This window comes from Tiliqua scincoides, chromosome 5, assembly GCF_035046505.1.
Source record: "Tiliqua scincoides isolate rTilSci1 chromosome 5, rTilSci1.hap2, whole genome shotgun sequence".
Taxonomy (NCBI): domain Eukaryota; kingdom Metazoa; phylum Chordata; class Lepidosauria; order Squamata; family Scincidae; genus Tiliqua; species Tiliqua scincoides.
Window position 1 is genome coordinate 103,188,632 of NC_089825.1, and position 144,179 is coordinate 103,332,810.

The 144,179-nt window shown below is 45.1% G+C and overlaps 2 protein-coding genes and 1 pseudogene across 2 annotated transcripts; 2 read left to right on the top strand and 1 right to left on the bottom strand.

Annotated features, from left to right (window-relative positions):
• Window positions 1-2,510: 2,510 nt before the first annotated feature.
• Window positions 2,511-3,440, bottom strand: LOC136652749 (vomeronasal type-2 receptor 26-like). The gene has a single exon (XM_066629672.1). The coding sequence runs from the start codon at window positions 3,438-3,440 to the stop codon at window positions 2,511-2,513; it is 930 nt and encodes a 309-aa protein (XP_066485769.1).
• A 22,898-nt stretch (window positions 3,441-26,338) lies between these two features.
• On the top strand, window positions 26,339-75,766 carry LOC136652750 (vomeronasal type-2 receptor 26-like). The gene is made up of 2 exons (XM_066629673.1): window positions 26,339-26,519; window positions 74,862-75,766. Exons 1-2 carry the CDS (start codon window positions 26,339-26,341, stop codon window positions 75,764-75,766), a joined length of 1,086 nt encoding a protein of 361 aa, XP_066485770.1.
• LOC136654995 (5S ribosomal RNA) lies at window positions 53,221-53,340 on the top strand (annotated as a pseudogene).
• Window positions 75,767-144,179: the final 68,413 nt, after the last annotated feature.

Sequence of the window (144,179 nt, forward strand, 5' to 3'; positions counted from 1 at the left end):
AAAGCAGCACCCATCTCTATCTCAAGATGAGCAATCAAGGATTAACAAACCACAGAAGAAAATCCTCAATTAACTCATCCTACAGGTGATACTTCATGTAGATTACCCCTTATCCGAACATCTGAAATATAGATTATTCTGAAATTCAGCCATTTGTGTTTAAGATTTTTTTTTAAACTTTCAATAGTATGAACACTCTTAGGTTTTGTACTCATTCCCAAGTACAGTGCAGGTACAGCGTAACCTGTTAAGAACATAAGAAGAGCCCCACTGGATCAGGCCATAGGCCCATCTAGTCCAGCTTCCTCTATCTCACAGCGGCCGCACCAAATGCCCCAGGGAGCACACCTGATAACAAGAAAACTGCATCCTGGTGCCCTCCCTTGCATCTGACATAGCCCTTTTCTAAAATCAAGAGGTTGCACGTACACAATATTATTATTATTATTATTATTATTATTATTATTATTATTAGTAGTAGTAGTAGTAGTAGTAGTAGTAGTAGTAGTAGGAGTAGTATTAACAGTATTTATATACCGCTTTTCAACTAGAAGTTCACAAAGCAGTTTACAGAGAAAAATCAAATCACTAAAAGGCTCCCTGTCCCAAAAGGGCTCTCAATCTAAAAAGATGCAAATGAATACCAGCAGACAGCCACTAGAACAGACAGTGCTGGGGTGAGGTGGGCCAGTTACTCTCCCCCTGCTAAAAAAAAGGAGCACCCACTTGAAAAAGTGCCTCTTACCCAATTAGCACGGGTAAAAGCAGGGGTAAATGCAATTAGCAGGGGTAAATATGGCTTGTAACCTGTAATGGTTTTTTTCTCCAGAAACTTGTCCAATCCCCTTTTAAAGGCATCCAGGCCAGATGCTGTCACCACATTCTGCGGCAAGGAGTTCCACAGAGCAACCAGATGCTGAGATAAGGAATATTTTCTTTTGTCTGTCCTAACTCTCCCAACACTCAATTTTAGTGGATGTCCCCTGGTTCTGGTGTTATGTGAGAGTGTAAAGAGCATCTCTCTATCCACTTTATCCTTCCCATGCATAATTTTGTATGTCTCAATCATGTCCCCCCTCAGGTGTCTCTTTTCTAGGCTGAAGAGGCCCAAATGCCATAGCTTTTCCCCATAAGGAAGATGCCCCAGCCCAGCAATCATCTTAGTTGCCCTCTTTTGCACCTTTTCCATTTCCACTATATCCTTTTTCAGTTGCAGCGACGAGAACTGGACACAATACTCCAGGTGTGTTTTTACCACAGATTTGTACAACGGCATTATAATATTAGCTGTTTTGTTCTCAATACCTTTTCTAATGATCCCAAGCATAGAATTGGCCTTCTTTACTGCGGCCGCACATTGAGTTGACACTTTCCACCACCATCCCAAGATCTCTCTCCTGATCTGTCACAGACAGCTCAGAACCATCAGCCTCTATGTGAAGCTTTGATTTTTTTGCCCCAATGTGCATGACTTTGCACTTACTGACATTGAAATGCATCTGCCATTTTGCTGCCCATTCTGCCAGTTTGGAGAGATTTTCATAGAGAAGGGCTGAGCGAGATCATAGACAGTAGCAGCGGCATGGGGGGTGTGGGCAGCAGTGCTGCCTCCAGAGGTGTGGTGCCCCAGGTCATTTGCCCCCCTTGCTCCCCCAGGTACGCCAGTGCTACAGTGTGTCAGAGAATGTGATTGGGCAGTAAGCCACTCTATTCTCTCCAAATGCATTTGAGCTGAAATGATGAATAGCAGCACACTTGCTAAATGAACTGGGAAGGACACAACAGCACTACGGAAGACCCCAGTTTCACCTTATAGTGCATTTTTGCACCATTAGGAACAAAAAATAGCCCCAACCAATTGTTCTGACCTTTTGGTTGTGGTTCCTAGTGGTGCAGAAATGCAAAGTTTAGTCCCTTTCCAAACAAAATATGCCAAAGTTCCATTTTCATTTCCTCATTACAATTCAAATGCATTTGGAGAGAATAGAGGGGCTCACCGCCCAATCACACCATTCAATGCACCATTGAGACAAGTGGCATGCAGTGCACTGAGGGCTTTTCAGTCACATTTATCTCTTTGCATCATGCCTCTCCTTTTTGGTTTCTTATTCTTCACATATAACTTGTACCCCCCCCCCCCCCCCGCCACCACTGCTGTTCCTCACTTGTTGGCTCACTTCAAGCTCCAGGGTGAAGCTGGTTGCCTTGCAGGGAGTAGAGGTTAGGGTTAGGGTAGAGTGGAAGGGGATCGTTAGTTCTGCTCACACAGGGAGCACTTCTGTTTTGGCGGCCTCAGGGCTCTTCACCAGCAGACATACTGCCCTATATGCAAACTGTTCCTCAGTGGTGTTTGGGGGAAATAAGGTCACCTTAGGCATGGGGCCTGATTGGGTCCAAACTGCCCAATCAAGTTAAAGCTGGCCATGACTAGCTTAGACAAATTACATGGGCAACATTGTACATTACTGCAAGAGGCAAATGTCGTGACATGAAACAACACATCAGCAAGGTTACTCAATCCTGCTTCCAATAAGCATCTTCCTGGTGTTCAGATCAGATCTTAGAACAATAATATAACATTTGGGGAAAAAGATACAAGTCAATAATCCCAGGGTGGAGGCCAAGATAGAAAACACCTCCACAGCCACTGAGGTTTTCCCCTTGGTGCTGAGATACACTGGGAGAAAGGAGATCCAAACACTGCAAAAGACCAGCATGCTGAAGGTGATGAACTTGGCTTCATTGAAAGCATCTGGCAGCTTTCTGGCAAAAAAAGCTAATGCAAAGCTGATGATAGCCAGACAGCCCATGTAGCCCAGTACACAGTAAAACATGAGGACAGAACCTTCGTTACATTCCAGTATGATTAGCCCAATCTGTGAGTGCCTGTTGGCATCTGGGAATGGAGGCGATGCTGACAGCCATGCAAGACAGATGGCCACCTGAATGAAGGAGCAGCACAGAACAATGGAGTTGGCTACTTTTGGGCCTAGCCATTTCCTCATCTTGTTGCCTGGCTTGGTGGCCATAAAGGCCAGGAATACCATGACGGTTTTGGCCAAGACACAAGAAACAGCCACTGAGAAAATGATGCCAAAAGCCTTTTGCCGGAGAAGGCAGGAAACCTTCCCAGGCTTGCCAATGAAGAGCAGGGAAGAAAGGTAGCAAAGGAAGATGGCGCCCAGAAGAACACAGGTGAGGTTCCGGTTGTTGGCCTTGACAATGGGAGTGTTCCAGTGCTTGAGAAAGATTTGCATCACCAGACCTGTGATCACAGCAAAGGCAACAGCAAGGGAAACCAAAACAATCCCTAAAGGCTCCTGGTAGGAAAGGAAAGATGCCATCTTGGGGATACACTGATTATGGTTCTTGTTTGGATATTGATCTTCTGGGCATGGATCACAGTGACCTGCATCTGAGAAAGGTAAACATTGTGACATTCTGAGTTTACTCTGATTGTGCAGAGTGGCCATCTTTAAAGTACATCAAAAAGGCTGGCACCCATGAACCAAAGCTTTAACACATCTTTGTTTTCTCTCTTTCTGCACAGCCCTGATGAGGAGAGATGAAAACCATCACTTAGGAGAATATTTCCCTTTGATGTGGAATCTTGAGAGACCAATTTCACTGCATAGCATGGTTACAGACTCTACAAATTGGACCATGAATAGCAAATAAATACAGTGTATCGATGGGAAATGGGATATGGTGCCACCAGTGCCAACAATGACACCAATTATGCCTCTCTCCTGGACGTGATTTGCCCACCCCATAACTGCCCTTCCCTACTCCATTCCATCCCCTCCCTGTCCTTCCGCCATCCTATTCCACCCCCTCACTACAATCCCCAAGCCCCTCCACTGGACTTAACTGGTCCAGCACGCATCTCTGGGGCTGTTGTGCTTTAGTGACAGTGTGTGCCAGTGGAACCACTACCCACCAGCACAGAGATTCAATAGATGTTGGACATATGCCCTTCTCACCCCCACTTTGGATACTCATGGATTATGGTCTGTCATATATTGAGGTGCTGCATGAGGTGCTGTGATCCATAGTCACAAAATGTCACAACAAACACAAATTTGTAATTAGTAGCTGGTAATTGTTGACATTCACTAACCTGTGTGATTAGAAATTGTGGTTTCAGGGCAAGATACACAGTCATAGCAACAAACTTGTTCCCCCTCTCGATCTCTTTTCTTGTGTCCAAGAGGGCAACTCTCAACGCATCTAGAAGGTGGTGGTGTCTAATGATTAAAAAAAGAAATTGGAAGGTATGTAGCACTATGAATACAGGACATTAGAATTTTAAGGCCCCAATTCTATCCAGTTTTCCAGTCTTGACACAACAGTGCCATCAGGGCACACACTGGTTCCTACGGTGGGAGAGCACTCACAGAGGCCTCCTTAAGGTAAGGGAATGTTTGTTCTCTTATTTCTGGGCTACACTGCAGCAGCATCAGTGCTGGAAAATTGAATAGCATTGGGCCCTAAATCACTGTTAATTGAGATAGCATGAAACGACCAGTCAGAATTGTGAAGGGGTCCCATAGAAAAGAGACCCAAGGGAGACAGGAGAGGAAGAGGAGGGAAGTACATACAGAGAAAGAGGGGCATCCCAATTCTAACTAAATCACTCCTCACCGATGAAGCCACACCATCTGAGCGCATGCTAAAACCTGTGGAGGGGCAGTCCTGGAGGTCTCCTCCAGATAAGGGAACATTTGTGACTGCTTCCCCACCAAAGGATGCAGTGTACACCCCACTGGTACAGTTGTACCACCACTGGAAAATTGGATAGGATTGGGCCCTGAATCTCTTGTTCCATGCAATTAAACACTGTCTGATGGTGAATGCTTCACAGAAAAATATTTCAACATGGATAACATGTCTAGATCCATTGTCCAAATGAACGCAATCTTCATCACTTCCAGCTGGTGTGGTCTCACTTCACTCCCAGTAAGATCTGTCTCCGATCAACCTGTTGAATTTGGGCATAACTGCTCAATGGAGATGGCAGAGAACCAGGAAAGTGAATGAAGGGAAAGTATTTGAAAAAAGTGTGATTATTCATTATGAGTATTTCTTTGGCTTAGTTACACTGTAGAATGGAGAGTATACTCAAGTCAAATATAAATGTGAAATTTTTGGGTGTCAGAAGAACAGATTATGGCTCCCCAGCCCAGATCATATCAAGCTTAGTTCAGAGATCTTTCCTTTATTTGTACCTGCTTTAATCTCTTATTCCATATGATAAAATCCTCTCTGATGATGAATTCTTCACTTGAGAAAGAATTTCCAACTATCAGGGCAATATGACCAGATGCATTGACTGAATGGATGTGGTTGAGGATGTCGTACCCAGCTGACAAATGCCTCTTCTCAAAAAAGATTTCCTGTCCAGCTCCATTATTAAAGTGAATGTTTTTCAGGAAAGAGTGGAGCTGCATTGAAAGAGAGTCAAATAAACCCACTGAAACAGGACAGATAAACTCATAGTAGTCAATCATGTCCCAATCCTATCTCCCACCATTTGCACCAAACCAGCTGCTCGATGGAGACAGACTTTGTATCCTATGGTGGGGTGGTGAAAATGGCAAGGAAAATGGTTTTCCTTACCTCCTGGTGAGCACCTCTCCCCCACTGCCCTATTTCAGCTTCTTGGCTGACACAAATCCAGGTGAACCCAAGGGGTGTGGCAAGGTGAGGTAGGGAGTATAGCATAATGGTGACCTCATTGCCGCAGAAAAGTGCCCCACCTCCTGGTATGATCCTGACAGCATCAATCTTTGCCCTAATCCTCACCCAGCCCACCCACCACCACCACAAATCCCCTACAACAACTAGTCAGCGCCAAGGGAGCTAGACCAGCCACTGCTGCATGGCCAGTGCTACTTGGCCCAGTAGTGCATGACAGTGTTGCATTTCACAATGCCATAAAACATACTGTGCTTCTGGAATGCAACTTCCAGCAGTGCAGGTGATGAATGGGACTGGGCACTCAGGGCCAAATCCTATCCAACTTTCCAGCTCTGGTGTTGCCACAATGCAGCCCCATGGATAGGGACCACATGTCCCCATACATTAAGAAGGCCCTAGTGACTGCCCCTCCATCACAGGATGCAGTGCGCACCCCACTGGCACAATTGCACCAGCAGTGAAAAATTGGAGTGGATTGGGCCCTTAGTCTTGTACAATCATTCTGCTATAGTACTTGAGTGAAGTGCATCAGAATAGAGCCCTGGAGAAGCAACATCATGCTAGTGACATGCAGTCAGGATAGGCAGGGTAGGCAGAGCCTCACCTGACCCAGCAAGTAAAAATACAAAAGGACCCAAGAAGTTAAAAGTCCTTTTTGCCTGTCCCAAACTGCTTCTCTCTGCTGCAGCACACAGCCTGTTTTCAGGGAGGACAGGGAAGAGACGGAATGTGTGTTGCCTCCCCTGGCCTGGATCTCACTGCACGTCACAGGAGGTAGGAGGGAAGGGGCAGGAAATGTAGAGGTTTGGAGATGGGAAGAGAGAAGGAAGTGCATAACTGGGAGAATGGATGGAAAGATGGTTACAAGATTACCTGCCAGGGCTGAACATTCTGATTTTGAGATGTACTTTTATGAAGCCTCCCTTTCTCTCGGGACATGTACATGGCATGTAAAGCATTTGCAATTGCGTAGACAGCATTGTAGATGTTGAAGCTCTCGCCTGTCATACCAGTGTCATAAATGATCTCTAGTTTCCCCTCTCTTGTACAGTTTTCTTTTTGGAATTGGGTCTCATTGAGATCATAACAATGGCTTGTGTCAGAAGAATAGACATGGAGAAAATTCATGACTGCTTTATTAGGAGTAAAGTTATGAAGGAAGTCCTTGAAAGCTGGCACTGTATTTTTGCGGAGTGAGAAAGATAAGGCTCCATGGAAAATGTTTTGACTCAATACTCGCCCAGTTGGTAGCGAAACAAAACTCCATTCTGGTGGCACTATCCACACTTTCCGGATGTACTCCTTTGTGTTTTGTTCAAAAATATCTAAGGCAAATGCTATGTAATCCTGAAACCATGATTCCCCATGAAGAATAATCACATTGGCTTTGGTTAATAGAAGCGTTTCCCTTATCTTTTGAAATAAACCTAGGTTATTCATGATATCCTCTTTCAATCCACCATATATATTGACTGTTTCCACGAAGGCGACACAAATGCTTTTCTGTTCAAACAAAGTTTGGAGGTCCTGTACAAATCTCTCCTCCGCATCATTTGAAACAAAGCCAACCCACGTCCATCTGAAGTGCAAGAGAAGCTGGACCAGCCCCACAGAATATGTTGTGTCCTTTGGTGCCATTCGGTACAAAGTAGGAAAATCATTTTTATCACTCAGCCCTGTCTCAGATATACCATAAGAGAACTAGTGGGAAACGTGAGATTGTAAAGAAATTATAAATGACTGAAGTAATGTGACTACCTCTGAATATCTATCAATATTCAGCCAGCGACATCAACATTTTCCATGATATTTTCACTGTGTCAAGTAGCTCTTCGCCTGTCTTCAGTTGCTCGTACCCAGTGATGTGCCTGTTTCTGTTTTTTCATACTTAGTGGCTCACAGGAGGGCGTCCTCCCCACAGTTGGCCTCTCACTAGCCCTAAACCTGTCTGTATCTGCTTCTCAGGTCACCCTAGTGGCACTATTCTGGCTGCCAGCATTTGGACTGGTTGGATGCAGTGATTGGCTCTTTGGAATGCGCAGTGATGAAGCCTGGATGTCAGGACACCACTCCGTGGGTGAGAGGCCGTGTTGGGATTTCCATGGAAGCTGTTGGCCTTACTGGAAAAAGTTGTACTAGCATTCATGGGATTGATCTTGAGATATGACCAACATTGCACCAGCAATGGTGTATAGTCAGTGCAGCATCTGAATAAGACTGGATTGTAAATCACTAGGCTAAACCTGCTTTCTAGATGTGGCTGCCTGCTGCATCTGTTTCAGACAGCCACACCTTCCCTATGCAACAATTTCTGGACACAAATTTGGATTCCACACATATGGTATTTTTTGATTATTTAATTTGTTTGTCCTCTAGTTACAGTGAACATAATTAAACTGAACTGCATTAAAGCAAAGTACGAATGAACATCAGCAACAAAATCACAAACCTGTGGGATCTTGTAGACACTGGTGACTGTGGCCAACTGGCTGGAAGTTTCTTCAGTGAGCCCTCCAATAACAGACAACACATTCTCTTTCCTAATGCATGCATAATTAGTTACACTCCTTTGTTCTGTGAACAAAAGCTTCAAGAGGGTATCATATGTTCTCTGTGAATCATGATAGATGTCACGCATGTTGGATCTCAAGGTGACATTTGGCAAAAGGTTAGGATTCCTATTGATCTCATGAATCGCAAAGATGAAGGACAGGGCTTGCTGAACCGGTTCATGATTTATGCTGCAAGGTGATTTGTACAATGTATGTTATAGCAGAAATACTGTCTGGCAGAAATACTTCTAGCAGAAGCGTACAGGAAGACCTTGATAAAACTGAATACTGGACTTAAATGAATGCAGTTAAATTCAACAGGAACAAGTTCAAGGTTCTGCACTTGGGCAAAAATAACCAGAAACAGGTATAAAATAGGAGATACCTGTCTTGGCACACAAGTGAGAGGGATCTTGGAGTTGCAGTGGATCACAAGATGAACATGAGTCATCAATGTGATGCGGATGCAAAAAAGGCAAATGCAATTTTAGCCTGCTTTAGTAGAACTGTAGCTTCCACCTGGGAAGAAGTTGTGGTTCCTCTTTGGTCTGCATTAGTCAGACCTCAAATGGAGTGCTGTGTCCAGTTCTGGGCACCTCCCTTTAAGAAAGATGCCGCCAAACTGCAGTGCTTTCTCCAAGTAGCATGTTGTTTAACTGTTGATGCACATAACCTAACCTACCCTGTCAGTTCGGTGGACCACCAAAAATTGTTTTATGACCCACTAGTGGGTCCTGGATCCAAAGTTTGAGAACTGTTGATCTAAGTCCTTGTTGCATCTTCTCCTGCCAATTTCTCCTGCTATTCTTTGTGAGAACTGTAGCAGAAAGTGGCTGTTCGTGACTTTCACCCATTCCAAGCGGTTAAAAGTTCACAATTTTTCCAAAGATGGTCAGTGAACAGACAAATACATGTATCCCACCCATTCAATTGCTTTTAATAACTCTGCATCTTCAAGCAACTGATATTACTACTATGAAGCAATTTAGAACTTACCTCACAATCGGGACCGAGTTACGCGGATATTCTGTAAAAGTGTGAATTCTCTTGGAAACTGATATTATAGAGAAGATCCCCCCTATGATAATTTCTGTCAGCATGGTCAAGTCCGGAGTAGCACCAGCCACAACAACAGAAACAGCAACACTAACATGAGCACCACTGAACTCTTACAAGCTACGATCTTCCTGACTACAGTGGCCCTGATTGCAAACACCATCAGTGGAAGTAACACAGTCCTTGATGCTCCCTCATAGAAATAGGTTCTGTGGACCCAGAGTTTCTGCTAAGAAGCTTTTGTCTCTTTGGTGAAGAAAAATTGCCTGAAAATGGCCTTCTCTGTAAAAGAATCCCTACTCTCACCTTTGAGTCGTACGTTTGAGGCAACAGAGTTGTGAGCTCAGAACTTCACCACCTATTGTTATATACTTATTCTTAACTCTGACTTGTTATTCTCCTGAACTGAAGAAAAGAAGAAAAATAAGTCATCAATAGTGATTTTGATCATTATAGAGCATCAATAATTATCCATTTTGATGATTATAGAGCAACCATCTCCTTTGTGGTAACAGATACTCTGGGTCTGTGCAAGGGGGGGGGGGATGGACATGTTTACAAGAAGACCAAAAACTGACATTTGTCCTCCCATTTCTAGCTAATTAGGACATTTGCTTCAAACTACTACTGTACTACTGAGAGCAGTAAAAAAAATATTTGCAAGATGTTAGAAAATTTGCATCTGTCCTCCCTGTTGTAGCTAATTAGGATGTTTGCTTCAAACTGCACTCCTGTGAGCAGATAGACATTCACTGAGTGGGCTGTTCTTAATTTTACTTCAATGACATATGAGAAGAATTGTGTGGCCCCACAGAGAGAGGCCCTGCTTTCCAGGATGGGAGACACCAAGGAGGAAGACCCAAATGTGGGTGTTAGATGACTCAGTCATTGATGATAATAGCCAGGCTGGACAGTGAACAAGGTTACCTATTTTGTGATTGGTTGAATTGAAGGCCCTGCAGAAATCCTTCTAGATCTATAACCTTACTTGTGGCCTTCCAGATTAGGAGGATCTAGATTAGGAGGACATCTGACATACCCAGATTTAATTTCCTCTAGGCCCCAACTGCTTCCAGGCAGTGCCACAGATCTGTGACAGCCCCCTTGTTAACAGGTGGAAAAGAGAGATTGAGCTGGGTGTCATCTGCATATTGGTTGCAGACACCCAATTCCAAATCCCAAGGTGACCTCCTCTTGTGACTTTAACATGTACACATCAAACAGCATGGGGGACAAGATAGATCCCTGTGGCAGCCCACAGGTCATTCATCAGGGTGCTGAAGGCATGTACCCCGCCTCACCATCTTGATCCAAACTGAAAGGAAGGAGCAGAACCTCTGCACAACCATGCCCTCAAGCCCAAACAGAGCCAGCCAGTCCAGACACCATGGTCAATGATATCAGAAGCCACTGAGTGGTCAAGTAGGACCAACAGTGACCTGCTCCCTCTATACAGTCCTCAGAGTGGGTCATCCTTCAAGATTGGCCATTGGATTGGGCCATCAGTCTGGAGACAGGTGCCTGAATTAGTGTTCAATCCTTGATTGAACTTGGTCATGAAGTTGGTGGATTGGAAAACTTCCTTTTGTAGTTTCTTTGTTTACTCCAGGAAGCTACTAGGATGTGGCTTTTGTCCAGAGGTTGGATTGTGTTGTACAAGCAAAGTGCACATGGAATTTTCCAAGAAGCAAAAGCAAGGCAAGAATTCTCTCAAGCTAGGCAGATAGAGTGGAGGGTGATGCTAGTGTCTGACTGCTCAAAGTGACCAAAGTGTGGCCTTCCTCAAGACCTGTGGTATATGAAGTCTACGCCATTAGTCCTAATTAAGGGTCATAGCACAGGCCTGGGTCGTGCTCTCAGAATTGACCATATACATATATAATCAAGTGTGCCATGCATCACACATCCAATTAGAAGCTATCAGGCCACAGCACTGCAAGACATCATGCAGATGCAAAGGAGACATCGGAATTAGCGCAATGTGCCCCATGCAAAAGGAACTGAAATGCAACATATAAGATGAAATATGCAAACATGTGCTGCAGCAAACAGGTAGCAGCACACCCAACACAAACACCTCATTTGCCAGCATCCAAACATGTTAATAGACGTGCTTTTCAAAACATACACCTAACGTGCACAAACGAGAGGGGAAGCAAACACGTGCCCAGATTCTGTGTCAAAGCTACGTGTGCCATCCATGGAATTCGGGGGTGAAAAGATGACTGTGGTCAAATTCAATTGGACTGAAATTTTTATTGACGTCTTCAGAAAACCAAGCAGGGGTCTTGATGGGGATACTCAAAATTAGCATACTCCCTCTGACACTATGCAGGGGAAATCTAATACTAGCAATCAGGCTTCATGGTGTGCGATGACGGCCAATGGTATGTTTGTGTTTGGTCTGCTGCTGCAGTGTTTGTTTGCACATCAGCTATGGTGCATTTTGGTGTGGTGCATCTCACAAGGGAGCAAAAATGAGCTCCTTTGGTCCTGACTTCTGCTTTAATACACAGGGCCAGGCCATCATCAATAACCAAACCACCACAATGAGGAATAGGCCCCCTTCCAAGTCACATTGCGCTAGCCACTGATATAGCGGGGGGCTGGGGCAGGGTTTGGAAAAGCCCTGGGCAGCATTAGGGAGAGGGAGGCGGCATGCCCCCATCCACTATCTCGTGCCACCACCACCCCAACACACCTCCTGTGTACCCTGTACTGAGGCCTCCAGAGGGTCTCCCAACTGCTTCTGGTTTTTAACAAAAAATGGAAGTGATGTTTTAGGCCCTTAGAACACCTGTGGAGGACTAGAAGAGCCCCCTCCCTCCACCATCCACAGCCTTCTAAGGACCTAAAATGTCACTTCCCATTTTCACCGAAAACCAGAAGTGCAGTTGGGAGACCATCTGGAAGCCTCCATGAGGGGGAAAGGGGGGGTGGCATGTGGGAGTGGATGGTGGCATGCAGCAGTGACAGTCTCGGGTATCAGCATCTGTGGTCCTGCCCCATGGCAACACAGGAGCCAGGATCACAGCTAGCACTAGCTGCCCTCTCAATATGGATTAATCATCACCTTATGAGTTTCTGTTGCTTCCAATTTCACCACCAGGGGGAAGACACATCAAGTTGCTTGCTCTAGGTAGAAAGCTCCTTTCCCCTTTTTTCTGTTTTTAAACATGCTAGCAATCAAATTCTAATTGAAATGACCCCCAATTCACCCTAGCGTTTTGGGGTTTTTTCCCCCCATGCTACATTCTCTCAGGTATTATTTGGGGAGTATATGGGCAATTGCATTTATGTTGCGTTCTTGAGCAAAGTACAAGAAAATACCTACAGCACTGATCAGACATCCTTTGAAGATCAGAAAACAATTCTAACATTAGTAATTGTGATTCTTAGTGGCTACGACTGATTTAACACATCATCATTTAATGGAGAACGTGTATCAAATTAAAAACAGGTTTTAAAAATGCTAGGTGGGAGAGTGTACCCAAGAGGCACACTGTGCTACAGCCTTGGTTAGTTGCAGCTTTACGTTTTTTTAAATCCACGCTGGACTGGGTCCCTTGGTTTAATCCAAATATGGTTGAAACATTTGACCATTGTGTAAAATTACATGCTTGCACTTTAAATATTCTGCATCCTCTGCTCCTTCACCATCCCCAGGTAAATCATCTATCGGCCCAAGCATCATGGGTGACAATATACATCCATTTTTCCACCCCAAAGAAGAAGCAATTAGTGTAGTTTTAATTTCACTGGGAAAACTGTACATCCACACCAGGCTACAGTGTTTCAGCAAAAGAACTACGGGAAACAACATCTATGATTAGTTTTACAAACTGCTTTTTTCTCTTAATAATGCCTTGGTGTTGAGATCAGACTTTAGAATAATGGTATAGCATTTAGGGGAAAAGATGCAAGCCAATAACCCGGATACTAAATTGAATGAAGGAGCAAGACAGAACAATGGGGTTGGCCACTTTCTGGCCTAGAATTTCCTCATCCTACTTCCACAAGGACCACCACAATTGTTTTTGTCAAGACACAAGACACTGCCATAGAAAACACAACGCCAAAAGTTGTTTGTTGCAGAAGGCAGGTCACTTTTCCAGGTTTCCCAATGAAAAGCAAGGAAGAGAGATAGCAAAGCAGGATGGAGCCGAGAAGAACACAGGTGAAGTTCTGGTTGTTGGCTTTGACAACGGGAGTATCTCAGTTCTTGTTCACAGAGCAAAGAAATGCAGTTAATTATGACTGTGATAGGAAAAGAAATGTGCTTTCTCTTATTGGAGGGCTCACTGAAGAGACATCCAGCCAGTGGGCCACAATCACCAGTGTCTACAAGATCCCACAGGTATGGGATTTTGATGTTCATTTTCATTTGTTCTGGGCTTTATGGTCACTGAGGGTCCACTCCTTCATTAAGTTATGCTCAAACAAATTGAAGAAACTGAAATGTCTGCATTATTGGAAGCCAAGTCTGTGAATGTTCTGGCCTTTGAATTTCTCTATTTACAAGTTGGAGAAAAGTAATTATAAGGAATGAATTGGTACACATTGTGGAGAGTGACATGAACTGACTGATGAGTTGTTCTGTCCTGCTTAGGAAGATGGATAAGAACTCAACTGGAGAAGAAAATAAGTTTTGAAATACTGAAAATCGAATGGAAACTATTTTGGCCCAATGTTGCATATAAGCAACAGGGATCAAATGTGTATGCATGTGGGCTGGGCAAAATGGATTAATGTTTTGAGTACTTACCCCTGCTAATTAGGCAAAGAGGCACCTTTTTAAGTGTGCTATCCTTATATTTAGCAAGGAGAGAACAACTGTCCCTCTTCACCTCATCGTGGCATCTTTTCTGTTGGGTGTTGCTGGTGTCTCTCACTTTTTACACTGAAAGCCTTTGGGGACAGGGAGCCATTTACTGATTGGTTTTGCTCTGTAAACCACTTTGTGAACTGCTTTTTGTTAAAAAGCAGTATATAAATATTTGTTAATAATAATAATACTAAATATTGATAGACAATATTTAATAATGATAGACAATAATAAGAGGTCGTTTCTTGATAAATTCCATGTAATTTCTGTAAGATCTAACGTAGCTTACTTCTCCCTTCAGCTCTCTTATGGTTCATCTGTGACTACGCTGAGTGGTAAAACCAACTTTCCTCCATTGTACCAAATGGCACCAAAGGAAAGGACTTCTTCTGTGGGGCTGGTTCAACTTCTGGGGTTGGTGGGGTTATTTTTTTTGGTATTCCACCTTTTACCAGTGTTGCGTTAATGTGTCTACGGTAGAATAAGGGTTAAGTAGAATTATTATGACCTTGAGAGAGGCCGGATTTTATGGCCATTTTAGTGGTTCTCATAATATACTGCTTTTATATTTTAAATTAGAGTAGTCTTGTGAACAGCATTTTTTCAGTATCGTAATATGGGTTTTTAAGCTGTGTTGGCTTTGTATTGGTACTGATTTTATGCTGGTCTATGACCATAAAAAAGATTTTGAGATTTGAGACAAACATTTCCCACCTGCTCCAAAAGATTTCCTGGCTATGAACTGGAAAAATATATTTATAAGAAAAACTCAACCTTTGTTCTTCTCCTTGTAGCTAATTAAGAGTTTGGTTCAGAATCTACTACTTTGAGCAGATGGGCTTTCTCCAAATGTATACACAGAAATTCTGCTTGCAGGCTTTTGCTCTTTGGTAACTATAGTGAAGAAAGTGAATTGAACCCTATTTCTCTATGGAGTAACACCTATTATCAGCTCTGAGCAGCACATTTGCTTCATAACAGGTGTGAGCTTGGCTATATTTTTAACATGGACATGTTCTATTACTGAACTGAGAAGAAGAAGGGGAAAAAATGATCAGCAGTGATTTCGATAATTACAGAGCAGACAGACACTGATATCAGAAATTCCCTGTCTATGCAAGTGGGGGGGGGAATGTTAGCAAGAGTTCAGGGAATCTGCTTTGTCATCCTAATTACAGCTAATCAGAAAAGTTGACTCAGTTATACTAATGCAAGCCAAAAGCTTGGTCCCCTATATCTTTATGGAGGGCACAGAAAAATTCCCATCTGGCCCCCATCTGTGGGTCAATATCACTGAGACAGTTGGGCAATGGTCTGATTCAGTATTAAGCATCTTCCTAGTTGCTTAATACTAGAGTAGTAGAATTATTTATAGGCTAATTCATTAGTTGTAGGGAAAGAATATCTAGATAGAGAGCCGATGATTTTTTTTTTTTCTTCAGGGCTCTGGATCTGAGAAGACCTTTGTGACAACTGCAGTAAAATGTTATGTGTCCCAAGAAGCAAATGCAGGAGACCACTGAGAACAAATGAGGGTACAGAAAAAAAGGATAGAACCCTAACACTACCTTCATAGTTTTCGGATTCCAAATGTAAAAAAATAAAAAATAAAAAAAATAAAAACAGAGAGAGAGAAAAAGATTAGGAAATCTGGAAAGTCCCTAAACTCTGACAAAACTTTGTTGTTCTGTGGTGTACTGATGCTCACAAATTGGTTATACTCCACAAAGAATCTTTCTGAATTAACAGGGGAACTGCTACGCGCAATGGTCTTTACCATGTATGTCCAAAGTTAACTTCAGAAAGATACTGAGTGTTTTACCCAGCACCCCCCAATAAAGACACAGGCAAGGGTATATGGTACAAAGGGCCACTTTATTAACTATTTAAATATACTTCAGATTGCAACAGGGCCTAACAAATAAGTTGTGCGGGTTCTACATGGGGGAAAGGGAGCTGCCTGTCTACTTCCCCCTATAGTTATTTGGGCGACCATGCCAGACTCTGGGTAGCGTCAGTACAAGCCTGCCGCCCCCTTCATTGTCACCCCGAAGGGGCAGGGTGGCAGGCCAGCTCAGGCCACCTGAGCGAACCCACGGTGCGCCTTTACCACCAGGCCGAGGTTCATCCAGCCTGCCTCACCCAGCCGGGAATGCCAGCATGACCAAGCATGGAGTCCACCCGGCCCTTGCCACCCTGCGGTGTACACCGATATGACCTTACCTACCCAAAACCTGCACGACACCTGCCTAAAGTGACCAAGAAGACCTATGGAAAAACCCCATCCCGCCCCTAACTCCACAGTCCGCGGTAGGCAAAAAACCACCAACCGATGTGCCAATTAGGCTGATGGCAAAAATTCCTACCCAGTCCCAGAAGGCAACCAGCTAGTCTCGGACTGGCAAAGGGTGGGCGGGTGGGTGACCGCTGCCTGGTCCCGACTGCGCGGGCTTCTCTGAGCAGCCTGCATGTGGCCCCAGACCAATTAGCCCCCAGCCAATCGGCTGCGAGTCTGGCCCTTCCTGTGTCTTGTGCTGGGGCAGGGTAAACGCCGGTGGCATGCTAATACCGGAATTCTAATAATGCTAATACCGGAATTCTAATAAATGAGACTTGGGGGATTGGGTCCAATGGGAATGCAGAAGCAGACAAGTTTTTTAAAATGTCAAAACATCTTCTATAAAGAAACTTCCTCTAAAGACAGAAGAGTCCCTCTTCTAATTTACACTGATATTAATCTAACAGCCGTTTGTTAGAACATATTTCTCCTTCCCTTACTTTCTAATGAACTGCAACATCAATTATTCCTTCAGCTATTTCTAATTATTATGGCACTCCCTAGAAACATTTAACTTAAAGAAATAGTTCTACGTAGAGAGGCTGATTCAAGAACATTGTTGTCCTATTAAAATTAACATTTTAATCAATTTTAAAGCATTTTTATCAAGTGTAATCACTGTCATATAGGTGGTATAGGGGTTGAGCCTCATTATTTGCTGGTTCTGTTCCAAGCACTCACATGGATGGCAAAAAACACACTACAGCAAATCAATTTAAAAAACAAAGTTTCTTTGCTCTGGTGACTTAAAAACAGCCTTGCTGACCTTTGTGATGTAAGATAAGAGTCATTAAGAAGACAATCCATCAATCAGTCTTCCTCCAAGCTAGCCCCGCCCTTCACCAAAACTTCACCAGTTTTTTAAACTGATTTTAAAGGGGTGCATTTTTCCCCTTCTCCAGGGATCAGCACATTCCTTCTCACTTGCAGTGGCCATTCATGTTGAGTCAAATCCATGTATAAAAATCTGTGTAATAGGCTGGACCTGTATATGAATTTTATGCCTATGGCTGTCAGTAGACAAAGCATAAAACAAGCTTAAAACACCCCTCCCCCCCGAAGAGCACAACTACATAGTTCATTTCAGGCGCAATCTTTCCTTTCACTTGGGCTGGCACAAGTCCCTTGAACCGACCTGAAAGTGTCGCAAAGGTGTTGTAAGGCACATTTGTGCCACTTTCTAGGAAGGTGGGCCATCACCCAGGGATCCCCTGGCCTCCCTGAGCCGACATGGGCCCTATAGAATGGGTGAGTTGTGTTGGCCAAGCTTGACTGGCGCAGGGGTCTGGGGGCCATGGGGGCAGGGAGGAGGCAGGAGGGACGTGATTCAGGGTGGGGAGAGGGAGGCTGCAGGTGTTCCCAGGGACAGGCAGGGAGTGGGAGGTGGGGCCAGGATCTGGAAGTTATGCCGGATCCTGATCCCGTTCCTGAGTGACCCAGGGCAGTCCCGGGCTGCTTGGATTTGCAGAACCTTATCAAGAGGTGCAGATCCAAGTAGACCCATTGGGGCTGATGCAGCGTGACATGGAGTAAGGGGAAAGGCTTCCCCTTGCCTTGGGCTGTGTTGCTTTTGGCCCCAAACTTGCACTGGATGCAGCGCTAGCTGAGGGAGATCACCAACAACCTTCCCATGGTGGTAGTGCCTTGTGGAGCACTTGTTAAGCTTTATGCTCATCAGGTGGGAACCATTCATGTTGCCTTGCATTCCCCGGCACCTGGCTTTCAATCAGAGCCAAGGCACACTTGCTTACTCATAAGTAAATGTGAACGTTTTGCTCAGTTTTGCTTTCCGCAGGGGCTCAATACAATTGTCAGCTTGGAAGGAGGGACTTTGTTTTCGGATGTTTTGGGGGACCTGCATTCGTTGGAGTGGAACCATTCTGCTGGTGTTGCATTCCTCTCAGCCTGGCCTTTCCAAATGGATCAAGGCACATTCGCCTGCTCACAAGTAAATGCACAGGGTGGCTCAGTTTCACTTTCCATAGGAGTCATGCATTTATGGTGGCAGCTTCTGAGCATGCTCAGAAGACTCTGCAGCTGGTTAGTAGAAATCAGCAGAGCTGCATGTGGAGTTAGGAGCTTAGAAACACAGTCAGAAAAACTCAGTGGTTCAGAGATGCCCTGCAGCCACTTTAATCAGTACATTTCAGTGTTATTTTGTTAATTGAGCAGGATAGATCAGCGGTTCCCAAATTCCTCTTCGGATGTTGAGAATGCTGTAAGTCTTGCTGGGAGTGGGGCCTAGGTCTGGGGGCATCTAGGAGGGTCTTGGGGAGGGTCCGGGAAGCCTGCAGCCCCCCTCTGCAGGCCTCTGCAATGCTTGAAATCACTCCAATCGGTGATCTAAGTGCACTTCCAGTTTTCACATGACAACAGGAAGTGCGCTCTGATTGGCGATCAGATGCCCAAAAAGGGGGCTGCAGGCCTCCTAGACCCTCCCCAAGGCCAGCACAGCTCTCCAGGTAAGAGGGAAACCCACTGGGTCCCCACTGCACCATGATCACTGTGGCGCCTTTGGGAAACCCATTGCTGGGCCACATACCATAAGTGGGAATGGCCCACTTTCTGTTCCCTCAATGGGTCGCAACCCATCACTTTGGGAACCTATTGGATATAGCATTTTATAGTTTTATAAACTCAATTTCATGTTATTTTGCGGTATTTTGTTTTTACCATTTTAGACTGCCCCTACTCATATGTCCCTTTGTGTTCAGTAGGGCTTTCTCCCAGAAAAGCATGTATAGGATCGTAGCCTTAGGTTCAGTGAAAATGAACATATAGCAGCTGCATACCTGGCAGCTGTGCCACCCAGGGGCACAGGACCGCAACATGTTGCCCCTCCAGAGGAGTCTCACTCAGCCATGCAGAGCCTCACGCAACACCCCTGGGTGCTCCAAAAGCCTTCTGAGGCCTTCAGAGTGCTGTAAAACAGTATTTGCGGGCTCTTTTTAGTGCAAAGGGGCATAGCATGGGGCCTCCCGGCCCACAGAACAGCTCGAAGGGGTGGGCGGAGATGGCAGCAGTGGTGCCGCCCCCACAGGCTCCACAGGCATGACTCCTGGGGCTCTTGCCTGCCTGACCACCCCAGGACCACCACTGATGTATAGAGATTAGAAATCCACTCCTAAGTCTATGCGCTAAGCATGTTCTTTTTAGTTGTATGAATAAGGCCAAAACTTGTTTGTCTTCCGGTGCATACTTAGCCACTCAGCTACAGAAGCTCTCAGAATGGTAACCCCATCAGGGAACACATGCCAAAAATGTACCAAAACAAAGCTTTAAAAATGTGCATTGATTTGTGTGGACTGATATAGTTAAGCATCTAAAAGTTTGTAGAAGGTGATTCATTATTTTGCATTACAAAGTAAATGAAGCATTTGGGATTATGACCAGTGGGAATGAAAGGATAAGGAATGGTGAATGTTACTTTAAAAAATAGTCTCAAGTTGAAAACTCTCTTCTAGGCAGAGATATTTGTCCCTTTTCTTCCACAGGTGAAAAACCCTTTGTTCTTTTAAAATAATCTTCTAGTTCACTGTTTCCCAAACTTTGGGGACCTACTGGTGGGTCCAGACCTGATTTCTGATGGGTTGCCAAAAGGTGATGGGAAGATCAGATAAGTAATTGCCTCAAGCCCTGAGGCTATTAAAAATAATTTGCTGTAGATGCTAATCACCCTGCAAAGAGCTCAACTCCTGCAGAAGCATATAATTACAAACAGGGAGAGACTAACAACAAAAACAACAGGTATTTATATACTGCCTTTCTGGTCATTGGATTGCTCTTAAGAACATAAGAAGAGCCCCGCTGGATCAAGCCAATGGCCCATCTAATCCAGCTTCCTGTATCTCACAGTGGCCGAACCACAGACCTCCGCAGCCCCATGCCCGGGGCAAAGCTCCGCAATGGCACTCCCCCGCGGTCTATCGCCACCCTCCCGCACAGTCTGTTATATGCCCCATCTCAATCTCTCTCTCTCTCTCTGCATTACTGTGTTAGTAATTTAATTTAATTTAAATAGCTAAGAGGATGCTTAAACAATTCAACACTGATTCTTAGCAAGTCAAATCCTACTTGTGATGAAAGAACTAGGGGTTACCAGTGACCACCCACTGATCCAGGGCAGTGTCACCTAGTGCCAAGCGCTCACTCTTTTCCCATCCACTCACTCTTTCACTTGGTTTGAAAATGCACCTTATTGGGCAATGCCTTGGTATTGCCTAGGAAATGCCACTGCCATTAGCCCAGGGTATCAGGGTGCCAGAGGGGTTCCCTGAGCAAGGCCCCTCTCCTAGAACAGGTTGTGATCTTGATGGGTCTCTGTTGAACTCACAGTAGCGCCTACAGAAGTGCCTACAGTAGGCTGACAATTCCACTGTTTTCCCAGAACAAGGCACATTGATTTATATTTTATTAAAAGATTGATAAAAGGGAAAGGGGGATTAATACAATTTAATTGAACAGAAGGAACAAATATTACAAGGCTTGGTTAATACAGAAGCCTTTACTATTAGCACACATATAATCAACCAGTGGTGCTGGTGCTATGCAGAAATGCCAAGCCAAGTGGTAGTCTTTGCATATTTCAGCCAGGGGCAGGGGAGTATCTTCCCTGTGGCAAAACAGGGCACACCAACTGGAGGTTGGGGAAGCAATTGGAGCACATGTGCCCTCTCAGCAGCTGGCCAGGCAAAATCACCCAACCAACTGCTGAACGCATGGGAGAACCCTGAAAATGATGTGATGATGCTAGATGGCATCATGATGTCATGGTGCTGCTGCCTGGGCACCAAAAGCCCTGGGTACACCTCTGGCCAGGGGGCTTGCCAGTCAGCCTCACCAAGCCAGACAAGCGCTGCTTGAGTGGCCCTGGCTCACCCCCTGACTTCATTAACCTCAGAATGGATGCAAGTTGTCAACTCCTTCCCACCCAGCCTGCACAACACCTACCTGAAGTGACCAGAAGAGGACAATTATGCAAATAAAATTATACTACTAGGAAACGATCAGGCAGGCACCTGAATGATTGCCATAAAAATCATTTTATGGTCAATCTGGTCAGTCTCAGGTTGGTGCCAAATATTTATGTACTCTCTTTGTTAAAGAGGGGAGAAGGTCAGTGCAAAGTTTAGGGGTAGGCAAAAAAAAAAAAAAAAAAAAAAACTGCTAATCTGGCTGACTGCAAGAAATTTCTACCTGGCTCAAATAAAGGGTCAACCAGCTACTCAGACTGTACGAAGGGTGAGCAGGTGAGCATTGTTGGGCGAACTTGAACTGTGAGGTACATGCTGTCAACCAGGTTACACAGCTCACCTTGCCTGCTACCCAGAGTTGCCCCAGCTAGTAGAAAGCCTACATTTTCACACCTTTGTTCCCATATGCTGGAGAGGGCCAGTGAAGTGCGTCGGCGCAGGATATCACCTCATCATAATTATGAAAGATAATGTACTCTGTTAGGGTTGTTCCATCGTCCTCAGGCCTTGAGCTTTCCAAGGCATTTGGTCTGACCCTGTTGATGGACTAGTCACAATGCTGACTGAGATGGACTTCTCATCTGATCAACAAGGGAATTCTTCTGTTTATGTCCGGCATGGGATTGTGTGCACAAAGAGCGTCTATGTATGTCATGAAGTCTAGAATTACTCATACACAACTGCCAATTTCAGTTAGATAACAAACCAGTTCATAGCTTATCCATGCTGAGATGTGAAAGGTCTTGTCATCCTTCCTCACCAAGCATATTAGAGGTAATAAGAATAGGAACTTATTTTTGAAGCCAAAGTATCTGGGATCCTTGCCTCCTATTGACGTCGAGGAGCCCAGTGTGTAACTTCGGTTGGGGGGGGGGAGCTTACGCAATGCCACGACTAGAGGAATCCAGAATCCCCAGTTGGATACTGCTAGGAAACTACCAGGCAGATACATGACACAGGATGATGGCATGGTTGCTATAAAAATAGCAATGGTGGCCAGACTCTTGTTGGTTCGAAATATCTCTCAAGTGGCAGAGGAGGACTAATGGACATGTTTGCCTGCTGCACTCTGTTACATATAAAGGGGGGGGGAGGTCAATGCTAAGGTAGCTAGCAGCTGGCATCCATATTGAATGTTCAGGCTGAAAAGACCACTGGGAAAACAGAAGGAACTAGATGGCGGACATTTCCCTTCCATTCTGAGGTCAACTGGGGTGATGGAGTGGTGGTTGTCTTGTCCACAGCAACTCACACGAAAAGAATTAACATGGGGCAAGGCTCATCAGGATACATATTTTCTGGCCTCAACATTTATGTTGTCCAAGCACACGTTAAACTATAGATGTGTAGATACTCTCTGAGAAAATCAGCAAAATCTAATTGAAGCTTTCTTTTGTTTTATTGAAATTATCTAAGAAACAGTGGCGTCAGTAGAGGGCTGTGGCGGGTGACACGCATTGGGGGGCTGACACCACTTCTGGTCAAAATTTTTAAAATCTTGGTATTTTCGAAAAGTACCATCATGTTATATATCAGTCAATGCATAATTTCATGCACAATGCAGTGAAACAAAGTACATTGAAATACCTCTATTTTTTCAAAGATTATAGCTAAAAGACCAGCAGGAGCAGGGCGATGGTACATCACCATGCCCATCACCCAGGCCGTTGTCCTGCCCAGTGCATGGGAGGAGGTCCATCATAGGGGTGATGCACTGGCCTCCCACACTGGGTGACACAAACCCTAGTTATGCCACTGCTAAGGAATTCTCCGAAATTTTGCTTTGGACACAATTCAGTGGCTATCTATCTTTCCAGTCACTTGCGCTATATTCTGAAGTATTTGTCTGAAGTTCTAGAGATGAAATAACTTCAGAAACTAATGAGACTTTTGGGAGGGAGCCCGAAGGGAATTTTTTTAAAAGCAGAGGTTTTTTTTAGAGAGATTAGAAAAAAAGTCTAACCCATGGTTTCTTAGTTAAAAATTCCCATTGAAGATAAAGTTGCCATTTTCTCCATTCATTTATCCTCATATTAATCAGGGAGTTCAATAGAAGGAGTTTGCATTTCTTTTTTTTGTTCTAATTTGGTATGAATTTGAATTTGGTATGAATTCAGCCAAGGAAAGGACAATTAAAATGCCCTTGTATTCAAGAGTGGGGTTTTTCTTAAATCAGAATTTCTGGCCAAATAACTAGCTTTTGTTTTAGTTTCAAACTTTTGAGCTATGTTTCTCCCTTTTTAAAGTGCTTTTCTTTGTTTTATTTTAATTATGCACAGAGGCTTTGATAGGAGAGGTGTTAGCAGTACAACAGTGTCTCCGTAACGCCATAGGATATCTTCAACCTGGATATCCTTTTCTGCTGTTTTCAAAGGATTTTAAGAAGGCAAGTAATGCATTTTCTTTGTCATTATGTTGCTCATAACATTCATTATTTAGGGATATGCATTTCATATGTAAATTATGTATTTATGTTATTTTATTCCCATATTCTACTCTCTCTCTCTCTCTCTCTCTCTCTTTGCCAGCAAAGATAAAAAGTAGTCATATTATGGAAAACATGGAATTTTTCAAAATGTTTTCTTAATCAATCTCTGCTTGGTTCTCTTGCACATATCCAAATAAAGCTCGTTAATGAAGCCTACCTGCCTGTCTATCTGTCTGACATAGCAAATTAAAATTTTGTAAAATAAATATTGTCCGCATCTTTCATTTTCCATACACCACACATGTCCTTCATTCAGTCTTGCTTAACAGCACAATCTTAGGCATATCCACTCAGAAGGAGGTCTCATTGTGTTCAATGGGGCTTCTTCCCAGAAAGTATAAATAGGACTGCAGCCTAAAAGACCTAACTGATCACTTTCAAAATTCCTATTGGATGATAATCAACACACTCAGATCTGAACAACACTGATCTCCTTTCAGATATTATTGAGTGATGATGAAGACTTTGCTGAAGCACCAATTTATTAGATAGCTCTTTGCTAAATTCATTTGATACCTCTTTATTAGGTAACAAGTGTTATCCTTCAGTAGTCTTTGCCCATCTCTGTCTGGTCATTTAAAGTCTGCCTGTCCATTTAATCTGCTTTAATCCTCATATCGTCATTTAAAATGCATTGCTTGGTCAGAACCCAAAGAACATGCAATTCAAGTTCTCATATTCCTCTATTCAAATGTCTGCTACTGAAATGGGACTTATATTCTCATTGGTTAAGAACTCCAGCATGCCCCAAATATTTGGGTCTTGTTCTTTCTAAATTTATGAGTTGTTTCGTTTTTCTATAATCATGTACGTACCCTGAACCTCCTATGTGTGCAAGAAGTCATTCACAGCAACTAGAAGCACAGGCTTGGGATTCATGTTGCCTTCTACATCATCTAGGCAGTTGATTTTGATGTAGATAAGCCTGGTGATGGGGACAGGTCGTCATGCTCCTCGCTATCCACCTTTCTTGCATGTAGAAGTCCAGTTGTTTGAGTGAATTTCTTTTGCAAGATGCACCATTGTTTCTGGGGGTTTTGTAGTTGGTGTTGTTTCATCCTAGAATAAATGCAACATACTCAAATGCTCCTACAAACTGTCCATGTTGTCCATATCCAACACTGTCCATATTGATTGAAGATCTGTGTTAGATGAGATGAATTCTTTGGAACAGAGTTTATCTTTAAATAAAGAGGCTAGTTTGATTCAGTCAGACAGTTTCTAGAAATTTTAAAAACAATTATTTAATACCAGTGAAAAACCCAAGAACAATATTATTTTGAAGAGGGGTAGGCCAAGGAAGATGGATATTTTCCTCTTTCCCCCATCTGCTTCCTCCATTTCCAATGTTTCTTAAAGGGAAGAACTAAGTTCCAATTTTGTGGGTTTTCCTATGCATCCCAATATAAATTTGAGTGTGGATGCTGTCCAATGCAAATGGAGGAAGTGATCCCTGAATTTGTATGATAATAATGACTTATGCAAAAATCTGGAATTCTGGGGGGAAAAAAATGATTCACTCTATCGCTTGTATAACTGAAACGTAATAGGCATATCGTTCTTGGCAACGTTAGAATTCTTAGCTCATAACTGCCCTGGAGATTTACTGCTGCCTGTGACTTTGATCTAGCTCAGATTTTCTCAGTGTTGTCCTCCACCATACCACGTCACATGGTCCACTTATTGAAAGTACCACCAGAAGCAACTGGCAATGACATCATCACCAGTTACTTCAGGATTGGGAGGCTAGGTGCAATGTGACAAAAACCAGTAAGAGGCTCAGGGTGAGCGGGAGGGCTTTTTTCAGTGTGGAAAAACATACTTTGGAGCCCCCTACCACTGTTTGTTGGGTCACATTCCTGGTCTTGCTACCAGGCAGCAGGTGTCCAGTGGTCCCACAAGTACCCCAGACATCACTTCAAGTACCACTGGTGGTATCCGTACCATTGTTGAGAAACATGGATCTAGTTCACACAAATAGGTGATAGGTCATAAAACTGTATGTATATGTACATAATATTTCTTCTTCTTCTTTCTTTTTCAGGCCTTATGCAGGAAGTTGGTGAAAATGAGACAGAAGTGACTGAATTTGTCCTCATTGGCTGGTCAGGTCGACCGAAGGCAAGAATGGGTATAATGGCATTCTTGCTGTTTTCCTACTCAATAATTGTTGTTGGCAATGGGCTCATTGTCTTAGTGGTCATCACTGATCCACGGCTCCACAACCCCATGTATTTTTTCCTGTGTAATTTGTCCATCCTTGACCTTTGTCTTACGTCATCTGGGATCCCACAGTCTATAGGCTACTGCCTGGTGGACAGACCTGTTATATCTCTTCCTTTGTGCTACACTCAAATTTATGCCGGTCTGTACTTTGGCGCAACTGAGTGTATTCTTCTGGCTGTTATGGCTTATGACCGTTACGTCGCTATCTCGAATCCACTGCGCTACACGCTCATCATGAATAACACCGTCTGCATCGTGTTAGCCGCTTTTACGTGGATTGTCCCCTTTATGATCACAGTCATCCCCTGCGTTGCTAAGCCAGCTAGATTCTGTGGAAACAATGAAGTGGACCATTTGTCATGTGAATTTAAAGCAGTCTTTAAGCTAATCTGCACAGACACCTCCATGAGTCAAATAAGCATTTCTGTAACCAGCACTTTTACACTAGTTTTTCCCCTTGGCTTTATTCTTTTTTCCTACATACGTATTCTTTCGGCCATCTTGAGGATGCACTCTGGAGGTGGCCGAATGAAGGCTTTTTCCACCTGTGGGTCTCACCTGGCTGTGGTGAGTATGTTCTATGGCACCTGCATGTTCACCTACCTCCTCCCTGAGAGTGTCAGGAGAATTAACCGCGATACTGACAAAATAATATCTTCATTTTATGGAGTGCTGACCCCTATGTTTAACCCTTTGATTTATACACTGAGAAACCAAGAAGTGTTGGGTGCGTTGAAGAGACTGACGGTTAAAAAAGGTGATGTGTAATATATCTTCAACAGATACTATGGTAGCATCCTTGTACCATAACTTTGTATCTTTGTGCCGCATCTATTATCTTTGTCATATCTTTGTATGATAGTATGGTACCACATTTTAACAGGTGCATTTTAATAATAAAAATATTATTATTTTTAAAGTTCTTAGAAATATAAAAATTGTGAAGTTATTTTAGAGATACATCTCCAGAGGTATAGAGAAAAATGTAAGCAGTGACCTAAATGGTCTTGAATTTCTCTTGCTCTATATCCAGGCATCTCTTCAGGATTTTCCTTGTGGTGACCCCAATATTGTGGAACTCCCATTCTCTGGTGGATGTGGGAACTTCAGCTGAGTGTGATGCTGAACATTTTAGTGTTTCTATTGGCTCTATTTGTTAACTTATGATTTCAATGTTTAATATTTTTAACTGTATTGTTATTAAAATTATTGCTATTATTAAATTATTAAACATACACAGTTTACTAGGTTTTTGGACAAGGATTTTTTTGGATTCACACTTATCTGAGTCCTAGCCACCAATTTAGAAGCTAATGAAGTATCAGCGCAATATGTAGCATGTATCAGTAGTACGGCCTTTTGCAGCTATACGGCTGGTATTCTATCTATGCCAGCATTGTCCAGATGTTTCCTTAGGGCCCACAGCATTGCGCCTAGTGTCCTGTTCAGTACTGGGAATGTTCTTGCTTTCTTTCCCCAAAGCTGCTGAACTTCAATTTCTGAATCTTGCGTTTCATAACCTTTTCCAGCTCTTTCTCAATTCTGCTGTCCCCAGCGATTGCCACATCAATAAATTTCTCTTGATTTTTTTTAGTACCAGCAGAGTGCTTATTATGGCTATATTTACTGTTATTATTGTAACAAGGCAATTGTGTGAAGGTGGAATAGCAATTCATTAAAAAATGTAATCATGCCTCTTCCATTTCATAGACCTTAGGACAAAGCATTTACAGATGTTGTTGCTGTTTTTCAATTGAGCAGTTATGGGTGCAATCCAAGAACACATATGGGCTAGCGCAAGTCCTTCGCACCAGCCCAATGATGTTGCAAAAGTACTTTACAACTGTGAAGCACTTTTACATCACCGATTGAGCTGGGAGGCCAGTCCAAGCTCTTTGGGGCCATGTAAATGGTAAGCCCCTACAGGCCAAGTCAGGCTGTTGGGGAGGGCCAAAAGGAGGAGTTTCAGGGCAGGGGTAGGGCAGGCGGTGGTTGGGTCCATGGGCGGGCAGTGGTGGGGTGGGGAGCATGCCAGGATCTAACCCTGGTCGTGGGCAGCCCAAAGCAGCTCCAGGCTGCTCAGATTTTCGCTACCTCTGGAGGTGGCGGAGATCCTAGTAGCTGCATTGGGGCTGCTGCAGCTTTACCTAGGGTAAGGGCAATGCATTCCTCTTGCCCCTGGCCGAGCCACAACTGGCCCCAATCCAGCCGGCCTCCCCGATCCAATGCGGATAGGATTAGGCTGCTAGTCAGCAAAATGTAACATGAAGCAGTTATTCCCTTGGGTACTACCACAGAAGTTTAAGACAAAATGTGTTCATTTAATAATAGAATGAGGCACACTAGATGTCTCTGTACTGTATTCCACAGAGATGTCTCTGAAGTCTTTTATGTGCATTGATAAACTATAGTACAAATATCACATACTGTTAAGAAGATTAAATACACTTAAAAAAATGTTGTTCTAAAAACTTAATTATCAATATTATTACTATATTAGGGTTGAAGGAGAAGTTGGGGATATTTTTGGTGCCCAACTCTATATCTACTGTTTTCCATAGCAGGAGAACCATGTAAGCCTGATAATCTATCACAGCGTTAAGCATGCTTAAGACCATTGGAAATGATGGCATTAAGCATATTTAACTAGGATCCCAATCCTAATGAACTCATGTCCTGCTGGCAGAGAGCTGGCCCAGAAGCATAAGTGGCTGGAAGCTACATTCGTGGGGCAGTAGAAAGGCCTCCTGCCAGCACCACTGGTACATTGGCAGTGAGGATAGGCAGTGGGAACAATGGGCCTGGAAGGGGAAGGAACTGGGGAGTGTCTGAGCAGCCAGGGGGTGCGTGGGAGACAGAACTAGGGAGAGAAAGTGCAATCCTGGTGGTACATGCATGCAACAGGACCCAATGCCTGTCCCCTTTCCTCTTCCCTCTCCGTTATTGTCCTCAGTTTGCACCAGCAAAATAGCTGACACAGATCCAAGGAAACTAATAAGGGCAGCAAAGGATTGCTACAGGGTAAGAGAATGCTAGTTCCCTTACTATGAGGAGACTGCCACATACCGCCTACCTACCATAGGGAACATATGAATATTTTTGTTTACCCAGTGGGTCATTAAACTCTGGAACTTCTTGCCACAGGATATAGTTATGGCACCTGGCCTAGACTGCATGCAGAAAGGAAACTGCATGAGTTGGGGGCTGGTTAAATTCCCCCATGCCCTGCCCACGCCTCCTGCAGTGTCCAGTCCTTTACTCAAGAGTCCTGCATGCATGAGGAGGCTGGACAACACCTGATCTCATAATGATTTCGTGTTTGTGAGATTGGTAGAATCATTGCAGCTGTTGCTGCTTGGTTAGGAGGCCAGGGGGGCAACCCATCATTTTCTGTGGATGATTTCTGCGTGATTGCCGCAACACAACCTACAAAGACTAAGAAGCACATTGGATCCATATTATCCATATGAGCACTAGGAAGTATTCCAAAGTGATTGACAATACCAGTCCTATCCTTTTGTTAAATACCTTGTAGTGAAAGGCATAGAGGAGGACATTCCCAACCCTCTTGGCCTTTCTAATACGCAAAAGAAGGATAAAGCTACAGCCAAATCCTATTGGTCTTCTCCTTTGCGGGAACTAACATTATGTCATCACAAGCAATAAATAAAACATACAAACAATAAAAACAGATTATGGCTGTCGTAAAAGCTATTCTGGCAGTGCACAAAGCTATGTGCTGCTGGAGGGCCACCGGAGAGGCCGCAGAGGCCCACGTACAGTGGAAGACAAAGGAGGGCCTGCCTATGAAAGTGAGTTGGCAGTGAAATGCAATGGGGTGGGGGAGGGCAGAACAGGGTGGAGTGGAGGTTGGCAGGAGGTGTGCCAGGAGCTGGAGGTGGCACCTGATGTGGGAGATGCTTTTCCCACACATAGCAAACTGGCATGCCCCCTTTCTCTCTGATGGGGAAGCCTTGGGTGGGACCTGGTCAAGGTGACGCATTGGAAAGCTGGAGGTTTATGGGGAGGTAAAAGGAAATATCTTTCCTTACCTCTCCCAAGCATCCTAAACTATTCTAGCACCCCAAACTATTCCAGCAGCTATTCTACTTTCAAGTTAATATTAGAAAGCCTCTTCACTGTACTCTGAAATTTTATGCATGGAATAACTACACAAAGTAATGAGACAATTGGGACTGTTCCCAAAGGGGAATAAACTAAAAAAATCTAGTCCATATTTTCTTAGATAAAAAGCCAACTAAATATGAAAGAATTATTTCTCCATTCATTTACACTGATGTTAAGGATTTCTATTGAAGCTGTCTACATTTTTTCTTTTTCTTTTTAATGCATTTCTGGAGTTACCTCAACACTGCAAACTATTGGTACAGGCTGAAGATACTGAAATTGCAATTCAGGCGCATATTAAAGCTAAATCAGGGTTATTTTAAATAAATTTTATACACTCACATGCACAGTTACACACATAAATGTCTGATATATAATATATATATTTGAATGCATAATCAATTTATATATGTAAGTTCTTTGAACACGTTTTGATTTGTTTCTCATTCTGAAAAATAATTACTCAGTTTTAATCAACGTGATGAAGTTCACTTTCAACTTAAATCGGTGGACCAACAGAACATCTTCAATCTGGAAAATGATTTATTTTGATTTTGAAGGATTTTAAGAAGGCAAGTAAACTGTTTTCTTATTAACTATTTGCAATAATGTATTTCGAAGTAAAATACTACCGGGTTTCATGCAGATTTTGCTGACCCTATGCATATCTTCATAAGTGAGTGCCATTGAATTCAATGGGATTGATAGGGTTGAAGCCTTAATACATTATCATCACAGATATTATATAGGACAGTGTTTCTCAAACTGTAGGCCAGCACCCACTAGGTGGATCACGAGTTGATTTCAGGTGGGTTCCTATTCATTTCAATATTTTATTTTTAATATATTTGATTTGATGCTACCATGGCATGTGACTGCATTAGGAAAATGTGACAGATCTGAACTTTAAACAAGCTGCTCTGTATATGTTTTTAACAATAATAGTAAATGGAACTTACTCCTGCATAAATGGGGGTAGGATTGCAGCCTAGAGTGTTAACGAATTTTCCTGTTTGATGACATCATTGCCAGTCATGACATCACTTCTGGAGGGTCCTAGATTCTCATTCTAAAAAGTGACCCCAGTGCTAAAAGTTTGAGAACCACTGATATAGGATATTCATCTATTTTATGCAAAGTTCTAGTCTGTCTGTCTGTCTGTCTGTCTGTCTGTCTGTCTGTCTGTCTGTCTGTCTGTCTGTCTCTCTCTCTCTCTCTCTCTCTCTCTCTCTCTCTCTCTCTCACTCCATGTGTATGTGTGTGTGATTCAGTAGAATCAAACAGTAGTTTGTCATCAGTGTTATAAAAGTGATACTGATTCCCTCAAAATATTTTCTTAGCTTGCATATGATTTTCTTTCACATTTGTAAATTAGTCTTTTTATGCTTGTTTTTTTTTCCCCTGTCTACTGATCAATCATGGTACCTTGATAAGATCAAGACTAACTTATTTATCTTTTTCTGTAGACCATATATTTCCTTCATAAAATTTTCATTAAAAACATCGTATAAAAAACAGAAAATGAAGTTATGTACAAAGGTTTGCAAGATATATTAATAAATGCCTATGGGTGGATGGAGGGATATTCTTTTGAAACTGAATGGACAACACTACAGACTGTAGTCCTCACATTTTTGAATGTCCACCTTTATAGCAAATCATTTGCATATTGAAAATCAGTACCTTTTCTAATGATCCCAAGCATAGAATTGGCCTTCTTCACTGCTGCCACACATTGAGTTGACACTTTCATCGACCTGTCCACCACCACCCCAAGATCTCTCTCCTGATCTGTCACGGACAGCTCAGAACCCATCAGCCTATATGTGAAGTTTTGATTTTTTGCCCCAATGTGCATGACTTTACACTTACTGACATTGAAGCGCCTCTGCCATTTTGCTGCCCATTCTGCCAGTCTGGAGAGATCCTTCTGGAGCTCCTCACAATCACTTCTGGTCTTCACCACTTGGAAAAGTTTGGTGTCGTCTGCAAACTTAGCCACTTCACTGCTCAACCCTGTCTCCAGGTCATTTATGAAGAGGTTGAAAAGCACCGGTCCCAGGACAGATCCTTGGGGGACACCGCTTTTCACCTCTCTTCATTGTGAAAATTGCCCATTGACACCCACTCTCTGCTTCCTGGCCTCCAACCTGCCCCCCCTCAGGTGCCTCTTTTCTAGGCTGAAGAGGCCCAAACGACGTGGCCTTTCCTCATAAGGAAGGTGCCCCAGCCCAGTAATCATCTTAGTCGCTCTCTTTTGCACCTTTTCCATTTCCACTATGTCCTTTTTGAGATGGGGCAGCCAGAACTGGACACAATACTCCAGGTGTGTTTTTACCACAGATTTGTACAACGGCATTATAATATTAGCTGTTTTGTTCTCAATACCTTTTCTAATGATCCCAAGCATAGAATTGGCCTTCTTTACTGCGACCGCACATTGAGTTGACACTTTCCACCACCACCCCAAGATCTCTCTCCTGATCTGTCACGGACAGCTCAGAACCCATCAGCCTCTATGTGAAGCTTTGATTTTTTGCCCCAATGTGCATGACTTTGCACTTACTGACATTGAAATGCATCTGCCATTTTGCTGCCCATTCTGCCAGTTTGGAGAGATTTTCATAGAGAAGGGCTGAGCGAGATCATAGACAGTAGCAGCGGCAAGGGGGGTGTGGGCAGCAGTGCTGCCTCCAGAGGTGTGGTGCCCCAGGTCATTTGCCCCCCTTGCTCCCCCAGGTACGCCAGTGCTACAATGTGTCAGAGAATGTGATTGGGCAGTAAGCCACTCTATTCTCTCCAAATGCATTTGAGCTGAAATGATGAACAGCAGCACAGACAAAAGAAAATATTTCTTTACTCAGCGTGTGGTCGGTCTGTGGAACTCCTTGCCACAGGATGTGGTGCTGGCGTCTAGCCTAGACGCCTTTAAAAGGGGATTGGACAAGTTTCTGGAGGAAAAATCCATTATGGGGTACAAGCCATGATGTGTATGCACAACCTCCTGATTTTAGAAATGGGTTAAGTCAGAATGCCAGATGTAGGGGAGGGCACCAGGATGAGGTCCGCTGTGACTCTTGTTATCTGGTGTGCTCCCTGGGGCATTTGGTGGGCCACTGTGAGATACAGGAAGCTGGACTAGATGGGCCTATGGCCTGATCCAGTGGGGCTGTTCTTATGTTCTTATGATTTACCATTGAAAAGCCAAGACTGTGGTTTCCAAGAGTGCCCAAACATCACAATCTTGGACTTTTCATAGTTTAGCTGAAGGGTGTTGTTGGTAAAATATTCTATGCAGGCATTAACCAGTCTCCTTAATCCTATTTTAGTTCAGAACAGATTTATTTAGAACAGGTAGCACTTCAGAGAACACTACATTTGAGGTCCTGGCTTTCAGCTTCCTACCTAACAGCCTGAATTTGGCCTCAAGGACCTCCCAGCTACACTTGCCCACGTTATTGGTGCCGACATGCAACACAACAGCTGCCTCCTTCCCAGCACTGCCTACCAGCCTGTCTAGATGAGAAGTGATGTCCGCAACCTTCGCACCAGGCAGGCAAGTCGCCATGAGGTCCTCACATCTGTCGCAAACACCCCTCTCTATGTTTCTAATAATCGAATCCCCCACTACAAGAAGCCCCAGACCCCCCTGCCACCAAGGAGTATCCTGAGTGCGTTCAGATACAGGCCCGTCCCCTGGAGAAGGGGTCCCTCCTAGGGGATTGTTTCCCTCCTCTCCAGGATGATGACCTCCAGCTCTGAGATTTCCCACTTGGGCAGCTGATGAGCAGCACACCTTAGGTTGGGACAAAGCCTGATCGTCCTCGGAAGTCTCCCCACTGTCCTTCTCTGCCTGCCTCTGCTTCTCCAGGTCGGCCACCAAGGCTTCAAGGGAGCAGACACGTTCCCTGAGAAACCTGGAGCTCCTTGCACCGAGGACACACCCATGACTTATGCCCCAGAGGCTTATAGTCATACATGTAACATTCGATGCAGGACAAGTGTCAGTTTTTGGACATCTTGTAAACATGTCCATCCCCCCCACATTGCACAGACCCAGAGTATCTGTTACCACAGAGGAGATGGTTGCTCTATAATCATCAAAATGGGTAATTATGGATGCTCTATAATGATCAAAATCACTGCTGAAGACTTATTTTCCTTCTTTTCCTCAGTTCAGGAGAATAACAAGCCAGAGTTAAAAATAAGTATATAACAATAGGTGGTGAATATAGGTGGTGAACAATAGGTGGTGAATAGGTGGTGAACAATAGGCCACAACTCTGTGGCCTCGAACATAGGAATCAAAGGTGAGAGTAGGGATTCATTTGCAGAGAATGCCATTTTCAGGCAATGTTTCTTCACCAGAGACAAAAGCTTCTTAGCAGAAACACTGGGTCCATGGAAACTATTTCTATGAGGCAACATCAAGGACTGTGTTACTTCCACTGTGTTACTTCTACTGATGGAATCAGGGCCATTGTAGTCAGGAAGATTGTAGCTTGTAAGAGTTCAGTGGTGCTCATGTTAGTGTTGCTGTTTCTGATGTTGTGGCTGGTGCTACTCCGGACTTAACCATGCTGACAGAAGTTATCATAGGGGGGATCTTCTCTATAATATCAGTTTCCAAGAGAATTACACTTTTACAGAATATCCGCATAACTGGGGCCTGATTATGAGGTAAGTTCTATATTGCTTCACAGTAGTAACATCAGTGGCTTGAAGATGTAGGGTTACTGAAAGCAATTGAATGGGAGGGATACATGTATTTGTCTGTTCATTGATCATCTGTGGAAAAATTGTGAAATTTTCACTGCTTGGAATGGGTGAAAGTCACGAAGAGCCACTTTCTGCTACAGTTCTCACGAAGAATAGCAGGAGAAATTGGCAGGAGATGATGCAACAAGGTCTTAGATCAGCGGTTCTCAAACTGTGGGTCCAGGACCCACTAGTGGGTCATAAAACAATTTTTGGTGGTCCACCAAACTGACAGGGTAGGTTAGGTTATGTGCATCAACGGTTAAACCACATGCTACTTGGAGAAAGCACTGCAGTTTGGCTGCATCTTTCTTAAAGGGAGGTGCCCAGAACTGGACATAACACTCCACTTGAGGTCTGACTAACGCAGACCAAAGAGGAACCACAACTTCTTCCCATTAAAGCAGGCTAAAATTGCATTTGCCTTTTTTGCAGCCGCCTCACATTGATGACTCATGTTCATCTTGTGATCCACTGCAACTCCAAGATCCCTCTCACATGTGATGCCAAGCCAGGTATTTCCTATTTTATACCTGTGTCTGGTTATTTTTGCCCAAGTGCAGAACCTTGAACTTGTTCCTGTTGAATTTAATTGTATTCATTTCAGTTCAGTATTCAGTTTTGTCGAGGTCTTCCTGTACGCTTCTGCTAGACAGTATTTCTGCTATAACATACATAGTACAAATCTCCTTGCAGCCCAAATTATAAATCGGTTCAGCAAGCCCTGTCCTTCATCTTTGTGATTCATGAGATCCAAACGTCAAATGTGAAATTGACATTTGCCAAATGTCACCTTGAGTTCCGAAATGTGTGACATCTTTCATGATTCAAAGAGAATATATGAGGTCATCTTGAACCTTTTGTTTACAGAACAAAGGAGTACAACTAATTATGCGCGCAATAGGAAAGAGAATGTGTTGTCTGTTATTGGAGGTCTCACTGAAGAAACTTCCAGCCAGTTGGCCACAATCACCAGTGTCTACAAGATCCCACAGGTATGTGATTTTGTTGTTCATGGTCATTCATACTCTGCTTTAATGCAGTTCAGTTTAATTATGTTCACTGAAACTAGAGGACAAACAAATTAAATAAGCAGAAAATAGCATATTTGTGGATATCAAATTTATGTCCAGAAATCGTTGCATAGGGAAGGTGTGGCTGTCTGAAACCGATGCAGCCAAATCTAGAAAGCAGGTTTAGCCTAGTGATTTACAGTCTTATTCAGATGCTGCACTGAATATACACCATTACTGGTGCAATGTTTGTCATATCTAAAGATCAATCCCATGGATGCTAGTACAACTTTTTCCAGTAATGCCAACAGCTTCCATGGAAATCCTGACATGGCCTGTCACACATGGAGTGGTGTCCTGACATCCAGGCCTCATCACTGCGCTTTCAAAAGAGCCAATGCCTGCATCCAAACAGTCCAAATGCTGGCAGACAGAATAGTGCCACTAGGGTGACCTGAGAAGTGGGTACAGACAGGTTTAGGGCTAGTTAGAGGCAAGCTTTGGGGAGGACGCCCTCCTGTGAGCCGCTGAGTATGAACAACACAGAAACAGGCACATCACTAGATACGCGCAACAGAGGACAGGTGAAGATCTACTTGACACAGTGAAAATATCATAGAAAATGTTGATGTCGCAGGCTGAATATTGATAGACATTCAGAGGTAGTCACATTACTTCAGTCATTTATAATCACTTTATGATCTCACTTTTCCCATTAGCTGTCTTATGGTGTATCTGAGACAGGGCTGAGTGATAAAAATGATTTTCCTACTTTGTACCAAATGGCACCAAAGGAAACAACATATTATGTGCGGCTGGTCAGGCTTCTCCTGCACTTCAGATGGACATGGGTTGGTTTTGTTTCAAATGATGCAGAGGAGAGATTTGTATGGGACCTCCAACTTTTGTTTGAGGAGAACAGCATTTGTGTTGCCTTCATTGAAACAGTCAATATATATGGTGGATTGAAACAGGATATCATGGACAACCTATGTTTATTTCAAAAGATAAGGGAAACACTTTTATTAACCAAAGCCAATGTGATTGTTCTCCATGGGGAATCATGGTTTCAGGATTACATAGCATTTGCCTTAGATATTTTTGAACAAAACACAAAGGAGTACATCCGGAAAGTTTGGCTAGTGCCACCTGAATGGAGTTTGACTATCTTACCCACTGGACAAGTATTGAGTCTATATACTTTCCATGGAGCCTTATCTTTTTCACTCCACAAAAAAACAGTGCCAGCTTTCAAGGACTTCCTTCATAATTTTACTCCTAATAAAGCAGTCATGAATTTTCTCCCTGTCTATTCTTCTGACACATGCCATTGTTATGATCTCAATGAAACCCAATTCCAAAAAGAAAACTGTACAAGAGAGGGGAAACTAGAGATCATTTATGACACTGGTATGACAGGCAAGAGCTTCAACATCTACAAAGCAGTCTATGTGATTGCAAATGCTTTACATGCCGTGTACATGTCCCGAGAGAAAGGGAGGCTTCATAGAAGTACATCTCAAAATCAGAATGTTCAGCCCTGGCAGGTAATCTTGTAACCATCTTTCCATCCATTCTCCCATTTATACACTTCCTTCTCTCTTCCCATCCCCAAACCTCTTCATTTCCTGCCCCTTCTCTCCTATCTCCTGTGACATGCAGTGAGATCCAGGCCAGGGGAGGCAACACACATTCCTTCTCTTCCCTGTCCTCCCCGAAAGCAGGCTGTGTGCTGCAGCAGAGAGAAGCAGTTTGGGACAGGCAAAAAGGACTTTTAACTTCTTGGGTCCTTTTTTATTTTTACTTGCTGGTTCAGGTGATGCTCTGCCTACCCTGCCTATCCTGACTGCATGTCACTAGCATGATGTTGCTTCTCCAGGGCTCTATTCTGATGCACTTCACTCAAGTACTGTAGCAGAATGATTGTACAAGTCTGAGGGCCCAATCCTCTCCAATTTTCCACTGCTGGTGCAATTGTGCCAGTGGGGTGTACGCTGCATCCTGTGATGGAGGGGCAGTCACTAGGACCTTCTTAACATATGGGGACATGTGGTCCCTATCCATGGGGCTGCATTGTGGCTACACCGGAGCTGGAAAGTTGTTTAGGATTTGGCCCTGAGTGCCCAGTCCCATTCATCACCTGCACTGCTGGAAGTTGCATTCCGGAAACAGAGTGTGTTTTATGGCATTGTGAAATGCAATAGTGTCATGCAGTATTGGTCAAGTACCACTGGCCATGTAGCAGTGGCTTGTCAAGCTCCCTTGGCACTGACTAGAAGTTGCAGGGGATGGGTGGTGGTGGTGGGTGGGCTGGGTGAGGATCAGTGCCAGGATTGATGCTGTCAGGATCATGCCAGGAGGTGGGGCACTTTTCTACGGCAATGATGTCACCATTATGCTATACTCCCTACCTCACCTTGCCACACCTCTTCGGTCCACTTGGATTTGTGTCAGCCAAGAAGCTGACATAGGGCAATGGGGGGGGGGGCTTACCAGGAGGTAAGGGAAATGTGCCATTTTCACCACCCCATCATAGGATGCAAAGTCTGCCTCCATCGGGCAACTGATTTGGTGCAAATGGTGGGAGATAGGATTGGACATGATTGACTACTATGAGTTTATCTGTCCTGTTTCAGTGGGTTTATTTGACTCTCTTTCAATGCAGCTCCACTCTTTCCTGAAAAACATTCACTTTAATAATGGAGCTGGACAGGAAATCTTTTTTTTGAGAAGAGGCAATTGTCAGCTGGGTACGACATTATCAACCACATCCATTCAGTCAATTCATCCGGTCATATTGCTCTAATAGTTGGAAATTTTTTCCCAAGTGAAGAATTCATCATCAGAGAGGATTTTATTATATGGAATAAGAGATTAAAGCAGGTACAAATAAAGGAAAGATCTCTGAACTAAGCTTGATATGATCTGGGCTGGGGAGCCATAATCTATTCTTCTGACACCCAAAAATTTCATATTTATATTGGACTTGAGTATACTCTCCATTCTACAGTGTTACTAAGCCAAAGGCAGTTCTCATAATGAATAATCACACTTTTTTCAAATACTTTCTCTTCATTCACTTCTTTCCTGGTTCCCTTCCATCTACATTGAGCAGTTGTGTCCTTCCAAGTTCATTTAGCAAATGTGCTGCTGATCATCATTTCAGCTCAAATGCATTTGGAGAGAATAGAGTGGCTTACTGCCCAATCACATTCTCTGACACATTGTAGCACTGGCATACCTGGGGGATCAAGGGGGGCAAATGACCTGGGGCACCACACCTCTGGAGGCAGCACTGCTGCCCACACCCCACTCGCCGCTGCTACTGTCTATGATCTCGCTCAGCCCTTCTCTATGAAAACCGGAAGTGATGTTTAAAGGCCCTCTCGAGGCCTCAGAAGTCCTGCAGAGGAGGCTGTACACAGCCCCAGATGCAACCGGTAAGGGGGGGTGGCTCTTGTAAAGGATTGAAACAGGATATCATGAACAACCTCGGTTTATTTCAAAACATAAGGGAAACCCTTTTCGTAACCGAAGCCTGAATTGAGTTTTGCTTTCCTACCCACTGGACAAATATTGTGTCAAAACATTTTCCATTAAGTCTTATCTTTCTCACTCTGGAAAAATACAGTGCCAGCTTTCAAGGACTTCCTTCATAGCTTTACACCTAGCAAGTCACTCTTGAATTTTCTACATGTCTATTCTTCTGACAGACGCCATTGTTATGATCTCAATGAAACCCAATTCCAAAAAGAAAACTGTACATGAGATGGGAGACTCGAGGTGATTTATGACACTGATATGTCCGAGGAGAGCTTCAACATCTACAATGCAGTCTACGCGATTGCGAAAGCTTTGCATGCCATGTATATGCCCTGAGAGAAAGGGAGGCATCATAAAAGCACATCTCAGAATTGGAACATTCAGCCCTGGCAGGTAAAGTCATGATAAGAAATTTATTTATGAAAACTCAAGCATTATGTATGGATGAATGTGCTTTGCAGAATTATTGCTGGGAAACCTTTGAGCAGAATACTAGCGAATAAAATTTAAAAATAAGAATGGATCCAAATGCATAAGTGGAACTTGGCTTTAAGTTTGAATATAAACAGTGAAGAAATTTATGAGGATCTTTAAATATTACAGTTTACAGTGAATATATCTCATCAATACAATTTAGTGAATGCGTGCAGATTCTTACCCATTGATAAACCATCCTTAGCAGGGAACTTTGCTCAAGTATCCCCCCACAAACATGTATGTCACAAAAGACTTGGTTGAAACAGGGCCATGATTTATTCCATTGCAATGCTTCGCAGCGATTGGTGCAATGTAATGGGTCCTGGCTATACTCCACCCCCCTTTATGTGGGCACCTAACTAGGAGGAGACAGTTCCTGTCTGAGCCCTCCTTTGGGTGAACCAGCTTGACTCAGCTCGCCCAAGGCTCCCCCAGGTTCTTCATCACCAACCCCTGGAAACAGGGTCCAGCCAGCTGAATTGTTCTGCCCACCCTGAGCCGGAGAATCACGAAGGTGAGCATACCAATTCCATTCTGGGGTCAAACCAGGCTGCCCCGATCCGGGTAGCCTCAGGGCTCAGCACTGGCCTTAACCCGGCCTGTTGCTTGCCTGAAGGTAGACTATTTTCTAAGGTAGACTAGGTTCCCTATTTCTCCTTCTGTTCCCGCACTACCCTGCCAGGCACGACCAACCTGGTTGAAAGACACACAAGAACCCCAAGGGGACAGTCAGGGGTATGTGAAAAAAGCTTCACCCCATGGCCAATCAGGGGAAAAGCCTAAAAATTCCTACCCGGCCCCAAAAGGTAACCAGCTAGACTTCTGACTGTGTTTAAAGGGGGGTGGGTGGGTTCCACTGCTGCCGAGGAACAAAGAGGCTGGGGGAAACATGTGGGCCAGCCTTTAAACTACACACCCCAGGCTTGCCCCCTCTCCCACCAAGAGCAGCTCAGCGCGTCATGCAGGCAGGGAACCGGACAAGTCTCCCTCCACCTGCATTCCCAGCTGGAGGGCTTATTTCTCCATAAAAATTTAACAATAGAGCCTGTTACTCAGAAGTCATTCTTCTTCCATATCTTTTGATCTCAAATATTTGAACATCTTATCCTGTTCTTCTTGTACAAGATTTTCTAGCTTTTCCTTCAGTGGTGTTGCAGAATTATCAAGTCAATGGTTTGCATTTGATATTTACACAGAAAAACCAATTAATTCCAAAGTAGTAAATGCTCACTTGTAGCTCAGTTTCACGTTCCATACAGCTCAATACAGTTTCCTTGTCATCTATCAGCTTGTCAGTTTTAGTTTCTTGACCCACCAACAATCAGATCCTGACCCACTGGTGGGTCCCAACCCACAGCTTGGGAAACACTGAGATAGATAGATTCCAATTATAGCATTCCAGCTGCACAAAGTCCTTCACAATTGTGCAAACCTGGGCTGTTGCTGCATGCTTCTAGTCCCCTGTCTTTTTAAAAAAAATTTTTTCCCAAAAACAAAAATAACAAACACGCAAAACATAACACACAATACAATACATACAATACATAAAAACAATATTAGAGGGTGCAAGATATCATACATCACTTTGTATTGGCAACCTTCAGTCTCGAAAGACTATGGTATCGCGCTCTGAAAGGTGGTTCTGGCACAGCGTCTAGTGTGGCTGAAAAGGCCAATCCGGGAGTGACAATCCCTTCCACACCGGGAGCAAGTGCAGTCTGTCCCTGGTCTGTCTCCCTGGCTATGGGCCTTCCTTCTTTGCCTCTTAGCCTCAGACTGTTGGCAAAGTGTCTCTTCAAACTGGGAAAGGCCATGCTGCACAGCCTGCCTCCAAGCGGGCCGCTCAGAGGCCAGGGTTTCCCACTTGTTGAGGTCCACTCCTAAGGCCTTCAGATCCCTCTTGCAGATGTCCTTGTATCGCAGCTGTGGTCTACCTGTAGGGCGCTTTCCTTGCACCAGTTCTCCATAGAGGAGATCCTTTGGGATCCGGCCATCATCCATTCTCACGACATGACCAAGCCAACGCAGGCGTCTCTGTTTCAGCAGTGAATACATGCTAGGGATTCCAGCACGTTCCAGGACTGTGTTGTTTGGAACTTTGTCCTGCCAGGTGATGCCGAGGATGCGTCGGAGGCAGCGCATGTGGAAAGCGCTCAGTTTCCTCTCCTGTTGTGAGCGAAGAGTCCATGACTCGCTGCAGTACAGAAGTGTACTCAGGACGCAAGCTCTGTAGACCTGGATCTTGGTATGTTCCGTCAGCTTCTTGTTGGACCAGACTCTCTTTGTGAGTCTGGAAAACGTGGTAGCTGCTTTACCGATGCGCTTGTTTAGCTCGGTATCGAGAGAATGAGTGTCGGAGATCGTTGAGCCAAGGTACACAAAGTCATGGACAACCTCCAGTTCATGCTCAGAGATTGTAATGCAGGGAGGTGAGTCCACATCCTGAACCATGACCTGTGTTTTCTTCAGGCTGATTGTCAGTCCAAAATCTTGGCAGGCCTTGCTAAAACGATCCATGAGCTGCTGGAGATCTTTGGCAGAGTGGGTAGTGACAGCTGCATCGTCGGCAAAGAGGAAGTCACGCAGACATTTCAGCTGGACTTTGGATTTTGCTCTCAGTCTGGAGAGGTTGAAGAGCTTTCCGTCTGATCTGGTCCGGAGATAGATGCCTTCTGTTGCAGTTCCAAAGGCCTGCTTCAGCAGGACAGCGAAGAAAATCCCAAACAAGGTTGGTGCAAGAACACAGCCCTGCTTCACTCCACTTCGGATGTCAAAAGGGTCTGATGTGGAGCCATCGAAGACAACAGTGCCCTTCTGATGTGGAGCCATCGAAGACAACAGTGCCCTTCTGATGTGGAGCCATCGAAGACAACATACATCACTATAACTAATAAATCATTACATATTTCCTAATCTAGTTCCTCTAGTACATTAGCCTCTTAATACCATTTTTACCCAGCACCCCCCAATAATGACACAGGCAAGGACATATGGTACAAAGGGTCACTTTATTAACTAATTAAGCATACTACAGATTGCAACAGGACCTAACAAAAAAGTCATACGGGTTCTACATGTGGGAAATGGAGCTGCCCGTCTACTTCCCCTTATATTGATTTGGGCGACCACACCAGACTCTGGGCTGCATCATTACAAGCCTGCCGTCCCCTTCATTGTCACCCCGAAGGGCCAGGGTGGCAGGCTAGCTCAGGCCACCCGAGCGAACCTGCGGTGCGCCTTTACCACCAGGCCGAGGTTCATCCAGCCTGCGTCACCCAGCCGGGAATGCCAGCATGACCAAGCGTGGAGTCCACCCGGCCCTTGCCACCCTGCGGTGTACACCAAGATGAACTTACGTACCCAAAACTCGCACGACACCTGCCTAAAGTGACCAACAAGACCTATGGAAAACCCCAACTCTGCCCCTAACTCCACAGTCCGGGGTAGGCGAAAAAACCACCAACCAACATGCCAATTAGGCTGATGGCAAAAAATTCCTACCCAGCCCCAGTTGGCAACCAGCTAGTCTCGGACTGCCAAAGTGTGGGCGGGCGGGGGATCGCTCCCTGGTCCCAACTGAGCGGGCTCCCCCGTGCAGCCTGCACATGGTCCCTATCCAATTAGCCCCCAGCCAATAGGAATGCCAGCATGACCAAGCGTGGAGTCCACCCAGCCCTTGCCATCCTGTGGTTTACACCGAGTTGACCTTACATACCCAAAACCCGCACAACACCTGCCACCCAGGGGGTCAGCCTAGTGCTTGGCACCACCGCCGCACACGGAAATAAATTTCCGCAGGCCATGTTGCACATCAAGAAAAAAAAAAACATCATTGCCCAACACCAAAAGGTGTACTCCATCGCTTCTGAACAATTGGGGCGCATCATAGCTGATGCCTGGATGAGAAATGACACCACCTTCCTGATGGAGTACTGCTCGCCTCACATACGAATTTACCTTCTTCCTAGCCAGTTCCATCTTTTTAACATCAGAGGTGAAATGCCAAACCCTGCGAGGCAAGAGGTCAGACCATAAGATGACCGTCCACGAAAACGCTGACTAACGTGGAGAATATCGCTGCAGGCCTGGGGCCTCAAGGACAGAGTCGTCCTCTGGCCCAGGTCATTCTCCCCCAAATGAATAACAACAATGTGAGGTGGGGTGTGGGCATGGACAAACTCGTAAAAGGCAGGAAGAAGCTGATCCCACAGCGTTCCTCGCCGTGCAACCCAATGCACAGTAACCATGGAACCAAGCTGCAGCTGAGTACCAAAGCTACTGGAGGCCGCCCTCTTCCTTGCCCTGAAAACGATGGAGTGGCCGCAGATAAGGACCCGAACTGCTCCAGCCCTGGAAACTGTGGACAGGAAAAACAGGAATTGCAATTCCAGAAACATGCATTACTTAACTGTATGGCACATGGCAAAGCCAGTGCAAGTGAGCGCCCAACTTCTGTCACAGGACAAGCCCGGAAAAATACTTGCAATACACTAACACGTGGCAGTGCCACTATAAACAACTGGCAATGCCAGTGTAATTGCTGTCATGGGCCACGCCCAGAAATTTTTGTGGTATCTGCATCACCCCTCGCCCCTACCACCAGGGGAGGGGGAAATGGCTGAGCCAATCCCGTTCAATGCTCGTCAGGCTCTATGGCATAGTATTTAAATGCGCAGGAGCGCCAATGGCCAATCCTCTGAACGTCCCAGGCTGGGAGGCCGATATCAGCTGCAGCCGATGCAGCCCCAATCTTGAAAGAGTGCAGGCCGTAATCTTCCTCCCAGAACCCAAGGTCCACCAATGCCCTGTGAAAAAGGACCCTAATCTGGAAAAATGTAACAGGTGAGGTATCAACATGGCAGAACAAGGCACCTGGGACTGTAGGACAAATAAGACCAAAGTGTCCTTACCGGGCATGAGGCTAGGTTCTGTTCCAGGCCCAGTCGCACTTTTAAACCCACCCCCCGCTGGTTGGTTTTTGAACGACGGATGGTGATAATGACTGTGTCAGCTTTAATAACTACATCCTACAGCTGTAAGGCCCTTCCAGACTGGTCACCCGCTGAGGCACATAAAACCTCACTGGGGCAGAAGGCACCAATAAACATAATAATGCTGATGGTTCTAAACAGTAAGGACTCATATGGAGTCGAACACAGCACCTTAAAACGATTTTTCAACCTGACTAAAATCTCAGGAGTAATGGGTTTATGCTGGTCAGGTTTAGGGGACATGTTTGCTTCAAACCCTTGACCAACTTGTGAACCCTAAAGTCTGTAGTAGCATCAGCAAAACCTGAGGCCTTGGCACAGAATGCCAATGCTGCCAAGTACACTGATAAAGACCTACAAGATTCATTAATGCCATGCAGGTATAAAAGGAACCACATCAGGTGTTCCGGTGGAATAGGCCAGAGTTGGGGTAAGGCCAGGGCTGCCCAAAAGGCCTCAAATTCCCTTGCCTTATTTTGGTAGCTGTGACGGGTAGAAGGCACGAGCACAGACCAAATTACATGTTGCGCTCTGCACAGCCAAGGGTCCAAAGCCAAAGGGGCATCAGGTCAGGATCCCGCTGTGCCCCTGTTGCCAGCTGACGAAAACGCTCCACCTGAAAACGTGATGGGGCATCGGCTATGCTGTTGTGAAAACCAGGGATGTGCTTGGCCAAAAACAAGGTATTATTTTTAAGGCAGTGCAAAACGAACACCCTTGCCAGCCTCATTACCCATGGGGACCGGGATATCTGCTGGTTAATGATGAACACCACAGCTTGGTTGTAGCACCAGAAACACATGGTGGAATTGGCAAATTCATCTGCCCATAAATGAACTGCCACCACAAGGGGGAACAGCTCCAAAAAAGTCATGTCTGTGGTAACCCCTTCTGAAACCCACGCATCCAGCCAAGGGGCAGAACACCATCTTCCTCTAAAATACACTCCAAACCCAAAACCGCCCGCAGCATCAGGGTGAACCTGCAGCTCTGCCTCAAGTAATCACTCCTGCCACCAGAAGGATACACCATTATAAATCTCCAAAAACGGTAACCAGATTACCAAATCTGCCATCATGTCCTGGGTGATCCGCAGGTGGTGGTGAGGCTTCCTAATACTCACCATGCAATCGCACAGCCTCCTCAAGAAAGCTTGACCGGGGGCAACTACCCTGCAGGCGAAATTCAAATGCCCCACCAGAACCTGCAAGTGTCTGAAGGACAGTTTCCGAGCCTGGAGGCCAGCAGGAATTAGCTGCTGCAGCCTAAGCAACTTGTCGCCAGGCAGCCTACTGCACTGCTGTACAGTGTCTAATTCAATACCCAAAAACGTAAGGGTAGTTGCAGGGCCCTCAGTCATGTCGTGGGCAAGGGGAACACCTAGCTCCTTACACACAGCCACAAAAGTATGCAGCAGGTGCAGGCACCAATCAGATCTACCCACGCCCACGAAAAGAAAATCATCCAGGTAATGGACCACTGAGGTGAGTCGTGCCCTGCTCACTACTACCCACTCCAGAAAGGAGCTAAATTTCTCAAAAAGGGCCCAGGAAATTGTGCATCCCATAGGCAATGATTTATCCAGAATTAAGGAACCATTAGACTGAAAACCAAGCAAAATAAAAGGATTGGGGTGGACGGGCAGGAGTCTGAATGCAGACTCAATATCCGCCTTGGCCATGAGTGCGCCACGGCCACAGCCACGAACCACGCCGATAGCTTGATCCAAGGAAGTGTATCATACTGATCAAAGGTGTGCAGGGATTCTATCATTAGGGCAGGAGGTCTGGTCTAGAGGGTAGAGCCTCCATTTGCCTGAAGATTAACATCCACAAGGTCGCCAGTTCGAGGCCACCGGCACCGTGCGACCTTGAAGCAGCCGGCAAGCTGCAGCTGAGCTGTTCCATCTGCTCGGAGCGTGGGAGGATGGAGGCCAGAATGTTAAACCAGATCGGAGTGTAACATCTTGAATGTGGTGGTTCTTGAAAGAGAGAACCTTCTTTCAATTTGTAAAAATCCCTGCGTGGATTTAATAAGCCTGCCTGTGTAAACCGCCTTGAATAAAGTCTTGAATAAAGACCAAGAAAGGCGGTATATAAATACTGTATATTATTATATTATTATTATCATTATATGAGCCCCCAAAAGGATAAGACATATGGTGAATGAAACGGAAGGTCCCAGGGACCTTCTTGGGCACTACACCTAAAGGGAACACTTGAACATTGGGAAACGGTGGAAACTTAAAGGGGCCCACCAGACGGCCGGCTCCCAACTCCTTATTTATCTTAGCTTGAACTATCTCCTCCATACTCATGACTGACGGGAGATTCCTGGCCCAGGTAGGCTCAGAGGGAGGGGGCGCAGGAATCTGAAATCCCTTGTCAAAACCTTCAAGTAACAGTTGAGCATCCTGAAGCTTCGGATACACTTTCAAAAATGCAGCCAACACCTCTACTCTAATTGGGGTGGGCCCCCTTTCCAGCTTGAGGGGGCTGACTACCCCCTCTCTTGGCCTGCCCCGTTTGGGGCCTGGGACCCATCCGAAATCCTGCCAACTTGGGGCACACGGACATCGAGTGCTGGCCATTGCACTGCCCGCAGACATGTGCAAAAGTGCAACTGCCTTGCCGCACCACCCTGTGGAGTTAAACTCATAGCAGGAGCGGAGGGTTTGAACCCAATGCACTCGTGACATTCCTGCCACAGGCCCGGTTGTACTCCAAGCAATCAAATGCCCACTATCAGATCGATCACCTAAATTGAACCGGGTTGGCATGATAATTTGGACCCACAGTTCCCACTGTGGAACCTGCCAGTTGAGGGCCGGGTCGTGCGAAGCATGTAAACGAAAATGTTCACCATATGCAAACCAGGCCATGCCCGCATATGGCCCACCCAGAAAGCCCTGTGGATAATATCCAGGTACTTAAAAAGCGCAGTCGCCCATGATGGCTGCATTTGGATAACTACTACTGCGTAAATAATGTATCCATTCAACCAATTATTCCAATTTTTATCAATTTTCCACCTTCATACCTCTTGGGGGTCAGGCACTGTGTTACCCACCTTCAAGGCTGGCTCAGGTTCCTTGTGCAATAAACTAAACACATCAACAAACTCGTCCTCTAAATTTTTTCTTTAACTGCCAAGGCGAGGTGACCACCCAAAGGCAGGGCCACATCGTGGATGCTCACCTGACCCTTCCATGGCTTCCTGAGGAAAAAAACAACCCATACGGGACATTGGCATAACGGGCAAGGCCATAAGGGACACCGGAGACCAGGGAAACCCCCGTAAATGGAAGAGCGGCAGCTACCGTCTGCCCCACCTGGGCTGCTAGCGCCCCTGGGGAGATCCCAGGTTGCTGCCATATTCCTGGTGAATACAGAAAAGGAGGGGCTTGCAGCACCTGAAAATAACCCCAGGCTGGCCAATAGGGCGTCAGAGCCGAAGGTGCCATCGCTGGGGCATTCACTCCTTCTCACTCATCACATACTCCAGCCCAAGCTGAGCTATTGCTTCCACCCGTTGGAGGCATGGGCAGTGCCTGGGAAGATGCCCCTTGTGAATGCTGCTGCTCATCAGGGTCCGATGCCTGTGCCTGAACAACTGGAGGTCCAGCTGGAGCCTGTCGCTCAATAGGTTTCTCCAAAGCGGCGAATCTGGAACAGAGGATTTGCATGAGCTTCGCACCACGGCCCTTCCTGGTAGACCTCCAACTGGGGGGGAGCACCTGATGTGCTGCCACCATCCCCCAGACCAGCCTCATGCATTGCTTTCTCCTTCTCGAGCGCCTCCCCCCACGCAACCAGGGCCCACATCTCAGCTGTATTATCCTCTTCATCCAAGGAAGAAGCTGGTGCGGGATTGGGGGGGGGGCACTTTAGGGCCTTCCCCCCGGATTTCTTGTTTCTCTTAGGCATACTTATGATTGAACAACTGGGTCGGGCCACTTCTAACTAACCTATCACCCCTACAATATTTACAATTAAAGTACTCTAATGTTCTCCTTCCACCTGTCCCTATTGATTGATTGATTGATTGATTGATTGATTGATTTCTAATTTCACTATTTTTTTATTTTTAATCACAACTTCCCTAATTATTAAGAAAGAATTAAATTTTTATCCCCCCCCCTTTCTTTTATTTATTCAACTTTATTTTTTTCTATGTGAAGGACACAGCAAAACTGTTATCCAAATCCAGGTCTCCCATCCAAGCCGGGACCACAGCTAACACTGCTTAGATTCATTTACAGTTGAGTGTCAACACCACACAGCAACCAGGCCTCACTGCCAAGCAAAGGAGGCAAGATATACAAAACCACACGTCTGCGCTATGCATGGGGGAGGTGAACTGACCAGCGCCACCCACATGCCCGAATCTCAGGCAAGAGGGCAAGCGGGGACGAAAGTACCTGGTGTCTTTGCCGGCAGGCACAACAAGCAGCCGGCAAGGAGCCCAGGCAGCATGCTCCAGTGACCCCAAACCAGACAAGCACCAGCCGCAGTCACGCACATGCCTGGACAGTTCTCCAACGGGGCGCCTGCAAACCATGCAGTTGGCCCATACCATGCAGCCACCCCATCCAACTGGCAGGGCGAAGGGCAGGCTCAGGCACAGACCTGCCGAAGCAGAGTCGCTAGGCGCCCCAGTGCTCGTTTCCCAAACTGCCCGTGGGAGGTGGGGGGCAGTTACGTACTCAGCGGCTCCTGCTGAGCCCAGCTGGCAGGCGCGTGAGGCTGCCTCTCAGCCTGCGAGTGGGGAGCCCAGGTCCACCCTCACACCAGCCCCCACACAGTAACCACAACCGGAGTCACAAGAGCACCAGCTGCACTCACGCAGCCAAGGAGGGGCGCAGCTGGACCGCTGCCCCTGCAAGGAAAGCCTGCCATAGCCCAGCCTAGCAGCCCCATCCCGGGCACCACCGCCAGCAGCCACTCACTGCCCCATGTAAGCCTCAAAAGAGGGCAGGTGGGCAGGCAGGCTCCCACAGCCGAGTCCGCTGGGCTTGGGGCCACAGCAACGTAGCCTGTGTCCGGGAGCAGTGTGAAGGAGGTCCTTCTCTGATCGCTGCCTGGTCCCAACTGTGCGGGCTTCTCTGAGCAGCCTGCACATGGTCTCAATCCAATTAGCCCCCAGACAATAGGCTGTGAGGCTGGCTCCTCCTGTGCCTCATGCAGGGGCAGGGCAAACGCCGGATACGCTAATTCACATGCCAGCGGAATACTTTGTAATGCAAAATAATGAATTGACTTCTACAAACTTTTAGATGCTTAACTATATCAGTCCACACAAATCAATGCACATTTAAAAGTTTTGTTTTGGTACATTTTTGGCATGTGTTCCCTGATTGGGTAACCATTCTGAGAGCTTCTGTAGATAAGTGGCTAAGTATGCGTCGGAAGACAAACAGGTTTTGGCCTTATTCATACAACTAAAAAGAACATGCTTGGCGCATAGACTTAGGAGTGGATTTCTAATCTCTATATATCAGTGGTGGTCCTGGGGTGGTCAGGCAGGCAAGAGCCCCAGGAGTCATGCCTGTGGAGCCTGTGGGGGCGGCACCACTGCTACCTTCTACGCCCACCCTTTGGAGCTGTTCTGTGGGCCGGGAGGCCCCATGCTATGTCCCTGGGCACTAAAAAGAACCCGCAAATACTGTTTAACAGCAGTCTGAAGGCCTCAGAAGGCTTTTGGAGCACCCAGGGGTGTTGCGTGAGGCTCTGTATGGCTGGATGAGTCTCCTCTGGAGGGGCAACATGTTGCGGTCCTGTGCCTCTGGGTGGCACAGGGGCCAGGTAGCAGCTGCTATACATTCTTTTTCACTGAACCTAAGGCTATGATCTTATACATGCTTTTCTGGGAGTAAGCCCTACTGAACACAGTGGGACATACGAGGAGGGGCAGTCTAAAATGGTAAAAACAAAATACCGCAATATAACATGAAATTGAGTTTATAAAACTATAAAATGCTATATCCCATAGGTTCCCAAAGTGGTGGGTTGCAACTCATTGCGGGAACAGGAAAGAGCCATTCCCCCTTAAGGTATGGGGCCCAGCAATGGATGTCCCAATGGTGCCGCAGCGATCATGGTGCAGTGGGGACCCAGTGGGTTTCCCTCTTACCTGGAGAGCTGTGCTGGCCTTGGGGAGGGTCTAGGAGGCCTGCAGCCCCCTTTTTGGGCCTCTGATCACCAATCAGAGCGCACTTCCTGTTGTCATGTGAAAATTGGAAGTGTCTTAGATCACCGATTGGAGTGATTTCAAGCATTGCAGAGGCCTGCAGAGGGGGCTGCAGGTCTCCCGGACCCTCCCCAAGACCCTCCTAGATGCCCCCAGCCCTAGGCCCCACTCCCAGCAAGACTTACAGCATTCTCAACGTCCAAAGAGGAATTTGGGAACCGCTGATCTATCCTGCTCAATTAACAAAATAACACTGAAATTTACTGATTAAAGTGGCTGCAGGGCATCTCTGAACCACTGAGTTTTTCTGACTGTGTTGCTAAGCCCCTAACTCCACATGCAGCTCTGTTGATTTCTACTAACCAGCTGTAGAGTCTTCTGAGCATGCTCAGAAGATGACACCGTAAATGCATGGGCTCCTATGGAAAGTGAAACTGAGCCACCCTGTGCATTTACTTGTGAGCAGGCGAATGTGCCTTGATCCATTTGGAAAGGCCAGGCTGAGAGGAATGCAACACCAGCAGAATGGTTCCACTCCAACGAATGCAGGTCCCCCAAAACATCCGAAAACAAAGTCCCTCCTTCCAAGCTGACAATTGTATGGAGCCCTGCGGAAAGCAAAACTGAGCAAAACATTCACATTTACTTATGAGTAAGCAAGTGTGCCTTGGCTCTGATTGAAAGCCAGGTGACGGGGAATGCAAGGCAACATGAATGGTCCCCACCTGATGAGCATGAAGCTTAACAAGCGCTCCAGAAGGCACTACCACCATGGGAAGGTTGTTGGTGTTCTGCCCCAGCTAGCGCTGCATCCAGTGCAAGTTTCGGGCCAAAAGCAACACAGCCCGAGGCATGGGGAAGCCTTTCCCCCTACTCCATGTCACGCTGCATCAGCCTCAATGGATCTACTTGGATCTGCGCCACCTGATAAGGTTCTGCAAATCCAAGCAGCCCGGGACTGCCCTGGGTCACTCAGGAACGGGATCAGGATCCGGCATAACTTCCAAATCCTCGCCCCACCGCCCACTCCCTGCCTGTCCCTGGGAACACCTGCAACCTCCCTCCCCCCACCCTGAAACACATCCCTCCTGCCTCCTTCCTGCCCCCATGGCCCCCAGACCCCTGCGCCAGTTGAGCTTGGTTGGCCAATGCAACTCACCCATTCTCTAGGGCCCATGTCAGCTCAGGGAGGCCAGGGGATCCCTGGATGATGGCCCACCTCCCTAAAATTGGCACAAATGTGCCTTACAACACTTTTGTGACACTTTCAGGTCAGTTCAAGGGACTTGTGCCAGCCCAAGTGAAGGGCAAGATTGCGCCTGAACTCAACTATGTAGTTGTGCTCTTCAGGAGGGGGGTAGGGGTGTTTTAAGCTTGTTTTATGCTTTAAAACATTAAAGCAGTGTCTTTTAAAGAGAATTTATATAAAATGTTTTATAGATGGTATTTAACACCAGAGAAATTAGCAAAAATGTATTCTGGGTTATCAAATAAGTGTTGGAAATGTAATGAGGTTGAAGGAACCTTTTATCATATGTGGTGGACATGTGAAAAAGCAAAGAAATATTGGAAATGATACATAAATTGTTGCAAGAGATATTCATTGTATATTACCTTTCAAACCAGAAATATTCCTCCTAAATGTGACATCAGAAATTAAAGATCATTGTAAGAATCACCTTATTGTACATATTGTTACAGTGGCAAGAATATTGTTTGCACATAAATGGAAATCTATAGATGTGCCAACTAAAGAAGATTTAATAGATAAAATCTATGAAGTAGCAGAAATGGAAGTTTTAACAGAAAGAATGAAAGAGAGAGATTTAGATAGAGTAAGAAATTATTGGAAGTTTTTTTATGATTGGATAGATAATTTTAGTTAAACAATATTGAGTGTTACGCTAAATTTAATTTTTTTAAACTGATAAATATGATAGCCTTTGTACTGATGATTATGTTGTTTTTTAGCAACTGTTACCCTGCACATGCCCAATCTTGTCTGATCTTGGAAGCTAAGCAGGGTCAGGCCTGGTTAGTACTTGGATGGGAGACCGTCTGGGAATACCAGGTGCTGTAGGCTTATACCATAGTCTTTCGAGACTGAAGGTTGCCAACCATTTGTTAACTGAATGATGCCTGTTGGAATTTAGGACCAATATCCTCATGTGTAACCTGTGTTGTACCTGACCTAAGTATAACCCATTTCCTTTCCTGTATCTGAAATAAATGAATAAAATATATATAAAAAAATAAAAATAAAATCAGTTTAAAAACTGGTGAAGTTTTGGTGAAGGGAGGGGCTAGCTTGGAGGACAAATGATTGATGGATTGTCTTCTTAATGACTCTTATCTTACATCACAAAGGTCAGCAAGGCATTTTTTAAGTCACCAGAGCAAAGAAACTTTGTTTTTTAAATTGATTTGCTGTAGTGTGTTTTTTGCCATCCATGTGAGTGCTTGGAACAGAACCCAGCAAATAATGAGGCTCAACCTGTATACCACCTATATGACAGTGATTACACTTGAAAAAAATGCTTTAAAATTGATTAAAATATTAATTCTAATGGAACAACAATGTTCTTAAATCAGCCTCTCTACTTAGAACAATTTTTAATAAGTTAAATGTTTCTAGGGATTGTCATAATAATTAGAAATAGCTGAAGGAATTGATGTTGCAGTTCCATTAGCAAGTAAGCAAAGGAGAAATATGTCCTTAAAAAGTCTGTTTAATTAATATCAGTGTAAAATAGAAGAGGGACTCTTCTGTCTTTAGAGGAAGTTTTTTTATAGAAGATGTTTTGACTTTTTAAAAAACTTTGTCTGCTTCTGCATTCCCATTGGACCCAATCCCCCAAGTCTCCTTTATTAAAAAACAGTATCTTTCTGAAGTTAACTTTGGACATACATGGTAAAGACCATTGTGTGTAGCAGTTCCCCTGTTAATTTAGAAAGTTTCTTTGTGGAGTATAACCAATCTGTGAGCATCAGTACATCACAGAACAACATAGTTTTGTCAGAGTTTAGGGGCTTTCCAGATCTCCTCATCTTTTTCTCTCTCTCTTTTTTTTTACATCCGAAACTATGAAGCTAGTCTTAGGGTTCTATCCTATTTTTCTGAACCCTCATTTGTTCTCAGTGGTCTCCTGCATTTGCTTCTTGGGACATATAACATTTTACTGCAGTTGTCACAAAGGTCTTCTCAGTTCCAGAGCCTTGAAGAAGAAAAAATCATCAGCTCTCCATCTAGATATTCTTTCCGTACAACTAATTCTTTCCCAACTACAACTACAATTAGCCTATAAATAATTCTACTACTCTAGTATTAAGCAACTAGGAAGATGCTTAATACTGAATCAGAGCATTGTCCAACTATCTCAGTGATATATTGACCCGCAGATGGGGGTCAGATGGGAATTTTTCTGTGCCCTCCATACAGACCAAGCTTTTGGCTTGCATTAGTATAATTGAATCAACCTTTCTGGTTAGCTGTAATTAGGATGACAAAGCAGATTCCCTGAACTCTTGCTAACACCCCCCCCCCACACACACACACACTTACATAGACAGGGAATTTCTGATACCAGTGTCTGTCTGCTCTGTAATTATCGAAATCACTGCTGATCATTTTTTCCCCTTCTTCTTCTCAGTTCAGTAACACAACATGCCCAGGTTAAAAATATAGCCTGATAATGCCAAGCTCACACCTGTTATGAAGCAAATGTGCTACTCAGAGCTGATAATAGGTGTTACTCCATAGAGACATTGGATTCAATCCATTTACTTCACTTTCGTTACTAAAGAGCAAAAACCTGCAAGCAGAATTTCTGTGTATTGGAGAAAGCCCATCTGTTAAAAGTAGCACATTCTGAACCAACCTTGTAATTAGCTACAAGGAGAAGAACATCAGTTGAGTTGTTCTTATAAATATATTTTTCCAGTTCACAGCCAGGAAATCTTTTAGAGCAGGTGGGAAATGTTTGTCTCAAATCTCAAAATCTTTTTTATGGTCACAGACCAGCATAAAATCAGTACCAATACAAAGCCAACACAGCTTAAATACCCATATTACGGTACTGAAAACATGCTGTTCACAAGACTATAATTTAAAATATAAAATCAGTATATTATGAGAACCACTATAATGGCCACAAAATACGGCCTCTCTCAAGGTCATAATAATTCTACTTAACCCTTATTCTACCGTAGACACGTTAACGCAACACTGGTAAAAGGTAGAATACCCAAAAAAAATAGCCCCACCAATTTCTCTGAAATTCTTTTCTGTTGAATGTGGAGAGGTGAAAGGATTGTCCATGGTTCCCCATAGAGAATAATCACATTGGCTTCAGTTAATAAAAGTGTTTCCTTTAGCTTTAGAATAAGCCTATGCTGTTCATGAAATCATGCTTCAGTCCACCATATTTATTGACCATTTCCACACAAACGCTGTAATGTTCAGAAAATGGTTGGAGGTTCCATACAAATCTCTCCTCTGCATCATTTGAAACAATGCCAACCCATGCCCATGAGAGGTGCAAAGAAGTTGAACCAGCCCCACATAAGAAGTCCTTTCCTTTGGTGCCATTTGGTACAATGGAGGAAAGTTGGTTTAACTACTCAGCGTAGTTGCAGACAAACCGTAAGAGAGCTGAAGGGAGAAGTAAGCTGCATTAGATCTTACAGAAATTACATGGAATTTCTCACGTAATGACCTCTGAATAATGTCAATCAATATTAAATATTGTGTATCAATATTTAGTATTATTATTATTAACAAATATTTATATACTGCTTTTTAACAAAAAGTTCACAAAGTGGTTTACAGAGCAAAACCAATCAGTAAATGGCTCCCTGTCCCCAAAGGTTTACAGTGTAAAAAGTGAGAGAAACCAGCAACACCCAACAGAAAAGATGCCAAGATGAGGTGAAGAGGGACAGTTGTTCTCTCCTTGCTAAATAGAAGAAAAGCACACTTAAAAAGGTGCCTCTTTGCCTAATTAGCAGGGGTAAGTACTCAAAACATTAATCCATTTTTGCCCAGCACACATGCATACACATTTGATCCCTGTTGCTTCTATGCAACATTGGGCAGAAATAGTTTCCATTCAATTTTCAGTATTTCAAAACTTCTCCAGTTGAGTTCTTATCTGTCTTCCTAAGCAAGACAGAACAACTCATCATTCAGTTCATGTCACTCTCCACAATGTGTACCAGTTGATTCCTTATAATCACTTTTTTCCAACTTGTAAATAGAGAAATCCAAAGGCCAGAACATTCTCAGACTTGGCTTCCAATAATGCAGACATTTCAGTTTCTTCAATTTGTTTGAGCATAACTTAATGAAGGAGTGGACCCTCAGTGACCATAAAGCCCAGAACAAATGAAAATGAACATCAAAATCCCATACCTGTGGGATCTTGTAGACAATGGTGATTGTGGCCCACTGGCTGGATGTCTCTTCAGTGAGCCCTCCAAGAAGAGAAAACACATTACTTTTCCTATCACAGTCATAATTAACTGCATTTCTTTGCTCTGTGAACAAGAACTGGAATACTCCTATTGTCAAAGCCAACAACCAGAACCTCACCTGTGTTCTTCTCAGCTCCACCCTGCTTTGCAATCTCTCTTCCTTGCTATTCATTGGGAAACCTGGAAAAGTGACCTGCCTTCTGCAACAAACAACTTTTGGCATTGTGTTCTCTATGGCAGTGTCTTGTGTCTTGGCAAAAACAATTGTGGTGGTCCCTGTGGAAGTAGGATGAGGAAACTTCTAGGTCAGAAAGTGGCCAACTCCACTGTTCTGTCCTGCTCCATTCAATTTAGTATCTGGGCTATTGGCTTGCATCTTTTCCCCTAAATGCTGTACCATTATTCTAAGGTCTGATATCAACACCAAGGCATTATTAAAAGAAAAAAAGCAGTTTGTCAAACTAATCATAGATGTTGTTTTCCGTAGTTCTTTTTCTGAATCACTGTCGTCTGGTGTGGATGTACAGTTTTTCCAATGAAATTAAAACTATACTAATTGCTTCTTCTTTGGGGTGGAAAAATGGATGAATATTGTCACCCATGATGCTTGGGCCAATAGATTATTTACCTGGGGATGGTGAAGGAGCAGTGGATGCAGAATATTTAAAGTATAAGCCAGTAATTTATACATTGGTCAAATGTTTCAACCATATTTGAATTAAACCAAGAGACCTAGTCCAGCATGGATTAAAACAAAAGTAAAGCTGCAACGAGCCAAGGCTGTAGCACGGTGTGGCTCTTGGGTACACTCACCCACCTAGCATTTTTAAAACCTGTTTTTAATTTGATACACATTCTCCATTACACGATGATGTGTTAAATTAATTGTTGCCACTAAGTATCACAATTACTAATGTTAGAATTGTTTTCTGATCTTCAAAGGATGTCTGGTCAGTGTTGTAGGTATTTTCTTGTACTTTGCTCAAGAAGGCAACATAAATGCAATTGCCCATATACTCCCCAAATAATACCTGAGAGAATGTAGCAGGGGGGGGGGAAAGACCAAAAAACTAGGGTGAATTGGGGGTCATTTCAATGTAGAATTTGATTGCTAGCATGTTTAAAAACAGAAAAAAGGGGAAAGGAGCTTTCTACCTAGAGCAAGCAACTTGAGGTGTCTTCCCCCTGGTGGTGAAATTGGAAGAAACAGAAACTCATAAGGAGATGATTAATCAATATTGAGAGGGTGGCTAGTGCCAGCTGCGATCCTGGCTCCTGTGCTGCCATGGGGCAGGAGCACAGATGCTGATCGCCAAGACTGTCGCTGCTGCCCCCCCATGAACCAATGGGGTTGAAAAAGCCCCAGATAGCATGAGGGAGGGGTGGTGGCATGCCACCATCCACTCCCACATTCCACCACCCCCTGTCCCCCCTCATGCAGGCCTCCAGAATGCCTCCCAACTGCACGTCTGGTTTTCGGTGAAAATGAGAAGTGACATTTTAGGTCCTTAGAAGGCTGTGGATGGTGGAGGGAGGGGGCCCTTCCAGTTCTCCACAGGCATTCTAGGGGCCTAAAACATCACTTCCATTTTTTGTTAAAAACCAGAAGCAGTTGGGAGACCCTCTGGAGGCCTCAGTACAGGGTGCACAGGAGCTGTATTGGGGTGTATTGGGGTGTACACAGGAGGTGTATTGGCCGCCCTCTCCCTAATGCTGCCCAGGGCTTTTCCAAACCCTGCCCCAGCCCCCCGCTATGCCAATGGCTAGAGCAATGTGACTTGGAAGGGGGCCTATTCCTCATTGTGGTGGTTTGGTTATTGAAGATGGCCTGGCCCTGTGCAGTAAAGCAGAAGTCAGGACCAAAGGAGCTCATTTTTGCTCCCTTGTGAGACGCACCACACCAAAATGCACCACAGCTGATGTGGCATTTCACGTGCAAACAAATGCTGCAGCAGAGGACCAAACACAAATATACCATTGGCCGTCATCACACACCATGAAGCCTGATTGCTAGTATTAGATTTCCCATGCATAGTGTCAGAGGGAGTATGCTAATTTTGGGTGTCCCCATCAAGACCCCTGCTTGGTTTTCTGAAGACTTCAATAAAAATTTCAGTCCAATTGAATTTGACCACAGTCATCCTTTCACCCCCGAATTCCATGGATGGCACATGTAGCTTTGACAGAGAATCTGGGCACATGTTTGCTTCCCCCCACATTTGTGCATGTTAGGTTTATGTTTTGAAAAGCACGTCTATTAACGTGTTTGGATGCTGGCAAATGAGGTGTTTGTGTTGGGTGTGCTACTCCCTGTTTGCTGCAGCACATGCTTGCATATTTCATCTTGTATGTGGCATTTCAGTGCCTTTTGCATGGGGCACATTGCACTCATTCTGATGTCTCCTTTGCATCTGCATGATGTCTTGCAGTGTTGTGGCCTGATAGCTTCTGATTGTATGTGTGATGCATGGCACACTTGATTATATATATATATGGTCAATTCTGAGAGCCCGACCCAGGCCTGTGCTATGACCCTTAATTAGGACTAATGGCAAAGACTTCATATACCACAGGCCTCGAGGAAGGCCACACTTTGGCCACTTTGAGCAGTCAGACACTAGCATCACCCTCCACTCTATCTGCCTAGCTTGAGAGAATTTTTGCCTTGCTTTTGCTTCTTGGAAAATTCCATGTGCACTTTGCTTGTGCATCACATTCCAACCTGTGGACAAAAGCCACATCCTGTTAGCTTCCTGGAGTAAACAAAGAAACTTCAAAAGGAAGTTCTCCAATCAAACAACTTTATAACCAAGTTCAATCAAGGATTGAACACTAATTCAGGCACCTGTCTCCAGACTGATAGCTCAATCCAATGGCCAAACTTGAAGGATGACCTGCTCTGAGGACTGTATAGAGGGAGCAGGTCACTGTTGGTCCTACTTGACCACTCAGTGGCTTCTGATATCATTGACCATGGTGTCTGGACTGGCTGGCTCTGTTTGGGCTTGAGGGCATGATTGTGCAGAGGTTTGCTCCTTCCTTTCAGTTTGGATCCAGATGGTGAGGCAGGGTACAAGTCTTCAGCACCCTGTTCAATTACCTGTCTGATGATCTATCTTGTCCCCCATGCTGTTTGATGTGTACATGTTAAAGCCACTAGAGGAGGTCACCTTGGGATTTGGAATTGGGTGTCTGCAACCAATATGCAGATGACACTCAGCTCAATCTCTCTTTCCCACCTGTTTACAAGAGGGCTGTAACAGATCTGTGGCACTGCCTGGAAGCAGTTGGGGCCTAGATGAAATTAAATCTGGGTAAGACAGATGTCCTCCTAATCAAGGTCCTCCTAATCTAGAAGGCCACAAGTAAGGTTATAGATCTAGAAGGATTTCTGCAGTGCCTAGAATTCAACCAAGCACAAAATAGGAAACCTTGTTCACTGTCCAGCCTGGCTATTATCATCAATGACTGAGCCATCCAACACTCACACTTGGGTCTTCCTCCTTGGTGTCTCCCATCCTGGAAAGCAGGTCCTCTCCCTGTGGGGCCACACAATTCTTCTCATATGCCATTGAAGTGAAATTAGGAACAGCACACTCAGTGAATGTCTATCTGCTCACAGGAGTGCAGTTTGAAGCAAACATCCTAATTAGCTACAACAGGGAGGAGAGATGCAAATTTTCTGACATCTTGCAAGTATTTTTTTCCCCAAGTTGCGTGACCCAAACTACGTGTATCCCCAAGCAAGACATTTGCCAGCTGTATTATTATCAAAACTACAGTTGATGACTTATTTCCCTTCTTCTTTTCTTCTGTTCAGAAAATAACAAAGAGAAGTTCAAAAAAAAAAAAGAGAAATAATTAGCAGTTAAGTTCTGAGCTCGCTTCTCTGTATACATAAAAGTGCTGCTCAAAGCTGAGAGTAAGGATTACTCTACAGAGAATGAGGGCTCAGGCAATTTTCTGTTCCCCAAAGAGAAACAAACTTTCCAACAGAATTTCTGGATGCTTAGAATCTAGTTCTATGCGGTAACTTCTAGGATCATGTTAGTTCCACTGCTGTAAGGACCACTGTCGTCCAGAAGATTGCAGCTTGCAAGAATTCAGTGGGGCTTATGCTGCTGTTTGTGTTGCTACTGTTGTTGCTGCTGTTCCTGACTTAAACATGCTGACACAAGTGCTGATAGGTGGAATCTTCTCTATAATATCAGATTACAAAAAAATGCACACTTTTACAGAATATCCAGGTTACAGGGCTCAGATCGTGAGGTCAGTTCTATGTTGCTTCATAGTAGTAATATCAGTTGCCTGAAGACATCAGGTTAGTAAAAGCAATCGGATGTGTAAAATTTACATACATGTTCATCGGTCATCCCCATGTTGTGTGAGAAAGGGTTAACGTTTTACAGTTTGGCATTGGTGAAAGTCATGAAGAGCCACTTTTTGGTACAGTTCTGACTAAGACGGCCAGAGAAATTGCAGGAGACGATGCAATGAGGTCTTAGATGATGTACAAAGATGAATGGGACAGTGCCGGGGTTGTAAAGCTAACAGTGGAGTTGTGTGGAGGTTTCCTGAGGTTTTCCTTCATCACCTGAACCTCCTTCCCACTTTGTTTTCTCCTGTCCACCCCCACTCCCATTGACCCAGAGTCCACAACGTTCTTTGCGGTTAAGAATCCAGATGTTTGCTCAGTAGCCTGACTGCCTGGCCTGGGTATGACGTGAATCAGTCTCAAATCTGCTGCAGAGTGCAGTCTATGGTTGCAGTCTGACCCTTTCCAATTGCTTCAGGGTCAGGATTACAGATGGCTCTTCCTACTTCAGCAAAGAACTAGATCACTTGAGTTAGGCTCCCTACTAGTATTTTGTCTAGCATGTTGTTGCTGCCACTCAAGAAATGGATGGCTAATTCAATGGCTGTCTCAATTAAGTACTAGCTTCCTTCTCACATGGTCAGTGGTGGACCTGGAACAGAGCAAATGTGGCAAATGCCACATTTCATCCAAATTTTCATCCAAATTTTCAAACACCCTCCCTTGCCTCTCATTCTTACCTGTCTTTGGAATGAAGTAGCTGAAAATCCAGTTGATTTTAAGCATTTGGATTTCAATGGGCAGAGTGGGAAAACATTCTACAGCAGGTCTTAAAGCGCTTCGCTCTCTGTTTTCTCTGCCCTGAATTTGTAACCCGATCTCATCACTACCACTTCCCCTCCCTCTCCTCTAAACTGTGCATTCAATGCTACCATAAACAAACAATCACTTTGCCTGAGACTAAAATTTCCTTCAGATCTTAACCTTTCTCTCTAATTTTTTTAATGAGGCAGGGATGTGCTGTCAGGGGCGGCAGGGTAGGCAGAACCTCACCTGGCCCAGCAAAAAACAAAAACAAAAAGGAAAGGACCCACCAAGTTTTAACAAACACACCTTTTCCTCCCTTCCAAAGCTGATCCATTTTGCTCCACCTCCAGTTCCATCCGTTTAAAGCGTGGGTCTCCAAATCCTGGCCTGGGGGCCAGATGCAGCCCTGCAGCCATCCTCAATCGGGCCCACAGCCAGCCTCTTGTCCCCTGAAAGCCTCTGGCCCACTTAGTCGAACATGACTCAAACTGTGCTCTGGTTGCATCTGGAGAGTACTCTAAGGGCCAGAGAGTTTGAATGAATGAGCCCATTCAATGCCCAATCCTCTGGTCGGTGGCACGGCTTCGTGCCACTGAGCACAGTCACCATAAGGCACATTTGCGGGGCTCACTGCCGGGCTTCTGCTGGTGCTAGCCCAGTGGTTGCCCAGCTTCTGCGGCTCAGCAGTCTCCTGGAGCTGTGCTCCACAGGATCCAAGGAGCTCGTGCATGGCTGCACGCCCTACACGAGCACCTTTCCTTTACTGCCGAACTTTTGGTCAGCGGGAAAGTGAGTAGCTCCATCGTGGGGCTGCCTCCCTTACCTGGGAGAAGGGGATGAAAGATCCCTTCTCCCTAGCTGCCTCCCATGGTAGCACGGGAGGTGCAGGATTTGGCGTCAGCCCTTCTCGGTGCCACTGAGCCTGGGAGTCCCAGGCAGCTGAGGATTGGGCTGTCATTCATTTATTCACTCAACTAAGTTCCATCTATAATTTATTTATATAAATTTTATATTTAAATTTTTTTTCCAACCCTCAGCACTGTGCCAGATATTTGATGCGGCCCTCTGGCCAAAATGTTTGGAGATCCCTGGTTTAAGGAACACACACACACTACAGGGAGGGGAGCTGCCAATCCTCAGTGAATGGTCAAAATAGACAGGGACTCCAGTGCATGTACAGCCAGCAGGGAGAGCTATCTGTGTGTCATCATCAGAGACAACAGGCAGAGGTGTGTCTCAGCTTCCTGTGGAAGGAACTTAAAGATAGCAGCATGCATGCACTGAAGTTCCCAGTTCATCCAGAAGTTCATCCAGTTCCCAGAAACCAGTATACGATGCATGACTCTTTGCTTCTACAGCACTGAGCCTAGGTCAGTGCTAGATAACCTGGTGCCATGTGCTTGATACAAATGGGTGGGGGGGTGAGATATGTGATCCTGCAGGAAGAGTTGTGATTGGTTGCAAGAAGTAAGTTATGCTTTGATTTTGTTTCCTGACCCTCTTCCCTCTGAGACAGCTTCCTGTCTCATTTCAACTCATCTCTAGCTAGTGACACTGAGAAAGAGGCTGACTTCCTGCTGGCTAGATTTTTGGTGGGCATTGCCTGGCTGGCACAGAGAGCTTGACCTGAGGTGGTGGGTGACTGCGAACTTGTGCGGTGCCTCATTGGTTCAGAACATCACCGCACATCACTGAAATGAGATGCTCAACAGCCATAGTAAATTTGATGCACACTAGTATTTCCACTAACATAGTACCAATCTCATTACAGCACCAATAATAAACCAGCTCAGCAAGTCCTGTCCTTCATCTTTGCGATTCACGAGATCAATAAGAATCCCAGACTCTTGCCAAATGACACCTTGAGATATGAAATCTTTGACATTTTTCATGATTCACTGAGAACATATGAGACCATCTTGAGTCTCTTGTTCACAGAGCAAAAGAATGTAGCTAATTATTTGTGTGATAAGAAAAAGAATGTATTGGCTGTTATTGGAGGGCTCACTGAAGAAACCTCCAGCCAGCTGACCACAATCACCAGTGTCTACAAGATACCACAGGTATGTGATTTGTTGTTGATGTTCATGCATACTTTGCTTTAATGTGACTCACTGCACAGTCCAAACTGGCCCTTGAGCTGGCACAACTGTCCCTGCCCCAGCTCAGAGTGTCACAAACATGCCATGTGGTATGTTCACAATGACCCATGAGTCAGCTGTGCTCTCACAATGGCCTGTGCTGGCCTGCCAGCTCTGTATACTGGAGCAATGCTGGCCGTCAGAGGTCACATTGTGCTGGGTAGCCCAGGGAAATTGGGGAGGGGGTATTTCTCAGTTCAGGAGATTGGAACTAGGGAAGAATCAGACCTGAGAGGAGAGCAGGATTGTGGAGACCTCCAAACAGCCCAAATGCTGGCAGCCAGAATGGTGCTGACGTGGTGAACTGAACTGGGGTACAGATAGATGGAAGACCAAAAAGCAGCCAACACTGGGGATGACACCCTCCAGCCAACCACTAGGTATGAACAATAGCAAAAGGCATCCCAACTAAGCACCATAGGGAGAGGTCCCACAACATCACGAAATCTCTCTCTTTCTCACAATCACTCTCACACACACACATGCAGATACACTAGCATGCAACAACACCACCGCCCTCCTACAGGACTTATGGTGCCATTTGAAAAAAATAGAGAAAAATAATGAACTAATAGGAAGCTCTGCACCCAAGGTTCAAGACCCTTATGCCACCAGTGCAAACACACTTCCAAGAAATAGATTGGAACTCAAACCACTGACACCATAAAGCTGGTCTCTAAACACCCAGGTACAGTAGCAGACAGGCGAAGAGCTGTTCGACATACTGAACATATAATGATGTTAACTGTTTGGATTTAGTATTGCTAGACATTCAGAGGTGATCACATTATTTTAGAAACTCTTTTTTTTCTAAAGTTCTAATCAACTCCTCCCATTAGCTCTCTTATGGGACAACGGACACTACGCTGAGCGGTCAAAATGATTTTCCTACTTTGTACCGAATGGCGCCAAAGGAGATAACATATTATGTGGGGCTTGTCCAGCTTCTCTTGCACTTTGCATGGACATATGTTGGCATTTTTTCAAATGATGCGGAGGAGAGATTTGTAAAGGAAATCCAGCCTTTGTTTAAAGAGAACAGCATTTGTGTTGCCTTTTTGGAAAGTGTCAAGAAGCATGATGGAATGAAGCAGGATGTCATGGACAACCTAGGTTTATTTCAAAAGATAAGGGAAACCCTTTTATTAACCAAAGCCAATGTAATTATTCTCCATGGGGAATTATGGTTTCAGAGTTACATAGCATTTGCCTTAGATATTTTTGAACAAAACACAAAGGAGTACATCCGAAAAGTTTGGATAGTGCCACCAGAATGGAGTTTTGCTATCCTACCCACTGGACGAGTATTGAGTCAAAATATTTTCCATGGAGCCTTATCTTTCTCACTCCGCAAAAAAACAATGCCAGCTTTCAAGGACTTCCTTCAGAACTTTACACCTAGCAAGTCACTCATGAATTTTATCCATGTCTATTCTTCTGACAGACGCCATTGTTATGATCTCAATGAAACCCAATTCCAAAAAGAAAACTGTACACGAGAGGGGAGACTCGAGGTGATTTATGAGACTGGTATGTCTGAGGAGAGCTTCAACATCTACAATGCAGTCTACGCAATTGCAAATGCTTTGCATGCCACGTATATGTTCCGAGAGAAAGGGAGGCATCATAAAAGCACATCTCAGAATTGGAACGTTCAACCCTGGCAGGTAAAGTCATGATAAGAAATTTATTTATGAAAACTCAAGCATTATGTATGGATGAATGTGCTTTGCAGAGTTATTGCTTGGAAACCTGTGAGCAGAATACTAGCGAATAAAATTTAAAAATAAGACTGGATCCAGATGCGTAAGTGCAACTCGGCTTTAAGTATGGATATAAACAGTGAGGAAATTTATAAGGATCTTTAAATATTACAGTTTTCAGTGAAAACATCTCATCAATACAATTTAGTGAATGCGTGCAGATTCTGACCCATTGATGAACCATCCTTAGCAGGGAGCTTTGCTCAAGTATCCCCCCACAAACATGCATGACACAAAAGACTTGGTTGAAACAGGGCCATGATTTATTCTATTACAAGGTTGCACAGTGATTGGTGCAATGCAATGGGTCCTGGCAATACTCCACCCCCCCTTTATGCAGGCACATAACTAGGAGGAGACAGTTCCTGTCTGAGCCCTCCTTTGGGCGAACCAGCTTGACTCAAAACCTGAGCTCACCCATGGCTCCCCCAGGTTCTTCATCACCAACCCCTGGAAACAGGGTCCAGCCAGCTGACTTGTTCTGCCCACCCTGAGCTGGGGAATCACGAAGGTGAGCATACCATAAGAACATAAGAACATAAGAACAGCCCCACTGGATCAGGCCATAGGCCCATCTAGTCCAGCTTCCTGTATCTCACAGCGGCCCACCAAATGCCCCAGGGAGCACACCAGATAACAAGAGACCTCATCCTGGTGCTCTCCCCTACATCTGGCATTCTGACTTAACCCATTCCTAAAATCAGGAGGTTGCACATACACATCATGGCTTGTACCCCATAATGGATTTTTCCTCCAGAAACTCGTCCAATCCCCTTTTAAAGGCATCTAGGCTAGACGCCAGCACCACATCCTGTGGCAAGGAGTTCCACAGACTGACCACGCGCTGAGTAAAGAAATATTTTCTTTTGTCTGTCCTAACCCGCCCAACACTCAATTTTAGTGGATGTCCCCTGGTTCTGGTATTATGTGAGAGTGTACCAATTCCATTCCGGGGTCAAGCCAGGCTGCCCCCAATCTGCGTAGCCTCGGTTCTCAGCACTGGCCTTAACCCGGCCTGTTACCTGCCTAAAGGTAGACACCAGTTCCCTATTACTCCTCCCATTCTCGCACAACCCTGCCAGACACTGCCAACCTGGTTGAAAGACCCACGAGAACCCCAAGGGGACAGTCAGTGGAAGGAGAAAAAAGTTTCACCCCATGGCCAATCAGGGGAAAAGCCAAAAAAGTACTACCCGCCCCCAAAAGGCGACCAGCTAGACTTCTGACAGTGTTTGAACGGCGGGTGGGCGGGTTCCACTGCTGCCAAGGAACAAACAGGCTGGGGAAAGCATGGGGGCCAGTCTTTAAACTACACACCCCAGGCTTGCCCCCTCCCCTGACCAAGAGCTGCTCAGCATGTCATGCAGGCAGGGAATCAGACAGGTCTCCCTCCACCTGCATTCCCAGCTGGAGGGCTTATCTCTCCATAAAAATGTACCAAAAGAGACCTGTTACTCAGAAGTCATTCTTCTTTCATATCTTTTGATCTCAAATATTTGATCAACTTATCCTGTTCTTCTTGTACAAGATTTTATAGCTATTTAAATATCCTTATGAATAAATAAACATATACATAAACTTCCAAAACAATATCACCTAAAATTAACTCTAATTCATTAAAATTATCCTCTAAAATTCTAACATCTATTAATATCAAGCTAACTAAAATTTTTATACATATTACATATCACCTATAAAGCTTATATAGCTGCTCATTGAAATCTAATAATTTTCAATTTCTAACGTTCAAAATTAACAAATTACTGTCTTTCTTTTTATCTCTTCCCTTGTCTCCAACCTAAATATCCACAGGTCTGCCAAATCTCTTCTCTTCTCCAGACTTTAACTTTCCATCTTTTTTTCTAATAAATTTCACATGAATTCCTCTTAATTGATCATGGTTTAATGTAATCACTCTTCTTGCTCAATCAACATCTGATGAGTCATCTCCTTCACTTGATCATTCCAATCTATGTCAGTTGGTGGAAGTATTTCTTCTTCCTTCATTTGATCAATCCCATCTGCATCAATTAGTCAAAGTATTTCTTCTCCTTTCTGTTCTGGTGACTTTTATCTTCCAAGCTATCTCCATTAACATTGTCTCTTCCAATTGTTTGTTTTGTCCTGTCTCCAGGGTTTTGGATTTAGTGTGTTGCGTATTAGACTCATTTGTCTGTTGAATTAAGATTTCCAGACTAATTTGGATTTGTAAATATCAATTTGCTAATTGCTTTCTCATTTCCAGTACTTTTTCCATAATCCTTTGTTTTTTCTCATGTGATTCGAATATAACATCTTTAAGTTGCACACTAAGATCATTTAGTTGTGTAGTTAACACATCCAAACTAGCTTAAACTTGCAGATATTGATTTGTATGTTGCCGTCCCATCGCCACTAATTTCTCTATATTGTCTCGTATTGTCTGCTTCCATTCTTCCCCTTTCGATTCCTCTTGTGTTAGTTTTCCCAAGCTGGACTCTGGGGTAGGAGAGCTCCTAACTTTCGCTCCTTTTCCTGTCATCCTTTTTCTTCCTTCTTATATCTTCTTTCTTCTTCCTTCACTTGTCAAGTCCTGCTCTTGTCCTTGTAGTGTCTTTTTTAGTCCACTAGATTTCCCTGATGTTCTTATTTCAGTTGTTCATATCTTATTTCTGTTATTTATATTTGTTTCTATGTCAACCACATTCCTTTCCAGGAGATAATCAAAGGAATGTAAACAAACAACCACTTTTCCAATGCAAAAAATAAAAAAATAAAAAAAATACAGGTTTCCAGCCACTCTCCACAGGCACTCCATAAGCTCTCCACAGGAAAACGAAACTGAACACTCCACAACAATAATTTTATTCCAAGATGCTTAATTTTTATCCAAAAAATTTTAGATTTATAAATTTAGAATTATGCACTCATATTTCCATAACAAGCTCAGCAGGTCTTCTGCAAAACTTCTGCTCACATCAACAAACAAATAAACAGAGAAAGCCTCCCCTCCTTCCTCTTCTCCCAGGAGGAGGAAAGCTTGCCCTCCTTCTCTCAGGCAAAAGCTTCATCAGTCACTCAATTAATCAATTAATGCCAGACACACACAACGGAACAACACTCACTTGCTTCTTTCAACTTCCTTCCCTGCTTGGTGCCTTCAGCTTAACTTCAACATTGAATTCTCTCCATCACCAACATGATGGCTGGGTTCCCTTGGAGAAAAAACAGTCCCTGGCTGGACCCATCTTCTCTGAAACTGTACACCATGTGTGGGATCGAGGCACTTCTGACAACTGATCCTCAGATCTCATCAGACCCGCGATTTTGGGAAGAAATAGCGTGCTTTCCAAGATCTTTCCAGGAGATCAGAAAAATACGACGACTCAGCCACCTCGGGCTCCACCCCCTCCTGGCCCCCTGTCTCAAGTAGCTCCAGAGGCTTCTATTGGAGTTGATAAGTGGGTGGCAGAAGCGTGTTCTGGGCAGGGAGTGGGAACTCAGGGGCAGTTTCTGGGTGAATTGGGAAAGAGCAGGGGGAGGAAAGGGACAAAGAGGGAGTGATATTAGCCGAACTGGCACATGCCAGATCTTAGCTTATGTTTTCCAGCCTGTCCTGTCCCTTTTCTCTTTCTGGACAGACACTAACAAAATGGCTGGTTTAAGTCTGAAGAAACACAGGCAAACCAATGCTTAGCTGTCTGGCGCGCGGGGCTGCAGTAGCGCTGAAAATGGCTTCTGATTCATCCAGCATGCTCTTCAGACAGCGCCAGCGGCTCCTCGGGAGAAGGGGACTTTTGTCCCCTTTCCTTGAGTGAGGCAAGTAGCTCCACAATGGGGCTACTCAATTCTACAGTAACACAAAGTTTGGCATAGAATTTAGAGCCTCCATGACAGGCCGGTGGCCCAAAATAGAGGCTCAGGTTACTGTGGAGCGAAGCTCCTTGGGTACTGCCTCCATCCAGCCCTGCTCCCTCCCCCAGCACTCCACCTTCCTGCCTTCCCTCCGCCACCTCCAACCCCGGAACACCTCCTCCCTGCCCCCCCACGCCCCCGCCTATCTCTCTGCTGCCTAGCAGTCCGCACAGCTGCTGAGCAGTGGAGCACTGGTGGTCCACCAGCACTGAGGATACAAATGTGATTTACAGCACGTTTGCAACAGTGCGCACCAGTGCTGAGCTGGAGTGCTCTGCATAGGATCGGGTCCTTAATTTGGCTGTTTACACCACAGGTACGTGCCTCATCTAGTAATGGGAGATCTCAGCCTTCCGTCTTGGAATACCCACCCCTAATGTTCTGACTTCAGGAAATAGCTCAAGATGTTTTAAGCCAAAGTGAGCCAGACTGAAAACTGTCTCACCCTCACTCAGAAACATGATTCATTGGGTATCTTCCAGAGCTGCATAAGAGCATCTTTCCATCTTCTCTCTCTCTCTCTCTCTCTCAAAACTCTGCCTTGTTGACCATAAAACTCCACATTCCCTCTCTGTTTACTCCTGTCTCCTGACCTATGCACTCTTGGTTTGCCAGGACACTTCACTCCGGTGTTACAGTAAAGTGTTTGCACAAGACTGTGTAAGAAAACTGAGGTGATCTATTCAATTTCAAAGAGTCTGTTGTTCTCTCTTTCAATCTAGCTCCTCTCTGTCCTGAAAAACATCCATTTTAACAATGGAGCTGAACAGGAATTCTGTTTTGAGAAGAGGCATTCATCAATTGAGTTTGATATCATCAGCCACTTCTGTTCAGTCAATGGATCTCGCCATGTTATGCGGAGGGTTGGGAAGTTTATTCCAAGCAAAGTGTTCACCATAAGAGATGATTTAATTATATGGAATAGGGCATTACTTCAGGTATGGGAAACAGGAAGTTATCTGTACATTACTTGACATGTTCTGGAAATTCATAATCAGTTCTTCTGACATCAGAAAATGTCACCCTATCCTTGAAGTCTTCTGCTTAACTCCCTTGTCTCATAGTACATCCATGAAAAATCACAAACTCTCAGGAGTCTGATCCTGCATCTACTTCCAGTCTTCTCCTGCCTCCCTTGTACCTCTTTTCAATGGGGCCACTTCACAGTGGTGACTGGTCATTTCACACTATGTGGATTGCTATGCCCATGAACAATGTTGTGTGATCACCAACAATGGCTTCAATAGATGTACTACGCATACCATAGTCACTGCCACCTACTTGAAGTTTTCATGGAGCACAGAAGTTTGAGAAAGAAAGTGGTAAGAGAAAAAATCAGTTTTGGAAAGGAGGTCAAGGCTACCTCTCCCAAGTCTTACAGCCTTTGAGACACACCTTGAAATTCAAAACTGGGATATCTTTGGAAATGTATGCAATCTCTGGGTATAAGAGGTAACTGATCTCTGAAAGGCATGGGTGCCCAAACCTTTTGGCAGGATGGCCACATCAGCTCTCTGACACTGTGTTGGGGGCCTGAAACAAAATTTGAATAAATGTACATAAATGAATATATTAGAGATGGAACTTGTCTGAATGAATGAATGAAGGTCTTGCAATAGCTCAAGGCCTGTACAAGGCTCAATATTTCTTTTGCTGCCGCTGCTGCATCACAGATGTCAAACAGCAAGCAGCCCTCGTCCCACAGCTCACGTGAGAGGTTGAATAGTCACCCTCATGCTGAGATCAGTTGCATCTGTCCAGCGTGGGCTCCAGCATGTCTCCAGAGGGCCAAAGGTTTATTGGAGACTGGGGGCTCCCTACGGGCTGGATTGGGAGTCCCTGAGGGTCACAAGTGGGGCCCAGGCCAGGGTATGGACACCCCTGCTATAAGGGAATGGTAAAGGAATATAGGTATCTTGTTGTCTTGTGTGCTCCCAGCAGTCTCTGGTGGGCTATTGTGAGACATTGAAAGCTGACTTAGATGTGCCATTGGCACGATTCAACAGGGGTCTCCTTATCTCTTGGTTCAAATTCTCATCTGGCTTCTAAAAAGGAACAAAAAACCCACCTGGAAGGTTAATTCTATGGACAGTCCAATACTCAGCCGCCCAGCGCGCCGGGCTACTGCAGTGCCAAAATGGCTACCATGGCATCCAATGAGCAATCAGGCAGCCCTTGGCAGCTCCTCAGGGGAAGGAGGCTTTCATCCCCTTCCCCTGAGTAAGGGAAGTAGCCCCACAATGGGGCTACTCGATTCTGTGGCGGCTCCAGAGCCAGCGCAGAATCGGAGAGTCCAGTGTTGTACCATGTGGTCCGATTCGGGGCTCAGGATCTGGTGGAGCCGATTTTCACCAGTCCTGTCCTCTTCCTGCCTGCTCCCTCCCCTGCCATGCTTCCTCTCCACCCTCCATCCGCCCTCTGCCTGCCCTCTGCCTGCCTTCCCCCCTTCCCTGCCACAGAACACCTTCTCCCTGCCTACCTCCACACCCTCACTCACCTCTCTGTCACCTTATGGTACATCTGTGATAGTGCACGCTAGTGGTGAGCCAGCGCACACTGTTCAAGATTGGGCCCTGACTTGCTGGTTTTATAGTTCTGTGGGTTGGCATCTTTATGTCTCATTTGTTTACAAAAAACAAGAACAAAAACAAAAACACTTTTAGTTATCTGTAACTTTTGGACTGCCCAATCCTACGTGGGGACGTAGCATTGGATGCAGAAAGGTGGTATGATGGCCCTTCTACCCAGTGAGTTGCCACAGTGGAGAGGCCACTTGAGAGGGGTGGGAAGGGAAATATTTACTGAAGGGTCCCATCCACCACATATTCCGCTATAGGGCTCCACAGAGAAACACTAGCACTGCTACTGGCATAGCTTCAAAGAGCCAGTAAGGGTACGTGATCTGTTTATATCAAAGGAGCCATAAAACCCTCCTCAGCTCATTTTATTTACATTTTAACATAAGAAAAAATACTGTATGTTCCAGCATATGTGCTATGCCTATGGGAGTTGTATGTACAATTATTCTGTTCTGGACCACATTGCCTCTATAGATCTACTAGAACAGTGCTTCTCACATATTTAGTACTGCGACCCACTTTTTGGAATGTTCTGTTCAGTAAGACCTTTATTGGCATAAAATACAGAGAAAGAACAAAACAAAACAGGAATATACAAAGACAACACAACACAACACAACATGAGCATAAACATCAGTCGCTGCCCAGAGTCCCAGGGCTCTGCCTGGCTATTACCCCAGATAAAAAGGAAGCAACATTATCCAGAGTCTCAGAATCAGGTGTGGAAAGGAGAGACTGAAGCATGGTTGAAACCTCCCAGCCCTGCATCCTAGCTAACAATGGGCCTAGATATTTCTTGCATGACGCATCATGTAGTGGGCAGTAAAAAAAGGTATGCATTAAAGTCTCAACGCAATCCCTACCACACTTGCATTTCCTCTCTGAGTAGGGGATACCGCTGAACCTGCCCGTTAACAAGGCAGATGGAAGAGCGTTACACCTTGCAAGTGTGAAAGCTCTCCGGGCCTGTGGGCACACCAGGTGGTAAAAGAAAGAGGCCGGTTTCCCAAAACTGACTGGAATATGGAGATGGAGTGGAAAGCATGTGGTTCTGGCGGCACTAAACAGCTCTTGTTGTTCGATACCAATAATTCTTCCTTTGACGATTCTGTAAGCTGCATCACAGCCAATCATACCTAATTCTGCAGTGTCCAGCCCTATTGACTTAATTTTAGTTAGAAGATCAGTGATCTCTATAGGCAGGACGGGATCCGATAATAATTGATGCATTAGATCAGAAGAGGTGGGGTTAAATAAAATCCTAAACCAATTTTGGTTTTTGGAATGAGAATCTGTCAGGACCCAAAAGAAGTGATTTCATGACCAGAAGTGACATCATTAAGCAAGAAAATTTTGAACAATCCTAGGTGGCAATCCTACCTAGGCTGCAAATGATAGTCCCATTTGCTATCATTGTTAAAAGAATATACATGGTGGCTTGTTTAGAGTACAGGTCTGTAACATTTCCCCAAATGCAGTCACATACCATGGCATCATCAAGTCTAATATATTAAAAATAAAATATTCAAATGAATGGGGACCCACCTGACATTGGCTCGTGACCCACCTAAGTGGGTCCTGACCCACTGTTTGAGAAACTCTGTAGCATACTAGAAAAAGTATGGTCTTCTCATCTGGGCTTGAGAAAATGGGCGTAGGAGACAGAATTGCTGAGGTTTATTTTGTGACTTATACTTAATTGGATAGGATAATGATTGCAACTTGCACATCTCAAGACTGGAATTTTCTTAAAACTTTCATAAAAACTAAAATGTGACATTTCAATCACAGGTGTCTAATGGAGATGTGATGTGTAAAATCATTTCAGTTCTGATTTTACCTTCAGGAAACAGGCATCTTCCACTAGTTATGGGCAGCCCAATCTTATGGTACCCACTTTAGAGAAGTTGCAAATTTGACCTGCCATTGGAAGGAGATGGGCTGTTGACACAAGATGTCAACAGCTGTGATAGCCTGCCAGCAGAACTGTTGCAATCCCCAGCACCATCAAGTCACTGGGGGGGGGGGAGGCAGGAGGGAGGCTTGAAAGGGGAGGAACAGAGAGGAGATGGCATCAGAAGAGGGGCAGTAAGGTGATGGTATCAACTACTCCACTGCTGCTAACAGTCCATCTTCCTCTAAAGTCTTTATCCACCCTTAGTTTGACTTACACCAGTGAAATTGCTGATGCATGCCCAAGTAGATCCATTCTGGGGGTGGAGGCTTACCTCTGGGTAAAGGGAAAAAATATTCCCTAACTGCTGGAGACTTACAGCACTGCCCCCTATGCAAGATCAGTACATGTCCCTGTTGCACAACTGCATTGGCAAGGGGGGAAGGACAGGATTGGGGAATTAGATTTATAACTTCATATATTCTTAGTGCTTAGTGCTACCATTTTTTTCATTGTTAGACACCTCCTCCTTCCAGATGTGTTGAGAGCTGTCCTCTTGGACACCGGAAGAGAGTGAGAGAGGGGCAACCAATTTGCTGCTATGGCTGTATATCATGCCCAGAAGCTATGATTTCTAATCAGACAGGTAAGTGAATGCTTACAATTGCCAGGGGATATTTTCAAATATGCACTCATTGTGACATTTTTGCAAGAATATCAGAACATTTGCCTGTTTCAGATGCAGCATACTGTGATCCATGCCCAGAAGAACAGTTTCCAAACAAGAATCAAGATGAGTGTATCCCCAAAGTGGCATCTTTCCTTTCCTACCAAGAGCCCATGGGAATGGCTTTGGTTTTCATTGCTGTTTCCTGTGCTGTAATCACAGGACTGGTGATGCAAACATTTCTCAAGAACTGGAATACTCCCATTGTGAAAGCCAACAACCGGAACCTCACCTGTGTTCTTCTGGGCTCCATCCTGCTTTGTTATCTTTCTTCCTTGCTATTCATTGGGAAACCCAGAAGGATGACCTGCCTTCTGCAACAACCAGTCTTTGCCATCATTTTCTCAGTGGCAGTCTCTTGTGTCTTGGCAAAAACAATCATGGTGGTCCTTGTGTTCTTGGCTTCCAAGCCAGGAAGCAGGATGAGGAAATTTCTAGGCCAGAAAGTAGCCAACTCCATTGTTCTGTTCTGCTCCTTCATTCAATTGGGTATCTGCACGGCATGGCTCTCATCCTCTCCCCCATTCCCAGATGTTGACATGCACTCAGAGATTGGACAAATCATGCTGGGGTGTAGTGAAGGGTCCTCCATTATGTTCGACTGTGTCTTGGGCTACATGGGTTTTCTGGCCACCATCAGCTTCATTGTTGCTTTCCTAGCCAGAAAATTACCAGATGCTTTCAACGAAGCCAAGTTCATCAGCTTCAGCATGCTGGTCTTTTGCAGCGTTTGGATCTCCTTTTTTCCAGCTTATCTGAGCATGAAGGGGAAAATGGTGGTGATAGTGGAAATGTTTGCCATCTTGGCCTCCAACACTGCGCTATTGGCTTGCATCTTTTTCCCGAAATGCTATACTATTATTCTAAGGTCTGATCTCAACACCAAAGCATTATTAAGAGGAAAAAGCAGTTTGTAAACTGAATGATAAACATTGGTTTCTGTTGCTTTTTCTGAAACATTGTCCTCTGGGATTGATGTATGATTTTCCCAGTGAAATTAAACTAGACTAATTCCTTCTTCTTTGGGGGTGGTCAAATGGATGAATATTGCCATCTGTGGTGCTTGGGATGATAGGTGATCTATCCTAGAACTGTGGAGTAGCACTGGATGCAAAAATGCAAAGTACTACAAAATTGTATTTTTAAGCTTTAGTCAAATGTTACAACCAAATTTGAATGAAGCCATGGGACACATGCTGGTGTGGATGAAAAAATGTAAAGCTGCAACCAGCCAGGGCTGTAGTACTGTGTGGCTCTCGAATGCAATCTCCCACCTAGGATTTTTAAAACCTGTTTTTAATTTGATGCACGGCCTCCATTAAAGGATGATGTTTTAAATCCATCTTTGCCACTAAGAATCCCAATTACTTATTTGAGAAACGTTTCCTGCTCTTCAAAGGATGCTTGCTCAGTGTTGTAGGTATGTTCTTGTTCTTTGTCCAAGAAGGCAACATAAATGCAATTGTCCATATGCTCCCCAAATACCACTGAGATAATGTGGCAGGGGGAAAAATCAGGGTGAATTGGAGGGCATTTCAATGTAGAATTTGATTGCTAGCAAGTTTAAACACACAGAAGAGTGTTCTTTTACAAAGAGCAAGCAACTTGAGATGTCTGCCCTCTGGTCATGAAATTGGAAGCCATAGAAACTCCTAAGTTGGTGCTTCATCAGTATTGAGAAGGTGGCTAGTGCTAGCTGCAGTCCTGGCCTTTGTACTGCATGGGGCCAGGACCATAGATGCCACTCCCGAGAATGCCACTGACTCCCCCCCTTGCGTGTGACCACAGGGTACCCTGCACAGAGGCACAAGTCTGAGCAGAACCCTTTACTCTGCGGAGGCTCACCATGTATAGGAGGACAAATGCTCCCTTACCCCAAGGAGACATCCACAACCCCCACTCTGCAGGATGCACATTTTGGCATCAATACATTGGGGGGGATACGATTAGACGGCTAGTCAACCGTTTGTTGCCAAGTCTTTGGCAGGATGCAAAATAAAAGCGGCACCCATTTCTATCACAAGTTGAGCAATCAAGGATTAACAAACCACAGAAGAAAATCCTCAGTTAACTCATCCTACAGGTGATATTTCAGGTTGATCACCCCTTATCCGAACATCTGAAATCCAGATTATTCTGAAATTCAGTCATTTTTGTTTAAGATTTTTTTTAAACTTTCTATAGTATGAAAACTCATAGGTTTTGTACTCATTCCCACGCATAGTGCAAGTACAGGGTGTAAGTTCTAGTCTCTGCTCTGTGCTGTATCCTGGTACAGATATTGTTGAAAAAATGTCAGAGGCCAGCGGACACCCATATGGGTAACAGTGAAAAGTGCAAGAGGAAGCATTTCTTAGTGTATTTTTTTTTAATTTTACACCATCACATATAGGAAAGGTGGTATATATATAAAAGAAATAAATATATTAAAAAAGAGGGAGAAGCAGAAGGAAGGGTGTATTACAAGCGATAAATCATGACTGTGTGCAGCCTGTGAATTTTAGAGGTAGCCTATGAACTCCAGGTGCAAGAGAGTGGTAACAGGATACAGATAAATTGTTAAGAACATAAGAACATAAAAACAGCCCCACTGGGTCAGGCCATAGGCCCATCTAGTCCAGCATCCTGTATCTCACATCAGCCCCTGTATCTAAAATGCCCCAGCGAGCACACCAGATAACAAGACACCTTTTTCCTGGTGCCCTCCCTTGCATCTGACATAGCCCATTTCTAAAATCAGGAGGTTGCACATACACATCAGTGCTTGTAACCTGTAATAGATTTTTCCTCCAGAAACTTGTCCAATCCCCTTTTAAAGGTGGCCAGGCCAGACGCCATCACCACATCCTGTGGCAAGGTGTTTCACAGACCAACCACATGCTGAGTAAAGAAATATTTTCTTTTGTCTGTACTAACTCTCCCAACACTCAATTTTACAGGATATCCCCTGTTTCTGGTGTTATGTGAGAGCGTAAAGAGCATCTCTCTATCCACTTTATCCTTCCCATGCATAATTTTGTATGACTCAGTCATGTCCCCCCTCAGGCATCTCTTTTCTATGCTGAAGAGGCCCAAACGCCGTAGCCTTTACTCATAAGGAAGGTGCCCCAGCCCAGCAATCATCTTAGTTGCCCTCTGTTGCACCTTTTCCATATCCACTATATCCTTTTTGAGATGGGGCGACCAGAACTGGACACAATACTCCAGGTGTGGCCTTACCACGGTTTTGTACAACAGCATTATAATATTAGCTGTTTTGTTCTCAATACCTTTTCTAATGATCCCAAGAATAGAATTGGCCTTCTTCACTGCTGCCGCACATTGAGTTGACACTTTCATAGACCTGTCCACCACCACCCCAAGATCTCTCTCCTGATCCGTCACAGGCAGCTCAGAATCCATTAGCCTATATGTGAAGTTTTGATTTTTTTGCCCCAGTGTGCATGACTTTACACTTACTGACATTGAAATGCATCTGCCATTTTGCTGCCCATTCTGCCAGTTTGGAGAGATCCTTCTGGAGTTTCTCACAATCACTTCTGCTCTTCACCACTCGGAAAAGTTTGGTGTCATCTGCAAACTTAGCCACCTCACTGCCCAACCCTGTCTCCAGGCCATTTATGAAAAGGATGAAGAGCACCGGTCCCAGGACAGATCCTCAGGGCACACCGCTTTTCACCTCTCTCCATTGTGAAATTTGCCCACTGACACCCACTCTCTGTTTCCTGGTCTCAGTCCAGGAGAGGTCTCAGTCCAGGAGAGGACCTGCCCTCTAATTCCCTGACTGTGGATTTTTTTCAGTAGCCTTTGGTGAGGGACCATGTCAAACGCCTTCTGAAAGTCCAGATATATAATGTCCATGGGTTCTCCTGCATCCACATGCCCGTTGATCTTTTCAAAGAATTCTAAAAGGTTTGTGAGACAAGACTTACTCTTACAGAAGCCATGCTGATTCTCCCTCAGCAAGGCTTGTTCGTCTATGTGTTTTGAGACATGTGTGTTGTCCTTGCTTCCAGTGGCATCTGGTGTGAGATCCAGGAAATTGTCTAGATGGGCCCTTGGTCTGATCGAGCAAAGCTCTTCTTTTGTTCTTACATTAAGATCTCTTTCTTTCTGGACTCTTCTCCCTTCTTTCTTCAGCTTGAGCACAACCATAAGAACATAAGAACATAAGAACATAAGAACAGCCCCACTGGATCAGGCCATAGGCCCATCTAGTCCAGCTTCCTGTATCTCACAGCGGCCCACCAAATGCCCCAGGGAGCACACCAGATAACAAGAGACCTCATCCTGGTGCTCTCCCCTACATCTGGCATTCTGACTTAACCCATTCCTAAAATCAGGAGGTTGCACATACACATCATGGCTTGTACCCCATAATGGATTTTTCCTCCAGAAACTCGTCCAATCCCCTTTTAAAGGCGTCTAGGCTAGACGCCAGCACCACATCCTGTGGCAAGGAGTTCCACAGACCGACCACGCGCTGAGTAAAGAAATATTTTCTTTTGTCTGTCCTAACCCGCCCAACACTCAATTTTAGTGGATGTCCCCTGGTTCTGGTATTATGTGAGAGTGTAAAGAGCATCTCCCTATCCACTCTGTCCATCCCCTGCATAATTTTGCATGTCTCAATCATGTCCCCCCTCAAGCGTCTCTTTTCTAGGCTGAAGAGGCCCAAACGCCGTAGCCTTTCCTCATAAGGAAGGTGCCCCAGCCCCGTAATCATCTTAGTTGCTCTCTTTTGCACCTTTTCCATTTCCACTATGTCTTTTTTGAGATGCGGCGACCAGAACTGGACACAATACTCCAGGTGTGGCCTTACCATCGATTTGTACAACGGCATTATAATACTAAGCGTTTTGTTCTCAATACCCTTCCTAATGATCCCAAGCATAGAATTGGCCTTCTTCACTGCCGCCACACATTGGGTCGACACTTTCATTGACCTGTCCACCACCACCCCAAGATCTCTCTCCTGATCTGTCACAGACAGCTCAGAACCCATCAGCCTATATCTAAAGTTTTGATTTTTTGCCCCAATGTGCATGACTTTACACTTTACAACCAAGGAATGCATGTTCTAGTGCACCCATTCCCTTCCTGAGATGACATTGCACCCATTCCCTTGGAAAAGCAGCTTCAGAGTTCTTGCCATGCTTCCATCTTTGGAGTGAGTGATGTCTGAATAAAATATGCAATATGTCCCTTAAAATGGCCAATCTTGATTGATGACCTGTGCTTGATGGATGACTGTATGGGGAAGCCATTTCCTGTCTTTTGCATTGATCTGAGATAACTTGGATAATTAAACTGCACAATTTCTAATTAAACTTGCACAGTGTTTTGAACTCAACCAAGCATAAGATGGGTAGCCTAGTTCACTGTCCAGCCTGGCTATTATCATCACTGAATGAGCCATCCAACACCTATACTTGGGCCTTCCTCCTTGTGTCTCCCATCCTGGAAAGCAGGGCCTCTCCCTGTGAGGCCACACAATTCACCTCTGATGCCATTGAAGTAAAATTAAGAACAGCACACTCAGCGAACGTCCAACTGCTGTCAGTAGTACAGTAGTAGTTTGAAGCAAACATCCTCATTAGCAACAAGTGGGAGGACAAATGTCAGTTTTTGGACATCTTGTAAATATGTCCACCCCACCCCCCCATTGCACTGACTCAGAGTATCTGTTACCACAAAGGAGATGGTTGCTCTATAATCATCAAATGGATAATTATGCTCTATAATGATCCAAATCACTGTTGATGACTTTCTTTCCTCAGTTCAGGAGAATAACAAGTCAGAGTTAAAAATAAGTATATAACAATAGGTGGTAACGTTCTGAGCTCGCAACTCTGTTGCCTCAAACGTATGACTCAAAGGTGAGAGTAGGGATTCATTTACAGATAATGCCATTTTCAGGCAATTTTTCTTCACCAAAGAGACAAAAGATTCTTGGCAGAAACTCTGGGTCCACTGAACCTATTTCTACGAGGCAGCATCAAGGACTGTGTTAGTTCCACTGATGGTGTTTGGAATCAGGGCCACTGCAGTCAGGAAGATCATGGCTTGTAATACTTCAGTGGTGGTCCTGTTACTGTTGCTGTTGCTGTTGTGGCTGCTGCTACTCCTGACTTAACCATGCTGACAGAAGTTTTCATAGGGGGGATCTTCTCTTTAATATCAGCTTTCATGAGAAGTCACACTTTTACAGAATATCCGCATAACTCGGGCCTGTTTATGAGGTAAGTTCTATATTGCTTCATAGTAGTAATATCAGTTGCTTGAAGATGTAGGGTTATTAAAAGCAATTGAATGGGTGGGATACATGTATTTGTCTGTTCCTACATCAAATGTGGAAAAATTGTGAACTTTTAACCGCTTGGAATGGGTGAAAGTCACAAACAGCTTTTGTTCGCAGAACAAAGGAGTGTAACTAATTATGCATGCAATAGGAAAGAAAATGTGTTGTCTGTTATTGGAGGGCTCACTGAAGAAACTTCCAGCCAGTTGGCCACAATCACCAGTGTCTACAAGATCCCGCAGGTACGTGATTTTGTTGTCGATGTTCATTCGTACTCTGCTTTAATGCAGTTCAGTTTAATTATGTTCACTGTAACTAGAGGACAAACAAATTAAATAAGCAGAAAATACCAGCAGAAATTGGTGGAATCCAATTTTGTGTCCAGAAATTGTTGCATAGGGAAGGTGTGGCTGTCTGAAGCAGGTGCAGCCACATCTAGAAAGCAGGTTTAGCCTAGTGATTTACAATCCAGTCTTATTCAGATGCTGCACTGACTATACACCATTGCTGGTGCAATGTTGGTCATATCTCAAGATCAATCCCATGAATGCTAGTACAACTTTTTCCAGTAAGGCCAACAGCTTCCATGGAAATCCCAACACGGCCTGTCACCCACGGAGTGGTGTCCTGACATCCAGGCTTCATCACTGCGCATTCCAAAGAGCCAATCACTGCATCCAACCAGTCCAAATGCTGGCAGCCAGAATAGTGCCACTAGGGTGACCTGAGATGTGGGTACAGACAGGTTTAGGGCTAGTGAGAGGCCAACTGTGGGGAGGATGCCCTCCTGTGAGCCACTAAGTATGACCAATACAGAAACAGGCACATCACTAGGTACGAGCAACAGAGGACAAGCGAAGATCTACTTGACACAGTGAAAATATCATGGAAAATGTTGATGTCGCTAGCTGAATATTGATAGACATTCAGAGGTAGTCACATTACTTCAGTCATTTATAATTTCTTTACGATCTCACTTTTCCCACTAGCTCTTTTATGGTATATCTGAGACAGGGCTGAGTAATAAAAATGATTTTCCTACTTTGTACCGAATGGCACCAAAGGAAACAACATATTCTGTGGGGCTGATCCAGCTTCTCTTGCACTTCAGATGGACATGGGTTGGCTTTGTTTCAAATGAAGAGGAGGAGAGATTTGTACAGGACCTCCAACCTTTGTTTGAACAGAACAGCATTTGTGTCACCTTCGTGGAAACAGTCAATATATATGGTGCATTGAAACAGGATGTCATGGACAACCTAGGTTTATTTCAAAAGATAAGGGAAACACTTCTATTAACCAAAGCCAATGTGATTGTTCTCCATGGGGAATCATGGTTTCAGGATTGCATAGCATTTGCCTTAGATATTTTTGAACAGAACACCAAGGAGTACATCCGGAAAGTTTGGATAGTGCCATCTGAATGGAGTTTTGCTGTGCTACCCACTGGACGAGTATTGAGTCAAAACATTTTCCACGGAGCCTTATCTTTCTCACTCCGCAAAAAAACAGTGCCAGCTTTCAAGGACTTCCTTCATAACTTTACACCTAGCAAGTCACTCTTGAATTTTCTCCCTTTCTATTCTTCTGACACACGCCATTGTTATGATCTCAATGAAACCCAATTCCAAAAAGAAAACTGTACAAGAGAGGGGATACTAGAGGCCATTTATGGCCCTGGTATGACAGGCGAGAGCTTCAACATCTACAATGCAGTCTATGCAATTGCAAATGCTTTACATGCCATGTACATGTCCCGAGAGAAAGGGAGGCTTCATAGAAGTACATCTCAAAATCAGAATGTTCAGCCCTGGCAGGTAATCTTGTGACCATCTTTCCATCCATTCTCCCAGGTATACACTTCCTTCTCTCTTCCCATTTCCAAACCTCTACATTTCCTGCCCCTTCCCTCCTACCTCCTATGACATGCAGTGAGATCCAGGCCAGGGGAGGCAACACACATTCCGTCTCTTCCCTGTCCTCCCCAAAAACAGGCTGTGTGCTGCAGCAGAGAGAAGCTGTTTGGGACAGGCAAAAGGGACTTTTAACTTCTTGGGTCCTTTTTTATTTTTACTTGCTGGGTCAGGTGAGGCTCTGCCTACCCTGCCTACCCTGACTGCATGTCACTAGCATGATGTTGCTTCTCCAGGGCTCTATTCTGATGCACTTCACTCAAGTACTGTAGCAGAATGATTGTACAAGTCTGAGGGCCCAATCCTCCCAATTTTCCACTGCTGGTGCAATTGTGCCAGTGGGGTGTGCGCTGCATCCTGTGATGGAGGGGCAGTCACTAGGGCTTTCTTAACGTATGGGGATATGTGGTCGCTATCCATGGGGCTGCACTGTGGCTACACCGGAGCTGGAAAGTTGGATAGGATTCGGCCCTGAGTGCCCAGTCCCATTCATCACCTGCACTGCTGGAAGTTGCATTCCAGAAGCACAGTGTGTTTTATGGCATTGTGAAATGCAACACTGTCATGCACTACTGGGCCAAGTAGCACTGGCCATTCAGCAGTGGCTTGTCAAGCTCCCTTGGCACTGACTAGTTGTTGCAGGGGATGGGTGGTGGTGGTGGGTGGGCTGGGTGAGGATCAGTGCCAGGATTGATGCTGTCAGGATCATGCCAGGAGGTGGGGCACTTTTCTGTGGCAATGAGGTCACCATTATGCTATACCCCCTACCTCACCTTGCCACACCCCTTGGGTCCACTTGGATTTGTGTCAGCCAAGAAGCTGACATAGGGCAATGGGGGGGGGGCTTACCAGGAAGTAAGGGAAATGTGCCATTTTCACCACCCCACCATAGGATGCAAAGTCTGTCTCCATCGAGCTGCTGATTTGATGCAAATGGTGGGAGATAGGATTGGACATGATTGACTACTATGAGTTTATCTGTCCTGTTTCAGTGGGTTTATTTGACTCTCTTTCAATGCAGCTCCACTCTTTCCTGAAAAACATTCACTTTAATAATGGAGCTGGACAGGAAATCTTTTTTGAGAAGAGGCATTTGTCAGCTGGGTACGACATCCTCAACCACATCCATTCAGTCAATGCATCTGGTCATATTGCCCTGATAGTTGGAAATTCTTTCTCAAGTGAAGAATTCATCATCAGAGAGGATTTTATTATATGGAATAAGAGATTAAAGCAGGTACAAATAAAGGAAAGATCTCTGAACTAAGCTTGATATGATCTGGGCTGGGGAGCCATAATCTGTTCTTCTGACACCCCAAAATTTCACATTTATATTGGACTTGAGTATACATTCTACAGTGTAACTAAGCCAAAGGCATTTCTCATAAAGGAAAATCACACTTTTTTCAAATACTTTTCCTTCATTCACTTCTTTCCTGGTTCCCTTCTATCTCCATTGAGCAGTTATGCCCAAATTGAACAGGTTGATTGGAGACAGGTCTTACTGGGAGTGAAGTGAGACCACACCAGCTGGAAGTGATGAAGATTGCTTCTATTTGGACAATGGATCTAGACATGTTATCCATGTTGGAATATTTTTCTGTGAAGCATCAGACAGGATTTAATTGCATGGAATAATAGCTTCAGGGCCCAATCCTATCCAATTTTCCAGTGGTGGTACAACTGTAGCAATGGGGCATGCACTGCATCCTGTGGTGGGGAAGCAGACACATAGGTCCCCTCAAGGTATGGGAACATTTGTACTGTGGCTACACTGGTACTGGAAAGTTGGATAGGATTCGGCCCTCAGGCAAGAACAAATATGGGGCAATTCTCTAGATTAAAGAACAAATGAGGCACAATTCTCTGGACTGGATTGATCTGGGGAATTTGTAACTCGTTTTTATGACATCTGAGATTTCCACCCTATCCTTGACTTTTTTCACTTAAGTCCTCAATCCCCATACTAAACTCCACCACCCTTTAATTAAGGCTAAGGAAGTGCTCTAAATGAAGAAACATATATTCTAGTAATTGCACAAACCAATGCATGTCTACATGTAAGGAAATAAGTTTCATTGAATTCAGCCTACTTACTTACTTACTTACTTACTTACTTACTTACTTACTTACTTAAAGCCTACTTACTACTCTTACATACTTACATACTACTCTCTTGTATGTGTGTATAGGATTGCAACAAAATGGTGCCATACTGTCCTGGATTTGACTGGCACACAGAGAGATTTATGACAGCAGAATGCAGTTCTGCTGGTGTACGATGGGTTTCACTGGCACACACCGTGTGCTGCTAGCAACCATTTTAGGAGTGTTACAGCAGCAGCAAGGGAAGTTTGCCTCCGGACTCAAAAAAGTAAGTCCAATGGTGGCAGGGGCAGAAGGTGGGATGGGAGGGAGCAAAGCAGAGAAGAAACAGGACAGGAAAGGGACAGATCGAGGCTGGGAAAGGGAGAATTTCAATGGCAGCAGTGCCACCAATAATCTATTCCACTTCCCAGCCTTGATCCACCTTCCTAGGTTCACTTGGATTTACACTGCTAGTCCCTGGTACGGATCCATGTAGGCCCATCAAGGCAGTGAAAGGTTCCTCTCATGCAAGGGAACAATGTTTCCTTATCTGGAGGAGACCTCCAGGACTGCCCCTCCACAGGTTTTAGCATGCGCTCAGATGGTGTGGCTTCATCGGTGAGGAGGGATTTGGGTAGAATTGGGATGCCCCTCTTTCTCTGTATGTACTTCCCTCCTCTTCCTCTCCTGTCTCCCTTGGGTCTCTTTTCAATGGGGCCACTTCACAAATCTGACTGGTTGTTTCATACAATCTCAATCAACAGTGATTTAGGGCCCAATCCTATCCAAATTTCCAGCACTGATGCAGCCATAGTGCAGCCCTGAAATAAGAGAACAAGCATTCCCTTACCTTAAGGAGGCCGCTGTGAGTGCTCTCCCACTGTGGGACCCATTGTGTGCTGTGATGGCACGGTTGCCTCACGACTGGAAAACTGGATAGAATTGGGGCCTTGAAGTTCTAATGTCTAAAGTTCTAATGTCCTGTATTCATAGTGCTACATTCCTTCCAATTTCTTTTTTTAATCATTAGACACCACCGCCTTCTAGATGCGTTGACAGTTGCTCTCTTGGACACAAGAAAAGAGATCGAGAGGGGGAGCAAGTTTGTTGTTATGACTGTGTATCTTGCCCTGAAACCACAATTTCTAATCACACAGGTTAGTGAATGTCAACAATTACCAGCTACTAATTACAAATTTGTGTTTGTTGTGACATTTTGTGACTATGGGTCCCTGTTCATGCAGCACCTCAATATATGACAGACCATAATCCATGAGTATCCAAAGTGGGGGTGAAAAGGGCATATGTCCAACATCTATTGAATCTCTGCGCTGGTGGGTAGTGGTTCCACTGGCACACACTGTCACTAAAGCACAACAGCCCCAGAGATGCGTGCTGGACCAGTTAAGTCCAGTGGAGGGGCTTGGGGAGGGTAGTGAGGGGGTGGAATAGGATGGCGGAAGGACAGGGAGGGGATGGAATGGAGTAGGGAAGGGCAGTTATGGGGTGGGCAAATCACGTCCAGGAGAGAGGCGTAATTGGTGTCATTGTTGGCACTGGTGGCACCATATCCTATTTCCCATCGATACACTGTATTTATTTGCTATTCATAGTCCAATTTGCAGACTCTGTAACCATGCTATGCAGTGAAATTGGTCTCTCAAGATTCCACATCAAAGGGAAATATTCTCCTAAGTGATGGTTTTTTATTGCTCCTCATCAGTGCTGTGCATAAAGAGAGAACACACAGGTGTGTTAAAGCTTTGGTTCATGGGTGCCAGCCTTCTTGATGTACTTTAAAGATGGCCACTCTGCACAATCAGAGTAAACTCAGAATGTCACAATGTTTACCTTTTTCAGATGCAGGTCACTGTGATCCATGCCCAGAAGATCAATATCCAAACAAGAACCGTAATCAGTGTATCCCCAAGATGGCATCTTTCCTTTCCTACCAAGAGCCTTTAGGGATTGTTTTGGTTTCCCTTGCTGTTGCCTTTGCTGTGATCACAGGTCTGGTGATGCAAATCTTTCTCAAGCACTGGAACACTCCCATTGTCAAGGCCAACAACCGGAACCTCACCTGTGTTCTTCTGGGCGCCATCTTCCTTTGCTACCTTTCTTCCCTGCTCTTCATTGGCAAGCCTGGGAAGGTTTCCTGCCTTCTCCGGCAAAAGGCTTTTGGCATCATTTTCTCAGTGGCTGTTTCTTGTGTCTTGGCCAAAACCGTCATGGTATTCCTGGCCTTTATGGCCACCAAGCCAGGCAACAAGATGAAGAAATGGCTAGGCCCAAAAGTAGCCAACTCCATTGTTCTGTGCTGCTCCTTCATTCAGGTGGCCATCTGTCTTGCATGGCTGTCAGCATCACCTCCCTCCCCAGATGCCAACAGGCACTCACAGATTGGGCTGATCATACTGGAATGTAACAAAGGTTCTGTCATCCTGTTTTACTGCATACTGGGCTACAAGGGCTTTCTAGCTATCATCAGCTTTGCATTAGCTTTTTTTGCCAGAAAGCTGCCAGATGCTTTCAATGAAGCCAAGTTCATCACCTTCAGCATGCTGGTCTTTTGCAGCATTTGGATCTCCTTTCTCCCAGTGTATCTCAGCACCAAGGGGAAAACCACAGTGGCTGTGGAGGTGTTTGCTATCTTGGCCTCCAGCCTTGGGTTATTGGCTTGTACCTTTTTCCCCAAATGTTATATTATTGTTCTAAGATCTGATCTGAACACCAGGAAGATGCTTATTGGAAGCAGGATTGAGTAACCTTGCTGGTGTGTTGTTTCATGTCACAACATTTGCCTCTTGCAGTAAAGTACAATGTTGCCCATATAATTTATCTAAGCTTGTCATGGTCAGCTTTAGCTTGATTGGGCAGATTGGGCCCAATCAGGCTCCATGCCTAAGGTGACCTTATTTCTCCCAAACACCATAAGAACATAAGAACAGCCCTACTGGATCAGGCCATATGCCCATCTAGTCCAGCTTCCTGTATCACACAGCGGATCACCAATTGCCCCAGGGAGCACACCAGACAACAAGAGACCTCATCCTGGTGCCCTTGCATCTGGCATTCTGACATAACCCATTTCTAAAATCAGGAGGTTGCGCATACACATCATGGCTTGTAACCCGGAATGGATTTTTCCTCCAGAAACTTGTCCATTCCCCATTTAAAGGTTTCCAGGCCAGACGCCATCACCACATCCTGTGGCAAGGAGTTCCACAGACCAAACACATGCTGAGTAAAGAAATATTTCCTTTTGTCTGTCCTACCTCTCCCAACACCCAATTTTAGTGGATGTCCCCTGGTTCTGGTGTTATGTGAGAGTGTAAAGAGCATCTCTCTATCCACTCTGTCCATTCCCTGCATAACTGAGGAACAGCTCGCATATAGGGCAGTATGTCAGCCGATGAAGAGCCCTGAGGCCGCCAAAACAGAAGTGTTCCCTGTGTGAGCAGAACCAACGGTCCCCTTCCCCCCTACCCTAACCCTAACCTCTGCTCCCTGCAAGGCAACCAACTTCACTCTGGAGCTTGAAGTGAGCCAACAAGTGAGGAACAGCAGTTGTGGCGGGAGGGGGGTACAAGTTATATGTGAAGAATAAGAAACCAAAAAGGAGAGGCATGATGCAAAGAGATAAATGTGACTGAAAAGCCCTCAATGCACTGCATGCCACGTGTCTCAATGGTGCATTGAATGGTGTGATTGGGCAGTGAGCCCCTCTATTCTCTTCAAATGCATTTGAATTGAAATTATGTAATGAAAATGGAACTTTGGCATATTTTGTATGGAAAGGGACTAAACTTTGCATTTCTGCACCACTAGGAACCACAACCAAAAGGTCAGAACAATTGGTTGGGGCTATTTTTTGTTCCTAATGGTGCAAAAATGCCCCTTTAAATGTGAAACCGGGTTCTTCCGTAGTGCTGTTTTGTCCTTCCACGTTCATTTAGCAAGTGTGCTGCTGTTCATCATTTCAGCTCAAATGCATTTGGAGAGAATAGAGTGGCTTACTGCCCAATCACATTCTCTGACACATTGTAGCACTGGCATACCTGGGGGATCAAGGGGGGCAAATGACCTGGGGCACCACACCTCTGGAGGCAGCACTGCTGCCCACGCCCCCCTCGCCGCTGCTACTGTCTATGATCTCGCTCAGCCCTTCTCCATGAAAACCGGAAGTGATATTTAAAGGCCCTCTAGAGGCCTCAGAAGTCCTGCAGAGGAGGCTGTACACAGCCCCAGATGCAAGCGGTAAGGGGGAGGTGACTCTTGTAAAAAATTGAAACAGGATATCATGAACAACCTCAGTTTATTTCAAAAGGAAAGGGAAACCCTTTTCGTAACCAAAGCCTGAATGGAGTTTTGCTTTCCTACCCACTGCACAAATACTGAGTCAAAACATTTTCCACGGAGCCTTATCTTTCTCACTCCACAAAAACAGTGCCAGCTTTCAAGGACTTCATAACTTTACACCTAGCAAGTCACTCATGATTTTTCTCCATGTCTATTCTTCTGACAGACGCCATTGTTATGATCTCAATGAAACCCAATTCCAAAAAGAAACTGTACATGACAGGGGAGATTCAAGGTGATTTATGAGACTGGTATGTCCAAGGAGGGCTTCAACAACTACAATGCAGTCTATGGGATTGCGAATGCTTTGCATGCCATGTACATGTCCCGAGAGAAAGGGTGGCATCATAAAAGCACATCTCAGAATTGGAACGTTCAGCCCTGGCAGGTAAAGTCATTTTAAGAAATTTATTTATGAAAACTCAAGCATTATGTATGGATGAATGTGCTTTGCAGAATTATTGCTTGGAAACCTGTGAGCAGAATACTAGCGAACATAATTTAAAAATAAGACTGGATCCGGATGCGTAAGTGGAACTCGGCTTTATGTTTGGGTATAAACAGTGAAGAAATTTATGAGAATCTTTAAATATTACAGTTTACAGTGAAAATATCACATCAATACAACTTAGTGAACGCATACAGATTCTGACCCATTGATGAACCATCCTTAGTAGGGAACTCAGGTATCCCCCCACAAACATGCGTGACACAAAAGACTTGGTTGAAACAGGGCCATGATTTATTCCATTACAAGGTTGAACAGCGATTGGTGCAATGGAACGTGTCCTGGCTATACTCCACCCCCCTTTAGTGCGGGCACTAACTAGGAGGAGACAGATCCTATCTGAACCCTCCTTTGGGCAAACCAGCTTGACTCAGAACCTGAGCTTGCCCAAGGCTCCCCCAGGTTCTTCATCACCAACCCCTGGAAACGGGGTCCAGCCTGCTGAATTGTTCTGCCCACCCTGAGCTGGGGAATCATGAAGATGAGCATACCAAATCCATTCTGGAGTCAAGCCAGGCTGCCCCCGATTTGGGTAGCCTCGGAGCTCAGCACTGGCCTTAACCCGGCCTGTTATTTGCCTGAAGGTAGACACCGGTTCCCTATTTCTCCTCCCATTCCCGCACTACCCTGCCAGACACTGCCAACCCGACTGAAAGTCCCACAAGAACCCCAAGGGGACAGTCATGGGTAGGCGAGAAAAGCTTCACCTCATGGCCAATCAGGGGAAAAGCCAAAGAATTCTTACTCGGCTCCAAAAGGCAATCAACTAGACTTCTGACTGTGTTTAAAGGGCGGGTGGATGGTTTCCACTGCTGCCGAGGAAGAAAGAGGCTGGGGGAAGCATGGGGTCCAGCCTTTAAACTACACACCCCAGACTTGCCCCCTCCCACGACCAAGAGCTGCTCAGCACATCATGCAGGCGGGGAACCGGACAAGTCTCCCTCCACCTGCATTCCCAGCTGTAGGGCTTATCTCTCCATTAAAATGTACCAAAAGAGACCTGTTACTTAGAAGTCATTCTTCTTTCATATCTTTGGATCTCAAATATTTGATCAACTTATCCTGTTCTTCATGTACAAGATTTTCTAGCTATTCCTTCAGTGGTGTTGCAGATGCCAATGGTTTGCATTTGATATTTACACAGAAAAAACAATTAATTCCAAATTAGTAAATGCTCACTTGTGGCTCGGTTTAACGTTCCATACAGCTCCATACAGTTTCCTTGTCAACTATCAACTTCTCAGTTTCAGTTTCATGACCCACCAACAATCAGGTCCCGACCCACTGGTGGGTCCCAACCCACAGCTTGGGAAACACTGAGATAGATAGATTCCAATTATAATGATTTGGGCCACCACACCCGACTCTGGGCAGCATCAGTACAAGCCTGCCGCCCCCTTCATTGTCACCCCGAAGGGCTAGGATGGCAGGCTAGCTCAGGCCACCCGAGTGAACCCTCGACGCGCCTTGGTCACCAGGCCAAGGTTCATCCAGCCTGCATCACCCAGCCGGGAATGCCAGCATGACCAAGCATGGAGTCCACCCAGCCCTTGCCACCCTGTGGTGTACACTGAGGTGACCTTACCTACCCAATGCCTGCATGACACCTGCCACCCGGGTGGTCAGCCTAGCGCTTGGCCCCACTGCCCCACACAGAAATAAATTTCCACAGGCCCTGTTGCAAATCAAGAAGAAAAACATCATTGCCCAACAACGAGAGGTGTACTCCATCGCTTCTGAATAATTGGGGTGCATCATAGCTGATGCCTGGGTGAGAAAAGACACCGCCTTCCTGAAGGAGTACCGCCCACCTCTCATACGATTTTATCTTCTTCCTAGCCAGTTCAATCTTTTTAACATCAGAGGTGTAACGCCAAACCCTGCGAGGCAAGAGGTCAGACCTCCCACACCGGGGAAACCTCTGTGAGGTTCCGTGTTGCTATAAACTGTGCTTCCAGGAAACCGGAAGCACAGTTTCCAACCCCGTCAGGAACCTCAGAGAGGCTTTCACGGGGTCTTAGTGGCCAGTGTCTTGGGCATTTGCCCCAGACAGCTCTATGGAAGGAACACAACTGGGCACAGTCCCCGCAATGGGGCTTCTCAAGTATACGCTAGTTATTTTCCTGGCACAGACTTGAGAACCTCCATGTTGGACTTTTCAGCCTTTTAGGCTATCCCCAAGCTGGCACATAAGCCAGGTTACATAACATCAAATTAAATACACCTTTGCGATCTCTGATAATGGCCAACCTGGAATGCGGGGTACGAAAGCTGCAGAAGGGGGTAGATCTGGCAGCAATGTTGAGCATTGGATCATATCCAATCCATGGGCAGCCTCGGATCGGTCGCCTAAATTGGGTGGAGCCGGCAGGATAATTTGGACCCACAATTCCCACTGTGGAACCCGCCAGTCGAGGGCGGGGTCATGCGAAGCACGCAAACGAAAATGCTTATCATACGGAAGTCAGGCCACACCCGCATATTCAAAGAAAGCCCTGTGGATAATATCCAGGTACTTAAAAAGCTCAGTCGCCTGCGCTGGCTGTATTTGGATAACTACTGCAGCATAAATAATGAATCCATTAAACCAATTATTCCAATTTTTATCAATTTTCCGCCTTCGTACCACATGGGGTCAGGCGCTGGGTCACCCACCTCCAAGGCTGACTCAGCTTCCTTGTGCAATAAGCTAAACACATCAACAAACTCACCCCGCCAAATTTTTTCTTTAACTGCCAAGGTGAGGTGACCACCCAAAGGCAGGGCCACATCCCCATAAGCCACTCGCAGATGCTGACCTGACCCTTCCATGGCTCCCTGAGAAAAAACCCCATTCGGGACATTGGCATAAGGGGCGACGCCATAAGGGACACCGGAGACCGTGGAAACCCCCATAAGTGGAAGAGCGGCAGCTACGGTCTGCTCCACCTGGGCTGCTGGCTCCCCTGGGGAGATCCCTGGTTGCTGCCATATTCCTGTTGAATACGGAAAGCGGGGGCTTGTGGCACCTAAGAATAACCCCAAGCTGGCCAATAGGGCATCGCAGCCGTAGGTGCCATCACTGGGGAATTAACTACTTCTCGCTCATCCCATACTCCAGCCCAAGCTGAGCTACCCATCTGCCTGCTCTCACCCACTGGAGGCATGGGCACTGCGTGGGAAGGTGCCCCTTTCGAATGCTGCTGCTCATCAGGATCCGATGCCTGTGCCTGAACAACTGGAGGTCCAGCTGGAGCCTTTCACTCAATAAGTTTCTCCAAAGTGGTGGATCTGGAAGAGAAGATTTGCATGAGCTTCGCACCATGCCCCTTTCTGGTAGACCTCTGATGGGGGGAGCACCTGATGTGCTGCCACCATCTCCCAGACCAGCCTCATGCATTGCTTTCTCCTTCTCGAGCACCTCCCCCCATGCAACCAGGGCCCATATCTCAGCTGTATTATCCTCCTCATCCGAGGAAGAAGCTGGTACGGGATTGGGGGTGTGCTTTAGGGCCTTCCCCCCGGATTTCTTGTTTCTCTTAGGCATACTTATGTTTGAACAACTGACGTGGGCCACTGCTAACTAACCTATCACCCCTACAATGCTTACAATTAAAGTACTCTAATGTTCTCCTTCCACCTGCTCCTATATCTAATTTCACTTTTTTAATTATTTATTTTTAATCACAACTTCCCTAATTATTAAGAAAGTAATAGAGGCCCAGCAGAGGTGTATACCACAAAGAAAGAAGGGCTCCACTAAATCCAGGAGGGTGCCCGCATGGCTAACCAGCCAAGTTAGAGAGGCTGTAAAGGGCAAGGAAGCTTCCTTCCATAAATGGAAGTCTTGCCCTAATGAGGAGAATAAGAAGGAACATGAACTGTGTCAAAAGAAATGTAAGAAGGTGATACGGGAGGCCAAGCGAGACTATGAGGAACGCATGGCCAGCAACATTAAGGGGAATAATAAAAGCTTCTTCACATATGTTAGAAGCAGGAAACCTGCCAGAGAAGTGGTTGGCCCTCTGGATGGTGAGGGAGGGAAAGGGGAGATAAAAGGAGACTTAGAGATGGCAGAGAAATTGAATGAGTTCTTTGCATCTGTCTTCATGGCAGAAGACCTCAGGCAGATACCGCTGCCTGAACGGCCCCTCCTGACTGAGGAATTAAGTCAGATAGAGGTTAAAAGAGAAGATGTTTCAAACCTAATTGATAAATTAAAGATCAATAAGTCACTGGGCCCTGATGGCATCCACCCAAGAGTTATTAAGGAATTGGAGAATGAAGTTGCTGATCTCTTGACTAAAATATGCAACTGGTCCCTCAAAACAGCCACGGTGCCAGAAGATTGGAGGATAGCAAATGTCACGCCTATTTTTAAAAAGGGAAAGAGCGGGAACCCAGGAAACTATAGGCCAGTCAGCCTAACATCTATACTGGGTAAGATGGTAGAATGCCTCTTCAAAGATAGACATAACGTCTCGAAACATATAGACGAACAGGCCTTGCTGAGGGAGAATCAGCATGACTTCTGTAAGGGTAAGTCTTGCCTCACGAACCTTATAGAATTCTTTGAAAAGGTCAACAGGCATTTGGATGCAGGAGAACCTGTAGACATTATATATCTGGACTTTCAGAAGACATTCAACACGGTCCCTCACCAAAGGCTACTGAAAATACTCAGTTTTTGCAAAAAAAAAGTTTGCAGACGACACCAAACTTTTCTGAGTGGTGAAGACCAGAAGTGATTGTGAAGAGCTCCAGAAGTATCTCTCCAGACTGGCAGTATGGGCAGCAAAATGATAGAAACGCTTCAATGTCAGTAAGTGTAAAATCATGCACATTGGGGCAAAAAATCAAAAGTTCACATATAGGCTGATGGGATCTGAGCTGTCTGTGACAGATCAGGAGAGAGATCTTGGGGTGGTGGTGGACAGCTCGATGAAAGTGTTGACTCAATGTGCGGCGGCAGTAAAGAAGGCCAATTCTATGCTTGGGATTTTTAGAAAAGGTATTGAGAACAAAACGACTAATATTATAAAGCTGTTGTACAAATCGACAACTGGTAAGGCCACACCTGGTGTATTGTGTCCAGTTCTGGTTACCTCATCTCAAAAAAGACATAGTGGAAATGGAAAAGGTGCAAAAGAGAGCAACTAAGATGATTTCTGGGCTGGGGCACCTTCCTTAAGAGGAAAGACTACAGCGTTTGGGCCTCTTCAGCCTAGAAAAGAGGCGCCTCAGGGGGGACATGATCGAGGCATACAAAATTATGCAGGGGATGGACAGAGTGGATAATGAGATGCTCTTAACACTCTCACACAACACCAGAACCAGGGGAAATCCAGTAAAATTGAGTGTTGGGAGAGTTAGAACAGTCAAAAGGAAATATTTCTTTACTCAGCATTTGGTCGGTCTGTGGAACTCCTTGCCACAGGATGTGGTGATAGCGTCTGGCCTGGATACCTTTAAAAGGGGATTCTATAGGAAAAATCCATTACGGGTTACAAGCCATGATGTGTATGTGCAACCTCCTGATTTTAAAAATGGGCTGTGTCAGAATGCCAGATGCAAGGGAGGGCAAGCAGGCAACCCATTCCGTGCAGCCACCGCACCCAATTGGGAGGGCGAAGGGCAGGCTCAGGCACCGACCAGCCGAAGCAGAGCAGCAAGGCGCCCCAGCGCTGGCTGCCCAAACCACCCGTGGGAGGTGGGGGGGATGTCATGCACTCAGCGGCTCCCACTGAGCCCAGCCGGCAGCTGCGCATGGCTGCCTCTCAGCCTGTGAGTGGGGAGCCCAGGTCCACCCACGCACCAGCCCCCACACACACCAACCCCAACCAGTTGTGCAGGAACACCAGCTGCACTCATGCAGCCAAGGAAAGGCGCAGCCGGACCACTACTCCTGGAAGGAAAGCCCCCCGCAGCCCAGCCAAGCAGCCCCAACCCGGGCACCACCGCCAGCAGCTGCACACTGCCCCAGGTAAGCCTCAAAAGAGGGCAGGCGGGCAGGCAGGCGCCCTCAGCTGAATCCGCCGGGCTCAGGGCCACAGCAATGTGGCCTGCATCGGGGAGCAGCCCGAAGGAGGTCCTTCTCTGATCGCTGCCTAGTCCCGACTGCGCAGGCTCCTCCAAGCAGCCTGCTTGTGGCCTCACACCTATTAGCCCCCAGCCAGTCAGCTGCGAGTCTGGCCCTCCTGTGCCTCTTGCGGGGGCAGTGCAAACGCCGGTGGCGCGCTAACTCACGTGCCACTTGAATATTTTGTAATGCAAAATAATTAATCACCTTCTACAAAATTTTAGATGCTTAACTATATCAGTCCACATAAATCAATGCACATTTTTAAAGCTTTGATTTGGTACATTTTTGGCATCTGTTCACTGATGGGGTTACCATTCTGAGAGCTTCTGTAGCTAAGTGGATAAGTATGCGCCGGAAGACAAACAGGTTTTGGCCTTATTCATACAACTAAAAAGAACATGCTTGGCGCATAGACTTAGGAGTGGATTTCTAATCTCTATACATCAGTGGTGGTCCTGGGGTGGCCAGGCAGGCAAGAGCCCCAGGAGTCATGCCTGTGGAGCCTGTGGGGGCGGCACCACTGCTACCTTCTCCGCCCACCCTTTCGAGCTGTTCTGCAGGCCGGGAGGCCCCATGCTATGTCCCTTTGCACTAAAAAGAACCCGCAAATACTGTTTAACAGCACTCTGAAGGCCTCAGAAGGCTTTTGGAGCACCCAGGGGTGTTGCGTGAGGCTCTGTATGGCTGCGTGAGTCTCCTCTGGAGGGGCAACATGTTGCAGTCCTGTGCCCCTGGGTGGCACAGGGTCCAGGTATGCAGTTGCTATACATTTATTTTCACGGAACCTAAGGCTATGATCCTATACATGCTTTTCTGTGAGTAAGCCCTACTGAACACAATGGGACATATGAGTAGGGGCCGTCTAAAATGGTAAAAACAGAATACCGCAAAATAACATGAAATTGAGTTTATAGAACTATAAAATGCTTTATCCCATAGGTTTCCAAAGTGGTGGGCTGCGACCCATTGCAGGAACAGGAAGTGGGCCTTTCCCCCTTAAGGTATGGGGGTCAAAAGCAAACTCTTGCAAGGTCAAAAGCTCTTGCAAGGTCAAAAGCAAACTCAGTAGGCAAGAGTGGTGATCGTCTGCAAGCTTTATTTTGTTGCCAGCAACGGGTTTCTCAGGGACTCTTGTCCAAAGCGAAGACAGCAAAGAGAGCAATTTTCCAGCATGAGCCTCTCTCTTATATTTCATTTTGGCTCTCTTTGTTTGAGATGTTGTGCATTTCTCATTGGCTGGGGTCTGACATCAGAGATGGGGCTTTCTTTGGTTTGGCCACAGATAACTTTACAAGCATTTGATTGGTTGGTTTCAAGTTACAGGTTTCAAATATGGCAAAAACATACATTGAGACATGTATAATTTAAAGATTTCAACAACCACTAGATGGCACTCTTTACTCAATTACTGGCCTTTGGTATGTCTCTGCACTTATCTTTTGGCACTTTTCCACTTAGGTGTCCTTGGCAGGAGATACTTGTTTATCTATAACATTCTTTGACACTATGGGGCTCTGTGCCAACATTGTTTAAACCAAGTCCTCTCTATTCCATGTTGTGATGACCTGTTACTTTGGATGTATAGTCGTGTAATTATGTTTATTTAATACAGGAAAACCAACCTCTGATTGTAAAAAGGATTTTAAGAGACCTTTCTCATTTAATTTACTTTTAAACAAATCACATTTCCCTCTGTGTCAGTTGTAACTCAGACAGAGGCTGTTCAGGAATGCTTTGCTGATCAGGGGCTTTCCCATAGAAAATTCTATTTTCATCTGCCAAACAAGATAAAAAGTTGCATTGCTAGGACTTCCCATCAAATGTTGCAAACCTGTGTATAACTTTTCAATTTCCCGCTCCTGGTGCCAAGACAGATAACTGTTGCCTCGCTTTAATGTTGCAAGTCCCTGCTTCTGCCTGCATATTGTAACCAAACTATCTTTAAGATACTCCCTTGTTCTAATTCTGCCCGTATGCTGTTACTAAAAGTCTTATCTGAGATGCTACTAATTCCTGCTTTCTCGTTTGCTGTTGCTAAAAAGTCTCTGGGATGCTTACTCCCTTGTTCACATTAAAAGTATCAAGCAGGACTTTGACTCTTACAGAGAAGGACTTTGAGGTCTTACAGAGAAGTCTTATCTGTGAGATGTTGTTTTTCCCACATTCCGGAGTCTGTGTGATGACTCCCTGTCCCTCTTGATTAGAGCTGGAATGGCTTTTCTGAGTTACATCTGAGACTTAAGCCTTTTTTAATTTAATGGCTTCTACTATTCTGTGTATTTATGCTTTAATCAAAACATTCTAGCAGCTAAAACTCATTACTATGCCTTGATATATATTGATTACAATTTTAAGCAATAACTATTAGGCATTAAAAAATATTTGGTATTATGCTAACTTTGTGATCTTTTGACATGAAACTTTGGTATATTAGCCCCTTCCAGTCTTTAATATATGCATACAAGACGGTATTTTGATTTAAAAAGGGAATCTAGAATAATATGTTTAAATCTGGAAAAAGCCTTTTTTAGTGCCAAGGGCTGTTCATCTGTTCAGTTTAGCGTGACTGGAAAGAAAGGGAATTTCCAACTTCAAGGTGACTTGGATGTTCTCCAACATCTTTCTAAATACAATGTGCCTTGTTCTCCTTACTATCTCTTTGCCAGGCAATGTGCCAGGAGCTTCTGGCACTCTGCCAAGAGACATTCCTTGAGACTAATTTTAACAGCCAGCTTGCAATTTGCAGACCCCCTTTTCACTGAGAAGTGATATGGATTTTTTGTAAGTTTTAAGCATCATTTTCCCATTTAACTGCTCTATTAGGCTTTAATTAATAATTTGTTTGTGAGTATTTTCCCTATAGCTGTAAACACCTGTAGCATAGCATAAGCACTTGCTTCATTAAGCTTGTAAACATTTGGTTTGTTAGCATAAGTGGCTTGCCTTCATGGCCTTGCCTCACAGCAATGGGTGTCCTAATGGCGCTGCAGCGACCATGGTGCAGTGGGGACCCAGTGGATTTCCCTCTTACCTGGAGAGCTGTGCTGGCCTTGGGGATGGTCTAGGAGGCCTGCAGCCCCCTTTATGGGCCTCTGATTGTAAATTTCATGTTTTCATGTGAAAACTGGAAGTGCACTTAGATCAGTGATTGGAGTGATTTCAAGCATTGCAGAGGCCTGCAGAGGGGGCTGCAGGCCTCCCGGACCCTCCCCAAGACCCTCCTAGATGCCCCCAGCTCTAGCCCCACTCCCAGCAAGACTTACAGCGTTCTCAACATCCAAAGAGGAATTTGGGAACCGCTGATCTATCCTGCTCAATTAGCAAAATAACACTGAAATTTACTGATTAAAGTGGCTGCAGGGCATCTCTGAACCACTGAGTTTTTCTGACTGTGTTTCTAAGTCCCTAACTCCACATGCAGCTCTGCTGATTTCTACTAACCAGCTATAGAGTCTTCTGAGTATGCTCAGAAGCTGCCACGGAAAACGCATGGACTCCTATGGAAAGTGAAACTGAGCCACACTGTGCATTTACTTGTGAGCAGGCGAATGTGCCTTGATGCATTTGGAAAGGCCAGGCTGAGAGGACTGCAACACCAGTGGAATGTCCCCACTCCAACGAATGCAGGTCCCCCAAAATATCCGAAAACAAAGTCCCTCCTTCCAAGCTGACAATTGTATTGAGCCCTACAGAAAGCAAAACTGAGCAAAACGTTCACATTTACTTATGAGTAAGCAAGTGTGCCTTGGCTCTGATTGAAAGCCAGGTGACGGGGAATGCAAGGCAGCATGAATGGTCCCCACCTGATGAGCATGAAGCTTAACAAGCGCTCCAGAAGACACTACCACCATGGGAAGGTTGTTGGTGTTCTCCCCCAGCTAACGCTGAATCCAGTGCAAGTTTGGGGCCGAAAGCAACACAGCCCAAGGCAAGGGGAAGCTTTTCCCCTTACTCCGTGTCATGCTGCATCAGCCCCAATGGGTCTACTCAGATCTGCGCCACCAGATATGGTGCTGCAAATTCGAGCAGCCCGGGACTGCCCTGAGTAACTTAGGAAAGGGATCAGGATCCGGCATAACTTCCAGATCCTGGCCCCACCTCCCACTCCCCGCCTGTCCCTGGGAAAACCTGCAGCCTCCCTCCCCCCACCCTGAAACATGTCCCTCCGGCCTCCTCCCTGCCCCCACGGCCCCCAGACCCCTGCACCAGTCAAGCTTGTCCAACGCAATTCACCCATTCTCTAGTGCCCATGTCGACTCAGGGAGGCCAGGGGATCTGTAGGTGATGGCCCACCTCCCTAGAAAGTGGCACAAATGTGCCTTACAACACTTTTGCTACACTTTCAGGTCGGTTCAAGGGACTTGTGCCAGACCAAGTGAAGGGCAAGATTGCGACTGAACTCAACTATGTAGTTGTGCTCTTCGGGCGGGGGGGGAGGGGTGTTTTAAGCTTGTTTTATGCTTTGTCTGCTGACAGCCACAGGCATAAAATACATATACAGGTCCAGCCTATTACACAGATTTTTATACATGGATTTGACTCAACATGAATGGCCACTGCAAGTGAGAAGGAATGTGCTGATCCCTGGAGAAGGGGAAAAATGCACCCCTTTAAAATCAGTTTAAAAAACTGGTGAAGTTTTGGTGAAGGAAGGGGCTAGCTTGAAGAATGACTGATTGATGGATTGTCTTCTTAATGACTCTTATCTTACATCACAAAGGTCAGCAAGGCTGTTTTTAAGTCACCAGAGCAAAGAAACTTTGTTTTTTAAATTGATTTGCTGTAGTGTGTTTTTTGCTATCCGTGTGAGTGCTTGGAACAGAACCCAGCGAATAATGAGGCTCAACCTGTACACCACCTCTATGACAGTGATTACACTTGATAAAAAATGCTTTAAAATTGATTAAAATGTTAATTCTAATGGGACAACAATGTTCTTGAATCAGCCTCTCTACTTAGAACAGTTTTTTTAAGTAAAATGTTTCTGGGGATTGCCAAAATAATTAGAAATAGCTGAAGGAATAATTGATGTTGCAGGTTCATTAGCAAGTACGTGAAGGAGAAATATGTTCTAACAAACGTCTGTTTGATTAATATCAGTGTAGATTAGAAGAGGGACACTTCTGTCTTTAGAGGAAGTTTCTTTATAGAAGATGTTTTGACTTTTTAAAAAACTTGGCTGCTTTTGCGTTCTCATTGGACCCAATCCCCCAAGTCTTATTTATTAGAAAACACTCAGTATCTTTCTGAAGTTAACTTTGGACATACATGGTAAAGACCTTTGTGCGTAGCAGTTCCCCTGTTAATTCAGAAAGTTTCTTTGTGGAGTATAACCAATTTGTGAGTGTCAGTTGGCATCCTTCAGTCTCGGAAGACCACGGTACTGCGCTGTGAATAGTGCTCTGGAACAGAGTGTCAGTACACTGCAGAACAACATAGTTTTGTCAGAGTTTAGGGGCTTTCCAGATATCCTCATCTTTTTCTCTCTCTGTTTTTTGTTTTTTTTTTTAATTTTGTTTTACATTTGGAATCCAAAAATGGAATCCGAAACTATGAAGGTAGTGTTAGGGTTCTATCCTTTTTTTCTGTACCCTCGTTTGTTCTCAGTTGTCTCCTGCATTTGCTTCTTGGGAAACATAACATTTTACTGCAGTCGTCACAGAGGTCTTCTCAGAACCAGAGCCCTGAAGAAGAAAAAAGTCATCGGCTCTCTATCTAGATATTTTTTCCCTACAACTAATGAATTAGCCTATAAATAATTCTACTACTCTAGTATTAAGCAACTAGGAAGATGCTTAATACTGAATCAGACCATTGTCCAACTACTTCAGTGATATTGACCTGTAGATGGGGGTCAGATGGGAATTTTACTGTGCCTCCATACAGATGCAGGGGACCAAGCTTTTGGCTTGCATTAGTATAATTGAATCAACCTTTCTGATTAGCTGTAATGAGGGTGACAAAGCAGATTCCCTGAACTCTTGCTAACATTCCCCCCCTCCACCTGCATAGACAGGGAATTTCTGATACCAGTGTCTGTCTGCTCTGTAATTATCGAAATCATTGCTGTTAATTTTTCCCCTTCTTCTCAGTTCAGTAACACAACATGCCCAGGTTAAAAATATAGCCTGATAATGCCAAGCTCACACCTGTTATGAAGCAAATGTGCTGCTCAGAGCTGATAATAGGTGTTATTCCATAGAGAAATAGGGTTCAATCCATTTTCTTCACTATAGTTACCAAAGAGCAAAAGCTTGCAAGCAGAATTTCTGTGTCTACATTTGGAGAAAGCCCATCTGCTCAAAGTAGCACATTCTGAACCAACCTCATAATTAGCTACAAGGAGAAGAACATCAGTTGAGTTGTTGTTATAAATATATTTTTTCCAGTTCACAACAAGGAAATCTTTTAGAGCAAGTGGGGAATGTTTGTCTCAAATCTCAAAATCTTTTTTTATGGTCACAGACCAGCATAAAATCAGTACCAATACAAGGCCAACACAGCTTAAAAACCCATATTACGGTACTGAAAAAACGCTATTCACAAGACTACTCTAATTTAAAATATAAAATCAGTATATTATGAGAACCACTATAATGGCCATAAAATACGGCCTCTCTCAAGGTCATAATAATTCTACTTAACATTATTCTACCATAGACATGTTAACACAACACTGGTAAAAGGTGAAATCTCCAAAAAAATAGCCCCACCAATTTTTCTGGAAAAAATTTTCTGTTGAAGGTGGAGAGGTGAAAGGATTGTCCATGGTTCCCAACAGAGAATAATCACATTGGCTTCAGTTAATAAAAGTGTTTCCTCCTGAAATCATGCTTCAGTTCACCATATATATTGACCAATTCCTCACAAACGCTGTAATGTTCAAACAGTGGTTGGAGGTTCCATACAAATCTCTCCTCCGCATCATTTGAAACAATGCCAACCCATGTCCAGGCGAAGTGCAAAGAAGTTGAACCAGCCCCACAGAAGAAGTCCTTTCCTTTGGTGCCATTTGGTACAATGGTGGAAAGTTGGTTTTACCACTCAGCATAGTTGCAGACGAACCATATGAGAGCTGAAGGGAGAAGTAAGCTGCATTAGATCTTGCAGAAATTACATGGAATTTATCAAGTAACAACCTCTTAATATTGTCAATCAATATTAAATATTGTGTATCAATATTTAGTGTTATTATTATTAACAAATATTTATATACTGCTTTTTAACATAAAGTAGTTCACAAAGTGGTTTACAGAACAAAACCAATCAGTAATTGGCTCCCTGTCCCTGTCCCCAAAGGCTTACAGTGTAAAAAGTGAGAGACACCAGCAACCCCCAATAGAAAAGATGCCATGATAAGTTAAAGAGGGACAGTTGTTCTCTCCTTGCTAAATAGAAGAAAAGCACACTTAAAAAGGCACACTTTAAAAAGGCACATCTTTGCCTAATTAGCAGGGGTAAGTACTCAAAACATTAATCCATTTTTGCCCAGCACACATGCATACACATTTGACCCCTGTTGCTTCTATGCAACATTGGGCAGAAGTAGTTTCCATTCGATTTTCAGTATTTCAAAACTTATTTTCTTCTCCAGTTGAGTTCTTATCCATCTTCCTAAGCAAGACAGAACAATTCATCAGTCAGTTCATGTCACTCTCCACAATGTGTACCAATTGATTACTTATAATCACTTTTCTCCAACTTGTAAATAGAGAAATCCAAAGGCCAGAACATTCTCAGACTTGGCTTCCAATAATGCAGACATTTCAGTTTCTTCAATTTGTTTGAGCATAACTTAATGAAGCAGTGGACCCTCAGTGACCATAAAGCCCAGAACAAATGAAAACGAACATCAAAATCCCATACCTGTGGGATCTTGTAGACACTGGTGATTGTGCCCACTGGCTGGATGTCTCTTCAGTGAGCCCTCCAATAAGAGAAAGCACATTTCTTTTCCTATCACAGTGATAATTAACTGCATTCCTTTGCTCTGTGAACAAGAACTGAGATACTGCCATTGTCAAAGCCAACAACCAGAACCTCACCTGTGTTCTTCTCGGCTCCATCCTGCTTTGCAATCTCTCTTCCTTTGTATTCATTGGGAAACCTGGAAAAGTGACCTGCCTTCTGCAACAAACAACTTTTGGCGTTGTGTTCTCTATGGCAGTGTCTTGTGTCTTGGCAAAAACAATTGTGGTGGTCCTTGTGGAAGTAGGATGAGGAAAATTCTAGGCCAGAAAGTGGCCAACTCCATTGTTCTGTCCTGCTCCTTCATTCAATTTAGTATCTGGGCTATTGGCTTGCATCTTTTCCCTTAAATGCTATACCATTATTCTAAGGTCTGATCTCAACACCAAGGCATTATAAAGAGAAAAAAGCAGTTTGTAAAACTAATCATAGATGTTGGTTTCCGTAGTTCTTTTTCTGAATCACTGTTGTCTGGTGTGGATGTACAGTTTTCCCAGTGAAATTAAAACTAGACTAATTGCTTCTATTTTGGGGTGGAATATTGATGTATATTGTCACCCATGATGCTTGGGACGATAGATGATTTACCTGTGAATGGTGAAGGAGCAGAGGATGCAGAATATTTAAAGTGCAAGCATGTAATTTTACACAATGGCCAAATGTTTCAACCATATTTGAATTAAACCAAGGGACCCAGTCCAGCGTGGATTTAAAAAAACGTAAAGCTGCAACGAACCAAGGCTGTAGCACAGTGTGGCTCTTGGGTACACTCTCCCACCTAGCATTTTTAAAACCTGTTTTTAATTTGATACACGTTCTCCATTAAATGATGATGTGTTAAATCAATCTTTGCCACTAAGAATCACAATTACTAATGTTAGAATTGTTTTCTGATCTTCAAAGGATGTCTGATCAATGTTGTAGGTATTTTCTTGTACTTTGCTCAAGAAGGCAACATAAATGCAATTGCCCATATACTCCCCAAATAATACCTGAGATAATGTAGCATGGGGGAACAAATTCAAAAAAACTAGGGTGAATTGGGGGTCATTTCAATGTCAAATTTGATTGGTAGCATGTTTAAAAACAGAAAAAAGGGGAAAGGAGCTTTCTACCTAGAGCAGGGGTCGGCAACCTGAGGTTCTAGAGCTGCATGTGGCTCTTTCAGCTGTCTGCTGCGGCTCCTCCAGGTGAAAGTGGCAAAGGGGGTAACAGGAGGCACCTGTGTTGGGAGTGCAGGCTGCTTCCCTCCGCCCCCTGAGCTCACTACCCTCCTCTCCCTTCACCCCCACCTGCACCGCATTGGTTTCCCTTTCAATTTTGCCTGCTCTGCAGGCTTAAGCTCCCTGTTTTTCCCTTCCCCAACTCTCCAGCAGGCTCAGCCAATCAGCATCCAGCAGGCTCCTGGCTTTTTCTGTTGGAATGGCTCAGGGCCCTTCACTGGCTGACCACCAGCCAATCCTGAGCTGCCTTCCTCCTCAGCCATTTCGAGCCCTTGCAGCCCACCTTTCCCTGAGCAGGTCCCCACTCAGTGCAAGGAGAGGCTTTTCCTCCACAGCAGAGGAGACATCCTGTGTGTCTACTCAGTAGTAAGCCCCATTACAGTGGATGAAGCTTACTCCCAGGAAAGGGTGCCTGGGATTGCAGCCTGGAGCCTGCTGCTATGTGTGTCTACTCAGTTGTAAGCCCCATTACAGAGGATGAAGCTTACTCCCAGGAAAGGGTGCCTGGGATGGCAGCCTTGAAGCCTGCTCAAGGCCCAGCGCAAGGACGGGTGAGTGGGAGCCCGTGCAGGTCTGTTCAAGAGCAAGCCCCGAGCTACTCCCAGGAAGGTGTGGAGGGCTGTATCCTCCACCTCCTCCTTTGTAGGTCTACTCACAAGTAAGCCCTACTGTAGTCAGTGGGGCTTCCTCCCAGGAAGGTGTGGAGGGCTGCAGCCTCAGCCCCCTCCTATGCCCCCTCCTATGACAAGTAGTCAGTGAGGCTTCCTCCCAGGAAAGTGTGGAGAGGACTGCAGCTTGAGAACTCCAACCAACTTGTCTGCTCAGAAGTCCCATTGTAGCCAATGGGGCTTACTCCCAGGATAGTGTGGAGAGGGTTGCAGCCTGAGTGAGGGAGGGAGGGCAGGCAGACAGACAGGGCAGAAGCTGGCCTGTGGTTCCCCCCCACCTTCCCCCCCAGCTCTGGCTTCTTCTCTTCCCCACCTCTGGAGTCTGTGTCCTTTTTTCCTTCCAGCAGGGTGCCTCTGGAAGGTGGGGGGAGTTCTTTAGTATCCATGTAAGATAAGCAGATGTCATAACCACCATATGTATTGGAATCCTGGAAGATCTGGTGAGGAGGTAGATGTGGTGTCAGCAGTGGCCCCTTTAAGGGTAAGGCCTGGGCATCCAGCAGAGTGTGCTGCACAGCTGCAGCCACTTGAAGGCAATAGGGCCCTCAAGGATATAAGGAGCACCTGAGGCAGGAAGAGGGGTGTGGGTTGGAGAAGGAGTGCAGGTTGGAGGGGAGACTGACTGGGCTTATGGACTTTGACTTGGATACTCTGACTGATTTGACTGACTTACTTTGGAATCTGATCTTGGACTGTGACTTGGCTTATTGACTTTGGACTCTGCCCTGGATGCTCTGGCTGACTTTGTGACTAATGGACTGCTGGAGACACTGGAGTTTGGTGAGTGGCTGCTGTGCCCAAGACCTGCTGAGGATCCAGGGTCTGCTGTAGTGGTAGGAGACTGCTGGCAGGAGAGAGGACCTCTGCAGTTTGAACAGGTGAGCTACCCTGGAGGTGGGGTCCAGCAGGACTGCAGGGCAGAACCAGAGTCATTTGTTGGGGGAAAGAAGAGAAGCTAGTTTGCTTAAAGTGGGCCTAATTCTCCAGGCAGAGAATGGCCTTGGATTCAGGCAAAACACCATAGAAGACCAGGCATCTGAAAACACAGGACAAGAATGTATGACAAAACTAACTAAAAGCTACAAGAGGGGGCTGCATTATAAAAATGGGACCTATAAGAGCATAAAGGTGAAAAAAACTATATATGCAGTATTATCTTCATTTTAGATGTCAAAAGGGTTTTGTGGCTCCTGAAGTTTTTTTTCCTTCGGAAAATGGGTCCAAATGGCTCTTTGAGTGTTAAGGTTGCCGACCCCTGACCTAGAGCAAGCAACTTGAGGTGTCTGCCCCCTGGTGGTGAAATTGGAAGCAACAGAAACTCAAAAGGTGATGATTAATCCATATTGAGAGGGTGGCTTGTGCCAGCTGCGATCCTGGTTCCTGTGCTGGCAGGGGGCAGGACCACAGATGCTGATGCCCCAGACTGTTGCTGCTGCCCCCCATGCACCCATGGGTTTGAAAACAGCCCTGGATAGCTTGAGGGAGGAGTGGTGGCATGCCTCCATCCACTCCCACATGCCACCACCCCACCCCCCGTTCACCCTCATGGAGGCCTCCAGATGGCCTCCCAACTGCACTTCTGGTTTCGGTGAAAATGGGAAGTGACATTTTAGGTCCTTAGAAGGCTGTGGATGGCGGAGGGAGGGGGCCCTTCCAGTCCTCCAAAGTCATTCTAAGGGCCTAAAACATCATTTCCATTTTTTGTTAAAAACCAGAAGCAGTTGGGAGACCCTCTGGAGGCCTCAGTACAGGGTGCACAGGAGGTGTATTGGGGTGGTGGTGGCGCGAGATAGTGGATGGTGGCATGCCGCCACCCTCTCCCTAATGCTGCCCAGGCCTTTTCCAAACCCTGCCCCAGCCCCCTGCTATGCCAGTGGCTAGCGCAATGTGACTTGGAAGGGGGCCTATTCCTCATTGTGGTGGTTTGGTTATTGAAGATGGCCTGGCCCTGTGCAGTAAAGCAGAAGTCAGGACCAAAGGACCTCATTTTTGCTCCCTTGTGAGACGCACCACACCAAAATGCACCATAGCTGATGTGGCATTTCACATGCAAACAAATGCTGCAGCAGAGGACCAAACACAAACATACCATTGGCCGTCATCGCACACCATGAAGCCTGATTGCTAGTACTAGATTTCCCCTGCATAGTGTCAGAGGGAGTATGCTAACTTTGAGTGTCCCCATCAAGACTCCTGCTTGGTTTTCTGAAGACTTCAATAAAAATTTCAGTCCAATTGAATTTGACCACAGTCATCTTTTCACCCCAGAATTCCATGGATGGCAAATTTAGCTTTGACACAGAATCTGGGCACATGTTTGCTTCCCCCCTCGTGTGTGCATGTTAGGTGTATGTTTTGAAAAGCACGTCTATTAACGTGTTTGGATGCTGGCAAATGAGGTGTTTGTGTTGGGTGTGCTGCTACCTGTTTGCTGAAGCACATGTTTGCATATTTCATCATGTATGTGGCATTTCAGTGCCTTTTGCATGGGACACATTGCACTCATTCTGATGTCTCCTTTGCATCTGCATGATGTCTTACAGTGTTGTAGCCTGGTATCTTCTGATTGGATGTGTGATGCCTGGCACACTTGATTATATATGTTTATGGTCAATTCTGAGAGCCCGAACCAGGCCTGTGCTATGCCCATTAATGGACTAATGGCAAAGACTTCATATACCACAGGCCTTGACGAAGGCCACACTTTGGTCACTTTGAGCAGTCAGACACTAGCATCACCCTCCACTCATCTGCCTAGCTTGAGAGAATTCTTGCCTTGCTTTTGCTTCTTGGAAAATTCCATGTGCACTTTGCTTGTATAGAACATTCCAACCTGTGGACAAAAGCCACATCCTGTTAGCTTCCTGGAGTAAACAAAGAAACTTCAAAAGGAAGTTCTCCAAGCCACATGACCAAGTTCAATCAAGGAGTGAACACTAATGTAAGCACCTGTCTCCAGACTGATGGCCCAATCCAATGGCCAATCTCGAAGAATGACCTGCTCTGAGGACTGTATAGATGGAGCAGGTCACTGTTGGTCCTACTTGACCACTCAGTGGCTTCTGATATCATTGACCATGGTGTCTGGACTGGCTGGCTCTGTTTGGGCTTGAGGGCATGATTGTGCAGAGGTTTGCTCCTTCCTTTCAGTTTGGATCCAGATGGTGAGGCAGGGTACAAGTCTTCAGCACCCTGTTCAATTACCTGTCTGATGATCTATCTTGTCCCCCATGCTGTTTGATGTGTACATGTTAAAGCCACTAGAGGAGGTCACCTTGGGATTTGGAATTGGGTGTCCGCAACCAATATGCAGATGACACTCAGCTCAATCTCTCTTTTCCACCTGTTTACAAGGGGGCTGTCACAGATTTGTGGCACTGCCTGGAAGCAGTTGGGGCCTAGAGGAAATTAAATGTGGGTAAGACAGATGTCCTCCTAATCTAGTTCCTCCTAATCTTGAAGGCCACAAGTAAGGTTATAGATCTAGAAGGGTTTCTGCAGTACCTTGAACTCAACCAAACACAAAATAGGTAACCTTGTTCACTGTCCAGCCTGGCTATTATCATCAATGACTGAGCCATCTAACACCCACACTTGGGTCTTCCTCCTTGGTGTCTCCCATCCTGGAAATCAGGGCCTCTCCCTGTGGGGCCACACAATTCTTCTCATATGCCATTGAAGTAAAATTAGGAACAGCACACTCAGTGAATGTCTATCTGCTCACAGGAGTGCAGTTTGAAGCAAACATCCTTATTAGCTACAACAGGAAGGAGAGATGCAAATTTTCTGACATCTTGCAAGTATTTTTTTCCCCAAGTTGCACGACCCAAAGTATGTGTATCCCCAAGCAAGAATTTTGCCTGCTCTATTATTATCAAAATTGCAGTTGATGACTTATTTTCCTTCTTCTTTTCTTCTGTTCAGAAAATAACAAAGTGAAGTTTAAAAAAAAAAGAAGAAATGATTAGCAGTTAAGTTCTGAGCTCGCTTCTCTGTATACACAAAAGTGCTGCTCAAAGCTGAGAGTAGGGATTGCTCTACAGAGAATGAGGGCTCAGGCAATTTTCTGTTCCCCAAAGAGAAACAAACTTCTCAACAGAATTTCTGGATGCTCAGAATCTAGTTCTATGCGGTAACTTCTAGCATCATGTTAGTTCCACTGCTGTAAAGACCGCTGTCGTCCAGAAGATTGCAGCTTGCAAGAATTCAGTGGGGCATATGCTGCTGTTTGTGTTGCTACTGTTGTTGCTCTTGTTCCTGACTTAAAGATGCTGACAGAAGTACTGATAGGTGGAATCTTCACTATACTATCAGATTACAAAGAAATGCACACTTTTACAGAATATCCAGGTTACAGGGCTCAGATCGTGAGGTCAGTTCTATGCTGCTTCATAGTAAGAATATCTGTTGCCTGAAGACGTTGAGTTACTTAAAGCAATTGAATTGGTAGAATTTACATACATGTTCATCGGTCATCCCCGTGTTGTGTGAGAAAGGGTTAACTTTTTACAGTTTGGCATTGGTGAAAGTCATGAAGAGCCACTTTTTGCTACAGTTCTCACTAAGATGGCCAGAGAAATTGGCAGGAGACGATACAATGAGGTCTTAGATGATGTACAAAGATGAATGGGACAGTGCGGGGATGTAAAGCTAACAGTGGAGTTGTGTGGAGGTTTCCTGAGGTTTTCCTTCATCACCTAAACCTCCTTCCCACTTTGTTTTCTCCTATTCACCCCCACTCCCATTGACCAAGAGTCTACAATGTTTTTTTGTGGTTAAGAATCCAGATGTTTGCTCATTAGCCTGACTGCCCTGGCCTGGGTATGACGTGAATCAGTCTCAAATTTGCTGCAGAGTGCAGTCTGTGGTTGCAGTCTGACCCTTTCCAATTGCTTCAGGGTCAGGATTACAGATGGCTCTTCCTACTTCAGCAAAGAACTAGATCACTTGAGTTAGGCTCCCTACTAGTATTTTGTCTAGCATGTTGTTGCTGCCACTCAAGAAATGGATGGCTAATTCAATGGATGTCTCACTTAAGTACTAGACTCCTTCTCACATGGTCAGTGGTGGACCTAGAACAGAGCAAATGGGGTAAATGCCCCTGGTTCTGAGCCTGTCTGACTCCAGGACCGTGTGGGAAACCTTCTGAGGCTTTCCCAGAAGTACTGTTTAAGACAGCAGGGCAACTTCAGAATGCTTCCCCAGTCAGCCCTGGAGTCGTGCAAGGCTCCATCACACTCGGTAAGTATGGAGGGTGGCATTGTATGGGGGGGGGTGGGAGGCTGCATCGCAGACCTTTGTCCCAGGTGCAGCAAGGGGTAAGTCCAGTACTGCTCATGGTCCGATTCCCAACAGAAATGAAGGTCTTCATCCAAATTTTCAAACACCCTCCCTTGCCTCTCATTCTTACCTGTCTTTGGAATGAAGTAGCTGAAAATCCAGTTGATTTTAAGGATTTGGATTTCATTGGGCAGAGTGGGAAAACATTCTACAGCAGGTCTTAAAGCACTTCACTCTCTGTTTTTTCTGCCCTGAATTTGTAACCAGATCTCATCACTACCACTTCCCCTCTCTAAACTGCGCAGTCAATGCTACCGTTAACAAACCATCACTTTGCCTGAGACTAAAATTTCCTTCAGATCTTAACCTTTCTCTCTAATTTTTTTAATGAGGCAGGGATGTGCTGTCAGGGGTGGCAGGGTAGGCAGAACCTCACCTGGCCCAGCAAAAGAAAAAACAAAAAGGAAAGGACCCACCAAGTTTTAACAAACACACCTTTTCCTCCCTTTCAAAGCTGATCCATTTTGCTCCACCTCCAGTTCCATCTGTTTAAAGCGTGGGTCTCCAAATCCTGGCCTGGGGGCCAGATGCGGCCCCGTGGCCAGCCTCAATCGGGCCCACAGCCATCATCTTGTCCCCTGAAAGCCTCTGGCCCACTTAGTCGAACATGACTCAAACTGTGCTCTGGTTGCATCTGGAGAGTGTTCTAAGGGCCAGAGAGTTTGAATGAATGAGCCCATTCAATGCCCAGTCCTCTGGTCGGTGGCACGACTCTGTGCCGCCGAGCACAGTCACCATAAGGCACGTTTGCAGGGCTCACTGCCGAGCTTCCGCTGGTGCTAGCCCAGTGGTTGCCCAGCTTCTGCGACTCGATGGTCTCCTGGACTGCCGAGCTGCAGAACAGGAGGTGGGGGCGTGGACGGGGGGCGGGGAGGAGGCATTCTGGGGAGGGGGAAGGCCAGTAGGGGGCAGAGAGAGGGTGGAGGGAGGTGTGCCAGGGGGTGTGTGGGAGGCATGTCAGGGGGAGGGAGGCAGGAGTGTCTGTGGAGCTGTGCTCCACAGGATCCATGGAGCTCGTTCATGGCTGCACGCCCTACACGAACGCCTTTCCCTTATTGCCGAACTTTTGGTCAGCGGGAAAGTGAGTAGCTCCATCGTGGGGCTGCCTCCCTTACCTGGGAGAAGGGGATGAAAGTTTCCTTCTCCCTAGGTGCCTCCCACGGTAGCAAGGGAGGTGCAGGATTTGGCGTCAGCCCTTCTCGGTGCCACTGAGCCTGGGAGTCCTGAGCAGCTCAGGATTGGGCTGTCATTCATTTATTCACTCAACTAAGTTCCATTTGTTATTTATATAAATTTTATATTTAAATTTTTTTTCCAGCCCTCAGCACCATGCCAGGTATTTGATGCGACCCTCTGGCCAAAATGTTTGGAGACCCCTGGTTTAAGGAACACACACACACTACAGGGAGGGGAGCTGCCAATCCTCAGTGGATGGTCAAAATAGCCAGGGACTCCAGCGCAAGTACAGCCAGCAGGGAGAGCTATCTGTGTGTCATCATCAGAGACAACAGGCAGAGCTGTGTCTCAGCTTCCTGTGGAAGGAAATTAAAGACGGCAGCATGCATGCACTGAAGTTCCCAGTTCATCCAGAAGTTCATCCAGTTCCCAGAAACCAGTACACGATGCATGACTCTTTGCTTCTACAGCACAGAGCCTAAGTCAGTGCTAGATAGCCTGGTGCCATGTGCTTGATACAAATGGGGGGGAGAGATATGTAATCCTGCAGGAAGAGTTGTGATTGGTTGCAAGAGGTAAGTTATGCTTTGAATTTGTTTCCTGACCCTCTTCCCTCTGAGACAGCTTCCTGTCTCATTTCAACGCATTTCTAGCTGGTGACACTGAGAGAGAGGCTGATTTGCTGCTGGCTAGATTTTTGGTGGGCATTGCCTGGCTGGCACAGAGAGCTTGACCTGAGGTGGTGGGTGATAGAAAATGAGAGCGAGAGAGAGTTTGAAAAGAGAGGTAAGATCAATCACAGAAAGGAGTAAGACAGAGCATGTGCAGAGCGCAGACTGAGGAGGGAGAGGGGAGAGAGCATTAAAGGTGCTGTGTTTTCCTGGGAATTGGCAGTTGGCAGAGAGACTGTGCACATCTCTGGTTGTGGGCATTGCCTGGCTGGCACAGAGAGCTTGACCTGAGGTGGTGGGTGACTGCGAACTTGTGCGGCGCCTCATTGGTTCAGAACATCACCACACATCACTGAAATGAGGTGCTCAACAGCCATAGTTAATTTGATGCACGCTAGTATTTCCACTAACATAGTACCAATCTCATTACAGCACCAATAATAAACCAGCTCAGCAAGTCCTGTCCTTCATCTTTGCGATCCACGAGATCAATAAGAATCCCAGACTCTTGCCAAATGACACCTTGAGATATGAAATCTTTGACATCTTTCATGATTCACTGAGAACATATGAGACCATCTTGAGTCTCTTGTTCACAGAGCAAAAGAATGTAGCTAATTATTTGTGTAATAAGAAAAAGAATGTATTGGCTGTTATTGGTGGGCTCACCGAAGAAACCTCCAGCCAGCTGGCCACAATCACCAGTGTCTACAAGATACCACAGGTATGTGGTTTTGTTGTTGATGTTCATGCGTAGTTTGCTTTAATGTGACTCGCTGCACAGTCCAAACTGGCCCTTGAGCTGGCACAGCTGTCCCTGCCCCAGCTCAGTGTGTCACAAACATGCCATGTGGTACGTTCGCAATGACCCGTGAGTCAGCTGTGCTCTCACAATGGCCTGCGCTGGCCTGCCAACTCTGTATACTAGAGCAGCACTGGCCGTCACAGGTCACATTGTGCTGGGTGGCCCAGGGAAGGTGGGGAGGGGGTATTTCTCAGTTCAGGAGATTGGAACTAGGGAAGAATCAGACCTGAGAGGAGAGCAGGATTGTGGAGACCTCCAAACAGCCCAAATGCTGGCAGCCAGAATGGTGCTGATGTGGTGAACTGAAGTGGGGTACAGATAGATGGAAGACCAAAAAGCAGCCAACACTGGGGATGACACCCTCCTGCCAGCCACTAGGTATGAACAATAGCAAAAGGCATTCCAACAAAGCACCATAGGGAGAGGTCCCACAACATCACCCAATCTCTCTATCTTTCTCACACTCACTCACACACACACACACACACACACATACATGCAGATACACTACGATGCCACAACACCACGGCCCTCCTACAGGACTTATGGTGCCATTTGAAAAAAATAGAGAAAAAGAACTAATAGGAAGCTCTGCACCCAAGGTTCAAGTCCCCTTATGTCACCAGTGCAAACACACTTCTAAGAAATAGCTTGGAACTCAAACCACTTACACCACAAAGCTGGTCTCTAAACACACAGGTACAGTAGTAGGCAGACCAAGAGCTGTTTGACATACTGAACATATAATGATGTTAACTGTTTGGATTTAGTATTACTAGACATTCAGAAGTGATCACATTATTTTAGAAACTCTTTTTTTCCTAAAGTTCTAATCAACTCCTCCCATTAGCTCTCTTATGGGACAACAGACACTACGCTGAGTGGTCAAAATGATTTTCCTACTTTGTACCGAATGGCATCAAAGGAGATGACTTATTACATGGGGCTTGTCCAGCTTCTCTTGCACTTTGCATGGACATGGGTTGGCATTGTTTCCAATGATGCGGAGGAGAGATTTGTAAAGGAAATCCAGCCTTTGTTTGAAGAGAACAGCATTTGTGTTGCCTTTTTGGAAAGTGTCAAGAAGCATGATCGAATGAAGCACAATGTCATGGACAACCTAGGTTTATTTCAAAAGATAAGGGAAACCCTTTTATTAACCAAAGCCAATGTGATTATTCTCCATGGGCAATTATGGTTTCAGAGTTACATAGCATTTGCCTTAGATATTTTTGAACAAAACACAAAGGAGTACATCCGAAAAGTTTGGCTAGTGCCACCAGAATGGAGTTTTGCTATCCTACCCACTGGACGAGTATTGAGTCCAAACATTTTCCATGGAGCCTTATCTTTCTCACTCCGCAAAAAAACAGTGCCAGCTTTCAAGGATTTCCTTCAGAACTGTACACCTAGCAAGTCACTCCTGAATTTTCTCAATGTTTATTCTTCTGACAGACGCCATTGTTATGATCTCAATGAAACCCAATTCCAAAAAGAAAACTGTACAAGAGAGGGGAGACTCAAGGTGATTTATGACACTGGTATGTCCGAGGAGAGCTTCAACATCTACAATGCAGTCTATGCGATTGCGAATGCTTTGCATGCCATGTACATGTCCCGAGAGAAAGGGAGGCATCATAAAAGCACATCTCAGAATTGGAATGTTCAGCCCTGGCAGGTAAAATCATGATAAGAAATTTATTTATGAAAACTCAAGCATTATGTATGGATGAATGTGCTTTGCAGAATTATTGCTTAGAAACCTTTGAGCAGAATACTAACGAATAAAATTTAAAAATAAGACTGGATCCAGATGTTTAAGTGGAACTTGGCTTTAAGTTTGGATATAAACATTGAGGAAATTTATAAGGATCTTTAAATATTACAGTTTTCAGTGAAAACATCTCATCAATACAATTTAGTGAACGCGTACAGATTCTGACCCATTGATGAGCCATCCTTAGCAGGGAGCTTCGCTCAGGTATCCCCCCACAAACATGCCTGACACAAAAGACTTGGTTGAAACAGGGCCAAGATTTATTCCATTGCAAGTTTGCACAGCGATTGGTGCAATGCAACGGGTCCTGGCTATACTCCACCCCCCTTTAGTGAGAGCACTAATTAGGAGGAGACAGTTCCTGTCTGAGCCCTCCTTTGGGCACAGCACCTTGACTCAGAACCTGAGCTCGCCCAAGGCTCCCCCAGGTTCAACATCAACAACCCCTGGAAACGGGGTTCAGCCAGTTGACTTGTTCTGCCCACCCTGAGCTGGGGAATCACGAAGGTGAGCATATCAATTCCATTCCAGGGTCAAGCCAGACTGTCCCCAATCTGCATAGCTTCGGGGCTCAGCATTGACCTTAACCCAGCCTTTTGCTTGCCTGAAGGTAGACACCGGTTCCCTATTTCTCCTCCCGTTCCCGCACTACCCTGCCAGACACAGCCAACCTGGTTGAAAGACCCACGAGAACCCCAAGGGGACAGTCAGGGGTAGGAGAAAAAAGCTTCACCCCATGGCCAATCAGGGTAAAAGCCAAAAAAGTACTACCCGCCCCCAAAAGGCGTCCAGCTAAACTTCTGACTGCATTTGAAGGGCAGGTGGGCGGGTTCCACTGCTGCCAAGGAACAAATAGGCTGGGGGAAGCATGGGGGCCAGCCTTTAAACTACACACCCCAGGCTTACCCCCTCCCCTGACCAAGAGCTGCTCAGCACGTCATGCAGGCGGGGAACCAGACAGGTCTCCCTCCACCTGCATTCCCAGCTGGAGGGCTTATCTCTCCATTAAAATGTACCAAAAGAGACCTGTTACTCAGAAGTCATTCTTCTTTCATATCTTTTGATCTCAAATATTTGATCATCTTATCCTGTTCTTCTTGTACAAGATTTTCTAGCTATTTAAATATCCTCATGACTAAATAAATAAACATATACATAAACTTCCAAAACAATATCACCTAACATTAATTCTAATTCATTAAAATTATCCTCTAAAATTCTAACATCTATTAATATCAAGCTAACTAAAATTTTTATACATATTAAATATCACCTATAAAGCTTATATAGCTGCTCATTGAAAACTAATAAGTTTTAATTTCTAACATTCAAAATTAACACATTACTGTCTTTCTTTTTATCTCTTCCCTTGTCTCCAACCTAAATATCCACAGGTCTGTCAAATCTCTTCTCTTCTCCAGACTTTAACTTTCCATCTTTTTTTAAAATAAATTTCACATGAATTCCTCTTATCAAGGTTTAAAGTACTCACTCTTCTTGCTCAATCAACATCTCCTTCACTTGATCATTCCAATCTATGTCAGTTGGTGGAAGTATTTCTTCTTCCTTCACTTGATCAATCTGCATCAATTAGTCAAAGTATTTCTTCTCCTTTCTGGTCTGGTGACTTTTGAGTCTTTATCTTCCAAGCTATCTCTATTAACATTGTCTCTTCCAATTGTTTGTTTTGTCCTGTCGCCAGTGTTTTGGATTTAGTGTGTTGCGTATTAGACTCATTTGTCTGTTGAATTAAGATTTCCAGGCTAATTTGGATTTGTAAATATCGATTTGCTTGTTGCTTTCTCATTTCCAGTACTTTTTCCATAATCCTTTGTTTTTTCTCATGTGATTCGAATATAACATCTTTAAGTTGCACACTAAGATCATTTAGTTGTGTAGTTAACACATCAAAACTAGCTTGAACCCGCAGATATTGATATGTATGTTGCCGTCCCATCGCCACTAATTTCTCTATATTGTCTTGTATTGTCTGCTTCCATTCTTTCCCTTTCGGTTCCTCTTGTGTTAGTTTTCCCAAGCTGGACTCCAGGGCAGGAGAGCTCCTAACTTTCGCTCCTTTTCCTGTCATCCTTTTTCTTCCTTCTTATATCTTCTTTCGTCTTACTTCACTTGTCAAGTCCTGTTATTGTCCTTGTAGTGTCTTTTTTAGTCCACTAGATTTCCCTGATGTTCTTATTTCTGTTGTTCATAGAAACAAATATAAATAACAGAAATAAGCTATGTCAACCACATTCCTTTCCAGGAGATAATCAAAGGAATGTAAACAAACAACCACTTTTGCAATGCAAAAAAATAAAAATAAAAATAAAAAATACAGGTTTCCAGCCACTCTCCACAGGCATCCACAAGCTCTCCACAGGAAAATGAAACTGAACACTCCACAACAATAATTGTATTCCAAGATGCTTAATTTGTAATCCAACAAAGTTTAGATTTGTAAATTTAGAGTTATGCACTCATATTTCCATAACAAGCTGGGCAGATCTCCTGCAAAACTTCTGCTCACATCAACAAACAAATATGCAGAGAAAGCCTCCCCTCCTTCCTTTTCTCCCAGGAGGGGGAAAGCTTGCCCCCATTTTCCTTCTCTCGGGCAAAAGCTTCATCAGGCTCTCAATTAATCAATTAATGCTAGACACACACAATGGAACAACACTCACTTGCTTCTTTCAACTTCCTTCCCTTCTTGGAGCCTTCACCTTAATTTCAACACTGAATCCTCTCCATCACCGACATAGATGGCTGGGTTCCCTTGGAGAATAAACAGTCCCTGGCTGGACCCATCTTCTCCGAAACCGTACACCATCTGTGGGATTGAGGCCGCTCCTGACAACTGATCCTCGGATCTCATCAGACCCGCGATTTTGGGAAGAAATAGCGTGCTTTCCAAGAGCTTTCCAGGAGCTCAGAAAAACAGGATTACTCAGCCACCTCAGGCTCCACCCCCTCCTGGCCCCCTGTCTCCAGTAGCTCCAGAGGCTTCTATTGGAGTTGATAAGTGGGTGGTGGAAGCATGTTCTGGGCAGGGAGTGGGAACTCAGGGGCAGTTTCTGGGTGAATTGGGAAAGAGCAGGGGGAGGAAAGGGGCAATGAGGGAGTGAAATTAGCAGAACTGGCACATGCCAGATCTTACCTTATGTTTTCCAGCCTGTCCTGTCCCTTTTCTCTTTCTGAACAGACACTAACAAAATAGCTGGCTTAAGTCTGAAGAAACACAGACAACCCAATGCTTAGCTGTCTGGCGCGCGGGTCTGCAGTAGCGCTGAAAATGGCTGCTGATACATCCAGCATGCTCTTCAGACAGCGCCGGCAGCTCCTCGGGAGAAGGGGACTTTTGTCCCCTTTCCCTGAGTGAGGCGAGTAGCTCCACAATGGGGCTACTCAATTCTACAGTCACACAAAGTTTGGCATAGAATTTAGAGCCTCCATGTCAGGCCGGTGGCCCAAAATAGAGGCTCAGGTTACAGTGGAGCGAAGCTCCTTGGGTACTGCCTCCCTCCAGCCCTGCTCCCTCGCCCAGCACTCCACCTTCCTGCCTTCCCTCCGCCACCTCCAACCCCAGAACACCTACTCCCTGCCTCCCCCCATGCTCCCACCTATCTCTCTGCTGCCTAGCAGTCCGCACAGCTACTGAGCAGTGGAGCACTGGTGGTCCACCGGCCCTGAGGATACAAATGTGATTTACAGCACGTTTGCAACAGTGCGCACCAGTGCTGAGCTGGAGTGCTCTGCATAGGATCGGGCCCTTAATTTGGCTGTTTACAGCACAGGTATGTGCCTCATCTAGTAATGGGAGATCTCAGCCTTCCATCTTGGAATATCCAACCCCAATATTCTGATTTAGGAAATAGCTCAAGATCTTTTAAGCCAAAGAGAGCCAGACTGAAAACTGTCTCACCCTCACTCAGAAACATGATTCATTGGGTATCTTCTGGAGCTGCATAAGAGCATCTTTCCATCTTCTCTCTCTCTTGCAAAACTCTGCCTTACTGACCATAAAACTCCACATTCCCTCTCTGTTTACTCCTGTCTCCTGACCTATGCACTCTTGGTTTGCCAGGACACTTCACTCCAGTGTTACAGTAAAGTGTTTTCACAAGACTGAGTAAGCAAACCGAGCTTATCCATTCAATTACAAAGAGTATATTGTTCTCTCTTTCAATCTAGCTCCTCTCTGTCCTGAAAAACATCCATTTTAACAATGGAGCTGAACAGGAATTCTGTTTTGAGAAGAGGCATTCATCAATTGAGTTTGATATCATCAACCACTTCCGTTCAGTCAATGGATCTCGCCATGTTATGCGGAGGGTTGGGAAGTTTATTCCAAGCAAAGTGTTCACCATAAGAGATGATTTAATTATATGGAATAGGGCATTACAGCAGGTATGGAAAACAGGAAGTTATCTGTACATTACTTGACATGTTCTGGAAATTCATAATCAGTTCTTCTGACATCAGAAAATGCCACCCTATCCTTGAAGTCTTCTGCTTAACTCCCTTGTCTCATAGTACATCCATGAAAAATCACAAACTCTCAGGAGTCTGATCCTGCATCAACTTCCAGTCTTCTCCTATCTCCCTTGCACCTCTTTTCAATGGGGCCACTTCACAGTGGTGACTGGTCATTTCACACTATGTGGATTGCCATGCCCATGAACAATGTTGTGTGATCACCAACAAAGGCTTCAATAGATGTACTACGCATACCATAGTCACTGCCACCTGCTTGAAGTTTTCATGGAGCACAGAAGTTTGAGAAAGAAAGTGGTAAGAGAAAAAGTCAGTTTTGGAAAGGAGGTCAAGGCTACCTCTCCCAAGTCTTACAGCCTTTGAGACACACCTTGAAATTCAAAACTGGGATATCTTTGGAAATGTATGCAAACTCTGGGTATAAGAGGTAACTGATCTCTGAATGTTTGCTATAAGGCATGGGTGTCCAAACGTTTAGGCAGGATGGCCACATCAGCTCTCTGACACTGTGTTGGGGGCCTGAAACAAAATTTGAATAAATGTACATAAATGAATATATTAGAGATGGAACTTATCTGAATGAATGAAGGTCTTGCAATAGCTCAAGGCCTGTACAAGGCCTTGCACAAAGCAAGCCCGGTGTTTCTTTTGCTGCCGCTGCTGCATCACAGATGTCAAACAACAAGCAGCCCTCATCTCACAGCTCATGTGAGAGGTTGAACAGTCACCCTCATGCTGAGATCAGTTGCATCTGTCCAGCGTGGGCTCCAGCATGTCTCCGGAGGGCCAAAGTTTTATTGGAGACTGGGGGCTCCCTACGGGCTGGATTGGGAGTCCCTGAGGGTCACAAGTGGGGCCCAGGCCAGGGTATGGACACCCCTGCTATAAGGGAATGGCAAAGGAATATAGGTATCTTGTTGTCTTGTGTGCTCCCAGCAGTCTCTGGTGGGCTATTGTGAGACATTGAAAGCTGACATAGACATTGGCATGATTCAACAGGGATCTCCTTATCTCATGGTTCAAATTCTCATCTGGCTTCTAAAAAGGAACAAAAAACCCACCTGGAAGGTTAATGCTATGGACAGTCCAATACTGAGCCACCCAGCGCGCCGGGCTACTGCAGTGCCAAAATGGCTACCATGGCATCCAATGAGCAATCAGGCAGCCCTTGGCAGCTCCTCAGGGGAAGGGGGCTTTCATCCCCTTCCCCTGAGTAAGGGAAGTAGCCCCACAATGGGGCTACTCGATTCTGTGGCGGCTCCAGGGCCAGCGCAGAATTGGAGAGTCCAGTGTTGTACCATGTGGTCCGATTCAGGGCTCAGGATCTGGTGGAGCCAATTTTCACCAGTCCTGTCCTCTTCCTGCCTGCTCCCTCCCCTGCCATGCTTCCTCTCCACCCTCCATCCGCCCTCTGCCTGCCCTCTGCCTGCCTTCCCCCCTTCCCTGCCACAGAACACCTTCTCCCTGCCTACCTCCACACCCTCACTCACCTCTCTGTCACCTTATGGTACATCTGTGATAGTGCACGCTAGTGGTGAGCCAGCGCACACTGTTCAAGATTGGGCCCTGACTTGCTGGTTTTATAGTTCTGTGGGTTGGCATCTTTATGTCTCATTTGTTTACAAAAAACAAGAACAAAAACAAAAACACTTTTAGTTATCTGTAACTTTTGGACTGCCCAATCCTACGTGGGGACGTAGCATTGGATGCAGAAAGGTGGTATGATGGCCCTTCTACCCAGTGAGTTGCCACAGTGGAGAGGCCACTTGAGAGGGGTGGGAAGGGAAATATTTACTGAAGGGTCCCATCCACCACATATTCCGCTATAGGGCTCCACAGAGAAACACTAGCACTGCTACTGGCATAGCTTCAAAGAGCCAGTAAGGGTACGTGATCTGTTTATATCAAAGGAGCCATAAAACCCTCCTCAGCTCATTTTATTTACATTTTAACATAAGAAAAAATACTGTATGTTCCAGCATATGTGCTATGCCTATGGGAGTTGTATGTACAATTATTCTGTTCTGGACCACATTGCCTCTATAGATCTACTAGAACAGTGCTTCTCACATATTTAGTACTGCAACCCACTTTTTGGAATGAGAATCTGTCAGGACCCAAAAGAAGTGATTTCATGACCAGAAATGACATCATCAAGCAAGAAAATTTTGAACAATCCTAGGCGGCAATCCTACCTAGGCTGCAAATGATAGTCCCATTTGCTATCATTGTTAAAAGAATATACATGGTGGCTTGTTTAGAGTACAGATCTGTAACATTTCCCCAAATGCAGTCACATACCATGGCAGCATCAAGTCTAATATATTAAAAATAAAATATTCAAATGAATGGGGACCCACCTGATATTGGCTCGCGACCCACCTAAGTGGGTCCTGACCCACTGTTTGAGAAACTCTGTAGCATACTAGAAAAAGTATGGTCTTCTCATCTGGGCTTGAGAAAATGGGAGTAGGAAACAGAATTGCTGGGGTTTATTTTGTGACTTATACTTAATTGGATAGGATAATGATTGCAACTTGCACATCTCAAGACTGGAATTTTCTTAAAACTTTCATAAAAACTAAAATGTGACATTTCAATCACAGGTGTCTAATGGAGATGTGGTGTGTAAAATCATTTCAGTTCTGATTTTACCTTCAGGAAACAGGCATCTTCCACTAGTTATGGGCAGCCCAATCTTATGGTACCCACTTTAGAGAAGTTGCAAATTTGACCTGCCATTGGAAGGAGATGGGCTGTTGACACAAGATGTCAATAGCTGTGATGGCCTGCCAGCAGATCTGTTGCAATCCCCAGCACCATCAAGTCAGTGGGGGGTTTGAAAGGGGAGGAACAGAGAGGAGATGGCATCAGAAGAGGGGCAGTACAAAGGCTAGAAGGTAAAGGTATCAACTACTCCACTGCTGCCAACAGTCCATCCTCCTCTAAAGTCTTTATCCACCTTTGATTTGACTTACACCAGTGAAATTGCTGATGCATGCCCAAGTAGATCCATTCTGGTGGTGCAGGCTTACCTCTGGGTAAAGGGAAAAAATATTCCCTAACTGCTGGAGACTTACAGCACTGCCCCCTATGCAAGATCAGTACATGTCCCTGTTGCACAGCTGCATTGGCAAGGGGGGAAGGACAGGATTGGGGAATTAGATTTATAACTTCATATATTCTTAGTGCTTAGTGCTACCATTTTTTTCATTGTTAGACACCTCCTCCTTCCAGATGTGTTGAGAGCTGTCCTCTTGGACACCGGAAGAGAGTGAGAGAGGGGCAACCAATTTGCTGCTATGGCTGTATATCATGCCCAGAAGCTATGATTTCTAATCAGACAGGTAAGTGAATGCTTACAATTGCCAGGGAATATTTTCAAATATGCGCTCATTGTGACATTTTTGCAAGAATATCAGAACATTTGCTTGTTTCAGATGCAGCATACTGTGATCCATGCCCAGAAGAACAGTATCCAAACAAGAATCAAGATGAGTGTATCCCCAAAGTGGCATCTTTCCTTTCCTACCAAGAGCCCATGGGAATGGCTTTGGTTTGCATTGCTGCTTCCTGTGCTGTAATCACAGGACTGGTGATGCAAACATTTCTCAAGAACTGGAATACTCCCATTGTGAAAGCCAACAACCGGAACCTCACCTGTGTTCTTCTGGGCTCCATCCTGCTTTGTTATCTTTCTTCCTTGCTATTCATTGGGAAACCCAGAAGGATGACCTGCCTTCTGCAACAACCAGTCTTTGCCATCATCTTCTCAGTGGCAGTCTCTTGTGTCTTGGCAAAAACAATCATGGTGGTCCTTGTGTTCTTGGCCTCCAAGCCAGGAAGCAGGATGAGGAAATTTCTAGGCCAGAAAGTGGCCAACTCCATTGTTCTGTCCTGCTCCTTCATTCAGTTGGGTATCTGCACGGCATGGCTCTCATCCTCTCCCCCATTCCCAGATGTTGACATGCACTCAGAGATTGGGCAAATCATGCTGGGGTGTAGTGAAGGGTCCTCCATTATGTTCTACTGTGTCTTGGGCTACATGGGTTTTCTGGCCTCCATCAGCTTCACTGTTGCTTTCCTAGCCAGAAAATTACCAGATGCTTTCAACGAAGCCAAGTTCATCAGCTTCAGCATGCTGGTCTTTTGCAGTGTTTGGATCTCCTTTTTTCCAGCTTATCTGAGCATGAAGGGGAAAATGGTGGTGATAGTGGAAGCATTTGCCATCTTGGCCTCCAACACTGCACTATTGGCATGCATCTTTTTCCCTAAATGCTATACTATTATTCTAAGGTCTGATCTCAACACCAAATCATTATTAAGAGGAAAAAAGCAGTTTGTAAACTGAATCATAAACATTGGTTTCTGTTGCTTTTTCTGAAACATTGTCCTCTGGGATTGATGTAAGATTTTCCCAGTGAAATTAAACTAGACTAATTCCTTCTTCTTTGGGGGTGGTGAAATGGATGAATATTGTCATCTGTGATGCTTGGGATGATAGGTGATCTATCCTAGAACTGTGGAGTAGCACTGGATGCAAAAATGCAAAGTACTGCAAAACTGTAATTCTAAGCATTAGTCAAATGTTACAACCAAATTTGAATGAAGCCATGGGACCCATTCCGGTGAGGATGAAAAAATGTAAAGCTGCAACCAGCCAGGGCTGTAGCATGGTGTTGCTCTCGGATGCACTCTCCCACCTAGGATTTTTAAAACCTATTTTTAATTTGATGCATGGCCTCCATTAAATAATGATGTTTTAAATCCATCTTTGCCACTAAGAATCACAATTACTTATTTGAGAAATGTTTCCTGCTCTTCAAAGGATGCTTGCTCAGCGTAGTAGGTATTTCCTTGTTCTTTGTCCAAGTAGGCAACATAAATGCAATTACCCATATGCTCCCCATGTGCCACTGAGATAATGTGAAAGAGGAAATAATCAGGGTGAATTAGAGGGTATTTCAATGTAGAATTTGATTGCTAGCAAGTTTAAACACACAGAAGAGTGTTCTTTTACAAAGAGCAAGCAACTTGAGATGTCTGCCCTCTGGTCATGAAATTGGAAGCCATAGAAACTCCTACGTTGGTGATTCATCAGTATTGAGAAGGTGGCTAGTGCTAGCTGCAGTCCTGGCCCTTGTACTGCATGGGGCCAGGACCACAGATGCCACTCCTGAGAATGCCACTGACTCCCCCCCTTGCGCATGACCACAGGGTACCCTGTGCGGAGGCACAAGTCTGAGCAGAACCCTTCACTCTGTGGAGGCTCACCCTGTATAGGAGGACAAATGCTCCCTTACCCCAAGGAGACTTCCACAACCCCCACTCTGCAGGATGCACATTTTGGCATCAATGCATTTGGGGGGGGGGGATACAATTAGACAGCTAGTCAAGAGTTTGTTGCCAAGTCCTTAGCATGATGCAAAGTAAAAGCTGCACCTGTTTCTATCTGAAGATGAGCAATCAAGGATTAACAAACCACAGAAGAAAATCCTCAGTTAACTCATCCTACACAAAATACTACAGGTAGATTACCCCTTATCCGGACATCTGAAATCCAGATTATTCCAAAATTCAGACATTTTTGTTTAAGATTTTTTTTTAAACTTTCTATAGTATGAACACTCTGCGGTTTTTTACTCATTCCCAAGTACAGTGCAGGTACAGGGTGTAAGTTTTAGTCTCTGCTGTGTTGTGTATCCTGGTACAGATGTTGTTGAAAAAATGTCAGAGGCCAGCGGACACCCATATGGGTACCAGTGAAAAGTGCAAGAGGAAGCATTTTTTAGTGTATTTTTTTTTTAATTTTACACCATCACACATAGGAAAGGTAGTATATATATAAAATAAATAAATACATTAAAAAAGAGGGAGAGGCAGAAGGAAGGGTGTATTACACGCGATAAATCATTATGATTGTGCGCAGCCTGAGAGTTTTAGAGGTAGCCTATGAACTCCAGGTGCAACAGAGTGGCAACAGGTTACAGGTAACTTGTTAAGAACATAAGAACAGCCTCACTGGATCAGGCCATAGGCCCATCTAGTCCAGCTTCCTGTATCTCACAGCAGCCCCACAACATGCCCCAGGGAGCACACCTGAAAACAAGAGACCTGCATCCTGGTGCTCTCCCTTGCATCTGACATAGCCCATTTCTAAAATCAGGAGGTTGCACATACACATCATGGCTTATAACCCATAATGGATTTTTCCTCCAGAAACTTGTCCAATCCGCTTTTAAAGGCATCCAGGCCAGATGCCATCACCACATCCTGTGGCAAGGAGTTCCACAGACCAACCACACACCGAGTAAAGAAATATTTCCTTTTGACTGCCCTAACGCTCCCAACACTCAGTTTTAGTGGATGTCCCCTGGTTCTGGTGTTATGTGAGAGTGTAAAGAGCATCTCTCTATCCATTCTGTCCATCCCCTGCATAACTGAGGAACAGCTTGCATATAGGGCAGTATGTCAGCTGGTGAAGAGCCCTGAGGCCGCCAAAACAGAAGTGCTCCCTGTGTGAGCAGCATTCACGGTCCCCTTCCCCTCTACCCTAACCCTTATCCCTACTCCCCGCAAGCCAACCAACTTCACTCTGCAGCTTGAAGTGAGCCAACAAGTGAGGAACAGCAGTGGTGGCAGGGGGAGGGATGCAAGTTATATGTGAAGAATAAGAAACCAAAAAGGAGAGGCATGATGCAGAGGGATATAAGTGACGGAAAAGCCCTCAATACACTGCATGCCACATGTCTCAACGGTGCATTGTATGGTGTGATGGGGCAGTGAGCCCCTCTATTCTCTCCAAATGCATTTGAATTGAAATTATGTAATGAAAATGGAACTTTGGCATATTTTGTATGGAAAGGGACTAAACTTTGCATTTCTGCACCACTAGGAACCACAACCAAAAGGTCAGAACAATTGGTTGGGGCTATTTTTTGTTCCTAATCGTGCAAAATGCACCATAAGGTGAAACTGGGGTCTTCCATAGTGCTGTTGTATCCTTCCCAGTTCATTTAGCAAGTGTGCTGATGTTCATCATTTCAGCTCAAATGCATTTGGAGAGAATAGAGAGGCTTACTGCCCAATCACATTCTCTGACACATTGTAGCACTGGCGTATTTGGGGGAGCAAGGGGGGCAAATGACATGGGGCACCACACCTCTGGAGGCAGCACTGCTGCCCATGCCCCCTCGCCGCTGCTACCATCTATGATCTCCCTCAGCCCTCCTCCATGAAAACCGGAATTGATGTTTAAAGGCCCTCTCGAGGCCTCAGAAGTCCTCCAGAGGAGGTTGTACACAGCCCCAGTTGCAACCACTAAGGGGGGGTGACTCTTGTAAAGGATTGAAACAGGATATCATGAACAACCTCAGTTTATTTCAAAAGATAATGGAAACCCTTTTCGTAACCAAAGCCTGAATGGAGTTTTGCTTTCCTACCCACTGGACAAATATTGAGTCCAAACATTTTCCATGGAGCCTTATCTTTCTCACTCCGCAAAAAAAACAGTGCCAGCTTTCAAGGACCTCCTTCATAACTTTACACCTAGCAAGTCACTCATGATTTTTCTCCATGTCTATTCTTCTGACACACGTCATTGTTATGATCTCAATGAAACCCAATTCCAAAAAGAAACTGTGCATGAGAGGAGAGACTCGAGGTGCTTTATGTGACTGGTATGTCTGAAGAGGGCTTCAACATCTACAATGCAGTCTACGCAATTGCGAATGCTTTGCATGCCACGTATATGTCCCGAGAGAAAAGGAGGCATCATAAAAGCACATCTCAGAATTCAAACATTCAGCCCTGGCAGGTAAAGGCATTTTAAGAAATTTTTTTTATGAAAACTCAAGCATTATGTATGGATGAATGTGCTTTGCAGAATTATTGCTTGGAAACCTTTGAGCAGAGTACTAGCAAATAAAATTTAAAAATAAGACTGGATACAGATGCCTAAGTGGAACTTCGCTTCATGTTTGGGAATAAATAGAAGAAATTTATGAGGATCTTTAAATATTACAGTTTACAGTGAAAATATCACATCAATACAATTTAGTGAACGCATACAGATTCTGACCCATTGATGAACCATCCTTAGCAGGGAGCTTTGCTCAGGTATCCCCCCACAAACATGCCTGACAAAAAAGACTTGGTTGAAACAGGGCCATGATTTATTCCATTACAAGGTTGCACAGCGATTGGTGCAATGCAACGGGTCCTGGCTATACTCTTCCTGGTAAGGTTTAGGCTTGTTGCGACTTCCTACCTCCGTAGAGGCAGGGGACCGTTTTCTATGGTCCGCCCCCGGAGGCTAATGGATCCTGAAGGTTTCCTGAGGGCTCTGGGGGATTTCCCCACTGCCAAGACTGGCATCTCATCTGAGGCCCTGGTTGACCTCTGGAATGGGGAAATGACCAGGGCAGTGGATGAGATTGCTCCGGAGCGACCTCTGCCACGTCGCAGACTCGGAGCGGTTCCTTGGTTCACTGAGGAGCTGCGAAGGATGAAGCGGCAGGGCAGGCGTCTAGAGCGACGGTGGCAGAAAACTCGGGATGAATCCGACCGGACACGGAGTAGAGCCCATTACAGAGCCTATTCCGTGGCAGTGGTAGCAGCGAAGAGATCGTTCTTCTCTGCTACCATTGCGTCTGCTGACAACCGTCTGGCAGAGCTGTTCCGTGTGGTGCGGGGCCTCCTTCATCAGCCCCCCCCAGTAGACCAGGAGGAATACACGGTCAGCCGCTGTGACGTGTTTGCGCAACATTTTGCAGATAAAATTGATCGTATTTGTCACAACTTGGATGCCACATTGACAGTGTCTGACGATGTCCCCTTGGCAACTGCTTGTCCTGTGTTGTGGGATTCTTTTCAGCTTGTACAGCCTGAGGATGTGGACAGACTCCTTTGGAGTGTGAGGCCATCTGCCTGCCTGCTCGACCCTTGCCCAGCTTGGTTGATAAGAGCTGCCCAGGGTGGGCTGGCTGAGTGGACAGGGAGGGTGGTCAACTCTTCCTTGATGGAGGGGACATTACCACTCGCTTTGAAACGGGCGGTGGTTCGCCCCCTCCTGAAGAAGCCCTCCCTGGATCCCACTGTGTTGGATAACTACCGGCCAGTCTCCAACATCCCGTTTCTGGGCAAGGTAATTGAGCGGGTGGTGGCGCCCCAACTCCAGAGGGTCTTGGATGAAGCGGATTATCTGGATCCTTTTCAATCTGGCTTCAGGCCGGGCTTTGGGTCAGAAACCGCCTTGGTCGCCTTGGATGACCTACGCTGGGGACTGGACAGGGGGAGTGCATCCCTGTTGGTCCTGCTGGACCTCTCAGCGGCTTTCGATACCATCGACCATGGTATCCTTCTGGGCCAATTGGCCGAGTTGGGAGCTGGAGGCACTGTTTTGCGGTGGTTCCGCTCCTACTTGGAAGGTCGGTCCCAGATGGTGGTGCTGGGGGATGCCTGTCGACACCCTGGCCCTTGAGATGCGGGGTGCCACAGGGCTCAATTCTGTCCCCCATGCTATTTAACATCTACATGAAACCGCTGGGAGAGGTCATCCGGGGGTTTGGAGTGGGGTTCCATCAATATGCTGATGACACCCAGCTCTATCTCTCCTTTCCTCCAGACTCCAGGGTGGCGGTTGAGGACCTGGAGCGCTGTCTGGAGGCAGTGAGGATCTGGATGGGGGCTAACAAGCTGAAATTAAATCCGGATAAGACAGAGGCTCTCCTGGTTCGGAAATCCTCGATGCAGGTGCTGGACTATCGGCTTGCGCTGAATGGGGTTGCACTCCCTCTGAAGGAGCAGGTCCGCAGCTTGGGGGTCCACCTGGACTCGCAGCTGCTCCTGGATTCCCAGGTGGCGGCTGTGGCAAGGGGGGCCTTCGCTCAGCTTCGGCTGGTGCGCCAGCTGCGGCCGTACTTGGATCGTGCAGACCTGGCCACGGTGATCCATGCCTCGGTGACATCGAGATTAGATTACTGTAATGCACTCTATGTGGGGCTGCCCTTGAAGACGGTTCGGAAACTGCAACTAGTGCAGAATGCGGCAGCCCGTGTGGTTACTGGAGGTAGGCGGTTCGACCCTGTCAGTCCACTTCTCCAGCGGCTGCACTGGCTGCCCATTCGTTTCCGGGCCCAATTCAAGGTGCTGGTATTGACCTTTAAAGCCCTATACTGCTCTGGACCAGGGTATCTTAGAGATTGCCTGCTCCCGTACAATCAGGCTCGCCCTCTCAGGTCATCAGAGAAGGCCTTTTTACAAGTGCCGCCGCCTAGGGAGGTACGTGGGGCGGCTGCAAGAAATAGGGCCTTCTCAGTAGTGGCACCAACGCTATGGAACTCCCTTCCCCTTGACTTAAGAATGGCTCCCTCTCTTGAGACCTTTCAGCAAGGCCTGAAGACCCTTCTGTTTAAACAGGCCTTCTGAGTTCTTGGCCTTTTAACATCTTTTTAACATCTTTTAATATTTTTTTACAGGCCTGATTCTTTTATGACTTGCTGCTGCTCTATGCTCTTTTTACCTATTTTTACTCTGACTGCTGTTTTTAGTATGTGTTAATATGTTTTTATTTGTTTTTAAATTGTTTTTAATATGTTGTAAGCCGCCTTGAGTCCCTTCGGGGAGAAAGGCGGGGTAGAAATAAAGTTGTTATTGTTATTATTATTATTATTATTATTATTATTATTATTATTATTATTATTATTATTATTATTATTACTCCACCCCCATTTAGTGCAGGCACTAACTAGGAGGAGACAGTTCCTGTCTGAGTCCTTCTTTGGGGGAACCACCTTGACTCAGAACTTGAATTCGCCCAAGGCTCCCCCAGGTTCTTCATCACCAACCCCTGGAAAGGGGGTCCAGCCAGCTGAATTGTTCTGCCCACCCTAAGCTGGGGAATCATGAAGGTGAGCATGCCAATGCCATTCTGGGGTCAAGCCAGGCTGCCCCCGATCTGGGTAGCCTCGGAGCTCAGCACTGGCCTTAACCCGGCATGTTACTTGCCTGAAGGTAGACACCGGTTCCCTATTTCTCCTCCCGTTCCCGCACTACCCTGCCAGACACAGCCAACCCGGCTGAAAAACCCACAAGAATCCCAAGGGGACAGTCATTGGCAGGCGAAAAAAGCTTCACCCCTTGGCAATCAGGGGGGAAGCCAAAAAATTCCTACCAGGCCCCAAAAGTCAGCCAGCTAGACTTCTGACTATGTTTAAAGGGCGGGTGCATGGGTTCCACTGGGGCTGAGGAACAAACAGGCTGGAGGAAGCATGGGGGCCAGCCTTTAAACTACACGCCCCAGGCTTGCCCCCTCCCCCGACCAAGAGCTGCTCAGCATGTCATGCAGGTGGGGAACCAGACCAGTCTCCCTCCACCTGCATTCCCAGCTGGAGGGCTTATCTCTCCATTAAAGTGTACCAAAAGAGACCTGTTACTCAGAAGTCATTCTTCTTCCATATCTTTGGATCTCAAATATTTGATCATCTTATCTTGTTCTTCGTGTCCAAGATTTTCCACCTATTCCTTCAGTGGTGTTGCAGAATTATCAAGCCAATGGTTTGCATTTGATATTTACACAGAAAAACCAATTGATTCCAAATTAGTAAATGCTCACTTGTGGCTCAGTTTCACGTTCCATAAAGCTCCATACAGTTTCCTTGTCAACTATCAACTTGTCAGTTTCAGTTTCATGACCCACCAACAATCAGGTCCTGACCCATTTGTGGGTCCCAACCCACAGCTCGGGAAACAATGAGCTAGATAGATTCCAATTATAGCATTCCAGCTGCACAAAGTCCTTTATAATGGTACAAACCTGGGCTGCTGTTGCATGCTTCTGGCCCCCTGTCTTTTTTCTTTTTAATTTTTCCAAAAACAAAAATAACAAACACACATAACATAACACACAATACAATACATACAAAAAATATTAGAGGGTGCAAGATATCATACATCACTATAACTAATAAATCATTACATATTTCCTAATCCAGTTCCTCTTCTACGTTAGCCTCTTAATATCATTTTTACCCAGCATCCCCCAATAAAGATACAGGCTAGGGCATATGGTACAAAGGGCCACTTTAAACATACTTAAGCTTGCAACAGGGCCTAACAAATAAGTCATGTGGGTTCTGCATGGGGAAATGGAGCTGCCCGTCTACTCCCCCCTATAATGATTTGGGCCCCCACACCCGACTCTGGGCAGCATCAGTACAAGCCTGCCGCCCCCTTCATTGTCACCCCGAAGGGCCAGGATGGCAGGCTAGCTCAGGCCACCCGAGTGAACCCTTGACGCGCCTTGGTCACCAGGCCAAGGTTCATCCAGCCTGCCTCACACAGCCGGGAATGCCAGCATGACCAAGCATGGAGTCCACCCGGCCCTTGCCACCCTGTGGTGTACACCGAGGTGACCTTACCTAACAAATGCCTGCATGACACCTGCCACCTGGGGGCAGCCTAGCACTTGTCCCCACTGCCCCACATGGAAATAAATTTCTGCAGGCCCTGTTGCAAATCAAGAAGAAAAACATCATTGCCCAACACCGAGAGGTGTACTCCATCGCTTCTGAATAATTGGGGTGCATCATAGCTGATGCCTGGGTGAGAAAAGACACCGCCTCCCTGCAGGAGTACCGCCCACATCACATACGAATTTATCTTCTTCCTAGCCAGTTCAATCTTTTTAACATCAGAGGCGTAACGCCAAACCCTGCGAGGCAAGAGGTCAGACCTCCCACACCGGGGAAACCTCTGTGAGGTTCCGTGTTGCTATAAACTGTGCTTCCAGGAAACCGGAAGCACAGTTTCCAACCCCGTCAGGAACCTCAGAGAGGCTTTCACGGGGTCTTAGTGACCAGTGTCTGGGGCATTTGCCCCAGGGAGCTCTATGGAAGGAACGCAACTGGGCACAGTCCCTGCAATGGGGCTTCTCAAGTATATGCTTGTTATTTTCCTGGCACAGACTTGAGAACCTCCGTGTTGGGCTTTTCAGCCTTTTAGGCTATCCCAAAGCTGGCACGTAAACCAGGTTACATAACATCAAATTAAATACACCTGTGCGATCTCTGATAACGGCCAACATGGAATGGGGGGTACGAAAGCTGCAGAAGGGGGTAGATCTGGCAGCAATGCTGAGCACTGGATCATATGCTCCATGGGTAGCTTCGGCTGGATCGCCTAAATTGGATGGAGCCAGCAGGATAATTTGGACCCACAATTCCCACTGTGGAAACCACCAGTCGAGGGCGGGGTCATGCAAAGCACACAAACGAAAAAGCTTATCATACACAAGCCAGGCCACACCCGCATATTTGCGGAAAGCCCTGTGGATAATATCCAGGTACTTAAAAAGCGCAGTCACCCATGCTGGTTGCATTTGGATAACTACTGCAGCATAAATAATGAATCCATTCAACCAATTATTCCAATTTTTATCAATTTTCTGCCTTTGTACCATTTGGGGTCAGGCACTGGGTCACCCACCTCCAAGGCTGACTCAGCTTCCTTGTGCAATAAACTAAACACATCAACATACTTGCCCCACCAAATTTTTTCTTTAACTGCCAAGGCGAGGTGACCACCCAAAGGCAGGGCCACATCCCCATAAGCCACTCGCGGATGCTGATCTGACCCTTCCATGGCTCCCTGAGAAAAAACCCCATACGGGACATTGGCATAAGGGGTGAGGCCATAAGGGACAACGGAGACCGGGGAAACCCCCCTAAATGGAAGAGCGGCAGCTACGGTCTGCCCCACCTGGGCTGCTGGCACCCCTGGGGAGATCCCAGGTTGCTGCCATATTCCTGGTGAATACGGAAAAGGGGGGGCTTGTGGAACCTGAGAATAACCCCAAGCTGGCCAATAGGGCATCGCAGCCGTAGGTGCCAACACTGGGGAATTAACTCCTTCTTGCTCATCCCATACTCCAGCCCAGGCTGAGTTATCCATCTGCCCGCTCTCACCCTTTGGAGGCCTGGGCACTGCGTGGGAAAATGCCCCTTGTGAATGCTGCTGCTCATCAGGGTCCGATGCCTGTGCCTGAACAAATGGAGGTCCAGCTGGAGCCTGTCGCTCAATAGGTTTCTCCAAAGTGGTGAATCTGGAAGAGAGGATTTGCATGAGTTTTTAAAAAGAGAAAGAGGGGGGACCCGGGAAACTATAGGCCGGTCAGCCTAACATCTATACCGGGTAAGATGGTGGAATGCCTCATCAATTATGCCTCATAATGTCTCAAAGCATATAGACGAACAGGCCTTACTGAGGGAGAATCAGCATGGCTTCTGTAAGGGTAAGTCTTGCCTCACATACCTTTTAGAATTCTTTGAAAAGGTCAGCAGGCAGGTGGATGCGGGAGAACCTGTAGACATTATATATCTGGACTTTCAGAAGACATTCAACATGGTCCCCCACCAAAGGCTACTGAAAAAAACTCCACAGTCAGGGAATTAGAGGACAGGTCCTCTCATGGATTGAGAACTGGTTGAAGGCCAGGAAACAGAGAGTGGGTGTCAATGGGCAATTTTCACAATGGAGAGAAGTGAAAAGTGGTGTGCCGCAAGGATCTGTCCTGGGACTGGTGCTTTTCAATCTCTTCATAAATGACCTGGAGATGGGGTTGAGCAGTGAGGTGGCAAAGTTTCCAGACGACACCAAACTTTTCCGAGTGGTGAAGAGCAGAAGTGATTGTGAAGAGCTTCAGAAGGATCTCTCCAGACTGGCAGAATGGGCAGCAAAATGGCAGATGCGCTTCAATGTCAGTAAGTGTAAAGTCATGCACATTGGGGCAAAAAATCAAAACTTCACATATAGGCTGATGGGTTCTGAGCTGTCTGTGACAGATCAGGAGAGAGATCTTGGGATGGTGGTGGAAAGTGTTGACTCAATGTGCGGCGGCAGTAAAGAAGGCCAATTCTATGCTTGGGATCATTAGAAAAGGTATTGAGAACAAAACGGCTAATATTATAATGCCATTGTACAAATCAATGGTAAGGCCACACCTGGAGTATTGTGTCCAGTTCTGGTCACCGCATCTCAAAAAAGACATAGTGGAAATGGAAAAGGTGCAAAAGAGAGCGACTAAGATGATTGCTGGGCTGGGACACCTTCCTTATGACGAAAGGCTATAGCGTTTAGGCCTCTTCAGCCTAGAAAAGAGGCGCCTGAGGGGGTACATGATTGAGAGATACAAAATTATGCAGGGGATGGACAGAGTGGATAGAGAGATGCTCTTTACACTCTCACATAACAACAGAACCATTGGACATCCACTAAAATTGAGTGTTGGGAGAGTTAGGACAGACAAAAGGAAATATTTCTTTACTCAGCATGTGGCCAGTCTGTGGAACTCCTTGCCACAGGATGTGGTGATGGCGTCTGGCCTGGACACCTTCAAAAGGGGACTGGACAAATTTCCAGAGGAAAAATCCATTACAGGTTACAAGCCATGATGTGCATGTACAACCTCCTGATTTTAGAATTTGGCTCTGTCAGAATGTTAGATGCAAGGGAGGGCACCAGGATGCAGGTCTCTTGTTATGTGGTGTGCTCCCTGGGGCATTTGGTGGGCCGCTGTGAGATACAGGAAGCTGGACTAGATGGGCCTATGGCCTGATCCAGTGGGGCTGTTCTTATGTTCTGTTCTTGTTAACTATGTAGTTTTGCTCTTCGGGAGGGGGGTAAGGGTGATTTAAGCTTGTTTTATACTTTGTCTGTTGACAGCCACAGGCATAAAATACATATACAGGTCCAGCCTATATATACATGGATTTTTATACATGGATTTGACTCAACACGAATGACCACTGCAAGTGAGAAGGAATGTGCTCACTTGAATGTGCAAGTGAGAAGGAATGTGCAGTTTAAAAAACTGGTGAAGTTTTGGTGAAGGGAGGGGCTAGCTTGGAGGATGACTGATTTATGGATTGTCTTCTTAATGACTCTTATCTTACATCACAAAGGTCAGCAAGGCTGTTTTTAAGTCACCAGAGCAAAGAAACTTTGTTGTTTTTTGAATTGATTTGCTGTAGTGTTTTTTGCCATCCATGTGAGTGCTTGGAACAGAACCCAGTGAATAATGAGGCTCAACCTGTATACCACCTCTATGACAGTGATTACATTTGATAAAATGCTTTAAAATTGATTAAAATGTTAATTCTAATGGGACAACAATGTTCTTGAATCAGCCTCTCTACTTAGAACAATTTATATTAAATGTTTCTAGGGATTGTCATAATGATTAGAAATAGCTGAAGGAATAATTGATGTTGCAGTTTCATTAGCAAATAAGTGAAGGAGAAATATGTTCTAACCAACGTCTGTTTGATTAATATCAGTGTAAATTAGAAGAGGGACTCTTCTGTCTTTAGAGGAAGTTTATTTATAGAAGATGTTTTGACTTTTTACAAAACTTTGTCTGCTTTTGCATTCCCATTGGACCCAATCCCCCAAGTCTCCTTTATTAGAAAACACTCAGTATCTTTCTGAAGTTAACTTTGGACACACATGGTAAAGACCACTGTGCGTAGCAGTTCCCCTGTTAATTCAGAAAGTTTCTTTGTGGAGTATAACCAATTTGTGAGCGTCAGTACACCACAGAACAACATAGTTTTGTCAGAGTTTAGGGGCTTTCCAGATCTCCTTATCTTTTTCTCTCTCTCTGTTTTTTTTTTAAATTTTGTTTTACATTTGAAATCAGAAAATGGAGTCTGAAACTATGAAGGTAGTCTTAGGGCACTATCCTTTTTTTCTGTACCCTCATTTGTTCTCAGTCGCCTCCTGCATTTGCTTCTTGGGACACATAACTGTACTGTAGTCGTCAGAAAGGTCTTCTCAGATCCAGAGCCCTGAAGAAAAAAAAATCATCAGCTCTCTATCTAGATATTCTTTCCATACAACTAATGAATTAGCCTATAAATAATTCTACTACTCTAGTATTAAGCAACTAGGAAGATGCTTAATACTGAATCAGAGCATTGTCCAACTGTCTCAGTGATATTGACCCGCAGATGGGGGTTAGATGGGAATTTTTCTGTACCCTCCATACGGATGTAGGGGACCAAGCTTTTGGCTTGCATTAGTATAATTGAATTAACCTTTCTGATTAGATGTAATTAGGATGACAAAGCAGATTCCCTGAACTCTTACTAACATTTCCCCCACTTACATAGATAGGGAATTTCTGATACCAGTGTCTGTCTGCTCTGTAATTATCAAAATCACTGCTGATAATTTTTTCCCCTTCTTCTCAGTTCAGTAACACAACATGTCCATGTTAAAAATATAGCCAAGCTCACACTTGTTATGAAGCAAATGTGCTGCTCAGAGCTGATAATAGGTGTTACTCCATAGAGAAAGAGGGTTCAATTCACTTTCTTCACTATAGTTACCAAAGAGCAAAAGCCTACAAGCAGAATTTCTGTGCCTACATTTGGAGAAAGCCCATCTGCTCAAAGTAGTACATTCTGAACCAAACTCTTAATTAGCTACAAGGAGAAGAACAAAGGTTGAGTTTTTCTTATAAATATATTTTTCTAGTTCACAGCCAGGAAATCTTTTAGAGCAGGTGGGAAATGTTTGTCTCAAATCTCAAAATCTTTTTTATGGTCACAGACCAGCATAAAATCAGTACCAATACAAGGCCAAAACAGATTAAAAACCCATATTACGGTACTGTAAAAACGCTGTTCATAAGACTACTCTAATTTAAAATATAAAATCAGTATATTATGAGAACCACTATAATGGCCATAAAATACTCCCTTGCTCAAGGTCATAATGATTCTACTTAACCCTTACTCTACCGTAGACACGTTAACACAACACTGGAAATAGGTGGAATACCAAAAAAATAGCCCCACCAATTTTTCCGAAAATGTTTTTCTGTTGATCGTGGAGAGGTGAAAGGTTTGTCCAAGGATCCCCATAGAGAATAATCACATTGGCTTCAGTTAATAAAAGTGCTTCCTTTAGCTTTAAGAATAAGCCTATGCTGTTCATGAAATCATGCTTCAGTCCACCATATTTATTTACCATTTCCACACAAACGCTGTAATGTTCAAACAGTGGTTGGAGGTTCCATACAAATCTCTCCTCCGCATCATTTGAAACAATGCAACCCATGTCCATGCGAAGTGCAAAGAAGTTGAACCAGCCCCCAAAAAGAAGTCCTTTCCTTTGGTGCCATTTGGTACAATGGAGGAAAGTTGGTTTTACCACTCAGCATAGTCACAGATGAACCATAAGAGATCTGAAGGGAGAAGTAAGCTGCATGAGATCTTACAGAAATTACACAGAATTTATCAAGAAACGACCTCTTAATATTGTCAATCAATATTAAATATTGTGTATCAATATTTAGTATATTATTATTATTAACAAATATTTATATACTGCTTTTTAACATAAAGTAGTTCACAAAGTGGTTTACAGAACAAAACCAATCAGTAAATGGCTCCATGTCCCCAAAGGCTTACAGTGTAAAAAGTGAGAGACACCAGCAACACCCAACAGATAAGATGCCATGATGAGGTGAAGAGGGACAGTTGTTCTCTCCTTGCTAAATAGAAGAAAAGCACACTTTATAAGGTGCCTCTTGGCCTAATTAGCAGGGGTAAGTACTCAAAACATTAATCCATTTTGCCCAGCACACATGCATACACATTTGATCCCTGTTGCTTATATGCAACATTGGACAGAAATAGTTTCCATTCGATTTTCAGTATTTCAAAACTTATTTTCTTCTCCAGTTGAGTTCTTATCCGTCTTCCTAAGCAGGACAGAACAACTCATCAGTCAGTTCATGTCACTCTCCACAATGTGTACCAACTGATTCCTTATAATCACTTTTCTCCAACTTGTAAATAGAGAAATCCAAAGGCCAGAACATTCTCAGACTTGGCTTCCAATAATGCAGACATTTCAGTTTCTTCAATTTGTTTGAGCATAACTTAATGAAGGAGTGGACCCTCAGTGACCATAAAGCCCAGAACAAATGAAAATGAACATCAAAATCCCGTGCCTGTGCGATCTTGTAGACACTGGTGATTGAGGCCAACTGGCTGGATGTCTCTTCAGTAAGCCCTCCAATAAGAGAAAACACATTTCTTTTCCTATCACAGTCATAATTAACTGCATTCCTTTGCTCTGTGAACAAGAACTGAGATACTGCCATTGTCAAAGCCAACAACCAGAGCCTCACCTGTGTTCTTCTTGGCTCCATCCTGATTTGCTATATCTCTTCCTTGCTATTCATTGGGAAACCTGGAAAAGTGACCTGCCTTCTGCAACAAACAACTTTTGGCGTTGTGTTCTCTATGGCAGTGTCTTGTGTCTTGGCAAAAACAATTGTGGTGGTCCTTGTGGAAATAGGATGAGGAAATTTCTAGGCCAGAAAGTGGCCAACTCCATTGTTCTGTCCTGCTCCTTCATTCAATTTAGTATCTGGGCTATTGGCTTGCATCTTTTCCCCTAAATACTATACCATTATTCTAAGGTCTGATCTCAGCACCAAGGCATTATTAAGAGAAAAAAGCAGTTTGCAAAACTAATCATAGATGTCATTTTCCGTAATTTTTTTTTCTGAATCACTGTCGTCTGCTGTGGATGTACAGTTCTCCCAGTGAAATTAAAACTAGACTAATTGATTCTTCTTTGGGGTGGAAAAATGGATGAATATTGTCACCCATGATGCTTGGGACGATAGATGATTTACCGGGGGATGGTGAACATTAATGAAATTGCCCATATACTCCTCAAATAATACCTGAGAGAATGTAGCATGGGGGGGGGAAAAACCCAAAATACTAGGGTGAAGTGGGGGTCATTTCAATGTAGAATTTGATTGCTAGCATTTGTAAAAACAGAAAAAAGGGGAAAGGAGCTTTCTACGTAGAGCAAGCAACTTGAGGTGTCTGCCCCCTGGTGGTGAAATTGGGAGCAACAGAAACTCAAAAGGTGATGATTAATCCATATTGAGAGGGTGGCTTGTGCCAGCTGCAATCCTGGCTCCTGTGCTGCCAAGGGGCAGGACCACAGATGCTGATCCCCCAGACTGTCGCTGCTGCCCCCCATGCACCCATGGGTTTGAAAACAGCCCTGGATAGCTTGAGGGAGGGGTGGTGGCATGCCTCCATCCACTCCCACATGCCACCACCCCACCCCCGTTCCCCCTCATGGAGGCTTCCAGATGGCCTCCCAACTGCACTTCTGGTTTTTGGTGAAAATGGGAAGTGACATTTTAGATCCTTAGAAGGCTTTGGATGGCAGAGAGAGGGGGGCCCTTCCAGTCCTCCACAGGCATTCTAAGGGCCTAAAATATCACTTCCATTTTTCGTTAAAAACCAGAAGCAGTTGGGAGACCCTCTGGAGGCCTCAGTACAGGGTGCACAGGAGGTGTATTGGGGTGGTGGTGGCATGAGGTAGTGGATGGTGGCATGCCACCGCTCTCTCCCTAATGCTGCCCAGGGCTTTTCCAAACCCTGCCCCAGCCCCGCTCTGCCAGTGGCTAGCGCAATGTGACTTGGAAAGGGGCCTATTCCTCATTGTGGTGGTTTGGTTATTGAACATGGCCTGGCCCTGTGTATTAAAGCAAAAGTCTGGACCAAAGGAGCTCATTTTTGCTCCCTTGTGAGATGCACCACACCAAAATGCACCATAGCTGATGTGGCATTTCACGTGCAAACAAATGCTGCAGCAGCGGACCAAACATACCATTGGCTGTCATCTTTGCACACCATGAAGCCTGATTACTAGTATTAGATTTCCCCTGCATAGTGTCAGAGGGAGTATGCTAATTTTGAGTGTCCCCATCAAGACGCCTGCTTGGTTTTCTGAGGACTTCAATAAAAATTTCAGTGTAATTGAATTTGACCACAGTCATCTTTTCACCCCAGAATTCCATGGATGGCACATGTAGCTTTGACACAGAATCTGGGCACGTGTTTGCTTCCCCCCTCGTGTGTGCATGTTAGGTGTATGTTTTGAAAAGCATGTCTATTAACATGTTTGGATGCTGGCAAATGTGGTGTTTGTGTTGGGTGTGCTTCTACCTGTTTGCTGCAGCACATGTTTGCATATTTCATCTTGTATGTTGCATTTCAGTGCCTTTTGCATGGGACACATTGCACTCATTCCGATGTCTCCTATGCATCTGCATGATGTCTTGCGGTGTTGTACCCTGGTATCTTCTGATTGGATGTGTTATGCATGGCACACTTGATTATATATGTATATGTTCAATTCTGAGAGCCCGACCCAGGTCTGTGCTATGCCCATTAATTAGGACTAATGGCGAAGACTTCATATACCACAGGCCTTGAGGAAGGCCACATTTTGGTCACTTTGAGCAGTCAGATGCTACCATCACCCTCCACTCTATCTGCCTAGCTTGAGAGAATTCTTGCCTTGCTTTTGCTTCTTGGAAAATTCCATGTGCACTTTGCTTGTGCATCACATGAAATCCTGTAGACAAAAGCCACATCCTAGTAGCTTCTTGGAGTAAACAAAGAAACTTCAAAAGGAAGTTCTCCAAGCCACCATGACCAAGTTCAATCAAGGACTGAACACTAATTCAAGCACCTTTCTCCAGACTGATGGCCCAATCCAATGCCCAATCTCGAAGAATGACCTACTCTGAGGACTGTATAGATGGAGCAGGTCACTGTTGGTCCTACTTGACCACTCAGTGGCTTCTGATATCATTGACCATGGTGTCTGGACTGGCTGGCTCTGTTTGGGCTTGAGGGCATGGTTGTGCAAAGGTTCTGCTCCTTCCTTTCAGTTTGGATCCAGATGGTGAGGCAGGTACAAGTCTTCAGCACCCTGTTCAATGACCTGTCTGATGATCTATCTTGTCCCCCATGCTGTTTGATGTGTACATGTTAAAGCCACTGGGGAGGTCACCTTGGGATTTGGAATTGGGTCTTTGCAACCAATATGTAGATGACACCCAGCTCAATCTCTCTTTTCCACCTGTTTACAAGGGGGCTGTCACATATCTGTGGCACTGCCTGGAAGCAGTTGGGACTTAGATGAAATTAAATCTGGGTAAGACAGATGTCCTCCTAATTAAGGGCCTCCTAATCTAGAAGGCCACAAGTAAGGTTATAGACCTAGAAGGATTTCTGCAGTGGCTTGAACTCAACCAAGCACAAAATAGGTCTTGTTCACTGTCCAGCCTGGCTATTTTCATCAATGACTGAGCCATCTAACACCCACACTTGGGACTTCCTCCTTGGTGTCTCCCATCCTGGAAAGCAGGGCCTCTCCCTGTGGGGCCACACAATACTTCTCATATGCCATTGAAGTAAAATTAGGAACAGCACACTCAGTGAATGTCTATCTGCTCACAGGAGTGCAGTTTGAAGCAAACTTCCTTATTAGCTACAACAGGGAGTACAGATGCAAATTTTCTGACATCTTGCAAATATTTTTTTCCCCAAGTAGCACGACCCAAAGTACTATCCCAAAGTGTATCCCCAAGCAAGACATTTGCCTGCTCTATTATTATCAAAATTGCAGTTGAGACTTATTTTCCTTCTTCTTTCCTTCTATTCAGAAAATAACAAATTAAAGGTTTGTTTTTTTAAAAAAAGAAATAAATAATTAGCGGTTAAGTTCTGAGCTTCCTTGTCCGTATACACAAAAGTGCTGCTCAAAGCTGAGAGTAGTTATTGCTCTACAGAGAATGAGGGCTCAGGCAATTTTCTGTTCTCCAAAGAGAAACAAACTTCTTTATTTCTGGATGCTCAGAATCTAGTTATATGCAGTAACATCTAGGATCATGTTAGTTCAACTGCTGTAAGGACCGCTGTCGTCCAGAGGATTGCAGCTTGCAAGAATTCAGTGGGGCTTATGCTGCTCTTTGTGCTTGCTGCTGTTGCTGCTGCCGCTGTTCCTGACTTAAACATGCTGACACAAGTTGTGATAGGTGGAATCTTCTCTATACTAACAGATTACAAACAAATGCACACCTTTACAGAATATCCAGGTTTCAGGGCTCATATCATGAGGTCAGTTCTATGTTGCTTCATAGTAGGAATATCAGTTGCCTGAAGATGTTGAGTTACTAAAAGCAATTGAATGGGTAGAATTTACATACATGTTCATCGATCATCCCCATGTTGTTTGAGAACGGGTTAACTTTATATAGTTTGGCATTGGTGAAAGTCATGAAGAGCCACTTTTTGCTACAGTTCTCACTAAGCTGGCCAGAGAAACTGGCAGGAGATGATACAATGAGGTCTTAGATGATGTACAAAGATGAATGGGACAGTGCCGGGGATGTAAATCTAACAATGGAGTTGTGTGGAGGTTTCCTGAGGTTTTCCTTCATCACCTGAACCTCCTTCCCACTTTATTTTCTCCTGTCCACCCCCACTCCCACTGACCCAGAGTCCACAATGTTTCTTTGAGGTTAAGAATCCAGATGTTTGCTCAGTAGCCTGACTGCCCTGGCCTGGGTATGACGTGAATCAGTCTCAAATCTGCTGCAGAGTGCAGTCTATGGTTGCAGTCTGACCCTTTCCAATTGCTTCAGGGTCAGGATTACAGATGGCTCTTCCTACTTCAGCAAAGAACTAGATCACTTGAGTTAGGCTCCCTACTAGTATTTTGTCTAGCATGTTGTTGCTGCCACTCAAAAAATGGATGGCTAATTCAATGGATGTCTCAATTAAGTACTAGCCTCCTTCTCACATGGTCAGTAGTGGACCTAGAACAGAGCAAATGTGGTAAATGCCCCTGGTTCTGAGCCTGCCTGACTCCAGGACCGTTTGGGAAGCCTTCTGAGGCTTTCCCAGAAGTACTGTTTAAGACAGCAGGGAAACTTCAGAATGCTTCCCCAGTCAGCCCTGGAGTCATGCAAGGCTCCATCGCAGACCTTTGTCCCAGGTGCAGCAAGGGGTAAGTACATTACTGCTCATAATCTGCCTGATTCCCAACAAAATTGAAGGCCTTCAGTCAAATTTTCAAACACCTTCCCT

Bases quoted from the DNA above. Each gene is read 5' to 3' on its own strand.
- LOC136652749 (XM_066629672.1), bottom strand. From the start codon at position 3,440: ATGTCACAATGTTTACCTTTCTCAGATGCAGGTCACTGTGATCCATGC.
- LOC136652750 (XM_066629673.1), top strand. From the start codon at position 26,339: ATGGCTTATGACCGTTACGTCGCTATCTCGAATCCACTGCGCTACACG. The intron at 26,520-74,861 runs GTGAATTTAAAG...TGCCTGTTTCAG, and splicing joins TGAAGTGGACCATTTGTCAT to ATGCAGCATACTGTGATCCA.